This window comes from Sparus aurata, chromosome 10, assembly GCF_900880675.1.
Source record: "Sparus aurata chromosome 10, fSpaAur1.1, whole genome shotgun sequence".
In the NCBI taxonomy this organism is placed as follows: domain Eukaryota; kingdom Metazoa; phylum Chordata; class Actinopteri; order Spariformes; family Sparidae; genus Sparus; species Sparus aurata.
This window is the reverse complement of record NC_044196.1, coordinates 16,754,499-16,891,994: the sequence shown is the minus strand read 5'-3', so window position 1 is coordinate 16,891,994 and position 137,496 is coordinate 16,754,499. Positions and strand designations below refer to the sequence as shown.

Genomic DNA, 137,496 nt, shown 5'->3' with positions numbered 1-137,496 from the left:
TTGCATCAATACATTTCATCCAGTAATAAGTTGTCAGCAGCGTTCTTCATAGATTTAGAGAGAAAAGAGGAATATAAGTGTAGTTAACTAAGTTTGAAAAGTCTCTTCATATTTATGTCACTACTTACTCTACATAATGTGTGTTAGTCTCAGGCCCATTCAGGCATGTCAATTATCTCAGTATCTCAAGATGATGCTTCATACTGTGGAATTATACCACGACCATCAAATAAAAGTTCTGACCTCATTTTATATTAAATTCAGTTCAGAGAGTTTGAAGCACACACACACACAGGATGTAGAGGCCCACACAGTATAATCATACAACAACATAATACACAAATGAACACTATGAAATGTAAGTTAGCATATGATATGATTAGATGTGATTCTTTTATGTTTTTTCGTGGATGTGTTATAATAACTTGTTCTTGATGTCATTTTTTTAAATATATATATATATATATATATACATTTATTATTTATTAATACATTTATTATTATTATTTTTTGTATGGAAGCCCTGAGGGGCAGGGGGGACATTTTTTTCTAAGTTTTTTATGAAAAATGTATGTCTTGGAACATGGGTATCTTCCCCCAACGTTTTTTAAGGCGTTAACATCACAGAGGAGAATTTGGCTTTTTCAGCTGCCTTTTGGAACATTGCTGTCTGTCAATACGAGAAAGATCTCTTATTGAAATCATGAGAAACAGATGAGTGCACATGTGGGAAGTTAAGGCCGTCCAAAGCCGATAGGTACTTTGCAGACACACTGGTCTGAATACTTGTCTGTGTGAGTGAAACCACAGCTGTTCATGTTGTTTCCTCTCCAGCTCGCTCTCGTACATATCGATATGTGTCTGGATTAAAATCACTGGTGAAGAACAACGTTTCCTCCATCAACTCCTTTATTGTTGATCTCCTCTGACTCTTATATCATGGACACTTACTGAACAACATGAAGGCAGGAAGGGTTTTAATGGTCACATGTACAGTGTTGATCAAACTGAGGCCAACCTGAGGGTTGTGTGTAAGTTTTGTGACTCCTGGCTCAAACCCAGCCCTCTAAAAGTAAAGGTGTTGATCAAAGTCTGTGTCCCTCTCAGTTTGTGTTCAGACTGCTGGCCTGTTTGTCACGTCCGGGTCTGAATTTGATCTTTAACTGTATCCGTCTGTCTCTAGAGTTGCGCTTAAGGGACGTTAACATCAGCATTGTTTGGTCACGCAGCAGTAAAATGGTGGTTTTTGAAACCTGCAGTCTTCATCACTGTAATGATACCAGTCATTAATGCGGCCTGTCAAGCAGTTTGTTACTGACTTTATTTTTTATTTTTTCTCAAGGAGACTCAGAGAGACTTTGTGTCAAACTGGACACCCGAAGCGGTGTGTTGGAAAATCGACTACAGGCCTACAGACAATACATGTCATGTTTTATAAGACTCTTTAATAAACAACAACATATTGTCAGTTAATATTAAGGTAAAGAAACCAAGACCAACACACTCTTTATGTTTCACTGAGCCTCCTCTTCCTGCACAGACTGTGTGTAAATCAAACTGAAAGCTCACAGCTGATGATGTATTTGATCTTCTCAGCTGCAGCAGCACCTGATGCACATGTTGTCACAGGTTGGTAACCACTGGCGCCCCCTGCTGACATTAATACATGACTGCAGCTGAGAAGGTTTGATTTTACTGTCATGTTAGATGTCTTCAAGAAAAACAACAAAAAAAACCCAGAGATCCTTTATCTTCATTACAGCCTTTTATTTATTATATTATGAGCTGTTTTTACTGTTTGCTCCCAGTCAGTCAGTGAACGGCCCCATCAGCTACACAAACCTGCCTCCTGTGAAAGCTACACAGCTGCTTGATACTTAAAGCTGGGGTTGGGAATTCTGTTCAGAAGCATTTTTTATCATATTTCTATGAAACCTATTAAAATCCAGACAGCAATCAAAGTATAAAATGATTTTGAAAAAAACAAAAACAAAATTGTATGGACAGACTACCTGTCAATCAATCTGTTATGACCCGCCCACCATGCGTTGACTCCGCCCATCAATCACTGTGGGTGACCGACTGGAGTCTACACAGCGTACTGCTGCAGCTGTTTACCGACAAAAACTGCAGAAAAACTACAGATACAGTTTTCATTAGCAGCTGCAGCTACAACAGCTTGAACTGTCAAGCAGAGCAAGAACATAAAGACTGAACTGGAGAAGGCTACAAACTAGAAGACGTTTGTGGCTCAGAGTCAACATTGGAGTGGCTGTTCAAAGATGGTGCCAACTGATGGAGTTGAAGTCCTGAAGACAGACGCTATGTTAGCAGTTTCTCCCTTGGACAGATAATGAGCTGGTTTGTTTTGTTTGTTCTGCATTATGAAGTCAACGTAGCTAACATTAGCTCCTTATGTTTTTCCCATATGTGTTAGCCCATGGTTAGCATAGTCAGCTTGTAGCTAACGTTAGCTCCTTATTAGGGCCGTACGATGATTTTTTTTCACGGGGCATCAAGGCCAAAGTGTGGGGCAACAATAGTTTGTTGAAGAGTGCCGGAGTGTCTGTTCCAGCCCCTCCCCTCTCTGTGCATGAAAGAGGAGGATCACAGCGCAAATTTGAACTATATCGATATATGCGATAGGGTCTAATTCCATATCACATTTAAAAAATAGATATATGTTTTATATCGATATATCGCCCAGCCGTACTCCTTATGTTGCGGTCGTATGTATTAGCCCATGGTTAGCATCGTCAGCTTGTAGCTAACGTTAGCTAGCTAGCTATGATAGACTACTCCATTTACTTGTAACTCAGCGTTACCACGAAGGACAACTATAACATGTACTGTGGATATAATCCATATAGCAGTGTTCACACATGCACTGCTGCCCAGGGCTGTTTGGACAGATGAGCTATAGGTGAGAAGCGGACTAATTATTGTATGCTACACCTGTGAAAGGTCAAGTCCAGGGGTCAGAGGTCATGGGGAGATTACATACATCTGTGAATATAGTTTGCATTGTACTTGTTCACTTATGTCGTTAAATGGTATTTATGTGATGTTCATTCATATAGACTTTGGACTGCCTAACCAAAATTAGTCTTGCCAAAACCAACTAACGTTTCCCGTGTTCAGTTTCGGTGCCTGTGCAGCGGCAGTCTGTCATCCGTGCATCCGGCCTGTCTGCTCTACCTGGCCCAGAGACACACCTACTAGTGTTACCGACCTCAAGCCTAGCAGTACCTGGACCACTAACTATCCTGCTGCAGTTAACTTGAGCGGCAACATGGGCTTGAGTTGTCTGTCTCCTGCTGTGCCTCGTCTTACAGCACAACAGCAACAACATTTCCTCTAAATGAGAGAGGGACTGGTTCATATCTGTGAGGCACTACTTTATTAAGTAGCCGTTTACATGAAAAATACATGAAAAATAAGGTGAAGTCAGTTTTTACTTCTTCACCCTCTACACTGGTGGAGCTGAAAATGACGTTTTTTACTTCTGGGTGAATCCCAGCTGGCAGTCGGCTGTATCACCACCACCGCTGGCTATTTCTAATACAAACTAACCACCAAAAAAACACAGACACAACGAGAGAATATTTGATTTGAGTTTTCCATGCTGAAATCTCTGTCAGATAATCACACACACAATACATGTGCTCCTTTTGACCTCTGAGACGAGGGCAGTTGTGAAGTCCCAGGATGACAAGTCAAGGCCTCATTCTCAAAGAGTTGTAGTTCTCCCTAAGTAATAATAACTCAGTCAGCTTCTCTTATTTTAAACTTCTCATGTTCTTTGAGTCTTTCGCAGCTGAAAATGTCCCTCTGCTTTACTTGACTCAGTTTCTACCACAAGAGAAAAAAAAAAAAACGCTGTGAGGGTCTGAGTGAGTGTAGAAGTCAAACTCTTGCTATCACCGCATCACGTCTTCATGTGTTAAACAGAACTGGAAAGTTTATATTTAGCTCATGTTGATGAGAACTGACTTTGCATGTTCTTCTCACACTAAGACACACTTCAGTTTATTTTAGCATTTTTTCATTTGATTTGATTCTCCCAAAGGCATCTCACTTTACAGATAGGTTCCTCCATCTTATCAGGCTGCAGATCACAGGCCAGGTTACGTCTTAAAGATTAAAAGTTGTGAAACATTGATAGCTTATATAATACTTCGCCTTTTTAGAATAATATCTGAATACACTGGACAGACAATCTTCTCTGATTTGTTAAATGACATTTTTAACTGAATAAAACACATAAAATGCACAAATATACCTTCAATATAATTTAAGTAGGTATTCTGAAGTGTAGTAATTATTGTTAATGCCACATTTCCATTTGACATTTTTTTTCAGGGTTCAGGAAGAAACTTTTGCACAAGAGACAAGTTAACATATAAAATTAATTAATACTGTAAAATAAGTTTGGAATGTAATTTAATAAATATTGATGAATAGTGTTGGGGGGAGGTCACATGATTTGTCAGGCTGCAGCGAGAGAGTTTCCCTCCTGATATAGATCATGCTGTAGATTATTGCTTCCTCAGTTGGGAAGATTTTATCTGAGAATTCTTCAGTTTTAATCACAAGACAGTACTGTAGAGGAGAGTGTCTCCTCCCCCCAGCACAGAAACCTTTTATAGTGTAACTGTAAGGTGGTTTGCCACAACTTCAACCACAGGAAGTGACTGAGCTCGGAGACCAACAGTCCTCATGAAAAGAAGTGAGCATGAAGAAAGAAGAAGGCCCTCTCTCACAGCTCCACTCTGTTCCATGACCTGTACACTGGCTCAGACTTTACAGGTTTTATCATAGAAAAAAGAATAAAAAATAGCGACAGTGAGTGATTTAGCGGTCATTAAGAGGACCAATATCAGTTTTCAAATCTGATCCACCGTGAGAAAATATTGAGAAAGAACAGTCTTGGAAAACCCACTTAGATGTAAAAGACAGTGGCATAACATAGGTCTACTTTATGTAGAGACAAATATAAGATTTAAAAAGCTTCAAACTACAAAGAACATTTAACCGGTGATGAAACCATCTCAGTTTAATAATGATGGCTGTGTATGACCTACATAAGCAAACAAGACCATCAGTGAGAACACTGACTGTTTCTGAACAGTTATTAGTTATTCTGAATGCAGCACAACACAAACTGGATCAGAAATTAAATTTGTCTCTCATAGGGTTGTCACGATACTAAAATGTTCAATTCGATACCGATACTCAGGAAAATATTTGATGCTCGATACCATTTTTTATACCACAAGTATAAAAAAAGACCCCAAAATTTAAAAGAAATATTTTGATTAACAAGAAAAATGCAAAAATAACCTCTGTTACAACATGTAACAATTAACAAAACCACACGTTAAATATTTATAATAAAAAACAGTTATTCAAAAAGAAACTGCAACTATGATAACACGTTTCAGGTCTGAGGTAGTGCAAAAGTATTGGTATCGATACTTTTGAAAATGAGTATCGTATCTGGATACAACATTTTAGTATCGATACTTTTTTGAGTTTCGATACTTTTGACAACCCTAGTCTCTCACCATCACTACTGTACATTTTCTTTCTGAAATAAGGTCCCATGAGGTCCACCAGAAGGGTCCTGACGTCTTTCTGCTTTGAGTTCATGGGTACAGGTGTACGTCATGAGTTACTGAGCGTAGATTTGATGAGGGAAACAGAATTTAATTGATTTTAGCATAAGGCTGCTACATAAAGAAATATGATAAAGGTGGAGGTACCTAAATACTTCCTGACTGCACTGTGTGTACATAGAACACACACCCTCATTGAAATACAGCATAACATGTGAAGATTAACTAACAATAAAATGTTAGTGTGATGTAATACGATTAAATGCAATGATCTTAATTTTCTTGGATGTGAAATGAGGATGAGGAGCAAACCTTTGCAAGAGAGATGAGCTAATAATTTATTCACAGTGGACAGGAAGCGTAAACATGCCAAAGTATGCTGTGGTCAACGTCGCTGCAGTTGTTTGAGCTTTGTGTGAGTGGGAAGAAAGAACAGAGTGAGAGCTGCACTCAGACGAGGAAGTTGATGAAAAATTCTGCTCTCACATTGATAAGAAATTTAACTTCTATTTTCTTTTTTGCTGCACTTTAATACAAAGACAGAAGTTTGATCAGAAACAGAGTGACAGTGTGGGTGCTGGATGTGAAGATGGGGCACACTCTGCTCGGTGTGCTCGGGTTATTCTGTGAGTACATCTGTGACTTTCTATGTGATGTTCAGTATTTATATAAGTGTAGTAGTTGTGTACACATGACCTTTGTTGCTGATTTATGTTCAGTATATTACTCAACTAGTTATTTTTGCACTAGTTTTTGCACACATACCTAGGCAATGCATGTACAGTATCTGATCTGCCCTGTGTGGAAAATAATCCATCATAGTTCCTGTAGCTAAAAAACTGTGTCCAGCTGATAATAATGACTTTAAACCTGTGGCCCTGACTTCGATTATCATGAAAAGCTTTGAGGAATACATGTTGTCTGTGCTTAAGGCAGAGGTCAACTTTGCACTTGATCCATACCAGTTTGCTTACAGGCAGAGGAGAGCAGGCACGTGCACACATAAGGACCAAGGGGTGCTTGAGCCCCTGCCCTTTTTACCTCCTATTATAAAGTGCCCTTTTTGTGTTTTTTTTTTTTCATGAATAAATAAATTCCTGTTGTGCATAGGGATGTGAAAAAACAGTGGTATAAAAACGCAACGTTTATCTACTGTACGCATTTCGTACGTGTTGTGAATGTGTTGAGCCTCAAGCCGCTTCTCTGTCTGCTGCTCTGCTCTTTCTCTCACAGAGGAGAGAGAGAGAGACACAGAGAGAGAGAGAAAGAAGGGGGGGGCCCTCAGCTTATTTTTCTGAAATAGAAAACGTTGTGCAATGGTGTGATACTCACCACCTCATTTTGAATGTTAAAAAACTAAAGAGATGGTCTTAGACCCGAGATCAGTAGGGGACTATAGTCCTGTTGTCACACATGACTCACCCATTGAGCAGGTCAGCTCATACAAGTATCTGGGAGTTCACTTAGATGACACTTTTAGTTTGTATGTGCATGTTGAAAGTTTGTGCTCTCGTTTACAACAGAGAATGTATTTTCTGTGCAGACTGAAAGCATACGGGGTGGACAAAAGTATCATGTTTTTATTTTACCAGGCCGTACTAGAGAGCTTAGTCAGATATGGGATGCTAAACTCACTTGTCTGGTGCACACGGCCATGAAGGTGATAGGAAACAGACCTTGCAGTTTACTTATGAACATACTGTTCTTGGGCAAGCCTAGAGAGTAGTGACTGACCCATCCCATATTCTTCATTTAGAATATGACCTCCTAACCTCAGGCAGACGATATAGAGTCCCTCACTGTGAACTCAACCGTTTTAAGAATTCATTTGTTCCAACCTCCATCAAATTCCTGAATAATGCTGCTTTAGGCCGATATTTGTACAATAATTTTAGAGTGCTTTGATATATATTATGGTGATCTTTAGCATGTATTATTTATGTATAGTGTATGTATGTGTTATGTTATGGGATATGTGCAATACTGTTATGTGTTTGTCAGTGATGGTGTGGCTGATGATGTATTGTTTGTTGTCATTGTCGCTGTCAAGGCATTTATGGCGCAGCTGTTGAGTCCAAGACAAATTTCCCTGAATGGGACAATAAAGTATATCGTATCGTATCTAAGGTGTTATGTTTACTGTATAGCTGTGGAATTACATGTATTGCTTATTTTACTCAGCCTCTCTATGTTGAAGAGTTTTAAATGTGTTTCCCACCTCTGTAGCTGTGTAGCAGAATATCATCACAGAAATGTGTGATACTGTTGATTGATAAACAATAGTTGCCACTGATGAAACTCCACCTGGATTTTGTATTTGATTCTGGTCTAATGAAGTTTGAATCTTTATTTCAGTGCTGAATACGCTCCTGTACGGACATGCTGAAGGTGACTAGTTATCTTTTCTATATTGACTGATTATGTTTGTCCTATATGTCTCCTACTGTATCACTCTTGATCACTTGTTTTTGCTGTTGTGTTTTTCCATATATGTTTCATTTTACTCAGTGCACATTATGAAATGACTGGATTAGTGCTCAGTTGTTAAAGGAAGCTACTTGGAAAGCGTAGCTCTGCATGATACCACTGACTTCACACTGGAATAAGTTTAGTGACTGTGAAAGCTACTTTGGTTTGGTTCACTGAAACTATGTAAAAAAAGCTGTTTTGTTAGAAATGGAAATATTGAATCAAAAACAACATTCTAACAGAATATCACCCAGAAAAAATCCCAATAATGCCACTCAGCTGAGTTTACTGCAAACAGAGTTCCCTTGTTAACAGGTCACACATGAAGCAAAACAGACAAAAAACCTCACTTTTCATGGGGAAGTGCAGAATGTCAGTTTTGGTCTTCAGAATCAGAATGGATTTATCGTCGGTGTAAGATACAAGAAGAGGAAGAATCAGAAGAATACAACAAAATTAACAGTGCACCTTAAGAATCTAGTCTGCATGATAAACTAAACATTAGACACAACACTAACAAAGAAGGATAATGAAAATGTTCTTCCATATTGCTGTGGTCAAAACAGCTGTCTGAACTCAATGCATCCTGGGGAAGGTCACTGACTGATAAAACCACATATATGTTTCGTTTCATTTTCTTCCGCTTTATCCATGCAGGTTGCGGGTGATGTTACCGCTTTTATACCACCTTAAAGGTGGAGCGGGGGTTACTGGGGCCAAATCGAGTGACTCTATGGGCGAAGGCCAGGGTACTCCGCAGGGCCCTTACTGATGGCAGTGGCTGCCACGAAGGTGCCAACTGCACATCAGGAGCTCTTGCTCGAGGATGCTTCGGCATGTAGCTCAGTCCCGCCCCAGGGAGCCAGGGATTCGAACCAGCTCTACCCACTGAGCTACAGCCGCCCCACATATATGTTTGATATAGATTTAACTTTTAATTTTGAGAATTTCTTTTTCTATTGAAGATCCACGTTGTCATAAACATTCGAACCAACAATGTTATTCATGTGTTTGCACTTATTTTCGCATGTCGTGAAGTGTAATAATTATTCCATAAACGTCTTTCAGTTGTAAAAATATCAGCCGACACAAATCTTAAATCTTAATCCAAGATTCCCCTGGAGGAATATGGAAGCAAATTTGTACCATAATTCAAATTAAAATGCATTTACAGAAATGCTTTTTCATTTTCAGAATGTAGCTGCATTTTTTGACTCATAAATAAAATTTGTAATAAATCATCCAAATTGCATTTTCATTTTCTTCTTCAAGATTGCTCATTATGTACCTTAATTCAAATGATAAGGAAAAGGACATTTAAGATTAAATTTTCAAAAGATGGCCCAGCAAATAGGTACCAAAATTCAATTTGAAATGTCAAATTTGAAAATTAAAATGCATCAGCAGAAATGCTTTTTCATTTCAAAGTCAGAGCTGCATTTTTGACTCATAAGTAAAATTAGTAATAAATCATCCAGATTGCATTTTCATTTTCTTCTTCAAGACTGCTCATTTTGTTACACAAAGACAAAGAAATTCGTTTTGAAGCCCTCCCCCTGCAAAAAGGTCCAAAAATCAATTTGAATTCGCAATCCCAAGCAGCGCAGGAGAGTGACGTCAGCGGCCTCTCTTCTTCAGTGTTGCCAACATGGCGACTGTCTCGCTAGACTTAGCGACTTTTCAGACCCTCTAAGCGACGTTATTTCTAAAATGCGGCAAGCGACAAATTTAGCGACTTATTCTGATCATCGGGGGAAAGGCGAGAAATAGATTATATTGTAATTCACATGCTGCTCAGAGTCATCGCAGTCCACGGCTCCTCTGCAGCAGCGCCGGGGTCTCTCCTGTCCCCTCCCGCACGGCTGCGCAGGCGATAGGCCGGTGTGTGTGGGCCGGCTGGGGCAGGCAGGAGCGTGAATCTGATACCGGATAGCTGCCATTTACTCTGTTTTGATCTGTTAATGTTAGGTGTCTTTAGCACAGGTGAGACCCAGAAGCGGACAGGAGGCTGTAGCTGGATGCAAGGAGGGTTTATTGTAACACGGACAAAGTCAGAGTAGGAGGGGTGGTGCACGGGGAAGCCACGCTCCGGGGCGCCGGAGAGCTGGCAGGGGAGCGCCGGGCGGGTGGAGCGCGCAGAGGTGCTGGGAGCTGGAGCGGGGTCTCAGCTCGGTCGCTGCACGGGAGGTCGTTGGAGGCAGAGTAAAGCAGAGTTAGGGGGGAAACCCTGGTAGAAGTTAATGCACAAAAGTTTTAACGTTAGTCTTGGCAAAACTATGACTTAGCCAAATACCGTGTGTAGTACACGAAATCATCTGGCAACGGGGCGGCGCGAGGCTCCAGGCTATAAAGCGCCCTGTGATTTTGTGACCCGCTGCAGGTGCGTGGGTGTGGGAGAGAGCGAGACATTAGCTTATAGCACTTTGTAGAAGGAGCTTTATAAGGTTCACTCCATTGACATGTATTAGTTCACGGGGCTGAGCTGCCACATCCAATATGGGGGCGATGTCGACGTACGGTCCAGCGCTGATACCTTCAGTTTATTACCGGATATACTGACTGTAAAGTACCGTGTGTGTTTCATGTGTCTGAAGTTAGCCTCCGATTCGGCACTTAAGGTGAAAGTTAAGGGGAAATTAACGTAACGTGCAGTGCGACTGTTTGTACACTGATTGTCTTGCATTTTCACAAATAGAATAAAGGTTTCACAGATCAGAAACTGTGTCTGAATGAATCTTCGGGGCCTGTAGATTAATATAGTCCAGATTTGAAAAGTCTGGGTACAGTTGTTTTTGACCTGGACCAGGTCTAATGTGGTCTATATGCTGAGAAAACTGTGAAATCTGCCTTTATTGCATTTTCACAGATAGAATAAAGGTTTCACAAATACAATAGCGGGTGTCAGGCAAAGTCAATGTCTTACCTAAAATGTCTAAAATGTTTTTACATGAAGAAGTGTCACCAAAAAACAGACAATCAGTGTACAAACAGTCGCACTGCACGTTACGTTAATTTCCCCTTAACTTTCCCCTTAAGTGCCGAATCGGAAGCTGGCGAATCGGAGGCTAACTTCAGACACATGAAACACACACGGTACTTTATAGTCAGTATTCCCGGTAATAAACTGAAGGTATCAGCGCTGGACCGTACGTCGACGTCGCCCCCATCTTGGATGTGGCAGCTCAGCCCCGTGAACTAATACAAGTCAATGGAGTGAACCTTATAAAGCTCCTTCTACAAAGTGCTATAAGCTAATGTCTCGCTCTCTCCCACACCCACGCACCTACAGCGGGTCACAAAATCACAGGGCGCTTTATAGCCTGGAGCCTCGCGCCGCCCCGTTGCCAGATGATTTCGTGTACTACACGCGGTATTTGGCTAAGTCATAGTTTTGCCAAGACTAAAACTTTTGTGCATTAACTTCTACCCGGGTTTCCCCCCTAACTCTGCTTTACTCTGCCTCCAACGACCTCCCGTGCAGCGACCGAGCCGAGACCCCGCTCCAGCTCCCAGCACCTCTGCGCGCTCCACCCGCCCCGCGCTCCCCTGCCAGCTCTCCGGCGCCCCGGAGCGTGGCTTCCCCGTGCACACCCCCTCCTACTCTGACTTTGTCCGTGTTACAATAAACCCTCCTTGCATCCAGCTACAGCCTCCTGTCCGCTTCTGGGTCTCACCTTTGCTAAAGACACCTAACAATTACAGATCAAAACAGAGTAAACGGCAGCTATCCGGTATCAGATTCACGCTCCTGCCTGCCCCAGCCGGCCCACACACACCGGCCTGTTGCCTGCACAGCCGAGCGGGAGGGGACAGGAGAGACCCCGGCGCTGCTGCAGAGGAGCCGTGGACTGCGATAACTCGGAGCAGCATGTGAATTACAATATAATCTATTTCTCACCTTTCCCCGGATGATCTGAATAAGTCGCTAAATTTGTCGCTAGTCGCTTTTTAGAAATAATGTCGCTTAGAGGGTCTGAAAAGTCGCTAAGTCTAGCGAGACAGTCGCCATGTTGGCAACACTGAAGAAGAGAGGCCGCTGACGTCACTCTCCTGCGCCGTTTGGGATTGCAAATTCAAATTGATTTTTGGACCTTTTTTTGCGGGGGGAGGGCTTCAAAACGAAAAAGCAGTTTTCTTTGTCTTTGTGTAACAAAATGAGCAGTCTTGAAGAAGAAAATTAAAACGCAATCTGGATGATTTATTACTAATTTTACTTATGAGTCAAATATGCAGCTCTGACTTTGAAATGAAAAAGCATTTCTGCTGATGCATTTTAATTTTCAAATTTGACATTTCAAATTGAATTTTGGCACCTATTTGGGTCCGTGTATCTTTTGGTCATTTGATTTTCCTTTCAGAAATGGGTATTAAAAAACTAAAAACTAGTGGCTATTTGATTTTTCGTTTTAGAATATAAAAATTAAACTTGAAATACAGGGCGTTTTTCTTTTTTATGGTCAAAAAGGGATGAGCGAAATCATAAAAAATGATTACATTTTCATTTTCTATTTCATATAACAAAAAGTAAAATCACTAGAAAACAGAAACGGAAAAAAGGTCTGTTTATTCATATTCTGAGACCGGATGTTGTCATTTACTGGACGGTGTTGTGTAGAAGAAACAGTAGGCTAGTAGGCTACGGTGGAGCAATCTACCGTGACACATGGACATGGAACTGCGGTCAAGCCAGCCATCACCCCGATCTCCGTGGTCAAATCAGCCACACTTAAATTTCGAGTGTACAAGTATTCTCAGCATTATGGTAAATGCGGACTTTCGGTTTTCAAAATAAAGGTATTAAGAAAAGACAGCTATAATTCGAACCCACATTCAATAAAATATGTTACATTAAAGCGTTTCATGACCCCATGATGAATAAAAAACACTTAATATCAGGTAGCTATCTTTACAGCACCAGTGTGAAAATGCCAAAATAAAAGTCCCATGTTCATGCCTCCAGTTTGCATATTTGACCATATTTGAGGTGCTGTAAAAACACTTCGCTCAATATTTCCTTGCTATGGATGGTATATTTGACATCTACACATATAAGACTACAACTATACTTGATATCAAGCATTTTTTACTGCACCAATGTAGAGAAATTCAACAATAAAATTCCCCATTTGTACCTCCAAGTGGCATATTTTCATATATTTAAACTACTGTAAAAACACTTTGCTCAGTAATTCTTTGCTATGGATGGTATATTTGACTTCTACACATATAAGACTACAACTATACTTGATATCAAGGAGAAATTCAAAAATAAAAGTCCCATATTTATGCCTGGAGATTGCATATTTGACCATATTTGAGCTACTGTAAGAACACTTGTGTAAAAGTCAGATATATCACCCATAGCCAGGAACTATTGAGCAAAGTGTTTTTACAGTACGTCAAATATATGAAAATATGGAATCTGCAGGTATAAATATGGGACTTTTTTGTTGAATTTATCCACATTGGTCCAGTAAATTTGATATTAAGTGTGCTTGTAGTCTTATATGTGTAGAAGTTAAGTATACCATCCATAGCATGTAATTATTGAGCAAAGTGTTTTTACAGGAGCTCAAATATATGAAAATATGCCACTTGGAGGTACAAATGGGGAATTTTATCGTTGAATATCTCAACATCCGTGCAGTAAAAATGCTTGATATCAAGTATAGTGGTAGTCTTAGATGTGTAGATTTCAAATATACCATCAGTAGCCAGAAATATTGAGCAATGTGTTTTTACAGCACCTCAAATATGGCCAAATATGCGAACTGGAGGCATAAATATGGGACTTTTATTTTGGTATGTCTCTACTGGTGCAGTAAAGATACTTGATATTAAGTGTTTTTTTCTTCATCATGGGCTCATGAAACACTTTAATGTAACATATTTTATTTTAAATGTTGGTTCGAATTATAGCTTACTGTTCTTAATACCTTTATTTTGAAAACCTAAAGTTAATACGCTGTTTCTCCGCGTTTACCATGATGCTGAGAATACTGGCACACTCGAAATTTTAGTGCAGCTGATTTGACCACGGAGATCGGGGTGACGGCTGGCTTGACCGCAGTTCCATGTCCATGTGTCACGGTAGATTGCCCTGCCGTAGCCTACAAGCCTACTGTTTCTTCTACACAGCACCGTCCTGTAAATGACAACATCCGGTCTCAGAATATGAATAAACAGGCCTTTTTCCGTTTCTGTTTTCTAGTGATTTTATTTTTTGTTATATGACATAGAAAATGAAAATTGAATCATTTTTATAATTTCACTCATCCCTTTTTGACCATGAAATAGGAAAAACGACTTGTATTTCAAGTTTTAGTTTTATATTCTAAAACGAAAATCAAATAACCACTAGTTTTTAGTTTTTTAATACCCGTTTCTGAAAGGAAAATTGAATGACCAAAAGATACACTGACCTATTTGCTGGGCCATCTTTTGAAAATTAATTCTTAAATGTTTTTTTCCTTATCATTTGAATTAAGTTACATAATGAGCAGTCTTGAAGAAGAAAATGAAAATGCAATTTGGATGATTTATTACTAATTTTATTTATGAGTCAAAAAATGCAGCTACATTCTGAAAATGAAAAAGCATTTCTGTCAATGCATTTTAATTTGAATAATGGTACAAATTTGCTTCCATAGAGGGAACATGAATGATTTTCATTTTATTTAGGATATGATGGTGGTGCACTTAAGCCTCTTGTGGTCAAAATGAGTATTACAGAAAGAAACACTTAAAAAAAGGAGCCTTAATTTCCTCTTGACATTTTTTTTACTCTTAGTCACACACGAAAAAATAGAAATGTAAATGAACTTTGAAAATGGATCACCTGAAAATATTGTCTCACTTGCCTCTCAGGTCTTCTGACATTTCTGTTTCCTTACTGTGAATTCTTGAACATGAACAGTTCCAAACAAGGCTGTTGTGACTCTGCAGCCAAACTGGTCTGAAATATACAGAGGAGAGACGATCACTCTCAGATGTGAGATCAAAGATGGAGGAGACACTGAGTGGGAGTATGAATGGAGAACAAACAGCTCAGAAAAACCTTCAAATCAAAATGAACTCAGCATTAGATCTGTTTCTGCATCCCACAGTGGAGTCTACAGGTGTAAGGGAAGTGAAAACTCTTCAACATATTGGAGTGATCCCTTCAATCTGACAGTATCAGACAGTAAGTCACATCACATTTCTTTCAAAGTGAAGATTATACAGTTCATTAACAGGCTGTTCTGGTTCATGTATATATTTAAAGTAAATCTTCGGTATGTACTGATTGTGCAGAATGTATTTGATCCTCTATCAATACATGTTTTCATCCTGAAAAATCATGTTCCAACAGAACCCCAGTCTGTCCTCACTGTGTCTCCATCATGGCTGAGTGCTGGAGCCTCAGTAACTCTGAACTGCAGTTTTAAAGATCAATCTGCAGGATGGAGGTTCTACTGGTATAAGGCTGTTCCTGATCCACCAGTCAACTCCTACAGCTATGAGCTGCTACCTGGCAGCAGCAGTGGGACTGAACAGGATTCCTACATTGTTCATGGACAGACACACACAGCAGAATATGCGTGTATAGCAGGAAGAGGAGATCCAGTGTATTACACTTATAACAGTAAATCTCAGTTTGTCTGGTCTGCAGGTCAGTCTGTTTCTGTCTCTTAAGAAACAGATGTTATATCAGCTCTGTTCATCTTTTTTCTAAATGATGATAAACATACAGTATGTTGATAAAAGTATATTAATTTACTGTGGTCTTATGATCTTGACTGTGTCACGTCACACTGTCCACCTTACTGAGCAGAATTGACTTGTTTCCTTCTGTCCTCACTTAACCTGAAACACAAAAATAGAGATATGATATCTTCGCTAAAACATTCTCATTTGCAAAAAGTACTTTTAGTCTGGAAACTTAAGTTCTTCTGTTTACAGCAGCTGTAGTCACTTGATTGTCTACCATTTAAAATGTACTCAAAATTGTAGCAAAAGGTCAAAGTAGAAATCATAATTTTGCCAAAATAATGAACTTCATTGCAATAAAAAGAAACACAGCTAAAGACTATTTGAATTGAGGTATTTTATATCTAAAGATCTCTGTGCTCTGTTTGACCTCTTATCACATGTTGTTTTTCAGATTTTCACTCATCAGTGTCTCTCACAGTGAGTCCTGACAGAGCTCAACACTTCACCTCTGACTCTGTCTCACTGAGCTGTGAGGGAAACTCTACTGAGTGGAGAGTGAGGAGGTTATCACCTGAGGACAGAGACCTGTCAGACTGCACCACCTGGGGGACAATGTCTGGATCTACATGCAAACTAAATACTAACCAGCTCAGTGATACAGTGTACTGGTGTGAGTCTGGATCAGGAGAGTTCAGCAACGCAGTCAACATCACTATACAGGGTATGATTTTATCATATTTTGTTTTTCTTTTACTCATTATTTCAAACATCCCATTTTGTGTTGAGGAGTACAGTACACTGACATGTTAAGAGTTCTGCCCAACACTCTTCACACTTCAGACTCATTTTATTGTCATTTCTTCACCAAGGAACATGGAAAAAAAATGGGCCCAAGTTACAATATATAAATGAACATGTTACTAAAAAAGCCCATCATATAAGCATATAATTATGTATAAATATAAACAGATCAGTAGAAAAACTAAACATCCAGACTAAGACTAAAGATTCAAGTCATAGTCCATAACTTAAGTGCAACAGCATCAGGTGCAACCTCATAATGTGCGATAAGGGAATGGACATTAAGCCATGCAGCAATCAAGGGTGCAGCATTGTTGAGCTGTTTAGCAGCCTGACAACATCCGGGAAGAAGCTGTTTTTCATTCTGGTGAATCTCGACCAGATTCTGCGCAGCCTCCTGCCTGATGGGAGGGGGCAAAGCAGTCCATGTGCAGGGTGGGTGGGGTCTCGCATGATGCCGGTAGCTCTGTCAGTGCATCAGCTGATGTAGATGTTGGAGAGGGGTGGAAAGCTGCATCCGGATCTGCTTCATGATCTCTCTAGTAATTGATTGTGTTCACTTAATAAACATTGTTAAGTGTTTAATCACACTGTGATTTTAAACAGGTATAAATATAGAATATAGATTTGTGGCTGATCTGTTCTTCAGTTTTTAGGTCCATGATCACCATTTAAAGTCCAGTGTGAAGGGTTTAGTGACATTTAGCTGTGAGGTTGCAGATTCAGCAGCTGAAAGGGTTCTTGAACAGTAAGACACACAAGGTGTATGAGGATAAAACTTCAGATTTAATGATTTCTGTTAAATCAATGAGAAAAGTCAAAAAATAATAACCCAGTATGTATATTTTCTCATCTCTCTACATCCACTAATTCTCAAGTTCCTCGACCAGCTGATCTCTGACTGAAACCTCATATTCTTTGACTGTTTAACAGATAAAGATATGATCCTGCTGAGCCCTGCCCGTCCTGTGACTGAGGGAGATTCTGTTAGTCTGAGCTGCAAATTAAGAAGACAAACATTTGACTCCACTGTGTTTTTCTATCACAATGAGAAACTCATTCAAAATGACACTAGGTGGGAGTTAAATATCTCTGCAGTGTCAAAGTCAGATGAAGGATTCTACAAGTGTCAACACTCAGGACAAGAGTCAGCACAGAGCTGGATGTCAGTTCAGGGTGAGTAGGATTAAAATGATTGCTGCATTTTCTTTTTAATGTGAACTGTTTCTTTGTGTGAAATACATTCAGCTGAATACTGAATGAATTCAAGGATTCAAATGATTCTTCCATTTTCCTTATATAAACTGTGTTTCTGTCTGAGAAAGAAACTTTGTGTTTTGTGTGTGTTTTTGTCTTTACAATGGTTAATGTGACACAACTGTCATATTAATAGAAGCACTTTATAAATTCAGAGTTAGAAACATGTTATATAAGTTTATGAACAGTTATTATGTGTTATTTCTTACAGCAGTGTCCAGACCTGAACGCTCTTCATTTCCTGTACTGTTGATTGTTGGGCTGATTTGTGGAATCGTTCTTATTATTCTTCTGCTCCTGTTGTATTGCTACAGACCTTCCAAGGGTGAGATCTTCTTCTTCTGTTATTAGATGTTTTGTGTTTATGTTGAATTGAAATACACAGACATATTCTGATCTGTGAGATAGAACAGCAGTACAACAACTCAAGATACAAAACCATGTAACAACAAATCTCCATATTTATTACAGATACATGCTTCAAGAGGTTGGTACAAACCTTTTTTCTCACAGTTTGAACAGAACAGAAAAACATTCAGTATTCCTGAATATTAAATGTTTTGTATTTGTTTCATGTTTTAGGCCGATCCAGTCTGAGAGCTCCAACACAGATCAGAATGAGGCTCAGTGCAACACATGCACCTCTCCTCAACATGGTGAACATTGAACATAATCTTATAAACACAAGATACATACATATATATATATATATATATATATATATATATATATAAGTGTATATATATATATATATATATATATATATATATATATATATATACATATATATATACATATATATATATATATATGTGTATATATATATATATATATATATATATACATATATATATTTGCCAAAGAAAAGAAATTTGGACCATTAATTTACATTTTCATGCGTTTTACAATCAAAATCTAAAGTTTTTCACAAGCCATAACTTAGCTTCCCTGGTAACACCTTAGGTTTGACTAATACCTGGAACAGTCATTACTCTCCCGTAAGATTCTTATGCAACGGAGACGTTGTTCACTCCTCCAGTAAATAGGACAGATCATAGATACGACACTGCAGCGGGAGATATTCTAGTCCGCTCAGCGATGAGCCAGAAAGCTAACGCTATGCTAGCAAGATTCAAAGTCAATAACATTGCATACGGTTGAGAAACAGTGAATATGAATTGACAGTATGCTAGCTAACACGATTAGCTAACTAACCAGTCATGTCATTGTCTCCAAATCAGTAGCAAGGTTTTCACAAACAAATGACCAGCCGTGTGTAACGTTACTGTGGCCGCAGCCTGAAGCAGAGAGTTGAACAGCGAACGGGATGTGAGATTATTCGCTTATCAGTAAATTTAGAGGGGAAGTAAACTTTCTGCAGCTTGTGTGTTACAGTCCCCACCCTGTGGTGTTCAGAGGATACTGAAGGACTGACAGACTGCACTCAGTGCTGGAAATAAAATATTCAGATTTGATACGCCAGCGAGCGCATTGATTTACAGCGGTGAACAGTCAGTTTGACTGGAACTACTTAGTAGGTGTCCATATATCAGGGGTTAATGGACACCCTGCAGCCAATCAGTCTGAAGACACTTAACATGGTACAGTTTATACCTTTTATTAGCATGCATTGCAGAAACACCCTGTTCAATTGAAGTGAACAGATTTATGGTTGACAGCACTGAGATCACTTCCATTACTTCAAATGAGTCAGGATCATTGACTGTATATAAAGATGGACGACATGACAGCTCCCCAAAAGTGAAGCCAGAACATCTGGAACTGCTGGTTAGCATTTAGCTTAAATGATTGCTTTACCTCCAGCCTTAGAAATGTGTTAGCATCGCTTTCGATAATTTCCTTATCAACAGTGTGTGTTGTGAAAATATCACCTTTGATGACACATGACTAGTAATGATGTAGTTACTTTGAAAAAGTGTCTTTTTCATCAAGTATCTCCATCACTGTGTCTGCAGCACATGTGTCATCATTGTTATCTAGATGTGCCACATGTTCTACTCTAGATCAGATACTGTTTCTCAATCTATTGAGGTTCTGCAGTGAACGTTAGAAATGCAACCACTGCATGATTTAAGAGAACTGATTCCAAGTGATCAATATAAAATCCTGTAACTAAATATGTACATTTCAGTTGCAGGTGGATCCCAGGACGTCACATATTCTTTACTTGAACTTAAACACTTTGGGAAGAGGGGTGAGTACTCTATATACAGGAGGTAGATGAAACTATCTTTAGGGTAAAAAGTATTGATTTATTTTTTTTTCCGTATGAATTTATGTGATTTTCTTCAGATCCTGAGATCTGCCCTCTGTTTCAGACGACAATCTGCTGTATGCCCAAGTCTTCAGCCACAATAAAGGCAAGAAGAAGAAAGGTCAGTAAAGTCTGCATCCACCTGCAGCTGTTATCATTAAACATGCTGGTCTTAGTTCAGCTGTTTGTTGTTAATTATTGTTTGTATGTCTCATATTTCTTTTAAGTAATGTTGTCTTTATTATATACATTGTTTAATAACAATTTGTTTTATTTTATACATAACTCACTCTGTAAAGATGTAAACTACTCTAGTGGAGACGTTAACCCTGACCATGTCCATGTCTGATCTCCATTTATAAGAAGATCCGCTCCTGCAGCAGCAGATAAAACTGTTTATTATGAAGTCAAACCGGGATCATCTCTCGGTAATAATGCTGCCGTATAATGTCTGTAATGTAATGACATCTTCCACAGCTGATTAAATGGATACAAGCCAGAATAACATGCAAGCAACTTGAGTAACCTAATACTTTTGTTTTGTGTTGTTTTCTTCCAGGTCTGTAAGGAGAGAGGAGAGGAGGAAGACCTACAGTGAACTGATAAGTGTCCTGAGAACAAAACGTTTATTCTGGACCAACACAGTTCCCTTAAATGAGCCGAGGTCACTGCTGACCCCACGTCAGATTGTTACTGACACAAGTTCACGCTCAGGTCACATCATAACTCACACATATTCTCAGGTGTAATAATATGTAAGGTCAAAAGAGAATGTCAGTATGTAAGGTGAGCGATGGCTATGCAAGGTGAAAAGGTAACCATTATATGTGAGGTTAAAGGTAAAGAACAAAGTTTTTATTACGGCTGACAGCATTTCATTAGACTGCTGTAGAAATATGACACATGCTCAGTATTCTGTACAGTTCATTTGTTAGCATATACAATATCTTTGAACTTGTGTAGCAGGGTACCAGCTTTAAAGTCAGCGTCTTTGTTAAGTGTTAGATCCAGGATAGACGTCAACACTGACTTTTGATAGAAGTAATAATCTGCTATCAAACAACATCTCCTATTGCATGTACAGTATGTATGTTTTCTCTCCGTCATTTATAAGTTAACTGAGAGGTATTGTGTGTATTTTTTCACCTCAAAGTATCTTATATTCATCGTATTTGAAAGTCTTTTGAATATTTTATACATCAATAAACAGTTTGTTTTCCAGCAGTAAGCTGTCAGTTGTGTTTTTATTTCCTTGTTTGACTGCACAGCCAAACTGCCACAGAGCCCTGTAGCAATGATCATGTCCCTTAATGTCAGTGTGTCTTAAAGTGTTGATCTGTTTCATCCAAACATCCTGCTGGTTCAGATTTGGAAACTTCAAGACATCTATGTAACTTGTACACATGTACACTGTGAACCTTCAGTGAGAGGGTAGGATCACAGCGTTGCATACATGTTGACTTCAACATACAAGTTTTCAACTCACAACATTGTTATGACGTAATGAGTTTTGTTTGTAGTCAGCAGTTACATTACACATGACAGTTTGTTACACACCTGAGATTTATGACAGTGTTGTTCTCAGAAACTGTGGGGGGCGCCAATATGGATGCGAATCTGTACCATAATTCAATTTTTTTCATTTTCAGAATGTAGCTGCATTTTTTGACTCATAAATAAAATTAGTAATAAATCATCAAAATTGCATTTTCATTTTCTTCTTCAAGACTGCTCATTTTGTAACTTAATTAAAATGATAAAGAAAAGGACATTTAAGATTTATTTTGTAAAAGATGCCCCAGCAAATAGTTTCAATTTCAAATTCAGTTCAATTTGACATGTCAAATTTGAAAATTAAAATGCATTAGCAGAATGCTTTTTCATTTCAAGGTCATAGCTGCATTATTTGACTCATAAATAAAACGAGTAATAAATCATCCAGATTGCATTTTCATCTTCAAGACTGCTCATTTTGTTACACAAATAAAAAGAAAACTGCTTTTTCGTTTTCAAGCCCGCCCCTCGCAAAAACAAAAAGGCCAAAGTTCAATTTGAATTCGCAATCCCAAGCGGCGCAGGAGAGTGACGTCAGCGTGGCTGTGCAGGCAACAGGCCAGTGTGTGTGGGCTGACTGGGGCAGGCAGGATCAGACACTGTGGCCACTCGCTCTGTGGATTTGAGACCGGATGGTTGCCGTTTACTCTGTTTTGATCTGTTAATTCTCTGACTTCTTAGTCTTTCGCGGTTCCACTGGTACTTTACCGGTGATAACCTTAAACTGCTGAGTCTTGATCACGTTTGATCTTCTCTCTCACCCTTTCTCCAGATTAGGATGTTCCTCTATGTTGTAAAAATGTAGCTCACTGCTGCTGTAGTTTCTTATCTTGAATTACAGACTTTGTTGTCTTCATGATTGTTATTATTAGTACTAAGGTTATCAAAAATCACTGTATTTATAAAAACAATGTTGGTGCTGTTCATTCCCACATGTCACATTTACATGTCAAGTTGTGGTTATTATAGAAACAGATTAAATATTTAACTGTCATGTGTCATCACAGTAACAGCGTTACATACATTGCCAGCTGTAAACACTCATAATAACATTATAAAATACATCCTGTGGTTTGGTGCCGACCTGTATACTGAACGTATAAGGAGCAGTTAATGTTTAGAATCATCAGAGAATGTTACAGATGTTGTTTTTGGTTCCTCTCTGTTTCCTGAATATATCCTTACGTGTGTGAACGTGTAAATGAGACATTAACCTGTAGCACTTTGTAGAAGGAGCTTTATAAAGTTCACTCCAATGACTCGTATTAGTTCACAGGGCTGAGCTGCCTCCTCCAATATGGGGGCGATGACGACGTACGGTCCAACACTGATACCCTCAGTTTATTACCAGGAGGAATGACTGTCAAGTACCGTATGTTTCATGGATCTGACTGTGAGACTGCAGTCTGACCCACGGTCACTGAATTATGTAATTTAGCACGAAACACTTAACTCCATCACTTTCTAGGATTTAGATAGACAAGGGGAACACCTGGGGAAACACCAACGTCATCATCATGACGTGTACCGTCACGCCTCTTTAGGAGCCGCAGCGCCGGCTTTCTGTGTGAATTACACACGTGAAGGCGGAGATGCTTCGCTCTGTGTGAATCACCATCGGCGGAGAATTGGCAAACCACCGCTCCGGAGATAATGCGGAGACGCTGTGTAAAAAGGGCTAGTGCCAGCAGCTCTTCAGAGCGGCTTGATTATGATCACCGTAAATGTTAGAGCATTTGTGCACTGGAAAAAAACGTGCGACTGATTTGACCAAGCAAAAGCGAAACATGGCTGGCTTGACCGCAGTACAAAACTGGGCATGGTGGTGATTTCCCCGCTGTCTCTGAAAACATGTACCACAGTCTATGCTACCAACACAGCCTTCACACTCTCCTCTTGTCTCTTCTCTTGCTCCAGTGTTGAATATGCACACCGCCGCCCCCTAACGTAGATGCGTAGCATGGTCGGTCAGACTTGGGGCTGCAGGAGAACAGAGGTCGCTGATGTCACTCTCCTGCGTCGCTTGGGATTGCGAATTCAAATTGAATTTTGGACCTTTTTTTGTGGGGGGCGGACTTGAAAACGAAAAAGCAGTTTTCTTTTTATTTGTGTAACAAAATGAGCAGTCTTGAAGAAGAAAATGAAAATGCAATCTGGATGATTTATTACTCATTTTATTTATGAGTCAAATAATGCAGTCATGACCTTGAAATGAAAAAGCCTTTCTGCTAATGCATTTTAATTTTCAAATTTGACATTTCAAATTGAATTTTGGTACCTATTTGCTGGGCCAGCTTTTGAAAATTAAATCTTAAATGTCCTTTTCTTTATCATTTGAATTAAGCTACAAAATGAGCAGTCTTGAAGAAGAAAATGAAAATGCAATTTGGATGATTTATGACTCATTTTATTTGTGAGTCAAAAAATGCAGCTACATTATGCAAATGAAAAAAGCCTTTCTGTTAATGCATTTTAATTTGAATTATGGCACAGATTTGCTTCCATACACCAAATCCCACAAAATTCTAATTTAATTTTGAAGTTCTGCAAGAAGACTTGATCTGACCTGACTTCCTCCATAGACTGCAACGTTTATCTGGGTGTACTGCTGCCTCAAGATTGCCACTAGCTGTCTCACAAGCCCGACGCAGTTTCAGCCTGAAGTTACTGACATATTCTAGCAAATTGTGTTCTGTCCCTTCACACAGCCACTTCTCCCTCAACAGCTTCAAGGGACCATGTACAGTATGGGCAAACACCAACTCTGAAGGACCAAACCCAAGAGACTGCTGTACCACTTCCCTAATGGCAAACATCTGCAGGTGAACCCCCTCATCCCAGTCCTTTTAAACTCCAGACGATCAGTGTGTAGCATGGTCTTCAATGTCTGGTGTAGCACTGAGCTGTACAGGGAGTCTTCTTCCTCTTAAAGGATGGTAATACAGTGCACCAGTGTGAGTTTACCAGGTAGCAATGATAAGGAGATGTGATTTAAGTTAATACAGAGACAGGTCAATGAAACATCCTAAACTTTATTTTAAATGAACATCATCAGGTTGATGAGTAAGTCAGTCAGTATACTTGATAGACTCCAGTCACTGTGAGGGTGAAATAAAAGCGTTTTCCACAGATCACCACAGGGGGGCGTCAAACCACACTAACTGATACTGACACAATGCATGTGCTCCTTTTTACCTCTGAGACGAGGGCGGCTGTAGTGAAGTCCCAGGATGCCAAGTCAAGGTTACCTGTGAGCCTCATTCTCAAAGAGTTGGAGTTCTCTCTAAGTAATAATAACTTTGTCAACTCCACTTATTTTAACCGTTTCATGTTCTTTGACTCATTCGCAGTTGAAAATGTCCCCCTGCTTTACTCAACTCAGTTTCTAAGACAAATGATGACAACTGAAAGGTCTAATTCTTGGTATCTTAGCATCACCTCTTTATGTGTGGAAAGGAACTAAAAACGTATTTCAGTCACGCTGATGAGAGCTGGCTTTGTGTGTTCCTTCTCACTATAAGACACGTTACACTTTATTTTAGTATTTTGTTTTTGTTGTAGATATGACACTTCTGTGGTGTGAATGATGTCACTGTCTAATTCTTGGTATGTCAGCATCAGGTCTTTATGTGTGAAACTGCACTGGAAACACTAATGCAGATGAGAACTGACTTAGTGTTATCCTTCGCTAAGACACGCTATAGTTAGTTTTAATATTTTGTTACTTAAACTGCATTAAATGCAGAAATATGTGGTCTGACATGTGCAATAATTACTGTTAATGCCACTGTTTCATTTGACTTTTTTTGTGACCAGGAAGAAACCTTTGCGCAGGAGACAAGTTAAGATATAAAGTTAACTAATACTGTCTATAGCTGAATAAATAAGTTTGTAATATAATATGTTGATTAACAAATTGATGAATAGTGTTGGGGAGGTCACATGATTTGTGAGGCTGCAGAGAGAGAGACAGTTTCCTTCCTGATACAGATTGGATCATCCTGTATTTAACTGCTGCCTCAGCTGGAAACATTTCATCAATAATTCTTTAGTTTTATTTGCAAAATTTAAAGTACAGTACTGTTGAGGAGAGTATCTCCTCCCCCCAGCATGGTCTCACTTTAAGGTGGTTTTACCACAACTTCACCCACAGGAAGTGACTGAGCTCGGAGACCAACAGAAACAGTGTCATGAAGAGAAGTGAGCATGCAGAGAGCAGAGAGCCCTCTCTCACAGCTCCACTCTGTTCTATTACTAGTACTCTGGCTCAGACTTCACACGGTTTATCATTTAACAACACTTAAGTGATTTAGCTGTCACTGATGATGCCAGTTTACAAAAAAAATTAAAAGAACAGTCTTGGAAAACCCCCTTAAATTTAAAAGACAGTGGCATAACATAGGTCTACTTAGGGTTCAATCAAACATCATAAAATACAAGAAACATTTTTATTTGTGATGAAACAGTCTCAGTTTAATAGTGATGGCTCTCTATGACCTACATAGCAAACAAGACCATCAGTGAGAAGACTTTCTGAATAGTTATTAGTTATTGTGAATGCAGCACAACTAAAACTGGATCAGAATTTAAATGTGTCTCTTACCACCAACTGTTGGACGGCATAACATGTACAGAGTAGATAACAATAAAATGTTAGTGTGATGTAATATGATTAAATCCAGTGGTCTTATGTTTCAGTTCCACAATACCTGTTGTTAGTGCCCTGTTTTATTTACTACCATTTATTTATTATTACTCACTCTTTCATTTCACCTACTGTGTTTTATTAGCTGGATGTGTGTGGGTGTGTGTGTGTGTGTGTGTGTGTGTGTGTGGGGGGGGGGGGGGGGTTGTTTTAATTGTTGCTGTTTTAATTCTGTAAAGCACTTTGTGCTAGATTGCGATGTTTGAAAAGTGCTCTATTAATAAAGTCTGATTGATTGAATGATTGAAATAAGGATGAGGAACAAACCTTGGCAAGAGAGATGAGCTTATAATTTATTTACAGTTGACAGGAAATGTAAACATGTCAAAGTACACTGTGGTCAACGTCACTATAGTTGTTTTAGCTTTGTGTGAAAGAGAAGCAAGAACACAGTGATAAATGCACTCAGACGAGGAAGTTGATGAAAAACTCTGCTCTCACATTCACAGAAAGTTTAACTTCTCTTTTCTTTCTGCTGCATTTTTATTAAAACAAAGTAGGACGTTTGATCAGAAACAGAGTGACAGTGTGGTTGCTGGATGTGAAGATGGGGCACACTCTGCTCGGTGTGCTCGGGTTATTCTGTGAGTACATCTGTGACTTTCTATGTGATGTTCAGTATTTATATCAGTGTTGTAGTTGTGTACACATGACCTTTGTTGCTGATTTGTCTTGGTTCAGATTGGAGGATTATGTTAAGTATATTACTCAACTAGTTACTTTTGCAATAGTTTTTGCACACATACCTGGACAATGCATGTACAGTATATGATCTAAGGTATTATGTATATAGCTGTGGAATTACATGTATTGCTTATTTTACTCGGCCTCTATATATTGAAGAGTTTTAAATGTGTTTCCCACCTCTGTAGCTGTGTAGCAGAATATCATCACAGAAATGTGTGATACTGTTGATTGATAAACAATAGTTGCCACTGATGAAACTCCACCTGGATTTTGTATTTGATTCTGGTCTAATGAAGTTTGAATCTTTATTTTAGTGCTGAATACACTCCTGTACGGACATGCTGAAGGTGACTAGTTATCTTTTCTATATTGACTGATTATGTTTGTCCTATATGTCTTCTACTGTATCACTCTTGATCACTTGTTTTTGCAGTTGTGTTTTTCCATATATGTTTCATTTTACTCAGTGCACATTATGAAATGACTGGATTAGCGCTCAGTTGTTAATGGAAGCTACTTGGAAAGTGTAGCTCTGCATGATACCACTGACTTCACACTGGAATAAGTTTAGTGACTGTAAAGCTGCTTCAGTTTGTGTCACTGAAGCTGTGTAGAAAAAGCTGTTCAAACTGCTTTGTTAGAAAAGGAAATATTAAACCTAACACAGATTATTACACAAGAAAGTCGTCATAATGCCACTCAGTTGAGTCTATTGCAAAAAAGTCCACTTGTTCACACATCATACATAAAGAAAAAAAAAAGCAATAAACCTCACTATTCATGGTGAAGTGCAGAGTGTCTGTTATGGCGGTTTATTGTAAGGACTGTATAGAAGACTGGATTGAATCACTTGTGGCCGCTGGGGGGCATCGGTTAGAATACACAAGTCCAGATGTTCCTTTTAGATTCTTTATAGCTGATCAAGAATGGTTGAGGGTGTGAGTGTGACAGATGAGTGTGTGTGGGTGAAATGTGTGTGAAAGATGTATGGAAGGTGTGTATGTGAGCGTTTGTGGTTCTGTAACAGAGAATATAAGGGAACAGTTATCAGAACAGCATGTACATCATTAACTTTACAGTACCAGGAGTGGTAAAGAATGAGCATTCAGCTTACTAACAACAACCAGTAATATACAGTAATAATAAAAACATATACATTTGATATACATCTTACTATTAGCAACTATTAGCATTAAAAAGCTAATGCGTTAGCCGGATTATCAAAATCTCTCTATAAAAGCAAGGAATCTCTGTCTGTCTGTCTGTCTGTTTGTGTGTGTGTGTGTATGTGTCTGTGCCTCAAATATCTCTGCGGATCAGGATCAGACTGACCTGAGAGTTTCAACATGGCTGCTGCGTGGTTCAATGGTGTGCAACTAAGCATTTGCTTGGACTGCAACGATACCGTGAATAAATTATCTCATAATTGTTTTACAAATTCCGCCAGCATTGTCCACCAGAGCCACCACAGTCACGTGCGCACCAGAGCCAATCACTGCAGAGCTCAAGCCCACAACATACCTTAAGAAACAAGCGGATTTATACCTGCAGTGGCGCAAGCTGGACCGGGATTTTGCCGGTGGTTCGGTCCCGTTCTGTTCTGTTCTGTGCATCCAAACTGACTGTTGTGGATTAATGAGATTAAGGGCGTTTTCACACCTATAGTTCGTTTTCTCTGGTCCGAATCAGGGACCAATTTGTTACAATGTTGCATATTACCTCGAGTTTGGTTTGTGTTCACACAGCAGCATTTACAAGTGGACCAAAATGTGTGATGCGCGAGGAAACTGCTCTCTAATTGGTCTAAATTTTGAAAACGAGGCAGCAATTCAGTTGAATTTAGCACCAAGCAGACAGGAAGTCAAGCACTGAAACAACAACAACAATATGACATCCGGTTACTTTTCAAAATAAAACACTCCGTGTTTACACCAGCACACAAATCTCAAAAAAGAGACAAACACAAGCTCTTCTGCTGATCCTTTGGTCGGGAACACTTTGTGTTGTTGTTTTATGACACAGACCTATAACTGCGGACGCGAGTGATCATGTGATTATCGCGGAAACTCCTCGGCCTCAAGACGCCAGCTGTCTACTGGGTCTACAACCCACACGGCCCACCTACCGAGTCGACGGACCGGACGCACCGGCACGTCCAAAACCGGACTTTGTAAATTTCAAAAACTTATGCACCAGTTTAGCAAACAACAATTTATATTTGCATTATAACCAATGCACTTGGTTCATTAAACACATTTGTGGTTTTCACAGTAAAAAATCCAACTTTTTCCTACTGTGATTTTATGTTATTTTGTGATTTTAGGTCCATAGTGTTAATATAGTATGTTAAAATGAAAAAATAACTGTACAGTCACACATGTGAGGTTGTGCTGAAAATAATCACACTGAGCAAGGACTGACACCAAATAAGGCAAGCTAAATAGTTTCTAAGGTGAAATATAATGGTATAATCAAAAGTAGTCAAAAACAGCCAATTATATACCTGACGTCCCACCTTCAAACACAGCCTCATTTGGCCATCCATGAAAAAGCTACTTAACCTCCCACTTTTCTATAGGAATACATGCTTCCTACGGGCACTGCACTAGTATATATAAACATAAGGAATAAAATAAAGTAATAAACAACCATAAAAATCACACTCACTGGTCTCTGAACGCACACTGTCAAGCTCCCAACTCCTGGCAGAATCGGCAACATTGATAATCCAACAAAAGTCTCCCTTTCTCTCTCTGGCACATCGACCCACTCTGCGGAGGCTCCCTTTAGACAGCAGGGGGCGCAGTTCTGCCTCTTATTTACCTCATATATGTGTCCTTCAGCACAGTGTCAGTTTTGGTGTTGTATCTAATGTCCAACAGACACTTGTCTTCAAAAACTAGAGTCCAGATGAGTCATCTGTAAAAAAGCACTTAACAACTTCTCTGAACATTTGTCTCAACATTCCTTCACTGCAGTCAGGAGCAAAGAAAAAAGAGGACATAAGAGAGGCAGTGGTGGAAAAAAATTTATAATTTCATTCTTCTTCTTCTTCTTCTTATGGCCTAACACTGTTCATGGTTGTGTGATACAGTAACTTACAGTCTGTCACTCAGTCACTCACTCATTTTGGGCAGTGACATGGTGTGTTTACTGCCCTTGACTGACTCAGTCTGTGGTTCTTGTAGAGTTTCTCTCTCACACAGATTAGTACACATTGTAATCTGAGGTGATTTGCTTCAAATGTCAAAGTATTACAAACTTTTACTGCTTCCTCAAATCCTCCTTAATGTTGAATGTCCTTGATATAGTTTAGAAACATATTTCGTATTGATGTAATATCACTGCTAAATAACTTGTATGTTGTCAGATAAATCACATGTTCTATTGATTGAATGTATTAATAAAACATCTCTCTACCTCTGTTACATAGGTGCTGATGCAGTCCTGGAAGTTCCTGCATTCACTTTGTTTGAAGGAGACTTGGTGACTCTGCGCTGTAAACATCGTACTTCACAACGTACGATGACAGCTACCTTTTTCAAAGATGGATCACCTCTTCAAAACAGAAACCATCAGTCATCCACAACAGGAGAAATGACCATTGATCCAGTGTCAGTGCCAGATGAGGGCAGGTACAAGTGTAAGTTTGCTGATGGGACAGAATCTGAAGAAAGAGAGCTGAGAGTGAAAGGTAAGAAGCTGTCTCACTGTGATGACAAAACATTATTATTGTTTTAGATGCTGCACCAAGAATCCAAATAATTGGTTATTATTTCAGATATTGGGTACAGTCTTTTACTACTAGTGGTCTCTAGAAATGTGTTTAGTATTGTAACATATTTATCTTGATGTGAACAACTTTGTTTTCTGAACTTGCAGCTGTTTGTGGTGTCAAATTGTCAGATCAAATCAGTTCATTGAAACAATAAGTGTTTTCATTGTGTTATGTGGAAATGTAAAAGCATTTTTGATGGCATGTCCATGACAGTAATTTCCTTGTTTTATTGTTTTTCTAAACCAAACAGCAGGTAGACGTGGAGTCACACTGACAGCAGACAGGACAATCATACCACTGGCGGGCAGAGTGACACTGACATGTTCTGTGGAGGATCCTGCTGGATTCAAATATCAGTGGTACAGACAGACGTCAGACTCTGCTGGAGAAACTCCTCCTCATACTCAAAATGTTGATGAATCAAACAGAGTTATCTCACAAGGCAAATACACCTGCAGAGGATGGAGAAATGAACCATATGTCGTCATACCTGATAGTAATGAAGTCATCATTGAGGAAACTGGTGAGTTTAGTATTTTCTAATGGATTAAACAACCTACAGTCTTTATGTACTTAAATAATGACCAAAGTGTGAAGAGAAAGTGATTGTTAGTCATGTTAGTTCAGTACCTCTCACTTTTCTGAAAACAAAAGAAAGAAAACTGTTTAAAGGAGTCATCACCCGGTTTTTTACATATCCAGTCCCTCTTGGATCGCTTTGGATCAATTCTTAAAACTTATTAGAAAAAAAAAAAAAAAATCAAACATAGAGCTTGTTCTGACACTTTTTCATACCGCGACTTTCTCACGCGAGATTATGCGCGAGGTTTTGACCGGTCCGGATGTGCATTGTATTAATATGTAATGAGGCGCGCGTTGATTGGCCGCAGGAAGGACAGAGCCGGAATGGGGGGCGAGCCTGCATGCACACAGACTCCAAAACATAAACAGCCCCCTGTCATGGCGCACACACTAAATAACGAACCTTACGGAATTCAGGCATTTATGTACGAGCCTGAGTCGGAAACCGAACGGGAGAGTGAAGAGGCAGAGACGGTGGAGAGACAGGTTTACAGCAGGATGTCTCTGAATGGTAAATTCTTTTTTTTTCCTTCTTACTTTTCACACTCGTGTTTTACATGTAAGACCTGAGTTTTAATGCTGGCGGTGACGATGTATGGCGTGAAAATGACAGAGAAATAAGCAGATTCTGCGTGCTCACTCTGGCTGAGGACGGCTGTGAGCCGATGCATATGCAAGTAGCCTCCTGTGGTAACGTCACCACAGGAGCAGAGTCAAAATCTCGTGCTTTAGGAACGCGCACTATTGTGCGCTATTCCTGTTCAGAAAAAGAGCCAAAGCGAAAAAAATAAGCCACTTTCAAACTCCAGCTTTTCAGGCAAGTTTCAACAGAGGTCCAACACCAATATGCATGATTTAACGAGAGAAATTGCGATTTCCGGGTGATGACTCCTTTAAATCTCCTTCATCATGTCAACAATGAGCTACTGGTTTGACCTCCTTCACTTTGTTAACAGAAACAAAGATTTGAGGATGCTTCCTTTATGTTGTTCAGTTTTATTTATCAATATCTGGCATTGGGAGATTGTTCATGAGGAAAAGTTTACACTGTACTGCTGCTAATGGTGGAGGTGGCTGGGAAAACACACAATCAGCATGTTGTGCTGGGAGTTAAACATTAATGTTATTAATGCCAAAATCACTACATGTGTTTATTTAACCAGATTTTAACAGAATAGACTTTAAATCCTAATGTTGAAAAGGTGTTGATGTGTTCATGAAGACCTCTTAACAAACATTTATTAAAAAAAAAAAAACAGAATCCAGCCTACAGGCTGAACTAGACATTAAATACAAGACTCACAAAAACGGATAAAGAAATTGTTCTTCCATATTGCTGTGGTCAAAACAGTCTAGTGTCTGAACTAAATGATTGGATATTGAAATGTTTGCTGCAGAACAAAACAACATGCATTCACATAATTATTACAGTGATTATAACAGAAGATGATGGCATTTTATCTGTTCAGTGTTTAATCCTGTTTGAATCCTAACTGTGTATTTTTATGTCAACAGTTTACAACAGGCCCACTTTGACCCTTCAACCCAACTGGCCTCAGATATTCAGAGGAGAGACGATCACCTTCAGATGTGAGATCCAGAGAGGTCGAATTAATACATGGACGTATGAATGGACCAAAAACAACTTAAACACACCTCTAACATACAATGAATACAGGATTATCAGTGCTACTGAGGCTCACAGTGGAGACTACAGGTGCAAAGGAAGAAGAGACTCATATTCCTCAACACGGTGGAGCGACGCCATCAAATGGACAGTATCATGTAAGTTGGACTATCTGTCATTCGTACTGAAAAATGTTTTGTTTTAATTTATCTAAATTAAACAGCAGGAAACATTTATCTCCAACATTAATGAAGTGTCTTATGTTAACTCAGGTTAATCAGCAGTCAGGTTAGTTTAGATGAATCACTTGAGTAGTCTACACTTCCTGTAAGTGATAGTGTCAGTGGTTGTCTGTGTTATGTGTTCACTCTGTGATAGACTGACAGTCTGTCCAGGATGTAACCTCGCTCTCATCAAATGTGAGCTGGGATAATCACCCTGTGAGCCTGCAAAGGACCTTCAGCTCTTCTGCATTGTTCGGTCTCATGTCTCTCATCTTTCTCTTGGTAGTGCCCCATAGATTCTCTATGGAGTTCAGGTCAGGTGAGTTTGCTGGCCAGTCAAGCGCAGTAATCTCATGGTCATTGAACCAGGTTTTGGTACTTTTCTGCTGGAAAATGAAGTCAGCATCTCCATAAAGCTTGTCTACTGAAGGAAGCATGAAGTGCTCTAAAATGTCTTGGTAGACGGCTGCGTTGACTCTGGACTTAATAAAGCACAGTGATGACACCAGCAGATGACATGGCTCCCCACATCAACAGACTGTTGAAACTTCACACTGGACTTCAAGCATCTTGGATTGTGTGCCTCTCCATTCTTCCTCCAGACTCTGGGATCTTGGTTTCCAAATGAGATGCAACATTTGCTCTCATCAGAAAAGAGGACTTTGGACCACTGAGCAACAGACCAGTTCTTTTTTTTCTTTAGCTCAGGTAAGACACTTCTGATGTTGTTTGTTGTTCAGGAGCGGCTTGAAGCCCATGTCCAGGATCCGTCTGTGTGTGGTGGCTCTTGATGCAGTACCTCCAGCTTCAGTCCACTCCTTGTGAAGCTCCTCCACACTTTTGAATGGCCTTTTCCTGACAATCCTCTCCAGGCTGCAGTCATTCCTGCTGCTTGTGCACCTTTTTCTTCCACACTTTTCTCTTCCACTTATATTTCTATTAATGTGCTTTGATACAGCACTTTGAGAACATCCAACTTCTTTTACAATTACCTTTTGAGGCTTTCCCTCCTTGTGGAGGGTGTCAATGATGGTTTTCTGCACAACTGTCAGGTCAGCAGTCTTCCCCATGATTGTGAATTCTAGTGAACCAGACTGAGAGTCCATTTAAAGTCTCAGGAACCCTTTGCAGGTTGTAATGTATTGCTGAAAGAACCTCACATGAGCACAGAGCTGAACTGTGTTTACCTTCACACCGCACGCATTCCTACGGTAGCCCGCTAGGACATACAAGAGTCATGACGTCACACAGCCACAGCAGGTGCAGTTATCAACACTGGTGCTTATGAACACAATATGTTACACAGGTGTTTTGGATTAATTAGCTGATTAGAGTGTGACACTTTGAGCATACAATATTGAACCTTTTCACAATATTCTAATTTTCTGAGATTTTGAATTTGGGGTTTTCATAAGCTGTAAGCCATAATCATCAAATTACAACAAATAAAGGCTTGAAATATCTCACTTTGCATGTAATTAGTCTAAATAATATATTAGTTTCACCTTTTAAGTTGAATTACTGAAATAAATGAACTTTTGCATAATATTCTAATTTTTCAAGTTTCACCTGTATGTGTCCAGTATTAATGAATTAATTCATTGTTAATATTAATTGAAATGTGAGTCTCAATTCAAGTATTTCTTGTCTGTAGGGGCTGCACTATATAAACTGAAGTAAATCACAGAGACATTAATTTCCTTTTTTATGTCTTTGTTCTAAGTCAAACAGCAAACAGACCAAAGGCTGAACTGAGGGCTGATGACAGAGACATTCCTGTAGGGGGCAGTGTGACCCTGACCTGCTCTGTGAACCCATCATCATCTGGTTGGAAATACTTCTGGTACAGAGGAGAGAAAACATCTGAACCTCTGACCTCTCAACTCTCAGCTGGACCAATCAGAGTCTCAGAGGAAGGAGTCTACTGGTGCAGAGGAGGAAGAGGAGAGCCAGTTTACTACACAGAGTACAGTGATTCAGTCAGTATCTACAAAAATGGTGAGTTGGAATTTTGTTTTGGAAACAGAATTTTAAAACATATATTGTATTTATATTTATGGATTGATAAAAAAAAATACATGATGTAGATTTAACTTTTTCATTTTTGTTTCCTTATTGTGAATTCTTGAACATGAACAGTTCCAAACAAGGCTGTTGTGACTCTGCAGCCAAACTGGTCTGAAATATACAGAGGAGAGACGATCACTCTCAGATGTGAGATCAAAGATGGAGGAGACACTGAGTGGGAGTATGAATGGAGAACAACCAGCTCAGAAAAACCTTCAAATCAAAATGAACACAGCATTAGATCTGTTTCTGCATCCCACAGTGGAGTCTACAGGTGTAAGGGCAGAAAGAAAAGTGAAAAGTCTTCAACAGATTGGAGTGATCCCTTCAAACTGACAGTATCAGACAGTAAGTCACATCACATTTCTTTCAAAGTGAAGATAACACATCATATTATAGTGTACTGGTTGTGTGGAATGTATTTGATCCTCTATCAATACATGTTCTCATTTAAAAAAATCATTTTCCACCAGAACCCCAGTCTGTCCTCACTGTGTCTCCATCATGGCTGAGTGCTGGAGCCTCAGTAACTCTGAACTGCAGTGTTAAAGATCAATCTGCAGGATGGAGGTTCTACTGGTATAAGACTGTTCCTGATCCATCAGACAACTCCTACAGCTATGAGCTGCTACCTGGCAGCAGCAGTGGGACTGAACAGGATTCCTACATTGTTCATGGACAGACACACACAGCAGGATATGTGTGCAGAGCTGGAAGAGGAGATCCAGTGTATTACACTGATTACAGTCAACCTAAGTTTGTCTGGTTTACAGGTCAGTCTGTTTCTATCTCTTAAGAAACAGATGTTATATCAGCTCTGCTCATCTTTTGTAAAAATGATTATAAACATACAGTATCTTGGAAAAAAGGAATATTAATTTACTGTGGTCTTATGATCTTGTCTCTCTCGCTAGCGTCTAACTAAACGTCACACTTTCCACCTTACTGGGCGGAATTTACTTGTTTCCTACTACTACTTCCTACACGCTAAACTTCACAACGCCAAACTTCCTTCTGTCCTCACTCTTTAACCTGAAACACAAACAGAGAGATATGATATCTTGGCTAAACCTTTACTCTCTTTTGTAAAAAGTACTTTTAGTCTGGATACTGAATCTCTTTATCTCATTTAAAATGTACTTAAAATGAGAGCAAAAGGTCAAAATACTGAACTTTGTTGCAATAAAAACAAAAACAAAGCTAAAGACTATTTGAATTGAGGCATTTCATATCTAAAGATCTCTGTGCTCTGTTTGAACTCTTATCACATGTTGTTTTTCAGATTTTCACTCATCAGCGTCTCTCACAGTGAGTCCTGACAGAGCTCAACACTTCACCTCTGACGCTGTCTCACTGAGCTGTGAGGGAAACTCTACTGAGTGGAGAGTGATGAGGGTATCACCTGAGGACAGATACATGTCAGACTGCACCACCTGGAGGACAATGACTGGATCTACATGCAAACTGAACACTAACTGGCTCAGTGATGCAGTGTACTGGTGTGAGTCTGGATCAGGAGAGTTCAGCAATGCAGTCAACATCACTATACAGAGTATGATTTTATTATATTTTGTTTTTCTTTGACTTATTATTTCGAACATCCCTTTGTGTGTTGAGGAGTACAGTACACTGATATGTTAAGAGTTCCTCCCAACACTCTGCTTCATGATCTCTCTGGTAATTAATTGTTTTCACTTAATAAACATAGTTCAGTGTTTAATTAGACTGCGATTTTAACCGTGTTTAAATTTAGCACATTTGCGGCTGATCTGTTCTTCAGTTTTTAGGTCCATGATCACCATTTAAAGTCCAGTGTGAAGGATTTAGTGACATTTAGCTGTGAGGTTGCAGATTCAGCAGCTGAAAGGGTTCTTGAACAGTAAGACACACAAGGTGTATGAAGATAAAATATATATGTATCTTTTCTCATCTGTCTACATCCACTCATTCTCAAGTTCCTCGACCAGCTGATCTCTGACTGAAACCTCGTATTCTTTGACTGTTTAACAGATAAAAATATGATCCTGCTGAGCCCTGCCCGTCCTGTGACTGAGGGAGATTCTGTTAGTCTGAGCTGCAAATTAAGAAGACAAACATTAGTTTCAGACACCTTCATCTGTTGGATTCCGTTGACTCTGATATTAATTAAAGCACTTTGTAAAGTCAGTTTTACAAACATGTTATATAAGTTTATTAATAGTTTATATCTACTATCTTTACAGCAGTGTCCAGGCCTGAAAACTCTTCAGTTCCTGTTCTGTTGATTGTTGGGCTGATTTGTGGAATCCTTCTTGTTATTCCTCTGCTCGTTTTGTTTTGCTACAGAGCGTCCAATGGTGAGACCTTCTTCTTCTGTTATTAAATGTTTTTGAATTATTCAAATACACACACATACTCTGATCTCATGAGGTAGAACAGCAGTATAACAACCATCTAACAACAAATGTCTCTTTTCACAGATTCATGCTTGGTCAGGTAGGTGCAACACTCTCTCATCTCATTTTGAACATAACATCAACACATTTTTACGTTCCTATTCAAATGTCTTGTATCCGATACGTGTTGTAGACCAGTCCAGTCTGAGAGCGCCAACACAGAACATGTTGACTGCGAGAATGATAATTACTCTGCTCTCCTCCATGGTAAGCAGTTAAACTAATCTTTATTTTTTTACATATTATATTTAAAGTAATCTAAAAAGTCTTAGTTTGTTTAATGAGTATTGTAAACTAACCTTGTCTTGATATTTATTTCTCTGTAGGTGATGTTTGTCTCTATGAAACAATCAGAGGACGTAAAGAAGCTGAACATGGTACAGTTTATACCTTTTTATTTAACATGGAGCTGTTAGAAATACTAGAAAAAGACAATTTAATTTAACTGTAAGTGACTTCTTGACAATCCTTGAGCATATTTATTTGTCTGAAATGACATATTTTAGACTGAGTTACACATCTAACAACAAATGTCTTTTTCACAGATTCATGCTTTGTCAGGTAGGTGCAACACTCTCTCATGTCATTTTGAACATAACATCAACACATTTTTATGTTCCTATTTAAATGTACTGTATCTGATACGTTTTGTAGACCAGTCCAGTCTGAGAGCGCCAACACAGATCGTGAGGACACTGAAAATGATCATTACTCCACTCTCCTCCATGGTAAGCAGTTAAACTAATCTTATAAATCTAATCTTATATACTTATACAGTGGGGGTCCAAAAGTCTGAGACCATTGAAAATCTCTAATATTGTCACGTAAACCTGGAAATTATCAGAAAGTGCTAAGAAAGTGTGAGTCTGAGCATCAAATCATTTCCAGACTCTAGGTTTCTAAAGGAGCAGTGCATGTAACAATATAAACTGTAAAACACTTCACAGAAACTGGATCAGTTGTATCCAAAGCACGATCAGACAGACCCAACGTGACCACACTGTGGGAGAAGGTTGTGGTACATACCCTGTATAAAGGTTAGGCCTGATAAGGTATGGATGAGGGCGTAGTGACGTCTGATCTATGAGTTTATATCTCTCATGGTCTTTGCAAACTCAGCAGTTAGAAGCTGCTGTAGAAATGTTTACAAAACAGATCTCTGACAAACCAAGGCTGCTGTTTATGTAAACTCATAGGATGGATAATTCCACATCACACACTATCAGAAGATCAATAAATCAAGCTTCGTTCCCTGAAAGATAGAAAAGCAACTTCATTACATATACAGAATTTGATAAATACACACACAAGAATCCAGTCAGCTGAAGTCTGACAAAGGAAAACTGTCTTGTAGTCGTCTCGAGGACGATCAGCTGTTCCTAAACTACTTCTTAGTTTGTGAAGCAAGACAACAGACTGGAGGTGGATTAAGAAATACCAGATTCAAATGATAAAAACAATCTGAGGTCTCACATGATTGATGTGTTGTATACAGTTAAACTGATTAAACTAACTTTGTCTTGATATTTATTTCTCTGTAGGTGATGTTTGTCTCTATGAAACAATCAGAGGCCATCAAGAAGCTGAACACGGTACAGTTTATACCTTTTTATTTAAAGCCCCTGTACATACTTTTCATTTAGTGTTGATTTTGGCGGCCCCACTGGACGAAAGCGGTAGTGTTTTGCCGGAAAGAAGACTGCATTTCCCATGAGCTCTAGCGCCCACTGTTGTAAAGACGTTTGTCTGGCCGGCGCGTGTAGATTTGTTTTGGAAACGTCAGAAAGAAGACGGGACTTGCTTTGAAAACGTTTTTAAAAACTTTTTTAGCAGCTATCTGCAGCGTGCATATGGACGAGGTAATGTGTCTATTTGTATTTCTCCTTAATATAATATGCCGCCGGTGAAACAAAGTAATGCTGCTGTTGCACTGCAATTTGCCAGCTATATATATATTACCCACGGTGCTACAGAGCTAGCGTTACAGCAAAGTCACAGTGATTGTGATGGATGTTTTGTTCCAAGTAAGAAACTGAATCATTATAATGACAGAGGATATTACCGATGCATCGTTGCAGGTCGGCTGGGCTGATACACACAGCTGAAATGGATGCGTGATCTAAGACGTTTGTTGTCGTTTTCACGAGTGTAGTATCTAGAGCTGATCTAGTGGTAATGTTAGCCAGCTTTGTTGTAACAACATAAATTCAGGTATTGCTGTAAACTACGTCCCGCATTACATTTCATAAATGAAATAAAATTTACAAACCTGTCTAGGAGGAATCGGGCATTATGGATCCGACCCTCCCTTCAAGCCCCGCAACTCCCTCCATCTCTGGAAGGAATCGCCAATGTTTATCCGTGTTTTAGCCCTAGCTCGTTCGGATTCCCTCTAGGCCTTTCGTTGGTCTTCTGTTCGAATTCTTTTTCTTTTCTTTGTCTCATTATCAGCCATGACAAAAGTTTTAGGTCGGTTAGCACTGGCTAGCGTAGCAACAAAACAGCTATGCCGTATCCTGAATGTCGTCAGTTCCGGTCTGACTGCCGTAAATCGTTTCGTCAGTGGTCCGACCCGACCAAGGCCTTTCAGAGGTATAGAATTAGACTACTTAGAAAAAGCGTATCTTCACGCTGATGGGCTCATTTGCTGTTGTAGGTAACAGAGACACATCAGCACAAACCAGAGACTTTTCTATATCCAGTTAAAAACTCTGTACAGGGGCTTTAAAACAAATGCAAAGTAGAACTGTTGCGTGGTCTCAGTCTTTTTGACCCTATAAACACATTTCAAATGATAAAAACAATCTGAGGTCTCACATGATTAATGTGTTGTATACAGTTAAACTGATTAAACTAACCTTGGCTTGATATTTATTTCTCTGTAGGTGATGTTTGTCTCTATGAAACAATCAGAGGCCGTCAAGAAGCTGAACATGGTACAGTTTATACCTTTTTATTTACCATGGAGCTGTTAGAAATACTAGAATCAGACAATTAACTGTAAATGATTAACTGACAATCATTTAAGTTTAAAACATGTTTACATTTCAAATTAATCCAACATCTCACACATTCTTTTATTGATCTTAAAAACACTGCTAAGAGTCAATTCTTTATTGAGAGAGTGGCGGGGGGAGAAGGGGAGAGAGAGGAAGGAGAGATGGAGAGATGGAGAGAGAGGGGAGAGAAAGAGAGGGGGAGGAAGAGAGAGGGGGGAAGGGGGGAGAATTTTTTTTTGAATTTAACAGTATTTTATTAAATGTTCAATATATTATAGATTCATAGAATCCAAATCATCTCAGTACACGTCCAAAGAACAGCTCTTCATCAACAACACTGCAGAGCACATGTTTATAACACCACACACTGGAAAACTTTTCCAGATCTTTCATCATTCTATAATAATTAAAATCTATTTTTAAACGGGCTTTAAACATTTTTACAAACAGGAAAACAGCATCATCATCCACAGCTGTCTCTATTCTGTTTCTTCTGCTCAGATACACGGCCATCTTTGCACTCCCCACAATGAAATGAAGAAGCTGGCATTTGTCTTTTTTCTTCTGAGAATACCTGTAGCCCAGAATGAACATCTGTTTTGAAAAGAACTCCCCAAATAGTCAGAAAATATGTTCCAACATCGCAAACAGAGGCAGCAGTCGACAACACTCCATGAAACAATGAAAAACAGTCTCACGATGAGGACAAAATGGACAGACATGACCCACATCAGAGTTAACGACAGACACAAATGCATTCACAGCAATGATACCATGTAAAACCCTCCACTGCAGGTCAGCAGCTCTTCTGATCAATGGTGGTTTGTACAGCGCTCTCCATTCAGGTCCAACACCATCACTCAGGCCTAAGTGAGCTCTCCATGGAGTGTCAGTTCTACCTAAGAGCGATCCTGTACAGTCCCTGAAGTCTGGGGAAATGCTCACCGAAGGGAAAACGTCGTTCTCATCAGGTTTCATAAAGCCGTCACAATACTGCCGTAACAAAGCCCGCTCACTGTCTGTGAGAGCTTCTCTCCATCTGCTGAGCAACACAGACACACTTCCAGTTGATTTCACCTGTAAGCGGAAAGCAAGAGGAGTTGCATTGTCCATGTTTGCACCTGCAAGCTGAACTACATGTCCCAGAGTCACCACATTAGACAGACAGAACTGCCTGTGCATAGTCCATCCCACCTGACAGCCTGGACTGAAACGGGTCCCACAGACTACTGGTTCTTGGAGCAGCCAGTACACTGAGCTGTGGTGTCCCAGCCTCTTCTTCTTTAAAAACCTCCACACCTTAAACAGTCCACGATAAAAAAAAACAGGTTATTCCTTTATGTTCTGCTGCTTTAAATCCATTAGCAACAAAGATCTGTTGAGTCCAAGTCCACCTAACCTATATAAAATGGTGCAAGCCAGCGGCCTCCACACTAAATCAGCAGGGCCACACAGAAACATCTGTAAGAACTGGAACCTGAAAGTAGCCCCCCTGCTGCTCAGGTGGATCAGGCCCTGTCCTCCTTCATTCCTTGGCAGATACAGCACACTCTGAGGCACCCAGTGTAGTTTGTCCCAAAAGAAATCCACAAAGAGAGCCTGGATCTTTGACAGCAGATCAGGTGGGGGATCAACACATGACAGGCGATGCCATAAAGTGGACGATACTAAATTGTTGATAGTGAGAACTCGACCTCTGTATGACATTTTTGCTTTATTCCATTTCCACCTCGCAAGACGACCTTTCACTTTTTCGAGAACATTCTCCCAGTTATTAAGAACAAATGAAGGATCACCTAAAAACACTCCTAAATATTTCAGCCCCCCCGTCTTCCAGATCAACCCTCCAGGCAAACTGAGCTTTTTCTCCACTCCACCAACACTGAGAGCTTCACTTTTGTCCCAGTTGACTTTGGCTGAAGATATTGAGCCGAACTGAACGACATCTCTTACCAAAACATCAATATCCTGCTGGCTGTCTACCAGGAAGACCACGTCATCTGCATAGGCTGACAACTTTAAAGGTGCATTGCAACCTGGAATAGCCAGTCCCTGAAGGTCAGCTGTAAGTTTGTGCAACAAAGGCTCAGTTGCTGAGGAGTATAACATGCTGGAGAGGGCGCAGCCTTGTCTAACTCCCCTCTGAACCTGAAATGTAGCGCTCAAACCACCATTTATCTTCAAGATGCTCTGAATGTCACAATATAAAACCTTTATCTTATCAATAAAACCAGGACTAAAACCAAAGGAACTCAATGTAAGCCATAAATATTCATGTTCAACATGATCAAAAGCTTTTTCTTGATCAATCGATATGATGCCAGCTTTGAGGCCAAACAGTTTACTGATCTCTAAAACGTCACAAATTAAAATGATATTATCAGAAATCAGGCTGCCTGGGACACAGCAGGTCTGATCACACTGAATCACTTGTTCCATTACTCTGCTCAGCCTGGTCGCCAACACCTTGGAAAGGAGCTTATAGTCGGAGCAGAGCAGCGACACAGGCCTCCAGTTTTTAATGAGCTGCAGGTCACCTTTCTTAGGCAGTAAGGTCAGGACCGCTCTCCTACAACTCAGCGGCAGACACCCTCCACTGAGACTGTCACTCAGTACTGAAAGCAGATCCCGCCCCACGACCGACCTGAAAGACTTCTAAAAGTCAACAGGTAAACCGTCTATTCCTGGAGCTTTTCCACTCTGCATGCTCTGCAGAGCAGCATAGAGCTCATCAGAGGAGAGAGCTGCTTCCAGCTCTACATGACTCTGCTGCTCAACCTGAGGAAGTCCAGTGTAGAAACTGTGAGACGCTGCCTGCTCCTTTCTATGCTCACATTTAAACAGCTCACTGTAAAAGTTGACAGCATATTTTGGGATTTCAGTGTGATCAGTCAGCACCTGCCCAGTGTCAGACCTTAAGCTATGAATGAACCTCTTCTGTCCATTCTTACGTTCCAGACCAAAGAAGAAATGTGATGGAACATCCATCTGAGCTACATTTTGAAAGCGGGACCTAACCAGAGCCCCCCGAGCTGAGACACCCAGCAAGTTGGCTAAAAGAGACTTTTTTACTTTCAGTGTCTCAGTCTGGTTCTGATCTCCGGTGGCTTCAGCTAGGTCTCGGAGTTCCTCCACTTCAGACTCTAGAGCCCTTACTGAACTTATCAAGATCCTTGTGACATTCTGAGCGTACTGCTGACAAAATTGCCTAATTTGGACTTTACCAAAGTCCCACCACTGTTGTAAAGACACAACTCAGATTTCATATTTTGGTGGTTTTCCCAAAAAAAGACAAAAGTTTCTTTGAAGTTTTTATCCTCCAGTAAGGCACTGTTGAAATGCCAGTAGGCACTATTGGGTTTTACACATTTTATAAAAACAGAAGCTGTCACAAGTGAGTGATCAGAGAAACCAACAGGGCTGATAACACAACTTTTAAATACATTAAAATGATACTTAAAACAATAAAAACCATCGAGTCTGGCCATACACAGTGAGTTCTCCTTAGCATGTGTATTCCTCTTTATTACATTTCTCAGTCACTTCATTTAAAACACCTAGAAACACGACTCTCTCCACTCCCACAACTGGAGCATAAATATTAATGAACACCATTTTTATGTTTTCACACACTGCTCTCACTTTCAACAGACGGCCTTTAATAACTTCTTCAGTTTCTACAGACTGAGGAAGAAAATGTCTAGAAAAAAGAATTCCAACCCCACAACTGTTACTAGTTTTGTGGCTTAAGAAGGTTTCACCGGTCCACTCTGTTCTTCAGTCAGTCTGGTTTTCAGGAGTACTGTGTGTCTCCTGTACCAAAATAACATCCAGCTTTTTGAGAGAACACAGCTTGAAAAGAGACGCCGTTTTCCCATCATCCCTTGCTCCATTTATATTCAAGCTGCTTATTCTTATGTCTCCCATAGGATAGAAAAATAAAGGGTGAAACAAAAAAGAGTGAACAAAACAGGCAAAAAAAGGAATAACTATTTAACTCATTCATCATCATCCAACTGCTTTTTGACCTTTTGAAGCAGTTTCTTCAGGCGGTAAGTCTCCTGGTCAGTGAAAGCTTTCTCCCCCAGAACTCCAGGGTTTCTCTTAAAAGCCTTCACTGAATCAATGAACAGTTGTAGATCAGGAAACACTTCCTCAACTTTAACATTCCTGGCTCCTTTAGTGTTTTGCAAACACTTCTTAATACTCATTAAAGAGTAACCACTCCTGCTGTTAGCTCACGTCTGTGAGGAAGCTACAGACTCTTCATCACTCTCCTCATCAGCTTCACTTTCACCTGACTGCAGACAGTCACTGCGAAGAGACACTTTCTTCACTTTCCCAGAAGGCTGACAAGCATCACTGCTCACTTTTCTCTTCATATTGTCTTTAAGAGAATGTTCATCTATCGGCATTTCACCTTCCTCCTCCAGCCGACATTTTGCCTCCGTAGTTTAAGTGTGTGTGTCGACTGTGTTACTGTTTCTACTGTCAGTGTGTGACTGATCAGTATCCTCCACAACAGCACTTGAACCAACAGGAACCAGACCAGCTGTACCTGAATTGACAGATCCTAGATCAGCAGCATCTCGATGCCAACAGCACCTGAAGCACCAGCCTGTGAAGCACCAGAACCTGAGCCAGCATCCCCTTGATGCTCAGTCTGTTGTGTGTTCTGTGTGTCTTGTTGTTCTGGACCTGCTGCTGCAGTCTCATTATTTGCACCAGCATCTTTTTTTCTGTGGACAGGTCCGGATGAGGTGACCCTCCACTCCACAGCCAAAGCACTTCATCCTCTCTGAAGACGCATAAACAATACAATCAAAATCATCTACTCTGAATTTCAACATCAAGTGTAACTCTTCAGTGTTGTTTTTCAGAGTCATAAAGACCTGCCTTCTGAAGGAGACAGCATGTTTCAGGTGTGGAGATTTACAGCCCAGAGGAATCAGTTTGACTGGAGACATTAACTGTCCGTGTCTCGCTAGTTCTCTCCTCAACATTTCATTACTAATGAACGGAGGACCTTTGGACAGAATGATCTTTTTGGCTGGATTAACCAGCGGCACCACCTGAACAAAGGTGTCCTGGATCACTACACCTCGTTCAACAACCGTGCTTACTTTATCAATACTGTCCAAAAAAATAACGGCTCCACTGTTCATTCTTGATGCGGACTTTATACCGTCGTAACCGACTATTTCTCTGATTGCTAAACTGCAATCCTCCACAGAGCAATTAACAGTCGGACGAAGTTTGACTCTGTGTCTGCGTGTGAGCATCTCCAGCCCCACGCTTCCAACTCTGTGAGTCGGCATAACTTCCAGCCGAAGCCGGTCGTTACCGCTCCGCTAAAACTAGAACACAAAATACAACTGCAGTACAAAAACTAACAAACAAACAAGCAAACACACAAATAAACGTACAAAAGATAGAAGCACACTCAAGGCAGGAACACACCGGCCCAACCGTTGGACGTCTGAAGCGTTTGGAGAGACTCGGACGAGGTCGGGAACACATATGTTTGGTGTGTTCGGCTCTGTCGGAAGCTTTCGGAGCCGTGCGGACGTTGTCGGATCCGACTGAGCATGCGAAGTCTGAGGAGGAGGGCCGTCGGACGTCTGAGCCATTTGATCCTCTGATTGGTTGTGTGCCAGCTGAATGGCCGTTCTGATTGGCGGTGTGCTGGCGAATCAGCGCGGTGTGTGGGAGGGACGGAATACTGTGTGCGCTTTGTTTTTCTATGCACTCCGTTCCGTCATTCCCCGTTTTCATGTTTTGCAGTAGTGGCACCAGACTAGTTGTTATGTCCGTTCAGGACGAATTAATTTGTGTTAGTTTGGTAATGCCTCGCTGCATGTTTAGTATGCAGCTGTTTTTATCGGAAATAGTTAAGTTTCGTTTTGATCGAAAGTAAAGATAGTTGCGTGCATATGGTTCTCGTTTACAACTCACAACACAAGTGCCACCCGCTTATTGCATCTGCGCAAGCGCAGAACGTACACGCTACTGTGGAGTAGGCAGCACGTCGAAGCGGTGTGTTCAATGCAACTTTTCTGCCGAACGGGTCAGACAAGAGGCAACGGAGTGGTCGGAGAGTGGTCGGATAAGGCAGTTGGACGTCTGGGCGGTGTGTGGGGGCCTTCACTCGCTGAATCGCGCACCCACTCTCACCGCCTGACACTCCTCACACACTCAGGGAGAGAGAGAGAGAGAGAGAGAGGGACAGGGAGAAAGAGAGGAAAGAGAGAGGGGAGAGAAAGAGGAGAATAGGGGAGAAGAGAGGGGGATAAAAGAGAGGGGGAAGTAAAAGAAGGATGAGAGAGAGGGGAGAAGGAGAGAGAAAGAGAGAGGGAAGAGAACGAGAGGGGTTGGGGGAGGAAGAGAGAGGGGAGGGAGAGAGAAGGGGGGAGAAAGAGGGGGAGAAAGACAAGGGGGGGAGAGAGGGGGGAGGAGAGAGAAGTGGGAGTGAAAGGGGTGAGAAAAGGAGGGGAAGGGTAGGGAGAGAAAGAGCGTGGAGGATAGGGGAGAGAGGGGGCGAGAGAGGGGTGAAAGAAGGATAGGGGAGAGGGGGAGGGAGAGAGAAGGGGCAAGAAAGAGAGAAGGGAGAGGAAGAGAAAGAGAGGGAGAGAAGGGGGAGAAAGGCAGAGGGGGAGGGAGAAGCGGGATAGAAAGAGGAAGAGAATGAGGGGAGGGGTAGGAAGAAAAAGAAAGAGCAGAGGATAGGGATAGAGGGGGCAAGAAAGAGAAAGGGGGTGTGGGGGGGAGAGAAAAAGGTGGTAGGGAGAAAGAGAGAGAGGACAGTGAAATGCCATTTATCCTCCTTAATCCTGACATGAACCTGACCCTTTTTTTTTGTTTACTTTACTTTTTCTTTCAGGTCAATAAAGAAATCTGCACCAACTAAACCAATGGAACGGACGACAACATGAAAAACTACATCTGTGTACTTTGACAGCTTTCATGGAATCACTGTGTGGAGCTGTGCTGTCCAAAACAAAGAGCTACAGAGAAAGTCTCAGTTTATAGAATACTATGATAATAAGACACAAAGGGAGGTTCAGAGCAGAAGATGAGACGCTGTTGAAAACACCTCAGTACCTACGGTGAACTGATAAGTGTCCTGAGAACAGAACGTTTATTCTGGACCAACACAGTTCCCTTAAATGAGCCGAGGTCACTGCTGACCCCACGTCAGATTGTTACTGACACAAGTTCACGCTCAGGTCACATCATAACTCACACATATTCTCAGGTGTAATAATATGTAAGGTCAAAAGAGAATGTCAGTATGTAAGGTGAGCGATGGCTATGCAAGGTGAAAAGGTAACCATTATATGTGAGGTTAAAGGTAAAGAACAAAGTTTTTATTACAGCTGACAGCATTTCATTAGACTGCTGTAGAAATATGAGACATGCTCAGTATTCTGTACAGTTCATTTGTTAGCAGATGATGTAAAATAATGGCTTCATATGGATTTTATTATTGTCTCTTTTAGCACAAGACTACTGAAGCAGAATCCCTGTTTTATTTACTCACTTCATCAATACTTTCAATTTTTACAGTTATGTTGTCACCTTTTGTTTTTGTTCAGTTTTTGTAGGAAACATTGAATGCAACTTTGATACGATATGTTTGAGCTTGTGTAGCAGGGTACCAGCTTTAAAGTCAGCGTCTTTGTTAAGTGTTAGATCCAGGATAGACGTCAACACTGACTTTTGATAGAAGTAATAATCTGCTATCAAACAACATCTCCTATTGCATGTACAGTATGTATGTTTTCTCTCTGTCAGTTTTAAGTTAACTGAGAAGTATTGTGTGTATTTTTTCACCTCAAAGTATCTTATGTTCATCATATTTTAAAATCTTTTGAATATTTTATACATCAATAAACAGTTTGTTTTCCAGCAGTAAGCTGTCAGTTATGTTTTTAATTCCTTTTTTGACTGCACAGCCAAACTGCCACAGAGCCCTGTAGCAATGATCATGTCCCTTAATGTCAGTGTGTCTGAAAGTATCTGGATGTACTTGATATGGATGCTGTTTGACGGGTTGTGTATCACCGACACCAACATCACGTCACTTCAGCACCGGACAGCGACACCATCTGTTCATCCGGGCCTGTGCTGCCTCAAGATTTCCACTAGCTGTCTCACAAGCCCGACGCAGTTTCAACCTGAAGTTTCTGACATATTCCAGCAAACTGTGTTCCGTCCCTTCACACAGCCACTTCTCCCTCAACAGCTTCAAGGGACCACGTACAGTATGGACAAACACCAACTCTGAAGGACCAAACCCAAGAGACTCCTGTACCACTTCCCTAATGGCAAACATCTGCAGGTGAACCCCCTCATCCCAGTCCTTTTAATCTCCAGACAATCAGTGTGTAGCATGGTCTTCAATGTCTGGTGAAGCACTGAGCTGTACAGGGAGTCTTCTTCTTCTTAAAGGATGGTAATACAGTGTACCAGTGTGAGTTTACCAGGTAGCAATGATAAGGAGATGTGATTTAAGTTAATACAGAGACAGGTCTATGAAACATCTTAAAGTTTATTTTAAATGAACATCATCAGGTTGATGAGTAAGTCAGTCAGTGTACTTGATAGACTCCAGTCACTGTGCAGGTGAAATAAAAGCTTTTTCCACAGATCACCACAGGGGGGCGTCAAACCACACTATCTGATACTGACACAATGCATGTGCTCCTTTTTACCTCTGAGACGAGGGCGGCTGTAGTGAAGTCCCAGGATGCCAAGTCAAGGTTACCTGTGAGTCTCATTCTCAAAGAGTTGGAGTTCTCTCTAAGTGATAATAACTCTGTCAACTTCTTTTGTTTTAAACTTTTCATGTTCTTTGAATCTTTAGCAGCTGAAGATGTCCCCCTGCTTTACTCGACTCAGTTTCTACCACAAGAGACAAAAAAAAAAAAAAAAAGGAAAATATAGCACTGCTTAGGTGTGAATGATGTCACTGTCTAATTCTCGGCACCTTAGCATCATGTCATTATATTTGATATGGATCTAGAAAGATATTTCAGTCATGCTGATGAGATCTGGCTTTGCGTGTTCCTTCTCACGATAAAATACGCTACACTTTATGTTAGTATTTTGTTCATTTTATTAGATTATCCCTCATTTTTACCCTACTTGATGTATGTATGTGCAATAATTACTGTTTATGACACTTTTTAATTTGACTATTTGGAGGGACCAGGAAGAAAGACGAGCATGACCTTTGCATGTCTTCACTTTAAGGTGGTTTTGCCACAACTTCACCCACAGGAAGTGACTGAGCTCAGACAAATACAGAAATAGTCTAATGAATAGAAGTGAGCATGAAGAGAGCAGAAAGCTCCCCTCTGTTCCATTGTCTCTCATCATCATTACTGTACATTTTCTTTCTGAGATAAGGTCCCATGAGGTCCACCAGAAGGGGCTGATCTTGTGTTCACTGGATGTAAAATAAGGATGAGGAACAAACCTTGGCAAGGGAGATGAGCTAATAATTTATTCACAGTGGACAGGAAATGTAAAAGAGTCAAAGGATGCTGCGGTCAACGTCACTGCAGTTGTTTGAGCTTTGTGTGAAAGGGAATCAAGAACAGAGTGAGAACTGCACTCAGACGAGGAAGTTGATGAAAAACTCTGCTCTCACATTTACAAGATAGTGCCGACAGTGTGGGTGCTGGATGTGAAGATGGGGCACACTCTGCTCGGTGTGCTCGGGTTATTCTGTGAGTACATCTGTGACTTTCTATGTGATGTTCAGTATCTATATCAGTGTAGTAGTTGTGTACACATGACCTTTGTTGCTGATTTGTCTTGGTTCAGATTGGAGGATTATGTTAAGTATATTACTCAACTAGTTACTTTTGCACTAGTTTTTGCTCACATACCTGGACAATGCATGTACAGTATATGATCTAAGGTATAATGTATATAGCTGTGGAATCACATGTATTGCTTATTTTACTCGGCCTCTATATATTGAAGAGTTTTAAATGTGTTTCCCACCTCTGTAGCTGTGTAGCAGAATATCATCACAAAAATGTGTGATACTGTTGATTGATAAACAATAGTTGCCACTGATGAAACTCCACCTGGATTTTGTATTTGATTCTGGTCTAATGAAGTTTGAATCTTTATTTTAGTGCTGAATACACTCCTGTACGGACATGCTGAAGGTGACTAGTTATCTTTTCTATATTGACTGATTATGTTTGTCCTATATGTCTCCTACTGTATCACTCTTGATCACTTGTTCTTGCAGTTGTGTTTTTCCATATATGTTTCATTTTACTCAGTGCACATTATGAAATGACTGGATTAGTGCTCAGTTGTTAAAGGAAGCTACTTGGAAAGTGTAGCTCTGCATGATACCACTGACTTCACACTGGAATAAGTTTAGTGACTGTAAAGCTGCTTTAGTTCGGTTCACTGAAGCTGTGTAGAAAAAGCTGAAGAAACTGTTTTGATAGAAAGATCAAATGAACAAAACCTTATTTAAACCTAATACAAAATTATAACAGAATATAAATCACTAAAATTGTGATTTTACTGCTAAAGAGTTCACTTGTTCACAGGTCTTTCTTTTGCATATTTCGAGCTGATGCTGATCCTGATATGAAACTGTAAATTAACCAAATGGAAGATAAAATAAAATAAAAATAATTAAAAAAAAAGAGTCTGTTACCTATTTAATCATTTTAAGGGCAGAATAATGGAGACGAAGATCACTCTGATGAAGGGAAAGAACCAACAGTTGAAACAGTAACTTACAGTCTGTCACTCACTCATTTTAGGCAGTGACATGGTGTGTTTACTGCCCTTGACTGACTCAGTCTGTGGTTCTTGTAGAGTTTCTCTCTCACACAGCTCAGTACACATTATAATCTGAGGTGATTTCCTTCAAATGTCAAAGTATCACGAAAACAATCAGAGAAGAAAAGTGAGAAAAGAAGGGCAGAGTTCAGCTGTTCACATCAAGAGATTCATATAAGTAAATAAATGTTGGTCTTCGCAAAAAACCATGTGACATATTTTCTTTGTGAAAGCCAAATACAGGACTCGATCATAAGAATAACCCGTCCTGTGTGTTCACTGCAAAGCAAAATTCCTGTAATTGTTGCACTAAACTAAATAGATAACTAAACTTTTACGGCTTCCTCAAATCCCCCTTAATGTTGAATGTTCTTGATAGTTTAGAAACATATTTCGTATTGATGTAATCTCACTGCTAAATAACTTGTATGTTGTCAGATAAATCAAATGTTCTATTGATTGAATGTATTAATAAAACATCTCTCTACCTCTGTTACATAGGTGCTGATGCAGTCCTGGAAGTTTCTGAATACACTTTGTTTGAAGGAGACTTGGTGACTCTGAGCTGCAAGAATCGCACTTCACAACGTACGATGAGAGCTACCTTTTACAAAGATGGATCACCTCTTCAAAACAAAAACCATCAGTCATCCACTACAGGAGAAATTACCATTGATCCAGTGTCAGTGTCAGATGAGGGCAGGTACAAGTGTAAGTTTGCTGATGGGACAGAATCTGAAGAAAGAGAGCTGAGAGTGAAAGGTAAGAAGCTGTCTCACTGTGATGAAGAAACATTATCATTGTTTAAATGCTGCACCAAGAATCCAAATGATACATCACAAAAAATCAAATGTCCACATGTTAGCTTTTAGCAGTTTTCAGTTGAATTTCACTGTCATCCAGTGAAGTTTTTTTTTTTTACTTCTTCATACTTACAGACTGAAGTCTTCAGTTTCAAGTAGATTTTGTAACAAGGGTACAAATCAGTTCATTAAACATTGAGGTTTACATTGTGTAAAGTATTCAAAATGTTTCCTGTTTTTTGTAAACCAAACAGCACGTACGGCCACACTGACAGCAGACAGGAGAGACATAAAAGAGGGGAGCAGAGTGACACTGACATGTTCTGTGGAGGATCCTGCTGGCTTTGAATATCAGTGGTTCAGACAGACGTCAGACTCTTCTGTAAAAACTCTTCTTCAGACCAAAAATGTTGATCAATCATACAGAGTTATCTCACATGGAGGCAAATACACCTGCAGAGGATGGAGAAGAGAACCATATGTCATCACACCTGATAGTAATGAAGTCGTCATTAAGGAAACTGGTGAGTTTAGTATTTTCTATTTGTTATTTTCTCACAACCTACGTTCTTTACTTTCTTTAACAATGCCCAAAGTGTGAAGGGACAGTGTTTGATCGTCATGTTAGCCCAGTACCCCTCACTTTTATGAAAAAAGAAAAAAATTTTAAATGTCCTTCATCATGTCAAGAGTGGGTTGAGGATGCTTCCTTTCTGCTGTTCAGTTTTATTTATCAATATCTGGAATTGGGTGAAAGACGTAGAGCTGAATGTAGGATTTGTGGACTGTTTCCTTTGACATCAAACTCTGTTCTGCTGAATGTTCTCAGTGGTTGAGATTGTTTTGTCTTGTTTTATTCTAGATTTAAACTGGTGGAAAGGAGCCTGTGTTGTTTTGTAAAATGCATTTAACAATTTGGACAGGCAGTGATATCAGATGAACATCTTTCTTCATGAACTCCCTTTTTGTCTTGTGCAAATCCTCTTTTCTAAGGAGATTGCTCATGAGGAAAAGTTTACACAGTACTGCTGCTAATACTGTAGTTGTGAACAAGAGGAAGTGGAGGTGGCTGGAAAAACACACAATCAGCATGTTGTGCTGGGAGTTAAACATTAATGTTATTAATACCAAAATAGTATTATTTCATTTTATTTTAACCAGATTTTAAGTAAAACAAACTTTCAAACGTATGAGAGTAAAACGTAGTAAAGCGGTGAGAGCTGCAGTACGGCTCTCACCCTCTCCACAACGCTCTGGTTGAACAGAGGAGCTCCTTCAGCCAGAGACTGATTGCTCCTGAATGCACCACTGAGCGCCACAGGAAGTCATTCTTACCTGTGGCCATTAAACTGTACAACTCCTCCCTCTGATTTTCGGACTCATTTGGCTATTTATAAAACAAAACGAACAATATAACTATTCATTCTCATTTCATTTATAAAGCTACAACCATTTCATTGTATATTGTATATATTTCAGATTGTATACTTTACTATTTTATTATTTATTTGTATTTTATTGTCTACTTTGATATTTTATTTTATTGTCTACTTTAATATTTCATTTTTATTTACATCTTCATCTTTATCGCTTGTTTCCATTCATGCTGTATTTCTATTTGTACTTTGCACGGAGCATTTGAACAAAAAACTATTTCCCCCCGGGGATTAATAAAGTAATCTGAATCTGAATCTGAAACCTAATGTTGATAATGTGTTGATATGTTCATAAAGGCCTTTTACCAAACCTAACAAATCTAGAATCCAGCCTGCATGATGAACTAGACATTAGACACAAGACTAACAAAGAGGGATGATGAAAATGTTCCTCCATATTGTTGTGGTCAAAACAGTCTAGTGTCTGAACTAAATGATTTGATTTTTGAAATGTTTGCTGCAGAAAAGAACAACATGCATTCACACATTGAATACAGCGATTATAACAGAAGATGATGGCATTTTATCTGTTCACTGTAATCCTGTTTGAATCCTAACTGTGTATTTTTATGTCAACAGTTTCCAACAGGGCCAATTTGACCCTTCAAACCACCTGGCCTCAGATATTCAGAGGAGAGACGATCACCCTCAGATGTGACATCCAGAGAGGTGGAGTTAATAAATGGACGTATGAATGGTCACCAGCCAACTTAAACACACCTCCAACACACAATGAATACAATATTATCAGTGCTACTGAGTCTCACAGTGGAGAATACAGGTGTAAAGGAAGAAGAGGCTCATATTCTTCAACAGAGTGGAGTGATGTCATCACATTGACAGTATTATGTAAGTTGGACTATCTGTCATGATGAAAATTTCATGTTTTAATATTTTAATTGATCTAAATCCAACTGCAGGAAACATTTCTCTCCAACAACAATGAAGTCTCTTAAATGAACTGAATGATTATTTTTACCACAGGAACAAAATAAGTGAAAAGCAGCCAGAAATCAGAGTTCTGTAGTTTTTCCATCAGGAACGACAAAAGCATCTCAAATAACTTCCAGGCTGGAATGATGCTGCACTTTAACACTGTTCTCCACAGTAAGAAGGTTCTGGGTGTGAAAGACACATTCAGCCAACTGGTTGAGTTAACTCAGGTTAATCAGCAGTCAGGTTAGTTCAGATGAATCACTTGAGTAGTCTACACTTCCTGTAAGTGATAGTGTCAGTGGTTGTCTGTGTTATGTGTTCACTCTGTGATAGACTGACAGTCTGTCCAGGATGTAACCTCGCTCTCATCAAATGTGAGCTGGGATAATCACCCTGTGAGCCTGCAAAGGATAAGAGGCTACACATCATTGATCATTAAACAGTTGTCTATCAACAATGAAGAACCACAGTGAAAGTGTTCAACTTGGCTCTTCAACACTTAAACACAAGGTTTTACCTTCACAAATGTAACATTCAGTAGTGCAGCAGCTAATTCATTAAGAAACCCAGGAAAAGAGAGAGAGGCATGACATGTAAGAGAGCTCCTTGGCCAGGTTTAAACTAATATGTGTCCAGTATTTTTAACTTAATTCAGTGTTAATATTAAAGTAAATTTAAGTCTTACAGTTCAAGTATTTCTTGTCTGTAGGGGCTGCACTATATAAACTGAAGTAAATCACAGTGACATTAATTTCCTTTTTCATGTCTTTGTTCTAAATCAAACAGCAAACAGACCAAAGGCTGAACTGAGGGCTGATGACAGAGACATTCCTGTAGGGGGCAGTGTGACCCTGACCTGCTCTGTGAACCCATCATCATCTGGTTGGAAATACTTCTGGTACAGAGGAGAGAAAACATCTGAACCTCTGACCTCTCAACTCTCAGCTGGACCAATCAGAGTCTCAGAGGAAGGAGTCTACTGGTGCAGAGGAAGAAGAGGAGAGCCAGTTTACTACACAGAGTACAGTGATCCAATCACTATCTACAAAAATGGTGAGTTTGATATTTGATATATATATATTTAATTTGTATTTGTTGATTGATTAGAAAATAAGACATGAAGTAGATTTAACTTTTTTTTGTTTCCTTACTGTGAATTCTTGAACATGAACAGTTCCAAACAAGGCTGTTGTGACTCTGCAGCCAAACTGGTCTGAAATATACAGAGGAGAGACGATCACTCTCAGATGTGAGATCAAAGATGGAGGAGACACTGAGTGGGAGTATGAATGGAGAACAACCAGCTCAGAAAAACCTTCAAATCAAAATGAACACAGCATTAGATCTGTTTCTGCATCCCACAGTGGAGTCTACAGGTGTAAGGGCAGAAAGAAAAGTGAAAAGTCTTCAACAGATTGGAGTGATCCCTTCATACTGACAGTATCAGACAGTAAGTCACATCACATTTCTTTCAAAGTGAAGATTATACAGTTCATTAAAAGGCTGTTTTGGTTCATGTATATATTTAAAGTAAATTCTCAGTATGTACTGATTGTGGAGAATGTATTTGATCCTCTATCAATACATGTTTTCATTCTGAAAAATCATGTTCCAACAGAACCCCAGTCTGTCCTCACGGTGTCTCCTTCATGGCTGAGTGCTGGAGCCTCAGTAACTCTGAACTGCAGTGTTAAAGATCAATCTGCAGGATGGAGGTTCTACTGGTATAAGACTGTTCCTGATCCATCAGACAACTCCTACAGCTATGAGCTGCTACCTGGCAGCAGCTGTGGGACTGAACAGGATTCCTACATTGTTCATGGACAGACACACACAGCAGGATATGTGTGCAGAGCTGGAAGAGGAGATCCAGTGTATTACACTGATTACAGTCAACCTAAGTTTGTCTGGTCTGCAGGTCAGTCTGTTTCTATCTCTTAAGAAACAGATGTTATATCAACTCTGTTCATCTTTTTCTTAATGATGATAAACATACAGTATGTTGAACAAAAGAATATTAATTTACTGTGGTCTTATGATCTTGTCTCTCTCGCTAGCATCAAGCTAAATTCATACTTTCCACCCTATTGGGTGGAATTTACTTGTTTCCTTTTGACCTCACTCTTTAACATAAAACATAAAAAGGGAGATATGATATCTTGGCTAAAATCTTACTCTCATTAGCAAAAAGTAATTTTAGTCCCGCTAAAATGCTTACAGCAGCTGTAGTCACTTGGTTGCCAATCACATAACTTATTCCGAATGGTAGCAAGAGCTCAAGGCAGAAATCATAATTTTAAGAAAATACTGAGCATTGTTGCAATAAAAAAGCTAAAGACTATTTGAATTGAGGCATTTTATATCTAAAGATCTCTGTGCTCTGTTTGACCTCTTATCACATGTTGTTTTTCAGATTTTCACTCATCAGCGTCGGTTGCTCAAAGAGTTGTAGTTCTCTCTAAGTAATAAAAACGCTGTCAACTTCTCTTATATTAAACTTTTCATGTTCTTTGACTGTTTGGCTGCTGAAAATGTCCCCCTGCTTTACTCGACTGAATTTCTACCACAAGAAAGAAAAGAAAAAGGAAAGAAATGACACAGGCTGCAACAGATGTCACTGTCTAATTCTTGGTATCTCAGCATCACGTCTTTATGTGTGAAAAGGAACTGGAAACACTAATACAAATGAAAACCGACTTTGTCTGTTCCTTCTCATGCTAAGACACGCTATAGTTAGTTTTAATATTTTGTTACTTAAACTGCATTAAATGCACAAATATGTGGTCTGACATGTACAATAATTACTGTTAATGCCACTATTTCACTTGACATTTTGTTTTGTTTTGTTTTTTGTTTTGTGGTTTTATTTGACATTTTTTTGCGACCAGGAAGAAACCTTTGCACAAGAGACAAGTTAATGTACAAAGTTAACTAATACTGTCTATAGCTGAATAAATAAGTTAATAATATGTATAATAATGTGTAATATCATGTGTTGATCAACAAATTGATGAATAGTGTTGGGGAGGTCACATAATTTGTGAGGCTGCAGAGAAAGGGACAGTTTCCTTCCTGATACAGATTGGATCATCCTGTGTTTTACTGCTGCCTCAGCTGGAAACATTTCATCAAAAATTCTTCAGTTTTAATAGCACAATTTAAAGGCAGTTCTGTAGAGGAGAGTGTCTCCTCCCCCCAGCACAGAAACTTGACATGGTATCACTTTAAGGTGGTTTTACCACAACTTCACCCACAGGAAGTGACTGAGCTCAGAGACAGAAACAGAAAAAATGTCATGAAGAGAAGTGAGCATGCAGAGAGCAGAGAGCCCTCGCTCACAGCTCCACTCTGTTCTATTACTAGTACTCTGGCTCAGACTTCACACGGTTTGTCATTTAGCAACACTTAAGTGATTTAGCTGTCTCTGATAATGCCAGTTTACAAAAAAATTAGTAGGACCAATATCAGTTTTCAAATCTGATGCACCATGAGAAAATATTAGGAAAGAACAGTCTTGGAAAACCCATTTAAATTTAAAGGACAGTGGCATAACATAGATCTACTTCAGGTTCAGACAAACACAAGTTTTAAAAAACAAGGAACATTTAATTTGTGATGATACAGTCTCAGTTTAATAATGATGGCTCTCTATGACCTACATAGCAAACAAGACCATCAGTGAGAAGACTTTCTGAATAGTTATTAGTGATTCTGAATGCAGCACAACTCAAACTGGATCAGAAATTAAATGTGTCTCTCACCATTCACTACTGTACATTTTCTTTCTGAGATAAGGTCCCATGAGGTCCACCAGAAGGGGCCTCAGTTCACCTTTCTATAATAAAGGGTCTAAATAGAAGACACAAGAACTGTTGGATGGCATAACATGTACAGAGTAGATAACAATACATAAATGTTAGTGTGATGTAATATGATTAAATCCAGTGATCTTTTGTTTCTTGGATGTGAAATGAGGATGAGGAGCAAACCTTTGCAAGAGAGATGAGCTCAATTTATTCACAGTGGACAGGAAATGTAAACGTGTCAAAGCAACATCACTGCAATTGTTTGAGCTTTGTGTGAAATGGAAGCAAGAACAGAGAGTGAGAACTGCACTCAGAAGAGGAAGTTGATGAAAAATTCTGCTCTCACATTCAAAGAAAGTTTAACTTCTCTTTTCTTTCTGCTGCATTTTTATTAATACAAAGTAGGAAGTTTGATCAGAAACAGAGTGACAGTGTGGGTGCTGGATGTGAAGATGGGGCACACTCTGCTCGGTGTGCTCGGGTTATTCTGTGAGTACATCTGTGACTTTCTATGTGATGTTCAGTATTTATATCAGTGTAGTAGTTGTGTACACATGACCTTTGTTGCTGATTTGTCTTGGTTCAGATTGGAGGATTATGTTAAGTATATTACTCAACTAGTTACTTTTGCAATAGTTTTTGCTCACATACCTGGACAATGCATGTACAGTATATGATCTAAGGTATTATGTATATAGCTGTAGAATTACATGTACTGCTTATTTTACTCTGCCTCTATATATTGAAGAGTTTTAAATGTGTTTCCCACCTCTGTAGCTGTGTAGCAGAATATCATGACAGAAATGTGTGATACTGTTGATTGATAAACAATAGTTGCCACTGATGAAACTCCACCTGGATTTTGTATTTGATTCTGGTCTAATGAAGTTTGAATCTTTATTTTAGTGCTGAATACACTCCTGTACGGACATGCTGAAGGTGACTAATTATCTTTTCCATATTGATTGATTTTGTTTGTCCTATATGTCACCTACTGTATCACTCTTGATCACTTGTTTTTGCTAGGGGTGGGCAGATCGATCCAAATATCGATAGTATCGATACCAAGGTGAGTATTGGAATCGGATCGATACCAGCGTGATGAGATCGATATTTTTGTTGTAGTTTCTCTTCTATAAATTCAGCAAATCACTTGTATTTCTTCCCAGAGTTTGTGTGAGTGCAGCGCTCCTCTTCACCTCTCTCACTCCGCTCACTCAGGTTCACTGTAACTGTAACTCAAAAATATATACTTATATTAAGAAATATAACCTACCTCAAGAATATAATAACCCTTTTGTGTATCTGTTGAAGGAACATTAGTATTCCTATTTAGGCTACATGCAGGTTAGAGATTTGATATGTTAAATAAAGTACAAAATCATTAATTGATCAGGAATTTTCAAGTAAAAAGTATCGGTATCGGTATTGGTATCGGCAATACTGGCCCTGTATTTACTTGGTATCGGATCGATACCAAAATTTGCAGTATCGCCCACCCCTAGTTTTTGCAGTTTTTTCAATATATGTTTTTATTTTCTCAGTGCACATTATGAAATGACTGGATTAGTGCTCAGTTGTTAAAGGAAGCTACTTGGAAAGTGTAGCTCTGCATGATACCACTGAATTCACACTGGAATAAGTGTAGTGACTGTGAAACTACTTTAGTTTGGTTCACTGAAGCTGTGTAGAAAAAGCTGCTCAAACTGCTTTGTAGGAAAGATAGTGGTAATCCTGAGTGGGGGTACGCTTCAGTGTTTCGCAGTTGACTAGGTTCCTGGTCTTCGGTGATTCACTGAGTTCAGCATTTAAAGACGCCTCAAGCTCGGCAAGCCACTGAAGACTAGCTAGGTGAGTTAGCCACCTTTTGTAGGCAGGTAAAGTTGGAGGAAGAGGGGAGCCTCACACTGTTGTTGTGCCAGGGTTTTCTCTAGGCCCTGGTCGTAACAATTGGGGGCTCGTCTGGGATCTGAATGTCCATGAGGTGAGGTAGAGATGGTTTGGTTTAGTTTGCGTTTGTGTAAGTGGCCTTTAGTTAAGTGTAGTGGTCATCTTTTTTGTTAAGTTGTTGTTGCTGCATGTTGTGTTTCTGACTGAGCACCCTAACCAGAAAGCTGCCGGGCATTTTCAAGGATTTGCCATTTTTGTTATTTTGCCTTTCTTATTTTTGGTGGTAATCCTGAGTGGGGGTACGTTTCAGTGTTTTGCAGTTGACTAGGTTCCTGGTCTTTGGTGATTCACTAAGTTCAGCGTTTAAAGATGCCTCGAGCTCGGCAAGCCACTGAAGACTAGCTGGGTGAGTTAGCCACCTTTTGTAGGCAGGTAAAGTTGGGGTGTCTTTGCAGTTTGTATCCCTTTGTTTATACTTTGCACAGTAACATAGTTTTGTGTGAGATGGCTGCTTTTGTGTTGGTCACGTTGTGATGTGTGGCCCTAATTAATACTTGTGAGCAGTAACTTTTGTGACCTTTTTGGTTGTGGAACTGGACTCCACTTTTGTAGGGTCACTTGTGGTTGCAGCTTAAGTATAAGATGGCAACATTTTGTGTAGTGGTGACTACAGAGTGATGCCCTTTGTGTGTGGTTGTTGTAGTCCACTTTTGGTTTGGTCATATAGGTGTTGCTGCTTTAGTGTATTAATTAGTGTGATTGGGATGGCGTCACTCCCCAGATCAGTGGATCTTGAGTGGTGGGTATGTCTTCCTAGTTTGTCCGGTTATTTTGTCTCTGTCTGTCGCACTCCATGATATAGTAACGTGTGGTTTTAGATCACAAGGTGTCCATTCTAGGTGTGGTAGTGGCAGTTCACTTTTGTTGGGTCACTTGTGGTTGTAGCTTAGGTATAAGCTGGCAACATTTGTGTGTAGTGTTGACTACACAGTGATGCCTTTTGTGTGGTGGCTGTTGCACTCCACTGTTGTCTTGGGCACCTGTTGCTGTTTTTGGTGTGTGTGTCTGTTACTACAGTTGGTTTATTTGCTTTTTGTGTTCTCTCCTCATTGTGGTGGCCACTAATAAGGTTTTGGGTCCTGTTTTTATGTAGATTTGTTTTAAGGGGGAACAGACATGTGATCAACACCCAATTGCATTAACTTCAACATTTCTTTAGGGAAGAAATGTACAGTTTTAAGGGGGGAGGTGTTACGACCCGAGAGGTCATGTTTCTATTTGTCTGTTTTTAATATCCCTCTTTTACCTGTGAGTATGAGTGTGTGTGTGTGTGTGTGTGTGTGTGTGTGTGAGAGAGATTGGTTGCAGGTGTGTTTGAGTGGTTGTAGGTTGCCCCCAGGAGCTGATTGGTTCCAGCCTGGAAGACAAGGGTTTAAAGGCCGGCTCCTCCCAGTTCCTGGGGGGCTCTCCTCTGCTGTCCAAGACTGCCGGCAGTTGTACGACTGTGTACATGCTTTGTTTGAATAAAACTATGTTAAAACGCTCGCTGCTGGTGGTGTTTGAGGAACAGGAAGAGGGGAATCTCATTCTCTTGTTGCACCAGGGTTTCCCCTAGGCCCTGGTTGTAACAAAGGACTGTGGTGGAAAACATTTGTCTGGTTAATTTGAATCCTGTTTACATCCTAACTGCATATTTTATCTGAACAGTTTCCAACAGGGTCACTTTGACCCTTCAACCCAACTGGCCTCCTTACAACTGGATATTCAGTGGTGAGACGATCACCCTCAGATGTGTGATCCAGTGAGGTCGAGACAATAAATGGACATATGAATGGACTAAAGACAACTTAAACACACCTCCAACATACAATGAAAACAGGATTATTAGTGATACTAAGACTGACTGGAGAATACAGGTGTAAAGGAAGAAGAGACTCATATTCCTCAACACAGTGGAGTGATGTCATCAAATTGACAGTATCAAGTTGGATCTTTCATGCATAATGAAAATAAAGCAACAGAACACACTGCTTTCTTCAACAACAATGTACAGTAGCTCTTTTCAGGGCACGCAATGGCACATTCTTTCTGACATGTTAACTAAAAGAAAAGTCAATCAGTGCTGCATCTTTTGATTATTAAAAAATATCAAGTAACCTGTAGGGTGAAATGATGGTACGGTACAACACTGTTCAACTGGTTGAGTTAACTCAGGTTAATCAGCAGTCAGGTTAGTTCAGATGAATCACTTGAGTAGTCTACACTTCCTGTAAGTGATAGTGTCAGTGGTTGTCTGTGTTATGTGTTCACTCTAGTGATAGACTGACAGTCTGTCCAGGATGTAACCTCGCTCTCATCAAATGTGAGCTGGGATAATCACCCTGTGACCCTGCAAAGGATAAGAGGCTACAGATCACTGATCATTAAACAGTTGTCTTTCAACAATGAAAAACCACAGTGCAAGTGTTCAACTTGGCTCTTCAACACTTGAACACAAGGTTTTACCTTCACAAATGAAACATTCAGTGGTTTGCAATTCATTAAGAAACCCATTAAACCAGAGAGGGGTATGACATGCTGTATCCAGTATTTATAACTTAGTTCAGCGTCAGTGCAAATTTAAGTCTTACAGTTCAACTATTGCTTGTCTGTAGGGGCTGCACTATATAAACTGAAGTAAATCACAGTGACATTAATTTCCTTTGTTATGTCTTTGTTGTAAATCAAACAGCAAACAGACTAAAGGCTGAACTGAGGGCTGCTGACAGAGACATTCCTGTAGGGGGCAGTGTGACCCTGACCTGCTCTGTGAACCCATCATCATCTGGTTGGAAATACTTCTGGTACAGACGAGAGAAAACCTCAAGACGTCTGACCTCTCAACTCTCAGCTGGACCAATCAGAGTCTCAGAGGAAGGAGTCTACTGGTGCAGAGGAGGAAGAGGAGAGCCACTTTATTACACAGAGTACAGTGATTCAGTCACTATCTACAAATATGGTGAGTTTGACATTATATATGTATTGCGTTTAGATTTGTTGATTGATTAAAAAAAGACATGATGTAGATTTAACTTTTTGTCATTTTTGTTTCTTTCTGTGAATTCTTGAACATGAACAGTTCCAAACAAGGCTGTTGTGACTCTGCAGCCAAACTGGTCTGAAATATACAGAGGAGAGACGATCACTCTCAGATGTGAGATCCAGGGAGGTGGAGATATAAAATGGACATATGAATGGACTAAAGATGACGTAAACACACTTTCAACATACAATGAATGCAGGATTATCAGTGCTACTGAGGCTCACAGTGGAGAATACAGGTGTAAAGGAAGAAGAGACTCATATTCCTCAACACAGTGGAGTGATGTCATCAAACTGACAGTATCACACAGTAAGTCTGATAAATCAAATTTCTTTCAAATTGAAGATTAAACGGCTCATTAAAAGGCTGTTTTGGATCATATATATTTAAAGTAAATCTTCAGTATGATGTGCACTGATTGTGCAGAATGATTTGATCCTCTATCAATACATGTTTTCATCTGAAAAATAATTTTCCAACAGAACCCCAGTCTGTCCTCACTGTGTCTCCATCATGGCTGAGTGCTGGAGCCTCAGTAACTCTGAACTGCAGTGTTAAAGATCAGTCTGCAGGATGGAAGTTCTACTGGTATAAGACTGTTCCCAAACTATCAGACACCTACTACAGAGGTGAGCTGCTACCTGGCAACAGCAGTGGGACTGAACAGGATGCCTACATTGTTCATGGACAGACACACACAGCAGGACATGTGTGCAGAGCTGGAAGAGGAGATCCAGTGTATTACACTGATTACAGTCAACCTAAGTTTGTCTGGTCTGCAGGTCAGTCTGTTTCTATCTCTCAAGAAACAAATGTTATATCAGCTATGTTCATCTTTTGTCTAAATGATGATAAACATACAGTATCTTGAAAAAAAGAAAATTCATTTACTGTGGTCTAATGTTCTTGACTCTCTCACAAGCGTCAAGCATAACTTCACGCTTTCCTTACTGTGTGGTTTTACGTACTGGGATGGTCAGAATTGACTTGTTTCATTCTGTCCTCACTCTTTTACCTGTAACACAAAAAGAGAGAGATATGATGTCTTGGCTAAACTTTACTCATTTTACTCATTTTCAGATTTTCACTCATCAGCGTCTCTCACAGTGAGTCCTGACAGAGCTCAACACTTCACCTCTGACTCTGTCTCACTGAGCTGTGAGGGAAACTCTACTGAGTGGAGAGTGAAGAGGTTATCACCTGAGGACAGATACCTGTCAGACTGCACCATCTGGGGGACAATGACTGGATCTACATGCAAACTAAAGACTAACTGGCTCAGTGATGCAGTGTACTGGTGTGAGTCTGGATCAGGAGAGTTCAGCAATGCAGTCAACATCACTATACAGGGTATGATTTTATTATATTTTGTTTTTCTTTTACTTACTGTTTCAAACATCCTGTTGAGGAGTACAGTACACTGACATGTTAAGAGTTCTGCCCAACATTCTGCTTCATGATCTGTCTAGTAATTAATTGTTTTCACTTCATAAACATAGTTAAGTATTTAATTATGTAGAAGACTATCACTTGATAGAAAAGGGTTAATCAATCACTGGCAATTAATAACAGTCTTAAACGGGGCACCACCTTCGTTGTTTAGCTAATTTTTGAATAATCCGAAGGACATTATTCAAATTCAACTGTACAAGTTTGGCTTGACAGTTAAAATCAATTTAATCAGTCTCATATCCTGAAGCAGTGACTTCTTTCCACGTCTCCATCGATTTTCCACATCAAATTAAACTCGCACAGACCACGACATCCCGTTATATATGTTTATTAACTAAATAAATGCAGAGTAAATAATATGAGATAATAATTCAAACGGGTAAAACAAATAACAGAAAATGTGAAGATTGTGGGAGTGAGTTATTGAACAGCTAACTTCTAAACGATGGTGGGTTTGAGTGTAACAATCCGTTCATTCATAAAGTCACAGGAGTAACTCCTATTCTAACAGGGCGATATGCGAAAATTTCTTTGAGCTTATAAGGTCGAAGTCGAAGCTTTGTAGACACCAACTCTGATCTTTGTGACTTGTGAGAAAATTACATAGGCTTCCTTTTGTTATCAATGTACTGTAAGGACAAGAAGGGAAAGAGAGACTGTCACACTGCCTGAGGTGTCACAAGAGCCACAGGTGGGGGCACATCCCCACAAGGAAAGATACACAAGTTTAGATAAGATAACATTTACTGTCCCATCTGTTACATCAAAGGGTCACTGTCCTGGGAAGACAGGACACACCAAAATATCAAAGAGTCATTATTCTGTAAAGAAGATGTTTTATGACTGTTGTAAATGAAGGTAACCTCCTCTCTGTTCTGTACTTAAGGGATAACAATTTAGAGTTCGGGAGAGAATGCTTTGCCTTCCCTCCACGCTGCGTGTATTAAATGACATCTGATTCATACGCTGAAATCTGAAATTCTTCGGAGATTTAGCACTCTCTACCTCACAAAAGGAGAATTTCCACAACAATTTGGCGACGAGGTTATGGGATGGACGCTTCGCTGACTGCCGCCTGCGCCTGAACTGAAGGAAACTGCCGGCAGGAAAAGTTCCACTCCGACAAACGGAGGATTGGATCCCACCTGAAAATTCGGGCGCAGACGTGGCCAGCGGACGCTCCACAAATAAGTGAGTACGGCGTTTTGAATCATTTGCTCAATTCTAAAAGCCTAGGTTGACTTTTGTAATACCTGTGTGGTTGAAAGTCATATTCCCCATGTAAAACCTGTGTGGTCGTGGGTGATAAAAACGTCCGTGTGAAGAGACGTTCATTCCATATAAAGCTGTGTGATTGGAATGTTTTTTTTAAGGTTAAGGGCTCAATGAGGAGCACCTTTTTCCTTCCCTTGTAATACCTGTGTGGTTTTTGGTAAAAACAAGAAACCCTTGTAATACCCGTGTGGTTTTGGGTAAAAACGAGAAACCCTTGTAATTCCTGTGTGGTTTTGGGTGAAAACGAAAAAAAACAAAAAAAAAAACAGAAACGCAGCGCAAGGCTGTTAGCACTTAACGAGTACAACAGGCGAAATGAATTGATTATTATACCTACGGTGTGAAGAAAATTTCAAGGGATTGTAGATTTTCAGATGCTACTTACTGATGAGTAGATATTAAATAGTGGTCGACCGAAAACCTGATAACAGGTAAAATAAGAATATAATAGAATATAATATAATAATATGATCTTATGTGAGCTACTGTAATAATGATATGATACAGTATACCATTATATGAGGCCCCACTATGATAAAATGGGCGTATGAGTGATATAAATATACGAAATAAGTATAAAGAATAAACTTTGTTGTGCCATTCAGTGACTATAGTATACAGATTGTATGCTATAAAAGGGTGCGTTGCTTGGAACGAATGTATCATACAAACCACCTGGCTGAATAGGTTGCTCAAAGTTAGTGTGTGATGTGATGAGATCCAACCATACACTGTATGGAAAGATCAGTGTGATTGTGAAGATTTTGTGTGAATGATAAGCCCATTGGAAGTTTAAGCAAATCTGTCCCAGTGAGTCACTAAAAATATGAGGAACAAAATGGGGAAATTAATAAATGTATCTGACCTTTTTACAGGCTCTGCTGAATTAAGAGCAGACAAATGGGGAAAATGTGGTTGAGGATTTCAACTTTGGCATTTTGTCACCCTTGAGGTGTTTCCAATAAAAGGCAAATTAAGCACAGAATGTTTTGAGATGGTGTGGAGTATGTTGAAAGAGAAGGTAAAATGAAAGTAGGGAAGAAACAGATGGACTGATAAATTGTTTTTTTTCAAAATCAGTAGCATGATTGAAAGAAATGTGAGAAGAGGGTTTGAGTAAGAAAAGAAAGAGAGAAAAGAATGTAGGGCTAGAATTTATGAAATGGACCTCCTCCCTGCTGTCTCCACACCTACATCCCTTCAGCGACACCTTCTCCACATGTGGTCAAACACCCCAAGATGACTTCAAGAAAGAAGGGGGGAAACAAATACACCCTGACTTTTCAGCCGCCTTCCTATCTCCTGAACTGCAACAAATTAACCTGCTTCTCCAAGAAAGACTTTTCTCCAATAGCAGACTCTGCTGACTGCTGGGTGCGGAGTGAAGATCACAGAGGGGATGATGTTCCCCTAACTCCATGCCAAAGCAACCAGGAATGCAGACTATCATTGAGATCCAGAAGTGTTTGTATACAGGCCATGCCAACTGAATGAAATGAAGGAGGTTGCAGAGGAGGCACTTGACAAAGACTGGAGTTTTTGGTCTGCCACAGAATCCTGGACAAGAGATTACAGTCTAATAACAAAAAGCAAGAGGAGACGAAGACTGAATCCACATCCATCAAAGACTGATGATACAGAGGGAAGGAGATGGGAACCCTGAGTTTAATCGGAAAGAAAGGCAAGATCCAGAAGAATCCTGGCCACATGCACCACATGAAGGTGTCTGTTCATCCACCAGGACACAACCAGAGGAGACAGTGGAGGAAGGTCAGAGCATTTGAACAAGCACGTAGACATGAGAAAAATTAGACACAAGTACTGATGACACACACACACGCACACACACACACACACAGAAACACTGATTGACTGATAAAGACTAAAAAAATGGCTTCTAACACTATTAATAGCTTGAGGCTGTAAGCAAGTTAAATTTCTGGGGATAAAAGATGCAAAATTCCCTAAAGCTGTTGAAGTCAGTATTTTGTCATTCAGCCTACCATAAATTAAGGTGCCATTGTTGACTTCCTAAATCTTACCATGTACCTCCCCCATCTTGCCTGAAAGGAAAACAAATGGGGGGTGGAGATCATTAAAACACATTAGGGTCGTAAATGAAGCTGGTCAACATCCAGCAGATGTTTTAACACTAATGTTAAACATTCTATCAGACTGGGTTTTTTCAGCTATTGATTTTAACAAATGTATATTCTAGCATTCCTGTTCATCCTGACTCACAGTTCTGGGTTGCTTTCACTACCAATGGTTAAAATGTTATACTTGGATGCAGATGCCATAGGGTTTTTCTTCTCCAATTTTCACTTTGGATGGCTGTAGAGCTGAAAACTTAGCATTAGCGGCCATTGTGTGTTATTACACTTTTCAGTAGTTGACAATGTTTGTGCATATGTTTTTCTATGCAGGAGCATTGTCAAACTGAGACAGTGTATCCAATTTTAGTTTTCTGGCAGAAAATGATCCAAAATTTTTGTTGCAAATTCTCTGTTAAAATGAAATGCGTTATTTTACTCCGGAAGCTCGTGAATTGGGCACCGACTACATCCACAATCTTGGATGTTTCAAAATATCTGCGAATGAAATTAATAAAAACAAAAAACGATTGCCTTATTGAATTTAGCAGGCTATTGTTGTCCATGGATTTGATAAAAAATTGTGGAGATCTCCCAACCCCTATATAATCACATATGGGGGTAGAGAATTGGCCATGACTGACTTTTTGACTTGGACTCCTGACGCAGAGAAAGATTTTACTGACTTAAAACAAGTTTTATCGAGTTCCCTCTGCCGACAACTACCAGACACTCTCAAATTTTTTAAATCTTTTTGTTTTTCTGAATGTAATGAGTTTTTGTGAAAGAAAATTCTAACTCAGTCACATGGTGACAACCGACCTGTGGGATACTATTCAAAAAGAATGTCCACAACACAGTGAGATATGGTTGCATACCACAAGGCTGTAGCAGCTGCTACTGAAGCAGTGCTGGCCACAATTGATATTTTTGTTATGTGCCATCTTTAATGTACGTGCCCCACATGCTGTAACGTCCTTTATTTACAGGAAAACCCGCCTACCTTAACCCAGCTAAACTGCTACACTAGCAAAATGTGTTTCTGACAATGACTCACGCAACTTTATAAAAAAGTTCTGTCTTTTAACCCATAAATTTTGGTCCTGACAGCTCAAGATGGAGAATCACACCCCTGTCTGAAAGTGGTCGTCACGGTGTCAAAACCAACAGATGCACTCTGTGACACTTCCCTAATTAACCTTAACTCTGTTTTTTCTTTGTAGATGATTCTGCTGTGAGAAATCCAACAGATGGATCCCCTTGTGTGTCATATGAAATATGTACTAACTATGATATAGTTTGAACGTACTCATATTCTAAATAACCTGTCTGCTCTGGCAGCTGTTTTTTCTTTTCCATTTTTAGGACCGGGAATAATATCACGGTTTATACTGACTCTCAGTATGCATTTAATATGTCATGATTTCACACATTATAGGAAATCCAAATGTCTTACGTCTACAGGAAGATCTAATGCTCCTAGAAGTAAAATCATTACCCTTTTGTCTGCATTACTTCTACCTATGCTAATGTAAAGTTCATACAAGTGCTAATGACCCAGTGTCACTGGGAAATGCAGCTGCTAAGACAGCTCATCAGAATCAAAATCAAAATACTGTATTACACCCCAAGAAAAAATGTTTTTGTTTTCAGACACTCCGTGCAAAGTAAAATAGAAATACAGCATGAGTGGAAACAAGTGCTAAGATAAGGGGTAAATAAAACAGTAAAATACACTATAAAATGAAATTAGATAAAATATACAATAAAATAGTAAAGTAATAAAGTAGACAATCTGAGCATATATACAATATACAATGAAATGGTTAGCGTTTATAAATGAAAATGAGAATAAGTAATTAACATTTGTTTGTCTGTTTCTATAAATAACCATATGAGTCCAATCATCAAGACAAGGAGTGGTACAGTTTTAATGACCACAGGCAAGCATGACTTCCTGCTACTTTTTCACCTGTATACCCCACTCTACAAATGCTTTTATCTGTCTTTTAATAAAGTCTATCTGCTTCAAACAGGAGCTGATGATGTAGTAAAAATTCTATGGAAGTAGGAAAAAGTTTATTGAACTCCCATCTGAACTCTGGGTTGGTGTAAATGGCCTCCCAGAACTGCCAAAAGCCATACTTCCTTCTTTGCAAAGTTTGACACATGGTCTTGACCATGTATCAAAAGGGAGGATGTAGAATATTGTAAATAGATTATGGCATACGCCAGGATTTTTTCAACTTTTTGTTAAAAACTTTGTTAAAAATTGTGTGATTTGTTAAACTTAAAATGTCGGCAGAGGCATAGCCTCTGTCATCCCATCCTGAACATTAAGATCTTTTTTGAGCATTAAATAATGGATTTTATTCAACTCACTCCATGTAGTAGGTATAAATATTATTACATTATTGTGAAAACATTTGGAAAAAGGGATTGAATGATTTCCACGTAAATATGTAACAGCGATCTAAATCGCTAAATAATTGCTGAGGGAAATAATTGCCTGTAGATTTCTCCCCTAAATAAATAAATAAATAAGTGAATAAGAAATAAACAATTAATAATGAATCACACTTACAAATAATTATTAATAATAATAATAATGAGTAAAAATACAAAATAATAAATAAAAGTAAATAATTTTTTTTATTCAAAACATCTCAAAAAACCTGCACATAAACCTAAAAATCACATTGTGTTAGCTAGTGGAGGTGCAGTGGCACACGCTAACCAGACCTTAAAAACAAAATTGACTAAATTGATAGCAGAAACAGATATGTCACATAAGATGACTAGACTGTCTCCTTACGAGATAATCACTGGCTGTCCTTTGAAAATAATTAACACCCCGTTTCCTCAAAACAGATTAACCCTCACCAAATTGGATGCTGATAGTTTTAAGATAGTGTTGTGCATTTAACCATGTTTTTTTAAGATAATCTTCTATAGGTGAAAGCAGGCCTTCTGGAGCCTACGATGGTGCAAACTCCACAATAACCAGCCTGGAGACTGGACAGTGATAAAAGAACCTGAGGAGGAAGCACTGAGGAGTCAACCACGATGGACAGGACCACACCAGATGCTGTTAACAATGCCCACTGCTGTCTGGATAGCTGAGAGGGACACCTGGATACATGAATCCTAGTGCAAGCCTTTTCCGAAGCCATGCCACTGAAGGAAGGACAACGACCTAACCTGCAGAGTGCTGAGAGAGGACACCGTTGGACGAGTATGACTGTGGTTCTCATCCTTGTTTTTGGTCACCACAATGGCCATTATCCTATCCTGTTTTTCAACGGAGAAAAAATTTCAAACCACCAACTGATTCACCTGCAGTCATCAAACACACTAAAATCATCCATATTGATACTCAGACACCCCATCTCTTACAGAAGGATAAAAATGGACTGGTTGCAAGAGCAGAAGAAGACACAGAAGAACCGATGCAGGATCAAACAATCCTGAAAGGACATAAAACTAAAACTTGCCACAGAGCAAGTGATCAGGAGAAGAAGAGAACTGTTTCGAGAAAGAAAATGAGTGGAAGCCCTGGGTTTTTGATGCTGATGAACTCTTTGATGGAATGGGCTCCAGGAAACCCATATGATTTAAATGATGAGTTGATATAAGTCTGTTCTTTAATACTAATTGTTTTGAATGAATTTGTTTGTGTGTTTGTATTTTGTTTTTGTTTTGTTATTTACAGTAGAAACTGATAGCTGTAAACATTTTGAAGCTGTTAAAAATTTATTTTCCTATTTTTGAAACTTTCAATGTAATTTCTCAAAATGTTGTGTTGACACTTTTGTGTCAAAAGGGAGGAATGTGAGAAAATTACATAGGCTTCCTTTTGTTATCAATGTACTGTAAGGACAAGAAGGGAAAGAGAGACTGTCACACTGCCTGAGGTGTCACAAGAGCCACAGGTGGGGGCACATCCCCACAAGGAAAGATACACAAGTTTAGATAAGATAACATTTACTGTCCCATCTGTTACATCAAAGGGTCACTGTCCTGTCCTATCAAAGAGTCATTATTCTGTAAAGAAGATGTTTTTTGACTGTTGTAAATGAAGGTAACCTCCTCTCTGTTCTGTACTTAAGGGATAACAATTTAGAGTTCGGGAGAGAATGCTTTGCCTTCCCTCCACGCTGCGTGTATTAAATGACATCTGATTCATATGCTGAAATCTGAAATTCTTCGGAGATTTAGCACTCTCTACCTCACAAAAGGAGAATTTCCACGACAGACTCCAGCTGTGTGCAGAGATTTCAGCCTACTTGTTGTAGAAGGAGAGGTCCACGGAACGTCCCTCTGCTCCTGCCTTGGCATGGCTGCAAATGCAACAGCTGTTTCGCCGCAGGCCGGTGACGCCGGGGCTTCCCCGCTGACGTAGTTCGTCAGCCCAACGGGATTCCCGTTTGGGTGTGCTGTGGGTGGTCAGGCTCGGCTGGATGTCTACTTCTCTGATCAGCTGGAGATGCTGTCCCGGTTTCTTGAACAGTTCAATTTCTGTACCGGATTTTGATGTATGATCAGCATCTTAGTCAGAGTCTGTTTGGAGTGGTGAAGATTCAGCTTTGACTTATTAACAGATTTAACTTCTTGTCTAAAATAACTGGAAGATGAAACGTTGGCCGGCGTATCGTCCTTAGTCACTAAATACAAGAATAGACAAAAATGGCTTCTTCTGAATTGAACACGATACTTTAGTAATATATAAAAAGCAAAAGAAAGTAATTTCGCCCTTGCTTGCGTTTTTGAAATAAAAGTATTCTCAAAAGCAAAATTCATTACTTAGAAAAATGATTCAACCAGTGGTTCAGATTCTTCGGAGCAGGTCGCAAAACTAAGCAAGGCACAGAATCAACTGTTGAAAAATAAAAAGTTACGCGGCGTTAAAAGTACAGAAGCAAAACTAAGGAAAAACACGAGCGTAAAAAAAAGCAAGCGAGAGAGTGAGAGACACGATGTATCCGTCTTTTAAGGCTTTAGGAGAAGGCGGATCCGAGGAGCAGCTTGGTCACATGACTTCTTCCAGTGGTGTCACCGATCAATCGCGGACTTATCACTTATTGCCGATCAAACTATCCTTCTGAAGGTTTTAAGATTGCGATTGACTGTTCACCTAAATCCACCATGGTTTTTACATAAACTTTTTGGTTACATGAATACAAAGGAAATAAACGAAATTGCTTAATAGGCAAAAGGACTTATCAGTTATAATACATGCAACACACAGATACATAACCTCCATCAGCATTGATGGCTTGAACCTGTTTCATACAGTGCTGACTTATACTTCAAAGCATATGTCGGAGGAAAAAGAAAAGTATAGATAAACAAGATTGTGGATTACATTACTTAAGAAAGTCCTCTGGGAACTATACCGAAACTTACCAAAAGGCGGCACTGTGGCTCCACCACTCAGTCAGGCATTAAAATCAGAAACTTATAACTTGGGTTAGGATTACATCAGGAAGGGAATAAACATATCAAAATGTGGGTCTGGTCCTGCTGTTGAAAAATATATTATTAAGGAACAGGTGAGGTCCCAATTTGATATATATCCCGGGTCAGGAAAGAAATCAGGACTCTCTTCACTTCTTTTAGTATAGAGATGTTTATGGCTCTTTTTTACGATCCTTGATTTCACGGTGACATGGGAAAGTCAGATGCTGGTGGTTATCTTTGACACATGGCTCTTGTCTGCCTGACAAGAAATTGGGTGAAGGAATATTTAGTCCACAGACAGGCTTTTGTTTGTAAGTCACAGTTTATAATATAATAGGTAATCTTTGTCATGAGGTTGAGAGGGGAGAGAAGGGGGGAAGGGAAGCAGCCCCTAGTGATAAAAAGGCAAAGAAAAAGGGTTCCAGAGGAGGGGGGAGCTCATGCAGACCCACAGCCAGGCCTCCTGCTAGGAAAACAGCATGGGCCAGGTCCCTACAATTACACTGTGATTTTGTATAAATATAGAATATAGATTGGTGTCTGATCTGTTCTTCAGTTTTTAGGTCCATGATCACAATTTAAAGTCCAGTATGAAGGATTATGTGACATTTAGCTGTGAGGTTGCAGATTCAGCAGCTGAAAGGGTTCTTGAAACAGTAAGACACACACAGGGTATCCGCACATCCTTAAAAAGTCTTTAAAAGTCTTAAATTCACATATCTAAAATTAAGGCCTTAAAAAGTCTTAAATACGTCCATATTTTGAACATAGGTCTTAAATTACATTTAGTTAGGTCTTAAATATATACATTCATTTACCGCTTAGGACGTTGCCTTTTTTGTTTTTGTTTCAGGGAAATGTGTTGGTGAGATTCAGTCAGCTCCATGTGTTGTACTTCTGTCTTAAGTATCAGGAACGTAAGTGGCATTTTGCCAACAGCCCGGTCGGAATATATCGCCGCACACTTCACCAGTTCCAGAAAGACTTTGACTGTGGAATCTGCTACATCTATGGGAAAGTTTGAATTTAAATTTGTTGGCTTGAACATCCAGAATTCAGTTGCTTAAAAGCCGTAAAATAATGTATTTGAGGCACAGTGTACGCTCTGCCAGAGGACCCTCAACTTTGGCACACTGGGTGTGAAAGGTCTGGTGTCACACACAAAATTGGAAAAACACCAGTTAGATTCTAAAAGTCTCCAGCGAAGTCACACCATCACACATAGTGATGGGAACGGCAGTTCTTTTTACTGTGCTGAATCTCTAGAATCTTTTCATTAAAATGATTCGTTCAAAAGATTCGTTCACCGAATCGTTCAGTGCTCTCCAACTCCCTGAACTGACAAACAGCCAAACGATCCGTCATTCAGTTCATGATTCAGCCCTGAGGTTCACGTTCGCTTACTGAGGGACGGTGCGTTCACGGACTATAGTACACAATCATTCGCGGGAGACGCAGCGCTGCTTTGAGTGGTATACATGCACTAACATTACTACACGGTGAAACTGTCCTCTGTGCACAGTAAAATCACTTAACATGATGCTACACGGAAGTTAGCAACACAGCGCTAATTTTAGCAGTACGGTTACTGAACGTGAATCAACTCCTCTGCCCTGAGTGAGTGAGTGACACAGCTCCACTTTCAGCACAGTACGTGAACGAGAATCACGTCCTCAGTGACGCAAATCATGAGTGAGTGACAGCGCGAACGTGATTCGCGTCCTCAGCAGTTCGTTCATTGAACGACGTTCGCGAACTTGAGTGACTTTTACTGTGCAGTAAAATCACTTAACATGATGCTACACGGATGTTAGCAACACAGCGCTAATTTTATCTATATATATAGAGAGAGATATAGATATAGATATATAGATATAGATATAGATAGATATAGATATAGATAGTGTTATCATGATTAACTGAATGTATCAAACCTTCGTGTAAATGCATGATTACGACAAAAAAGGCACGTTTAAGATTTACCGTATTTTCGTTCTCAGCTCACGCTCATTTTTAGTGGGACTGCTGTGGCACTTTTACGACATGGCATCAATATCACTATTTTTAAAACACTAAGAAGGCTCGACACAAAATGAAACTTTGCTCGTAGTGTCACCAGGGTCTCTAGACATGAACATGAGCATTGAGAACATTGTTTGTGTACACAGAGTTTACTAAAAAGAGAGTTTTGGAACAACTCACCTCAGCAGTAGCTTGTTTCGCTCGCAGTCGTCATGGCAGCCATGACAATGGCTAGAGGAACAAGCTACTGCTAAGGTGAGCAAAGTTTCATGTTGTGTCGAGCCTTCTTAGTGTTTTAAAAATAGTGACTTGCTCTGTGAATGGTAGTTTTTTTTAAGTAATTCTGGGACTTTATTTTTCCTTACTTTTTCGTACTTAGTGTAGGTTTTAAATTTTGTTTAAAGTGGTCTTAAAAAATCTTAAAAAGTCTGAAATTGGACTTGTTCAAACCTGCAAATACCCTGCACGCAAGGTGTATGGTCACTGTTGAATCAATGAGAAAAGTAAAAAAAAAAAAAAACTGTATGTATCTTTTCTCATCTCTCTACATCCACTCATTCTCAAGTTCCTCGACCAGCTGATCTCTGACTGAAACCTCGTGTTCTTTGACTGTTTAACAAATAAAAATATGATCCTGCTGAGCCCTGCCCGTCCTGTGACTGAGGGAGATTCTGTTAGTCTGAGCTGTAAATTAAGAAGACAAACATTCCCGGCCAGTGTGTTAATCTATCACAATGAGAGACTCATTCAAAGTGACACCAGATGGGAGTTAAATATCTCTGCAGTGTCAAAGTCAGATGAAGGATTCTACAAGTGTCAACATTCAGGACAAGAGTCAGCACAGAGCTGGATGTCAGTTCAGGGTGAGTAGGATTAAAATGATTGCTGCATTTTCTTTATGTAAACTGTGTTTCTGTCTGAGAAAGAAACTTTGAATACTTAACTGAGATCGAAGCAGCATTCATTTCAGATAACTTCCACTGAGCTGAAGAAAGTCTCCATTATGATTTATTGTGAAAGGCTGATTTCACACTGTATTCTGACATGTTGGTATATATTGTACTGTCAGTGTTTACTTGTGTATCACAACATGTGTGACATTGAAACAGGGATCTTCATTGTGTCTGTTCATGTGTATTCATACCTCTGAACAACAACTGTGATATTTATTAAAGCACTTTGCAAATTCAGTGTTAGAAACATGCTATATAAGTTTATGAACAGTTATGATGTGTTATTTATTACAGCAGTGTCCAGGCCTGAACGCTCTTCATTTCCTGTTCTGTTGATTGTTGGGCTGATTTGTGGAATCATTCTTATTATTCTTCTGCTCCTGTTGTATCGCTACAGACATTCCAAGGGTGAGACCTTCTTCTTCTGTTATTAGACGTTTTAGTTTATGTGGAATTGAAATACACAGACATATTCTGATCTGATGAGATAGAACAGCAGTACAACAACTCACAATACAAAACCATGTAACAACAAATCTTCATCTTTTTTACAGATACATGCTTCAAGAGGTTGGTGCAAAACAGTTTTCTCACATTTTGAACATAACAAGACATTCAATGTTCCTGTTTATTAAATGTGTTGTATTTGCTTCATGTTTTAGGCAGATCCAGTCTGAGAGCTCCAACACAGATCAGAATGAGGCTCAGTGTGATAAATACTCCACTCCTCCACATGGTGAACATTCGAAATAATCTCATATACTTAAGATGTATATGCCTTTTTTTTTTAGTATCATACAAGTAAAGAGATGACTCTGACTGTGGCTTGTTTTCTCTGCTCTGTAGGTGATATCTGTCTGTATGAATCAATCAAACACTCTGAAGACACTGAACATGGTGCAGTTTATACCTTTTATTAACATGCATTAGAGACACACCCTGTTAAATTTTAGTGAAAAAAATTATGGTTGACAGCACTGAGATCACTTCCATTACTTCAAATGAGTCAGGATCATTGACTGTATATAAAGATGGATGACACGGCAGCTCCCCAAAAGTGAAGCCAGAACATCTGGAACTGCTGGTTAGCATTTTTTGCTCAAAGCCTTGCTTAACCTCCAGCCTTAGAGGTGTGTTAGCATCTCTTTAGATAATTCCCTTATTATCAGTGTGCGTTGTGAAAATATCACCTTTGATGACACGTGACTATTAATGATGTTGTTACTTTGATCAAGTATCTACATCACTGTGTCTGCAGCACATGTGTCATCATTGTTATCAAGATGTTCCACATGTTCTACTCTGGATCAGATACTGTTTCTGAATCTATTGAAGTTCTGCAGTAAACGTTAGAAATGCAACAACTGCATGATTTAAGAGAACTGATTCGAAGTGATCGATATGAAATTCTGTAACTAAATATGTACATTTCAGTTGCAGGTGGCTCCCAGGACGTCACATATTCTTCAATTGACCTTAAACACTTTGGGAAGAAAGGTGAGTACTCTAAATACAGGAAGGAAGTAAATAGAAATATCTTTAGTGTAAAAAGTATTGATTTATTTTTGTTCTGTATGGATTCATGTGATTGTCCTCACAGGGAAGCAACATACATCAGAGGAGAGATCAGTTTACTCTGATGTGAGGACAGGAGCTGCAGGTACAGTCAGTTACAACAGTCATGTTCAAAGTTTGGTTTGAAATGTTGCGTATCATTTTACTAGAGGTGATTATTTGTTGTTATTTGTTGTTAATCTTGGTCACCTTGGGTAAGTATTAAAAACTACCACTAGGTGTCACCAGAGTTGTAAATTTCACACATTTCTGTGACCTTTCACACTTTGGAGTAGAGCCCTGCGCAGGACGGTTTTCTTCATCTCGCTCCTGCCCGCTCCCGCTGACTTTCTGACCATTACGGCCTGCTCCCGCAATGTGTATGTCCACTCCCGCCCGCACCCGCAAAACTCTGAGAATGTATGCCCGCACAATAATAGAGATGCATTGATTTTGTGTCTTCTCCTGTCCCGCAGGATAAAACACGTCATTTTATAGGCTATTAATAAAGAGACTCATGGGATTGTTTGTTTCGTTTCCCTGGGCTGCGTGTCTTTTGACTGGTCAGGAATAGCGCTCCTATTTCGTTTTTTTTCATTTAGTTTTTAATGAAATAAAGGCTGTTTCATATTCTATTCTCCTCCTCTGTATTTTATTTATTTTTCTACCTTTATATAATCACGCAGTGATTGAGGTTAAGGTCTCTTTTCTAAGACAGACCTGAATAAGAAACAATAATGAGAACACAATCAGCAGATAGACAACGGTACACAATAAATTTGTTTATCACTTTGTTTTATCAAAACTTTGCACCGTCACACAATTGAGAAGCTTTTCCAAATGTCAGACTTGCCTTGCTTATTTTTTCTGTTGTAGAGACCTTGTTTTAGCTTTTTTTCTACTTCATTTGTTGACTCTGTCATCCTGTTGCTCCCGCAGTGTTTGTTTTAGCCGCCCGTTCCCGCCCGCAGCAAAGTTCAAACCGCCCGCTCCCGCGAGATTTGGGTTCCCAATTTTGGGTTCCCAATGCAGCCCTCTACTTTGGAGTTTGACTTTTTCATAGACAGAATTTGATTGTTAATTTACGTTTTCTATAATACTTTTAAAATATATAAACAACAACAAAATGAACAAAAGACGCAGCAGCTGAGGTGTTGGTGTTGTGATGAGAACTAACTTGGAAATATTTAGATTTTCATTTAAACATCAGACGCTGCTGTATTGTCATGAAATAAACACAGAAGGATCCAAAATGTATTTTATTTTTATTCTACCTGTTAGTCCATCTGTTCATCCATCCAGCCGCACAGGGCCGTAGTGTATACGTCTGTGGAGCAAACAAATCCTAAGATCTGTCCTCTGTTTCAGACAACAATCTGCTGTATGCCCAAGTCTTCAGCCACAATAAAGGCAAGAAGAAGAAAGGTCAGTAAAGTCTGCATCCACCTGCAGCTGTTATCATCCAACATTAGTTTAGCTGTTTGTTGTTACTTACTGTTTGTTGTTACTTATTGTTTTTATGCCTCATATTTTTTTTAAGTAATGTTTTCTTTTTTATATGCATTGTATGAAATGTTGACACATTGTTTAATAACAATGTGTCAACATTTCTGAGATCTGAGCTGACATACCTAGATACCTGCTCAAATTATACACACGGGATCTTTTAGATTAGATCTGTGATTCATCATATGCTATTGTCCTTCTAATGAGAACTGTAATGAGATGCTAAGGTAGAATTCAATTTATGTTATACATGACTCACTCTGTAAAGATATAAACTGCTCCAGAGGAGACGTTAACCCTGACAATGTCCATGTCTGATCTCCACTTATAGGAAGACCAGCTCCTGTAGCAGCAGATGAAACTGTTTATTCTGAAGTCAAACCGGGATCATCTCTCGGTAATAATGCTGCCATATAACGTCCGTACCGAAATGACATCCTCCACTGATGATTACATGGATACAAGCCAGAATAACATGTCAGACAGCATCTTGAGTAACCCAATACTTTTGGCTTTTGTGGTTTTCTTTCATGTCTGTAAGGAGAGAGGAGAGGAGGAAGACCTACGGTGAACTGATAAGTGTCCTGAGAACAGAGCGTTTATTCTGGACCAACACAGTTCCCTTAAATGAGCCGAGGTCACTGCTGACCCCACGTCAGATTGTTACTGACACAAGTTCACGTTCAGGTCACATCATAACTCACACATATTCTCAGGTGTAATAATATGTAAGGTCAAAAGAGAATGTCAGTATGTGAAGTGAGCGATGGCAATGCAAGGTGAAAAGGTAACCATTATATGTGAGGTTAAAGGTAAAGAACAAAGTTTTTATTACAGCTGACAGCATTTCATTAGACTGCTGTAGAAATATGAGACATGCTCAGTATTCTGTACAGTTCATTTGTTAGCAGATGATGTAAAATAATGGCTTCATATGGATTTTATTATTGTCTCTTTTAGCACAAGACTACTGAAGCAGAATCCCTGTTTTATTTACACACTTCATCATTACTTTTCATTTTTACAGTTATGTTGTCACCTTTTGTTTTTGTTCAGTTTTTGTAGGAAACATTGAATGCAACTTTGATACAATATGTTTGAGCTTGTGTAGCAGGATACCAGCTTTAAAGTCAGCGTCTTTGTTAAGTGTTAGATCCAGGATAGACGTCAACACTGACTTTTGATAGAAGTAATAATCTGCTATCAAACAACATCTCCTATTGCATGTACAGTATGTAAGTTTTCTCTTTGTCATTTTTAAGTTAACTGAGAGGTATTGTGTATATTTTTTCACCTCAAAGTATTTTATATTCATTGTATTTTAAAACCTTAGAAATATTTTCTACATCAATAAACAGTTTGTTTTCCAGCAGTAAGCTGTCAGTTGTGTTTTAATTCCTTTTTTGACTGCACAGCCAAACTGCCACAGAGCCCTGTAGCAATGTTCATGTCCCTTAATGTCAGTGTGTCTTAAAGTATCTGGATGTACTCGATATGGATGCTGTGTGATGGGTTGTGAATCACCGATATCAAAGTAACGTCACTTCAGCACTGGACAGCTCCTCTGAGACTTTCCCAACAGCAGACTAACAGACGGTGAGGCAGCTTCAGCACCGGACAGCAACACCATCTGTTCATCCGGGCCTGTGCTGCCTCAACATTGCCACTAGCTGTCTCACAAGCCCGACGCAATTTCAGCGTGAAGTTATGACATATTCCAGAAAATTGTGTTCCGTCCCTTCACACAGTCACTTCTCCCTCAACAGCTTCAAGGGACCACGTACAGTATGGGCAAACACCAACTCTGAAGGACCAAACCCAAGAGACTGCTGTACCACTTCCTTAATGGCAAACATCTGCAGGTGAACCCCCTCATCCCAGTCCTTTTAAACTCCAGACAATCAGTGTGTAGCATGGTCTTCAATGTCTGGTGAAGCACTGAGCTGTACAGGGAGTCTTCTTCTTCTTAAAGGATGGTAATACAGTGTACCAGTGTGAGTTTACCAGGCAGCAATGATAAGGAGATGTGATTTAAGTTAATAGAGAGACAGGTCAATGAAACGTTTTAAACTTTATTTTAAATGAACATCATCAGGTTGATGAGTAAGTCAGTCAGTGTACTTGATAGACTCCAGTCACTGTGCAGGTGAAATAAAAGCTTTTTCCACAGATCACCACAGGGGGGCGTCAAACCACACTAACTGATACTGACACAATGCATGTGCTCCTTTTTACCTCTGAGACGAGGGCGGCTGTAGTGAAGTCCCAGGATTCCAAGCCAAGATTACCTGTGAGCCTCATTCTCAAAGAGTTGTAGTTCTCTCTAAGTAATAATAACTCTGTCAACTTCTCTTATCTTAAACTTTTCAAGTTCTTTGACTCATTCGCAGCTGAAAATGTCCCCCTGCTTTACTCAACTTAGTTTCTACCACAAGAGGAAAAAAACAGTTGGAAGGTGTGATTGACGACATTGTCTAATGCTTGGTATCTCAGCATCACGTCTTTATGTGTGAAAAGGAACCGGAAAGATATTTCAGTCATGCTGATGAGAACTGGCTTTGCACGTTCTTCTCATGCTACCGTTTATTTTAGTATTTTGTTCATTTGATTTGATTTTCAATCATCATTATCCTATTTAATATCTGGAGACATTGTAGTAACATGAGACAAAAACAAAGGCATCTCACTTTACAGATATCTTCACTCCACCTTATCAGGCTGCAGCTCACAGGCCAGGTTACGTCTTAATAATAATAATAATAATACATTTTATTTGTACAGCGCTTTTACAGCTCTCAAAGACGCTTTACATAAAACCAAAAACAGAGGAAAAATACATAGAGAAATAAATAAAAAGTACAAGGACAAACAAACAATATGCAAGTAACTGTGTGTGTTTGTGATTACACAAAAAAAAAAAAAAAACTGATGGGGGGCACAAGAAGATAGCTATTATTGCAGGTTAAAAGCAGATTTAAAAAGGTGGGTCTTGAGTAATGATTTGAGGGTGGATGGGTTAGAACAGTCGCGGATGCCTTTGGGGAGGGCGTTCCAGAGGGAGGGGGCGGCTATGGAAAAGGCTCTGTCGCGCCAGGTGCGGTAAATGGTCCTGAGCGGGTGTGAGAGGAGGTTAGCGTCGGATGATCGGAGGTTGCGGGTTGGAGTGTGGTGGTGGAGCAAGTCTGTGAGGTCGGAAGAGGCCTGGTTATGTAGGTCTTTGTGGGTGAGGAGGAGGAGCTTGAAGTTGATTCGATATGGGATAGGGAGCCAGTGTAAGTGTTGTAGAACAGGGGTGATGTGTTCATGGGAGCGGGTGTGGGTAAGGAGGCGGGCAGCTGAGTTTTGAATGTACTGAAGTTTGTTGAGAACCTTGGATGATGAGCCATAGAGGATGCTATTGCAGTAGTCGAGTCGTGAGGTGATGAATGCATGGATGAGAATTTCGGCGGCAGAGAAGGAGAGTAATGGACGAAGGCGAGCGATGTTCTTGAGGTGAAAGAAGGCAGTTTGGGTGAGGCGGCTGATATGATGTTCAAATGAGAGGTTATTATCGAAGAAGATACCAAGGTTGCGGATGAACGGGGAGGGTGACAGGGTGGTGTTATCAATGCTGAGGGAGAAGTTCTGGGTTGATGTGGCGAGGGATTTTGGGCCGATGAGTATGATTTCAGATTTGTCACAATTCAGTTGAAGGAAGTTAGTTTGCAGCCATGATTTTAGTTCTGTCAGACAGTTGGTGAGGGTGGAGAGGGTGGCAGGGGTGATGGATTTTGTAGAAATGTAGATTTGGATATCATCAGCGTAGCAGTGGAAATGGAGACCATGACGGCGGATGATGGAACCAATGGGGAGTAGGTAGAGGATGAAGAGGAGAGGACCAAGCACCGAGCCCTGGGGGACGCCTTGAGGGAGGGGGACAGTGGAGGAGGAGCAGTTGTTGATGTGGATGAACTGATGTCTGTCGGTGAGGTAAGATTTAAGCCAGGAAAGCGCAGAACCAGTGATGTTGAGTGATGTTTGTAGGCGGGACAGGAGAATGGAGTGGTTGATGGTGTCGAAGGCTGCAGTGAGGTCAAGGAGGATCAGTATATTGAGATGCCCAGAGTCTGCAGAGAGGAGGAGATCGTTAGTGATTTTCAGGAGAGCGGTTTTGGTGCTGTGTTGTGGGCGGAAACCAGATTGGAATGGTTCGTATAGTTCATGGGAGTGGAGGTGGGTTTTGATTTGTGCGGCGACCACGCATTCCAGAATTTTTGACAGAAAGGGGAGGTTTGAAATGGGACGAAAATTGAGATGGTGTCAGGATCCAGGGCGGGTTTTTTGAGGATTGGGGTGACAGCAGCCAGTTTCAGGGTTTGGGGGACAAAGCCAGAGGTGAGGGAGGAGTTAATGATGGTAACGATGAGTGGGGAGATTGCTGGGAGACAGAGTTTGATGATGGAGGATGGTATGGGGTCCAGGACGGATGTTGAACTTTTCATGTTTGTGACGATGGGGAGGAGTTCCAGGGGGGAGACGAGAGTGAACTGTGAAAGGGGTGGAGTGGTCGGGGCGGCGGGAGGTTGAGAGTCAGAGGTGGTGGGGGGATTGCTGAGTTGATTGTAGATGGAGTCGATTTTGGACTGGAAGAATGACAGGAAGGAGTTGCATTTGTCAACTGTGATGGAGGAGAGGGTGCTGTCGCAGGGTTTGAGGAGTTTGTTGACGGTAGAAAATAGAGTCTTGGGGTTGTTGGAGCCAGAATGGATGAGCTGTGAGTAGTAGGAGGAACGGGCAGAATTGAGGGCATTTTTGTAATCTGAAAGGTGGTCTGTGTAGGCATGGAGATGAACTGTGAGACTGGTTTTCTTGTATAGTCGCTCAAGCTGACGTTTACGGGTTTTCAGTTGACGGAGTTCGGGAGTGTACCAGGGAGCTGTGTGAGTGAATGAGACAGTTCTAGTTTTGAGAGGAGCCAGTTTATCAAGACAGAGGGACAATGTGTTGTTGTAGTATGAGACCAGGTCAGAGGGGCATGCAGTTGGAGGGGGTGTGGATGCGGACAGAGTATTGGCCAGAAAGTCAGAGAGAGCTGAGGGGTTGATGGACTTGATGTTACGGAAGGTTATGTTGCGTTTGAGCTTTGGGGGAGGTACGGGGGTGATAAAGTCCATGGTGATGGCCAGATGGTCCGAGATGTGGAGGTCAAGACTAGAGAGTTGGTGGAGAGTGAGACCGGCAGAGCAGACTAGGTCCAGTATGTGGCCGCGACAGTGGGTGGGGTAGTTGACATGCTGGGTGAGGTGAAGGCAGTGAAGCAGTTCCAGGAGGTCTATTGCACTTTTGCAGTTTGGGTCATCAATGTGGAAGTTGAAGTCGCCGAGCAGAAGAATTGAGGGGGATATGGTGGATAGCTTGGTGACGAAGGCGGCGAGGTCAGAAAGAAAGGAGTGGTTTGGTTTGGGAGGACGGTAGATGATGGAGATGGCCAGGGGAGTGGGACCAGGCAGTTTGAGGGCAACATGTTCGAAGGACTGGGCAGGAGGGATGGAGATTGTGGAGATGTTTAAGTTTTTCCTGAAAATGGCAGCAACTCCCCCACCCCGCCCATCGGGGCGGGGTTTGTCGATGTAGGTGCAGCCAGAGGGAGTGGTTTGGTTCAGGGAGAAATAGTCCAGAGGTCTGTGCCAGGTTTCAGTGAGGCAGAGAAAGTCCAGTTTATTGTCAGTGATGAGTTCATGTAGGATGGCACTTTTGTTAGTTAGTGAGCGGGTGTTGAATAGGGCAAGTTTCAGGTGTTTTGGGGTTGGAGTAGGGTGGGGAGTGGCAGGAGTGCAGGAAATGGGGCACAGGTTTTTGATATTAACAGCCTTGGATGTACAGCGTGGGCGAGGTGGTCTGTGTGAAGTGATGGACTGTATGCGGAAAGACTCAGGTGGGAGGGTTAATGACTGATTTGGTCGGAGGGGGGCGCTGGTGAGTGGACGTGTGCTCTGTGCTCCTGTGGGCACGGGGTGAAGAAGAGTGGCTGCGGAGGGGGTGTGTGGTGTAAATAGTCAGTCACGTGGAGCAGAATGTACAGTGTGCTGAATATTGGCTGCAAGCATGCGACTTGAAGATAAAAAGTTGTCAAACATCGATAGCTAATATAATACTTGGCCTTTTTTGATCATATATTCTAAGTCGTCCAAATTTGATTCTTTAACTGAATAAAACACCACTTTGAAAACTTAAGAAATTCTTTATTCTGAAGTCAAAGAAGAAACAGCTGTTTTATTCTGGTGAGTGTTTGCTGATGTAGCATTTGAAACAAAATTGTATTTGTGTCATAGTGTACACATAACACAGGCAGTGTGGACGCACAAACTGTCAGCATGTACTGCATAAAATGCACAAATATACCTGCAATAAAATATTTGGTCACACAATTTAAAGACAGTACTGTAGAGGTGTGTGTCTCCTCCCACCAGCACAGAATCTTTATATGGTCTCACTTTCAGGTGGTTTTGCCACAACTTCACCCACAGGAAGTGGCTGAGCTCGGAGACCAACAGTTCTCATGAACAGAAGTGAGCATGGAGAGAGCAGAAAGCTCCCCTCTGTTCCATTGTGTCTCACCGGTCACTACTACTTTGACATCATGACTTACTGAGCGTGGATTGATGAGGGAAAATTTAATTTAATTGATTTTAGCAAAATTCTGCAAAATAAGATGTGATAAAGGTGGAGGTGCCTAAATACTTTCTGACTGCACTGTGTGTACACGCAACACACACCCTCACTGAAATACAGCACAACATGTGAAGATTAAATATCAATAAAATGTTAGTGTGATGTAATATGATTAAATGCAATGATCTTGTGTGAAATTAGGATGAGGAACAACCATCTGCAAGAGAGATGAGCTAATAATTTATTCACAGTGGCCTGAAAGTGCAAAACGTGTCAAACTATGCTGTGGTCAAAGCCACTGCAGTTCTTTGTGTGAAAGGTAAGAACAGAGTGAGAACTGCACTCAGACGAGGAAGTTGATGAAAAACTCTGCTCTCACATTTATAAGACAGTGCCGACTGTGTGGGTGCTGGATGTGAAGATGGGGCACACTCTGCTCGGTGTGCTCGGGTTATTCTGTGAGTACATCTGTGACTTTCTATGTGATGTTCAGTATTTATATCAGTGTAGTAGTTGTGTACACATGACCTTTGTTGCTGATTTGTCTTGGTTCAGATTGGAGGATTATGTTAAGTATATTACTCAACTAGTTACTTTTGCACTAGTTTTTGCTCACATACCTGGACAATGCATGTACAGTATATGATCTAAGGTATTATGTATATAGCTGTGGAATTACATGTATTGTTTATTTTACTCGGCCTCTATATATTGAAGAGTTTTAAATGTGTTTCCCACCTCTGTAGCTGTGTAGCAGAATATCATCACAGAAATGTGTGATACTGTTGATTGATAAACAATAGTTGCCACTGATGAAACTCCACCTGGATTTTGTATTTGATTCTGGTCTAATTTGAATCTTTATTTTAGTGCTGAATACACTCCTGTACGGACATGCTGAAGGTGACTAGTTATCTTTTCTATATTGACTGATTATGTTTGTCCTTTATGTCTCCTACTGTATCATTCTTGATCACTTGTTTCTGCAGTTGTGTTTTTCCACATATGTTTCATTTTACTCAGTGCACATTATGAAATGACTGGATTAGTGCTCAGTTGTTAAAGGAAGCTACTTGGAAAGTGTAGCTCTGCATGATACCACTGACTTCACACTGGAATACGTTTAGTGACTGTAAAGCTGCTTTAGTTTGGTTCCCTGAAGTTGTGTAGAATTGGTGAGTTTTACTGAACTTGTTCACAGGTCTTTCTTTTACATTTTTCTGTGGGGAGAGCCGATGCTGATCCTGATATGAAACTGTAAATTTACCAAAGAGTCTGTTACATATTTGATCATTTTAACAGAGCAGAATTATGGAGAAGATCACTCTGATGAGGGGAAAGAACCAACAGGTGATACAGTCACTTACAACAGTCTGTCACTCACTGACTCATGTTGGGCAGTGACATGGTGTGTGTGCTGCCTCATGCTGTGTTTCTTGGTATTACCTCTGAGAGCTGCAACAGTCACAAGTTGGCAAATGCTGCACAAACAGATGGCTGACAAATTATAAACCAAACTAAAGTGTCTTGAATAATCTAATTGTAAGCCTTTGAAAAGTACAAACCTCCAGAAGAGTTTCAATGCTCTTTGGCAAAATTTCTCTATGTCTTTAAACTTTATCAATCTTAAGTCTCTATATATGTGTCAAATCATCCAAAACATATTTTGTATTTATGTAATATCACTGCTAAAAACTTGTATGTTGTCAGATAAATCATATGTTATTTTGATTGAACATATTTATAAAACATCTCTCTGCCTCTGTTACATAGGTGCTAATGCAGTCTTGGAAGTTTCTGCATTCACTTTGTTTGAAGGAGACTTGGTGACTCTGCGCTGTAAACATCGTACTACAAGTCATTTGATGGCAGCTACCTTTTACAAAAATGGATCGTCTCTTCAGAACAGAACCCATAGGTCATCAACAACAGGAGAAATGATAATTCAAGTGTCAGTGTCAGATGAGGGCTGGTACAAGTGTAAGTTTGCTGATGGGACAGAATCTGAAGAAAGAGAGCTCAGAGTGAAAGGTAAGAAGCTGTCTCACTGAGATGAAAAACATATGTTATCGTTTTAAATGCTGCATAGACAATCCAAATGATACGTTGCAAAAATCAAAATGTCCACCTATTAGCTTTTCTGAGCCGTCAGTTGAATTTCACTGTCTTCATCCAGTGAAATCTATTTTTGGTTGCAATAAATCCTGTCAAGCATATTCTATCACAAGGGTACTAATCAGTTAATTAAAGATTAAGATATCCTTTGTGTAATGTATTCAAAATGTTTCCTGTTTGTTTCTAAACCAAACAACAGGTAGACGTAGAGTCACACTGACAGCAGACAGGACAATCATACCACTGGGGGGCAGAGTGACACTGACATGTTCTGTGGAGGATCCTGCTGGATTCAAATATGAGTGGTTCAGACAGACGTCAGACTCTTCTGGAAAAACTTCTCTTCAGACTGACAATGTTGATGAATCAAACAGAGTTATCTCACAAGGAGGCAAATACACCTGCAGAGGGTGGACAAGTGAACAATTTGTCATCACATCTGAAAGTGAAGAAGTCGTCATTGAGGAAACTGGTGAGTTTAGTATGTTCTAATGGAATAAACAACCTACAGTCTTTATGTTCTTAAACAATGACCAAAATGTGAAGGGAAAGTGATTGTTAGTCATGTTAGTGCAGTACCTCTCACTTTTCAGAAAAATATTCCATATTGCTGTGGTCAAAACAGTCTAGTGTCTGTACTGAATGCATCCTGTGGAAGGTTACTCACTGATAAAGTGAAACATATTATGTTTCATGTAGATTCAACTTTTTGTCTTTTTTACGGAAGCCCTGAGGGGCCAGTGAGAATTAGTTTTTTCTGGTGTCTGCTTTTTCTAAGTTCTAATATATGTTTTTTTAAGTTATAGAGTTATCCATCCAGCCGTGTTGCTCACATACTTGCACTTCTGTATTTGCGCATGTGGTGAATTGTAACATTTATTCCATAAACATCTTTCAGTTGTGAAAACATCAGCCAACACGAATCTTAAACCAGTATTTCCTCAGTCAGCGCTGTGTCATCATCACATTCCCTCCTCTGACTCACTGTTCACTGTAGAGAATCATTGATGAGACGGATGATAATACACAGTATTCCACCTGTGACACTTACAGCTGATAATAATAATAATAATAATAATAATAATAATAATAATAATAATAATAATAATACATTTATTTTATATAGCGCCTTTCAGGGTACCCAAAACACTTAACAAATTGTAACAAACAAATAAAGAATAAATTGGTAAACAAAAATACATATAAGATAAAGAAATAGAAGAGTTGATTGATTGGATGGGGCTGGATCTAGAGCTGATAGGCCTTATTAAAAAGATGGGTTTTTAGGTCGCTTTTGAAAATCTCTAGAGAAGTCAGTTTGCAGATTTCAGCTGGTAGAGTGTTCCAGAGAGCGGGGGCTGTCACACAGAAGGCTCTGTCACTGAGGGTTTGTAGTTTGGTGTGAGGGATGGAGAGCTGGTGTGTGCCTGATGAGCGCAGCGTCCGAGACTGGGTGTAAGGGGGGAGGAGGTCAGACTGATATTGGGGGGCGAGTGAATGGAGAGATTTATCAGTCAGGAGGATAATTTTGTAATATATAAGTCATGCGTGATTTAACTGGGAGCCAGTAAATACAGATGAGACTGGTGGTGATGTGTTGCTAGGGCTTGGTGCGGGTGAGGACCCTGGCAGCATAGTTCTGCACATACTGGAGCCTGTCAAGGGTTTTGGAAAGGGGCCCGGACAGGATTCCATTACAGTAGTCCAGGCGGGAGGTAATGAAGGCATGGATGAGGGTCTCAGCCACACGTTCGGAGAGGGAGGGCCAGAGTCCGGAGATGTTTTTGAGATGATAAAAAGATGATTTTGTAATGGATTTTATGTGTGATTAAAAAGATAGCGTGGAATCAAGGATCACACCCAGGTTGCAGACTTCCATGGATGGGGAGATAGAGCATTTATATCATGCAGGCAGTTGACAAGTGACTGTGGGGGTAGCTGGGTGGGTGGTTTGGTGCAGAGATATAATTGAATGTCATCAGCATAGGAATGGAAGTTGAGACCGTGTTTGCGAATTATCTGACCAAGGGGGAGCATGTGGTTGGTGAAGAGGAGGGGTCCAAGCACAGAGCCTTGAGGCACGCCCTGGTTGACTGGAGCTGGGTTGGAACTGGACTCTCCAATGGTGATGAACTGTTTCCTGTTTGTTAAATAGGACTGGAACCAGGAGAGTGCTGTATCTGTGGGGCCAAAGTAGTCAGATAGGCGTGTAAGAAGGATGGTGTGGGAGATTGTTTCAAAGGCTGCAGAGAGGTCCAGGAGGATTAAAATACTGATGTGGCCGGAATCGGCAGCGATGAGGAGGTCATTGGTGATCTTGATTAGGGCAGTTTCTGTGCTATGGCGTGCCCTGAAGCCAGACTGAAGGGGTTCACAGAGCTCATGGTTGAACGTGCTGCTGGAGTTGGGTGGCAACTGCTCGTTTGTGGATATTTGCTTAGATAAGGAAAGTTTGAGATCGGCCGGTAGTTGCGTAAGTCATCTGGGTCCAGACCTGGCTTCTTGAGGATGGGGGTGACTGAAGCTGTTTTAAGATGGACGGTACCATGCCAGATTGTAGGGATGAGTTGAAAATGGCCACTATGAGGGGGCAAAGGGCAAGCAGGGAAGACTTCACCAGAGTTGTTGGCATGGGGTCCAGAGAGCAGGTGGAGGCTTTTACCTGGGAGACCAACTTAGCAACAGAAATAGAGTGCACAGGAGAGAAGGTGGAGAGAGAGCACTGGGGCAGGCAAACAGTGGGAGGATCAGTTGACTGTGTCAGAGGTGCATATGTGGCAGATGCCAGGAGTTGCTGGTGAATGGTAGCCACCTTTTTCTGTAAGAAGTCCAGGAACTTGAAGCAGAGGTCAGAGGCACCAGAAAACTGGCGGAGATCAAGAGGGCTAAGGAGCCGGTTAATGGTGGAGAATAACATTCTGGGGTTATTTTGCTGGTCTCCAATGAGGATGGAGTAGTAGTTTGTTTTGACCTTGGAGAGAGCTTCTTTATAAGACCTAACATGGTCTTTGTAGGTTTCATGGTGGACAGTGAGGCCAGATCTTTTATAGAGCCTCTCCAGGCGGCGACTGGTAGTCTTAAGGGTACAGAGTTCAGTGGTGAACCAGGGGGCAGAATGGGTAAAGGATGCAGTACGGGTTCTAAGAGGGGCAAGGGAGTCAAGACCGGTGAGGTGTTGAGGGGATCAGAGGCCAATTAGGTTTCCAGGATATTGGTCGGGGCCAGAGTGTTCACTGTCTTGATGTTCCTGTATGTGATGTTATGACATATGCGCTGCTTGGGCACAGGGACAGGAACAGTGAAAAGGACGGCATAGTGGTCAGAAACAGCGAGGTCCAGGCACTGTAGAAGGAGCTGTGCCTGTGGAGCACACCAGATCCAGTGTGTGGCCTTTGACATGGGTGGGACCTTTAACATGTTGTGTGATGTTGAAGCAGTCCAGGAGTGACAGGAATTCAGAGCCAAAGGGGGCAGCTGGTGGAGTCCACATGGGTGTTTAAATCACCAAGAAGGAGTGTAGATGTAGATATAGAGCAGATGGAGGTGAGTAGCTCAGACAGGAAGGTGGAGGAGGCTTTTGGAGGGCAGTAGATGAGGACAACCTGCAGCTGTGTATGCCCAGCCAGAGAGAAGGCTGCACAAATGTGGTGACATTCAGCACTGGAAGTTGTTTAACCAGGATGTCGGCTCAATGTATGACTGCCAGCCCACCTCCATGGCCCTTAGAGAGGAGCTACTGTATGTAAACATAGCCTGGGGGAGTGGCTTGATTCAGAGTTAAGAAGTCCTGCTGATGCTGCCATGTCTCAGTTAGGCAAAGAAATGGATGAGTAGTGTTTTGTTGTTTAGTGAAGGAGGATTCAGCAGCATGAAAGCTGCTGTGTCGTTCACAGATGCTGATGCAGGGGATGTGGAGGAACACCATTCACACAAGCCAAGGGTCTCAGATAGCTCACTGTGCGCACCTGTGGTTGGTTTTGATGACTTTATGCCGGTGCGATGGGGTGCCTGTCAGTCAGCACGGAGTAAATAGCAGCACCACAATCAGTGCTGCAGGGAATAGCATTGTCTGTATTAATAGAGGCCCTGTTCATATAGAGGGGGAAACGAAGGAGACCAAGAGATTTATTTTCAGTGATGGAGTTTGGGATGAAGTTACAGCAAAGGTCCAGGAGCTCCTGTGCTGAGTATTTGAAGACGATGCCAGCAGCAGCGGAGCAGCGACCATCCAACATCGCTGTGAGTTGAGGGAGACCCCAGTAGCAGAGGAGGGTGATACAGGAGCCAGGCGGTGAATAATCCTGAGGTTGTGGTTGGAGGGAGGACCAATGGAGTTATGCTGGATACCCCACAGAGAATTGAGTTCACTAGTTTGGAAGTTAGCGTTGCTAGGCTAACAGATGCTCGGTGGGGACCAACAGCTCATCAGCGGAGAAAGATGAGTCCACCAAACCAATTGTTCAGGTGTGCAGCCTTCAAAGTTTGTACCACAGCCCCAGAGCTTGTAAAGACAACTTGGCTTTTATAAAGTAGTTTTGCTACGGAATTGAGAAGTGGCGATGTTCAAGCCAGCATCCTCTCACATCCAGGTTGCCATGGAAAAACCGACCCAGATAGATTAGCACCAAGTATGACATATTACTCGTCAAAAGAAACATGACAGTCACGTTACATAACCTGCTAACATGTACTGTAAAGATGCATCTTGGGTTCAGAGTGCAGAGAGAAATTAAAACTCCACTGGTGGAACATGGATGATCTTAATCAGGACATGATGATGGAGGTTCACTTCAGCCTCTTATGGACAAAATGAGTAATACAGAAAGAAACACTTACAAAAATCTGCCTTAATTTCCTTTTGAATTTTTTTCACTCTTAATCACACATTAGAAAATTAAAAAGATGAATTAACTTAGAAAATGGATCACCTGAAAATAATGCCCCTCAGGTCTTCTGACATTTCTGTTTTCTTCACTATATAAGTAAATCTTCTTTGTACTGATTGTGCTGAATATATTTGATTCCCTATCAATACATGTTTTAATGTTGAAAAATCATTTCCCAACAGAAGCCCAGTCTGTCCTCACTGTGTCTCCATCATGGCTGAGTGCTGGAGCCTCAGTAACTCTGAACTGCAGTGTTAAAGATCAATCTGCAGGATGGAGGTTCTACTGGTATAAGACTGTTCCTGATCCATCAGACAACTCCTACAGCTATGAGCTGCTACCTGCCAGCAGCAGTGGGACTGAACAGGATTCCTACATTGTTCATGGACAGACACACACAGCAGGATATGTGTGCAGAGCTGGAAGAGGAGATCCAGTGTATTACACTGATCACAGTCAACCTAAGTTTGTCTGGTCTGCAGGTCAGTCTGTTTCTATCTCTTAAAAAACAGATGTTATATCAGCTCTGTTTATCATTTGTCTACATGATGATAAACATACAATATCTTGAACAACTCTCTGGGTGCTTTTACGTACCGGGCTGGTCAGAATGACTTGTTTCCTTCTGTCCTCACTCTTTTACCAACAACACAAACAGAGCGATATGATATCTTAGCTAAAACGTTTCTTTCATTCGCAATAAGTACCTTTAGTCTGGATACTGAAGCAAGAGCTCAAGGTAGACATCATAATTTTGTAAAAACTTTGAACTTTGTTACAAAAAAAGTAACAATGCTAAAGACTATTTGAATTGAAACATTTCATATCTAAATATCTCTGTGCTCTATTTGACCTCTTATCACATGTTGTTTTTCAGATTTTCACTCATCAGCGTCTCTCACAGTGAGTCCTGCCAGAGCTCAACACTTCACCTCTGACAAGGTCTCACTGAGCTGTGAGGGAAACTCTACTGAGTGGAGGGTAATGAGGTTGTCAACCGAGGACAGCGCCTCATCAGACTGCTCCATCTGGAGGAAAATGACTGGATCTACATGCAAACTAAAGATTAACTGGCTCAGTGATGCAGTGTACTGGTGTGAGTCTGGATCAGGAGAGTTCAGCAATGCAGTTAACATCACTATACAGAGTATGACTTCACTACATTTGTTTATTGCATATCAATTAATTAATTAACTAACTAAGAATTAATTTTAGATAAATCATTTTAAATAATGTGTTCAGGAGTAGAGTACACACATACATTTTAGGAGTTTAGCTCATTGCCCTGCTTAATCATATCTTAAATATTTAATTGTTTTCAATTAATAGAAATAGTGAAGTATTTAGTTAAACGGTGATTTTAAACCTGTACTACATGCTGCAGTGCCAGCTTCACCTCACTGTGATGAGGTTTGGATGCAGTATTCAGCAGGTTTGTGTAGATTTATGGGTCATCTGTACTTCAGTTTTTATGTCAGTGATCATGTTTAAAGGTCCAGTGTGTAGGATTTAGTGGCCTCCAGCAGTGAGGTTTCACATTCAACAAAGTGAATACCCCTCTCCCCACTCTGTTTCTAAGCAAATAGGAGAACACTTAAACATAAAAACCACGGAGCTCCACTCTAGAGCCAGAATTTGTTTTGTTCGTCCTGTAGAAATAAAGAGGTGTATCATGGCAGACTTAATGGAGGAGGACCTCAGTTCAGGTGATTGTGCACTGATTTGAACATTATGAATTTTATGTCACTGGGGCGGCTGTAGCTCAGTGGGTAGAGCTGGTTGACTGGTGATCAGAAGATCACTGGTTCGAATCCTGGCTCCCCAGGGCGGGACTGAGCTACATGTCGAAGTATCCTTGAGCAAGATACTGAACCCCAAAGTTGCTCCTGATGTGCAGTTGGCACCTTGTGTGAAGGCAGCCACTGCCATCAGTAAGGGTCCTGCGATGAGCTGGTGACTCATTCAGGGTGAACCCTGGCCTACGCCCATAGAATGAAACTGGATTTGGCCCCAGTAAGCCCCACAACCCCTTAGGGGGGAAAAGCGGCAACATCCCGCGACCCTCACGGATAAGCGGAAAAGAAAACGGAACGGAATTTTATGTATTCCATTTCTGCCAGGAGAACCCCCTAAATCTGTCACACTGGACCTTTAAAGCTTGGTGTGGTTTGTAGGACCTGTTGACACCTGGTGTTTATTTGGTAAAAGGTGACGTGTACAGTAAGAGACTCAGTGTGTTTGATAAATCATCAGATGTTATAATCACTGTTAAATCAGTGAGCATTAAGCAGACTCAAACCATTGTGTATCAACTGTCATCTCTCTACATCCACTCATTCTCAAGTTCCTCGACCAGCTGATCTCTGACTAAAACCTCGTATTCTTTGACTGTTTAACAGATAAAAATATGATCCTGCTGAGCCCTGCCCGTCCTGTCACTGAGGGAGATTATGTTAGTCTGAGCTGCAAATTCAGAAGACAAACTTTTGACTCTATTGTGTTTTTTCACAATGAGAAACTCATTCAAAGTGACACTAGATGGGAGTTAAATATCTCTGCAGTGTCAAAGTCAGATGAAGGATTCTACAAGTGTCAACACTCAGGACAAGAGTCAGCACAGAGCTGGATTTCAGTTCAGGGTGAGTAGGATTAAAATGATTGCTGCATTTTCTTTTTAATGTGAACTGTTTCTGTGTGTGAAATACATTCAGCTGAATACTGAACTGATTTCAAAGTAGACACCTGACAATCTGTTGGATTCCGTTGACTCTGATATTAATTTAAGCACTTTGTAATGTCAGTTTTACAAACATGTTATATAAGCTTATTAATAGTTCATATTTACTATTCTTACAGCAGTGTCCAGGCCTGAAAACTCTTCAGTTCCTGTTCTGTTGATTGTTGGGCTGGTTTGTGGAATCGTTCTTGTTATTCCTCTGCTCGTTTTTTTTTGCTACAGAGCGTCCAATGGTGAGAACTTCTTCTTCTATTATTGGATGATTTTTAATTATTCAAATACACACACATACTCTGATCTCATGAGATAGAACAGCAGTATAACAACATCTAACAACACATGTCTTTTTCACAGATTCATGCTATGACAGGTAGGTGCAACACTCTCTCATCTCATTTTGAACATAACATCAACACATTTTTATGTTCCTATTTAAATGTATTGTATCTGATACGTGTTTTAGACCAGTCCAGTCTGAGAGCGGCAAAACAGATTGTGTGGACTACGAGGTTGATCATTATTCTGCTCTTCTCCATGGTAATCTTTATTCTTTTACATATTATGTTTTAAGTTATCTAAAAATGTCTTAGTTTGTTTAATTAGTATTGTAAACTAACCATATCTTGATATTTATTCCTCTGTAGGTGATGTTTGTCTCTATGAAACAATCAGAGGCCGTCAAGAAGCTGAACATGGTACAGTTTATACCTTTTTATTTAACATGGAGCTGTTAGAAATACTAGAATAAGACATTTTAATTTAACTGTAAGTGACTTCTTGACAATCCTTGAGCATATTTATTTGTCTGAAATGACATATTTTAGACTGAGTTACACATCTAATAACAAATGTGTTTTTCACAGATTCATGCTTTGTCAGGTAGGTGCAACACTCTCTCATCTCATTTTGAACATAACATCAACACATTTTTATGTTCCTATTTAAATGTATTGTATCTGATACGTGTTGTAGACCAGTCCAGTCTGAGAGCGCCAACACAGATCGTGTGGACTCCGAGAATGATCATTACTCCACTCTCCTCCATGGTGAGCAGTTAAACTAATATTATAAATCTTATCTCATATACTTATACACAGTGCTGGCCCTGAGAAATGTGGTGCCCTAGGAAAGATCTTAGCCGGTGCCCTCATGCATCGCAGTCAATTTCTCAATCAGTGTTCATACACTCACGCAGAAACTGTATGTATGTATTCAAGATTTTATTTCTTTTAAGTCAAAAATGTCACACCAAATAAAAACTGAAGAAAGAAACAAGTGATAAAAATACAATATAAATAAGGCATTGCACAAAGATGTTACCTCTCAGCCTCAGAGTGCCTTCTCTCGCCTATCTATTGTCAGCCGCTTTGCAAAACGACCTCCAACTCCTCCCATGTTGTTATGTGGGTATTGTGCTCCTGGCTATCCTCATGAACCTTCAGCAAGTGGCTTACATTTTTCCAGTCCTTTAGTCCTTCCTTATTAAGTCCGTATTCGTTTGGAGAAAACACTTAGTAGCAGAAGCAGTGCAAGCTATAATTTATGTTTGAGTACATCAGCCAGCTTCTTTTGATTTGTTCAGCATTGACTAAGATTCTGTTACTAAAGTCATGTTGACACTCTGGGCTCTATCTTAACGATCTGAAATGCAAGTATCAAACGCAAAACGCAAGTAGATTTGTGGGCGGATCTCAGGCGCTTGAGGTATCTGGATGGCAACACATTCTGATTTTTGAGTTTACTTAGTGTGGATTGAATGATGACTAATTGTTCCTCCTCATGTGAGGTAAAGAGTGCAGACAGAGTGAGGCTCACAGCTCCAGGGGTCCTAGAGTAGTGTTGTGTCTGTGGTTTGCTTACACAGCCTTGGCTCCAAGACAATAGTGAACAGATGGAAGGCAGGATAGGATAGGACCAGATGCTCCCCGGTAGACAAGGGTGGGAATACGACAGGATAAGCGTCCCCAGGCCCAGGAGCCCTGATCAGCCCTGAGGTGGGCATCAGAGATAAGCTACAGGAAAGAGCCCACACCAGAGGTTTGGAGCTGACTCAACTATACATTGTCACCTAAGTTTAAGAGAGACCATCCTTTCTACTTTAGCTGACATCAGCAAAGTTAAATAACCCCCACAAGAGTTATTTCATAGGGGATGTGAGGCAGACCGATCCTTCTTTTCTTTCCCATTGGATAGATGTACCTTTAATCTATCAAAGTGACCAATTAGGAGAAGTGGGCGGTTACGGACAATAGGCTCTAATAAGGCCCTACACACCAGAGAGAAGGGGTGGCACTTGGAAAAACCTTGTAAGAGCAAGGGCTGAGGTTTTGATTGAGCAGAGGGCAAGCATTTTGGCATTGTGTTGTCCACAGATTTGATAATATCAGAACTTGGCCGCTTTTCTGATCCGGGCTCAAGGCATTAGATTTTGTTTTAATACAGATTGCTCTATTTTCCACCCAGCCTTGCCTCCGCAGTATCCTTTATTATCAAACTACACACAGACACCTTTGAAGAGAGAAGCCCAGAAACCACACACTGTCGCTATTATGCCGGCGGGATAAATGACTCTTGCGCCCAATGCAAATCTAAAATGGGTTGGTTTGAAGTAGCTACATTACTCATAGGTGTGGTTTGGGTGTAACGTGCAATAAACCAATCAGAGCGTCATCTCACATTCCCTTTAAAAGCAGGCGCGCTTGTTCCATGCTTGCTATTATAGTGGCGAATTTGCCAGGCGCACGCTAGAAACGGTTCACAGCCGAGGAGACCGACGTTTACATCAGGGCTGTAAAAGACCGAAAGTGGCATTGTATGGGGATGGGAGAAATCCATCCAAATTAGTTAAACGGGCGTGAGAGGAAATTGCCACAATTGTTTCTATGGCTGGCATCCCCAGGATATTGCACCGGGCCTCGGGAGCAGTGTGCACGGGCCGAGCAGTTTGCAACGCCCAGCTGATGATCGAGCAGCGCAAACACCAAGGTGCAGAGGATCCAGACCCACTACACGCCGTGGCAGCATTGTCAGACCGGACTACACTGTCCGGGGTGCGGCAAGGTATTAATGCCCGTCTTGACCGGGTGGCGATGTTGCTGCGGCCTCTCAGGCGCATCGCCTCAAGTCTCCAAACGCACCACCTGCTCCTGTTGTGCCCCTTCCTCCTCCTCCTCCTCCCATAACTCCATCTCCGCCCACCCGCTCCACTAGGAGCACATCCGCATTGCCACTCCCGGACCCTCACAGCTATGGCGGGCACGTCCCATATCAGAGGGAAAAAGAATTAGTACTTCTGTGTAAATCTTCTCAACTTTTTTTTGTATGGTTTGCAAAAATGGGAACTGCTTCCTTGTAGATGAGAGAAGCAAAGTGTATGCACATTGAGCACACGCTACATTATGGCCAAGCATGGGCCCTTAAAATAGCATCTGAATAAGCGCTACTGACTTCAGACTAGGTTTGTCCTGGTCTGTTGCGGAATTGTTATCTGAAACAGCCAAATAGCACCAGTGAACGTTTGGTGCTCTTTTCGCTGAACCGCCCCCGGGAGCGCAAATTAATTCCCTAATTTAAGGACGTGCGTCTGTGGAGGGAAAATTCCAATGTGCGTCGAATGCAAAATAGGAATTATACAAGCGCCAGTGTACAAAGTCAATTGCGCTGAGTGCAAGATAGAGCCCTCCATCTTTTTTTATTTAAAACGGTCCTCTGTGAACTAACTCTCATCTCACTTAGAAGAGATGGCCAGTCATCCTTTAGTCCTGATGCTGTGTCACTCTGCTGTGCTGAGGGACAGGAGCACCTGATGCTGTGTCACTGGGGTGGTGAAATATTTTAAAAGTGCATCTGAAGAGAGAAGAGAAGTATATGTGACCACTGCATCTTACATTTTAATAGAAAAAAAAAACAGATGCTTGATGTCCTTTAACCTGGAAATAATCAGAAAGTGCTAAGAAAGTGAGAGTCTGAGCATCAAATCATTTGCAGACTCGAGTTTTTTTAAGGAGCAGTGCATGTAACAATATAAACTCTAAAACACTTCACAGAAACTGGATCAGTTGTATCCAAAGCACATTCAGACAGACCCAACATGACCACACCATCAGAAGATCAATAAATCAAGCTTAATTCCCTGAAAGATAGGAAAGCAATTTCATCACAGGTACAGAATTTGATAAATACACACACAAGAATCCAATCAAGTGAAGTCTGACAAAGGAAAGCTGACTTGTAGTCGTCTCGAGGACGATCAGCTGTTCCTAAACAACTTCTTAGTTGGTGAACAAGACAAAAGACTGGAGGTGGGTGAAGAAATACCAGAATTCTTTAAAGAATAAATTTTTTACTCAAATTTTTAACTAAAATTAAAAAAACAAAAAAACCTACAAACACATTTCAAATGATAAAACAATCTGAGGTCTCACATAATTAATGCGTTGTATACAGTTAAACTGATTAAACTAACTGTGTCTTGATATTTATTTCTCTGTAGGTGATGATTGTCTCTATGAAACAATCAGAGGCCGTCAAGAAGCTGAACATGGTACAGTTTATACCTTTTTATTTAACATGGAGCTGTTAGAAATACTGGAATAAGACAATTCACTGTAAATGATTAACTGACAATCATTTAAGTTTAAAACATATTTACATTCCAAATTAATCCAATAATCTCACATGTTATTTTATTGATCATAAAAACACTGCTAAGAGTCAGTTCTTTATTGGGAGAGTTGCGGGGGGAGAAAGACAGAGGGGGAGGGAAAAGTGAGAGAATGGAGGAGAGAGGTGGTCGGGAGAGAGAGAGAGGGGGAAAAAGGAAAGAAAGAGAGGAAGGAGAGAGGGGACAGAAAGAGAAAGGGAGGGAAGGGGTAGGGAGAGCAAGAGAGAGGGGAGGGAGAGAGAGAGGACAGTGAAATGTCATAAATCATCCTTAATCCTGACATCCACGTTAATCTCTTTTTTGTTTACTTTGCTTTTTCTTTCAGCTCAATAAAGAAATCTGCACCAACTAAACCAATGGAACGGACGACAACATGAAAAACTACATCTGTGTACTTTGACAGCTTTTATGGAATCACTGTGTGCAGCTGTGCTGTCCAAAACAGTATTTTGTAAAGTAAGATAGAAAAATAGAGAATAACAGAGTCAATCTGTTTCAGCTGAAAGGTCAGCGCTCTTCACATCAGGGCGTTCTGGGTGAGTCTGACAAAGAGCTACAGAGAAAGTCTCAGTTAATAGAATACTATGATAATAAGACACAAAGGGAGGTTCAGAGCAGAAGATGAGATGGTGTTAAAAACACCTTATTACCTACGATGAACTGATAAGTGTCCTGAGAACAGAACGTTTATTCTAGACCAACACAGTTCCCTTAAATGAGCCGAGGTCACTGCTGACCCCATGTCAGATTGTTACTGACACAAGTTCATGCTCAGGTCACATCATAACTCACACATATTCTCAGGTGTAATAATATGTAAGGTCAAAAGAGAATGTCAGTATGTAAGGTGAGCGATGGCTATGCAAGGTGAAAAGGTAACCATTATATGTGAGGTTAAAGGTAAAGAACAAAGTTTTTATTACAGCTGACAGCATTTCATTAGACTGTTGTAGAAATATGAGACATGCTCAGTATTCTGTACAGTTCATTAGTTAGCAGATGATGTAAAATAATGGCTTCATATGGATTTTATTATTGACTCTTTTAGCACAAGACTACTGAAGCAAAATCCCTGTTTTATTTACTCACTTCATCATTACTTTTCATTTTTACAGTTACACTATATTGCCAAAAGTATTCACTCACCCATCCAAATAATTTAAATCAGGTTTTCCAATCACTTCCATGGCCAAAGGTGTATAAAAGCAAGCACCGAGGCATGCAGACTGTTTCTACAAACAGAAAGAATGGGTCGCTCTCAGGAGCTCAGTGAATTCCAGCGTGGTACAGTGATAGGATGCCACCTGTGCAACAAGTCCAGCCAGGAAATGTCCTCTCTCCTAAATAGTCTACAGTCAACTGTCAGTGGTATTATAACAAATTGGAAGCAAGTGGGAACAAAAGCAACTCAGCTATGCAGCGATGCTGAGGCACATAGTGTGCAGAGGTCATCAACTTTCTGCAGAGTATATCCCTACAGACCTCCAAACTTCATGTGGCCTTCAGATTAGCTCAAGAACAGTGCCAGAGAGCTTCATGGAATGGGTTTCCATGATCGAGCAGCTGCATCCAAGCTATACATCAACAAGTGCAATGCAAAGCGTTGGATGCAGTGATGTAAAGCAAGCTGCCGCTGGACTCTAGAGCAGTGAAGACGTGTTCTCCGGCGTGATGAATCGCGCTTCTCCATCTAGCAATCTGATGGACGAGTCTGGGTTTGGCGGTTACCAGGAGAAGGGTACTCGTCTGACATTGTGCCAAGTGTTAAGTTTGGTTGGGGGGGATTATGGTGTGGGGTTGTTTTTCAGGAGCTGGGCTTGGCTCCTTAGTTCCAGTGAAAGGAACTCTGAATGCTTCAGCATGCCAAGAGATGTTGGACAATTCCATGCTCCCAACTTTGTAGGAACAGTTTGGGGATGGCCTCTTCCTGTTCCAACATGACTGTGCACCAGTGCACAAAGCAAGGTCCATAAAGACGTGGATGAGAGAGTTTGGTGTGGATGAACTTGACTGGCCTGCACAGAGTCCTGACCTCAACCCGATAGAACACCTTTGGGATGAATTAGTGTGGAGACTGAGAGCCAGGCCTTCCTGTTCAACATCAGTGTGTGACTTCACAAATGTGCTTCTGGAAGAATGGTCAAAAATTCTTATAAACGCACTCCTAAACCAGGTGGAAAGCCCTCCCACAAGAGTTGAAGCTGTTATAGCTGCAAAGGGTGGACAGACGTCATATTTCCTATCGATTAAGAATGGGATATCACTTAAGTTCATATGCAGGTCAAGGTATGTGAGCGAATACTTTTGGCAATATAGTGTATGTTGTCACCTTTTATTTTTGTTCAGTTTTTGTAGAAAACATTCAATGCAACTTTGATACAATATGTTTGAGCTTGTGTAGCAGGGTACCAGCTTTAAAGTCAGCTTCTTTGTTAAGTGTTAGATCCAGGATAGATGTCAACACTGACTTTTGATAGAAGTAATAATCTGCTATCAAACAACATCTCCTATTGCATGTACAGTATGTTTTCTCTCCGTCATTTTTAAGTTAAAGGATAATTTTGGTCGGTTTCAACACACAGCTTTATTGCTCAAGCTACCCTTGACTTGCCAGTACCGAAGATGCACATATTGTTGGTCCAACCCTTACAGGGCTTAGCATTGACAGAGTTAGCATTGACAGCTAACCCATGGGGTCAGAACTTTACACAGTGTTTTAAGCGTCTTAACATATGCTCCAAATCTCACCCCAAAAGGTATGCAACATCAGCAGACACCTTACAATATAGCACTGCAGTGTGTACGACTCAAAATTATTAAAAAAGTGGTTAAAACAGTGTGTTTGCTCAAGCAGCCACATACCGGTTTGTTTACAGCCCTATCTTCCAGTAGTCCAAACAAGTCAAATCATCTCTCTGCGCCTCTCTCTCCGCTCTCTCATTCTCTAGTGCAAGTAACTCCTCATCTGTATACACCAGTTCAAACAAATATGGTCTACTGTCAAATTCAAAAGGTCCGCTGTCGATATCTTCCACTTCGACATCCCCTCTCTCGAGTCCCCTCTCTGTACGAGCCACGATCATGCGCAGAAAAGCTAGCTCTCAGTGCAGACTGAATAGACTCATAACTGGCTATTGTAAGGCTCATGGCTTATGACAGGCTGTAACATGGTCATGTATGAACAGAAAAATTAAAATGCTGTAATACGGTTTCTGTCTGCAAAATTTGTTTTCGTCTCTGCCATAGAATAAGCGCACGCTCAACGGATAGACTAGTTTGGACTACCAGAAGACAGGGATGTCAACAAACCGGTATGTAGCTGCTTGCACAAACAGTTTTAACCACTTTTTTATTCATTTCGAGTCATACACGCTACAGTGCTGTGTTGTAAGCTGTTTGCTGATGTTGCATAACTTTTTGGGTGAGATATGGAGCATGTTTAGACGCTTAAACACTGTGTAAAGTTCTGCCCTAATCAGTTAGCTGTCAATGCTAACTCTCCGTTCACTGAGCCCTGTATGGGTTGGACCAAAAGTTTTCCTCATCTTCGGTACTGGCAAGTCAAGGGTAGCTTGAGCAATAAAGCTGCATGTTGAAATCGACCGAAATTATCCCTTAACTGAGAGGTATTGTTCGTATTTTTTTTACCTCAAAGTATCTTATATTCATTGTATTTTAAAATCTATTGAATATTTCATACATCAATAAACAGTTTGTTTTCCAGCAGTAAGCTGTCAGTTGTGTTGTTAATTCCTTTTTTGACTGAACAGCCAAACTGCCACAGAGCCCTGTAGCAATGATCATGTCCCTTAATGTCAGTGTGTCTTGTGTCTTGTTTTTCCTCCAAACATCCTGCTGGTTCAGCTTTGGAAACTTCAAGACATCTATGTAACTTGTACACATGTACACTGTGTACCTTCAGTGAGAGGGTAGGATCACAGCGTTACATACATGTTGACTTCAACATACACGTTTTCAACACACAACATTGTTGTGACGTGATGGGTTTTGTTTGTAGTCAGCAGCTACATTACATCTGACAGTTTGTCACACACCTGAGATTTACAACAATGTTGTTGCACTCAAAAACCGTGGGGGACACCAAATCACACAAAATTCTGATTTCTACATAATGTTGCTTTAATATGTATTTTCTCATGCTTGTGTTTTGTTGTTTCCTGTTTTATTTTAAAGTTTTTGCCTGATATGTCCTGTTCAACTTTACATTTCCTTACTTTGTGTGGTTTCCGGCCCTTTTTCTGTGTTCACCTGTGTCCTATTACTTAATCAGTCCTTGTGTATACAGTCTGTGTAAAGTCTTAGTATACCAGGTAGCAATGATAAGGATATGTGATTTTAGTTAATACAGAGACAGGTCAATGAAACGTCTTAAACTTTATTTTAATTTAACGTCATCATGTTGATGAGTAAGTCCGTAGACATACAGTATATACATGAACGCCTCAATGAGTGGGTTGGCCCATTGCTCTGATGTGTCGATGCCATATTGGATGTGCCAGCTCTGCCCCGTGAACTAATACAAGTCAATGGATCACCACAGGAGGGCGTCAAACTACACTAACTGATAATGACACAATGCATGTGCTCCTTTTTACCTCTGAGACTAGGGCGGCTGTAGTGAAGTCCCAGGATGCCAAGTCAAGGTTACCTGTGAGCCTCATTCTCAAGTTTGTTCATTTCATCTTTCTAACAAAGCAGTTTGAGCAGCTTTTTCTACATAGCTTCAGCTCATTGTGGACTTCAGGAGGAAGAAAACGGACATCCAGCCACTGCTCATAGGTGGGACCCGTGTGGAGAGGGTCTTCAACTTCTGTTGAAGACCCTCAAGAGTTGTAGTTCTCTCTAATTAATAATAACTCTGTCAACTTCTCTTATTCTAAACTTTTCATGTTCTTTGAATCTTTTGCAGCTCAACATTTCCTCCTGCTTTACTTGACACTGAAGATGAATGATGACACTGTGTAATTCTTTGTATCTCAGCATCACACCTTTATGTGTGAACTGGAAACATATTTTAGTCATGCTGATGAGAACTGACTTTCTACAGTGTTCTCACATTAAGACACTCTACCATTTAAGTATTTTGTTAATTTGATTTGATTTTCTCTCATTATTATTGTATTAAATATCTGGATTCATCGTAGTAACAAAAGGCATCTCTCTTCACAGATATCTTTACAGGCTGCAGCTCACAGGCCAGGTTACGTCTTCAAGATTAAAAGTTGTGAAACATTGACAGCTAATATAATACTTGGCCTTTTTAGATTAATATCTGAAGACACGCAACTGATAATCTCTCCTAACCTGTCAACATTTAATTATTTAACTGAATAAAACACCGATTTCAAAACTTAAGAATTTCTTTATTCTGAGTTCAAACAAGGTTTTCTGTTGTACTCTGGTATTTGCTGATGTAGTATCTGAAACAAAATTGTATTTGTGTCATAGTGCACACATAACATAGACCCACACCAAAACACAGGCAATGTGGTCGCACAAAGTGTCGGCATTTACTGCAAAAAATGCACAAATATACCTGCAATACAATGTTAGTACGTGATACTACACAATTTAAAGGCAGTACTGTAGACAATAGTGTCTCTTCCCCCCAGCACAGAAACTTTACATGGTCTCACTTTCGGATGGTTTTGACACAACTTCACCCACAGGAAGTGGCTGAGCTCGGAGACCAACAGTTCTCATGAACAGAAGTGAGCATGGAGAGAGCAGAAAGCTCCCCTCTGTTCCATTGCGTCTCACCAGTCACTACTACTTTGACATCATGAGTTACTGAGCGTAGATTGATGAGAGAAAATGGAATTTAATTGATTTTGGCAAAATTCTGCAACATAACAAAATGTGATAAAGGTGGAGGTACCTAAATACTTTCTGACTGCTCTGTGTGTACACACAACACACACCCTCACTGAAATACAGCATAACATGTACAGATTAGATAACGATAAAATGTTAGTGTAATGTAATGTGATTAAATCCAATGATCTTGTGTTTCTTGGATGTGAAATAAGAATGAAGAACAAACCTTTGCAAGGAGTGGACAGGAAATGTAAAACGTGTCAAAGTATGCTGTGGTCAAAGCCACTGCAGTTCTTTGTGTGAAAGGTAAGAACAGAGTGAGAACTGCACTCAGACGAGGAAGTTGATGAAAAACTTTGCTCTCACATATATAAGATTGTGCCAACAGTGTGGGTGCTGGATGTGAAGATGGGGCACACTCTGCTCGGTGTGCTCAGGTTTTTTTGTGAGTACATCTGTGACTTTCTATGTGATGTTCAGTATTTATATCAGTGTAGTAGTTGTGTACACATGACCTTTGTGGCTGATTTGTCTTGGTTCAGATTGGAGGATCATGTTAAGTATATTACTCAACCAGTTACTTTTGCACTAGTTTTTGCTCACATACCTGGACAATGCATGTACAGTATATGATCTAAGGTATTATGTATATAGCTGTGGAATTACATGTATTGCTTATTTTACTCTGCCTCTATATATTGAAGAGTTTTAAATGTGTTTCCCACCTCTGTAGCTGTGTAGCAGAATATCATCACAGAAATGTGTGATACTGTTGATTGATAAACAATAGTTGCCACTGATGAAACACTACCTGGATTTTGTATTTGATTCTGGTCTAATGAAGTTTGAATCTTTATTTTAGTGCTGAATACACTCCTGTACGGACATGCTGAAGGTGACTAGTTATCTTTTCTATATTGGCTGATTATGTTTGTCCTATATGTCTCTTACTGTATCACTCTTGATCACTTGTTTTTGCAGTTGTGTTTTTCCATATATGTTTCATTTTACTCAGTGCACATTATGAAATGACTGGATTAGTGCTCAGTTGTTAAAGGAAGCTACTTGGAAAGCATAGCTCTGCATGATACCACTGACTTCACCCTGGAATAAGTTTAGTGACTGTGAAACTACTTTAGTGTGGTTCAATAAAATATCTTTATTGTCATTTTAACAGGTACAACGAAATTGAGTGCAGTCCTTGTTCAGTGCAAAGCATCTGCTGAGGTAGAAGATGCGCAAATAAATAAAACTACTGTATACATAATGACACTAAAAACACATGGGAGACGCACCCATACATTCATACATTCACAGTCAAACAAATTGCACATAGCCCTTTGACAGAGGTAAGTGGTGAGAGTTATGTTCAGGATGCACTATTCACTGCACTTATGGCTGTTGGATAAAAGCTGTTTTGTAGTCTGTTTGTTCTGGTTTTCATGGACCTGTATCTCCTGCCTGATGGCAGTAGTTTGAACAGTGTGTGACCGGGGTGGGATGAGTCCTGTACGATGGTTTTGGCCTTTTTGAGACAGCGGGAACTGTGAAGTTCTTCCAGGGAGGGGAGAGGGCAGCCAATGATTTTCTGTGCTGCCTTTGTGACCCACTGAAGCTTCTTCCTCTGTGCCACAGTGCAGCTTGAAAACCACACACAGACAAAGTATGACAGGATTCTCTCAACTGAGCAGCCATAGAAGGACACCAGCAGTTTTTGGGGGATGTTGTTCCTCCTGAGAACTCTCAGAAAGTAAAGTCCTTGCTGGGCCTTCTTCACTAGCTCAGTGGTGTGTACGCTCCAGGTCAGGTCCTCCATGATGTTGACTCCCAGGAAACAGAAGTTGAAGACCCTCTCCACACGGGTCCCACCTATGAGCAGTGGCTGGATGTCCGTTTTCTTCCTCCTGAAGTCCACAATGAGCTGAAGCTATGTAGAAAAAGCTGCTCAAACTGCTTTGTTAGAAAGATGAAATGAACAAAACCTTATCTAGACCCAATACAAATGATGAGTCTGTTACCTAAGTGATCATTTTAAAAGGGCAGAATTATGGAGAAGAAGATCACTCTGATGAGGGGAAAGAAGCAACAGGTGATACAGTCTCTTACAACAGTCTGTCTGTCACTGACTCATGTTGGCAGTGACATGATGTGTTTGCTGCCTCATGCTGTGTTTCTTGGTATTCCCTCTGAGAGCTGCAACAGTCACAAGTTGCCAAATGCTTCACAAACAGATGGCTGACAAATTATAAACCAAACTAAAGTGTCTTAAATAATCTAAGAATTTGTAAGTCTTTGAAAAATACAATCCTCCATAATAGTTTCAGTGCTCTTTGGCATAATTTCTTTCTTTAAACGTTATTACTCTATAGTCTCTATGTATGAGTAATACAATCAGTGTTAACTGTATCCAGCAGCTCTGTGAAGTTATTGTTACTATCACCAAGTTTAGCAGCAACAGTATTACTTATTTATAAGCCATGTTGATATGATCATGTTTTGCACTGTGCATGTATGATGTATGAACATAAACTCAATCTTATTTTCAGGTCCTGAACCTTTAAACCTTGACTGACTCAGTCTGTGATTCTTTGAAAGTGTCTCTCTCACACAGCTCAGTACACATTGTAATCTGAGGAGATTTGCTTTAAATGACAAACTATCACGAAAACAATCAGAGAAGAAAAGTGAGAAAATATGGGCTTAGTTCAGCTGTTCACATCAAGAGATTCATATAAATAAAAAAAAAAAGTTGGTTTTCACAAAGAACCATCAGACATATTTTCTCTGTCAAAGCCAAATACAGGACTCGACCATAAAAACAACCCGTCCTGTGTTTTCACTGCAAAGCAAAAATCCTGTAATTGTTTCACTGAGCGAAATAGGTAAATACACTTTTACTCAGTGCGTTTACATGACACTCAAGAAAACCGAATTACTGCGTTAGTCTGACTATGAACGGATCTTTAAGATGCATGTATACACCTTAGTCTGACTAAAATCGGACCGGATCGGATCTCTCATAGTCGAATTACACCACGTTGATTATTCGATTGATAGTCGCATTACTCCTGCATGTATACGTTTCCAGCGGATCAGATCGGATTTTGCGTTCTGCGTTTCTCCGGGGCCGTGAGCCGGAAGTAGACGGACAGCGATAGCGGTGGCGGCGGCGGCTTTCCTCCGAAATCACCGCAAGAAGGAGCGCCACAGTGCACCTAGTTTGTGTAATTATCATGTACAACATAGACGAAGTGTACAAAGATGTAGTTTCGTCTCTCTCCTCGTACGCCATCTTTCTTGAATGCCGAGGCAGCTGGTGACGTAAAGAGGTCAGCCGGAGGTGCCCCGTTACCACTAGTTGAAATGGGTACAGCGCCACCTAGCGTACCGGGGAATGACATGCTTTCGGCCAGTAATTCGATTTTCTCACTGGCATGTATACTCGGATAATTGCAGTTGTCCGATTGAGTAGCAAAGTCGAACTATGGCTGTAATCTGACTAAGCTGTGCATGTAAACGCACTGACTGCTTCCTCAAATCCTCCTTAATGTTGAATGTTCGTGATACAGTTTAAAAATATATTTCATATTGATGTGATATCGCTGCTAAATAACTCATATGTTGTCAGATAACTCATATATTCTTTTGATTGACTGTATTAATAAAACATCTCTCTACCTCTGTTACATAGGTGCTAATGCAGTCCTGGAAGTTCCTGAATACACTTGGTTTGAAGGAGACTGGGTGACTCTGCGCTGTAAACATCGAATGACAACTTATATGATGACAGCTACCTTTTTCAAAAATGGATCACCTATTGAAATTGACACAACCCATTGGTCATCCACAACAGGAGAAATTACCATTTATCCAGTGTCAGTGTCAGATGTGGGCAGGTACAAGTGTAAGATGGCTGATGGGACAGAATCTGAAGAAAGAGAGCTGAGAGTGAAAGGTAAGAAGCTGTCTCACTGTGATGACAAAAAACATTATTACTGTTTTAAATGCTGCACCAAGAATCCAAATAATACGTCACAAAAAATCTAATGTCCACATGTTAGCTTTTATGAGTTTTCAGTTAAATTTCACTTTCATCCAGTGAAGAATATTTTTTTCAGTAAATTAAACTATTACCTCATCATACTTACACACTGAAGTCTTCAGTTTCAAGCATATTTTGTCACAAGGGTACAAATCAGTTCATTAAACAGTAAGATTTCCTTTGTGTAATGTATTCACAATGTTTCCTGTTTTTCTAAACCAAACAGCAGGTAGACGTAGAGTCACACTGACAGCAGACAGGACAATCATACCACTGGGGGGCAGAGTGACACTGACATGTTCTGTGGAGGATCCTGCTGGATTCAAATATCAGTGGTACAGGCAGACGTCAGACTCTTCTGGAAAAACTTTTCTTCAGACTGAAAATGTTTATGAATCAAACAGAGTTATCTCACAAGTAGGCAAATACACCTGCAGAGGATCGAGAAGAGTCGTCACACCTGAAAGTAATGCAGTCATCATTGAGGAAACTGGTGAGTTTAGTATTTTCTAATGGAAAAAACAACCTACAGTCTTTATGTTGTTAAACAATGACCAAAGTGTGAAGGGAAAGTGATTGTTAGTCATGTTAGTCCAGTAACTCTCACTTTTCTGAAAACAAAAGAAAGAAACATCTTTAAATCTCCTTCATCATGTCAACAATGGGCTACTGGTTTGACCTCCTTCACTTTGTTAACAGAAACAAAATTGTATTAATACCTGGAATTGGTTCAGACACATAGAGCTGAATGTAGGATTTGTGAACTATTTCCTTTGACATCAAACACTGTTCTATTACTGTGTTGTTTTGTCAAATACATTTAAACAATTCTAAATAAATCTTTCCTTATTAAGAGCTGGTTGGCCAATGTTTGGAGGGTCGGCGGTAGGGCTGGGCGATATGGCCTCAAATCAATATCACGATATATTGAGCAACTCACCTCGATAACGATAAATGAACGATAAGTAACCCCCCCGTGTATTTACAGAAATGCCACTTTAATTGAAGCTTATATGGCGAAATTTCAGAAGCAGGACCACACCTCAACAGCGCCAACTTCTGATATTCCTATAAATAACCACCTGACCCTCTCCTCGTCTTCGTTCTTGTATTCTGCGCCCCTCCCCCCCACCCAATTTCTCTCTCCCTGTTTCTTCTTTTCTTTTCTCTCCTTCGTAGGACCACAAGGGGGTCCTTCGCTGCCCGAGTGCAGCGGCAGATTCTCTACAGAACTTCCCCACAACGCACTCGAAGAGCTCGAAGAACTAAGATCTTCAACGTTTTGTTTTCTCTTTCTTTCATAATAAATCGTTTAAACGTATCTTGTTGAAGGTGTGGTCCTTGCTAGTGAAAGGACTGTAAAACTACACTGTAGTTAAGATTTATATTATTTATTTAGTAGTTACACGTGACTGCCCTGCCTCGGAGAGCAGAGCTGCAGCAGTCTTCATTAGGAGGAGGACAGTTTTGTTCCAAATCTCGCCCCATCATACGTGACTACACACGCTGCATACGTAGTACAGCCGAGCGTCTTAAAGGGACATGAACATACCGGTTGCCTACCTACACACACAGCCAAACAAGACAAAGACGAGTTTTTTTTTTTTTCGTTTATCGCTCAGGCCTAGTTGGCGGTTTGATCGCCGTCCTTACATTTGTGTCATGGTCGTTGTGTCGTTGGGCAAGACACTTCACCCACCTTGCCTCGTGTGAATGTGTATGACGTATGATGTTTGAGGTGGTGGTCGGAGGGGCCGAAGGTGCTGATTGGCAGCCACGCTTTGGTCAGTCTGCCCCAGGGCACCTGTGGCTACTATCGTAGTTTACCACCACCAGTATGACTGTGTGTGAATGAATGGAACCTGGAACCCTGTCAGAGCGCTTTGAGTGTCTGGAACAGTGCCAGACAAATCCAATCATTATTATTAGTGGAGGCGGCTGGGAAAACACACAATCAGCATGTTGTGTTGGGAGTTAAACATTAATGTTATTAATGCCAAAATCACTACATGTTTTTAATTGAACCAGATTTTAAGCAAAACAAACTTTAAATCCTGATGATGAAAAGGTGTTGATGTGTTCATAAATGCATTTCCCAAACCATATATAAAAAAAGTAGAATCCCGCCTGCATGATAAACCAGACATTAGACACAAGATTAACGAAGAGGGAAAATGAACTAAACTCAGTGCATCCTGTGGAAGGCTGCTAGTATTTTGGGCGACTGTTGTTAAACTCTTAAAGCTCTCATCCCTTCAGCAGCTGCTACTGTTAAGACTTCTTGGCAATTAACTGACCTTTGAGTAGTTTCTACTGATTTCAACAATATTACTGGTGTGTTAGTGATGAGTTGGTTTTGAAATGTTTGCTACAGAACAGAACAACATGCATTCACATAATGAAAACAGTGATTATAACAGAAGATGATGGCATTTTATTTGTTCAGTGTTTAATCCTGTTTGAATCCTAACTGTGTATTTTTATGTCAACAGTTTCCAACAGGGCCACTTTGACCCTTCAACCCAACTGGCCTCAGATATTCAGAGGAGAGACGATCACCCTCAGATGTGACATCAAAGATGGAGGAGACACTGAGTGGACGTATGAATGGTTACCAGACAACTTAAACACACCTCCAACACACAATGAATACAGGAGTATCAGTGTTACTGAGGCTCACAGTGGAGAATACAGGTGTAAAGGAAGAAGAGACTCATATTCCTCAACAGAGTGGAGTGATGTCATCACATTGACAGTATCATGTAAGTTGGACGATCTGTCATTCATACTGAACATGTTTTAATGTTTTCATGAATCTAAATTAAACAGCAGGAAACTTTTCTCTCCAACAATAATGAAGTCGCTTAAATTAACTGAATGATTTAAAAAAATCACATTTCATTGCAACAAAATATCTGAAAAGCAGCCAGTAATCAGAGTTCTGTAGTTTTTCCATCAGGAACGACAAAAGCATCTCAAATAACTTCCAGGCTGGAATGATGCTGCACTTTAACACTGTTCTCCACAGTAAGAAGGTTCTGGGTGTGAAAGACTCATTCAGCCAACTGGTTGAGTTAACTCAGGTTAATCAGCAGTCAGGTTAGTTCAGATGAATCACTTGAGTAGTCTACACTTCCTGTAAGTGATAGTGTCAGTGGTTGTCTGTGTTATGTGTTCACTCTGTGATAGACTGACAGTCTGTCCAGGATGTAACCTCGCTCTCATCAAATGTGAGCTGGGATAATCACCCTGTGAGCCTGCAAAGGACCTTCAGCTCTTCTGCATTGTTTGGTCTCATGTCTCTCATCTTTCCGCGTGCCTGGTTTGTGGGGACACTCCGGCAGTAATGAAAAAGTCAAACCTTGATCGTCATTACAGCGCGAAACATGCAAAACTGGATGTGTTGAAAGGACGCGTGAATAAAGTTGCCGCTATTCGAGTTTGATTGGCCAGTAAGCAGTTTTATCCAATCCGCGAGCGGACCAGGACAACGTGACGCAGGCTAGCTTCGTCGTGAGTGAGCTAATTGCTAAGAAGCTGAAACCTCATGCCGAGGGGGAATTTGTGGAGTGCCTCGATGACGCTGTGGAGCTGCGCGTGCCAGAAAAAAATCAAGCCGTCCCAAAGTGTCAGTTTGTCTCGAAGAACCGCCTCAGATCTGATTACTGACATGGCACAATACACTGAGAAATCATTGAACGATACTGTAAGAGACTTCCAGTTTTTCTTTTCAGATTATGAACTACTGTCCCCCTGGGCACAGATGCCACTTAGTTCGCTCATGCCTCGGGCCGGCTCTGGTCATCTGACATCATTATGTCTCACAAAGGAGAAGCAGTTCCAGCCATTGCATTAGGTCACACTGATATGATAATGATACTGATAAGTAAGTTTCATATTTCCACCTCAGATTGACAGTAGACAACCTTATAATGTACCTCAGATCATTTCAGAGCATTCTAAAGTGGAAAAAAAAAAATACAGCCCTCTCAAATCTCATATCAGCTTCAAATCACTCGAAAAATGACATCCACTCAACAATTTCACCTCGGATTCATAGTAGACAACCTTATATGAGACAACTCATATCTGTCATTTTCGAGTGATTTAAAGCTGATATATGAGATTTTAAAGGGCTGATTTTTTTTATTTATTTTTTGACATTAGAATGCTGTGAAATGATTGAGGTACATTATAGGTTATCTACTGCTTAAACTACTAAACATCAGTGAATATAAAAACCAACAGGAACAGACAATTAATTGGATTAAAACACTAAGATACACTGAGATGGATGAAACTTACATTGGCTAAAACATTAATTAATGGTCATGATATTTATGTTATTGGAATTAAGTTAAAAAGGCCATACAAAATTATGTTGTAAGCTGCTTACCTTCAAAAAAAAAAAAAAAAAAAAGCCCCTGAGGGACGGTATGAAAATTTAAATGGCCCTCGATAGGAAAAAGGTTTCCCACTATGCTCTATGGGGTTCAGGTCAGGCGAGTTTGCTGGCAAATCAAGCGCAGTTATGTCATGGTCATTGAACTCAGGTTTTGGTACTTTTGGCAGTGTGGGCAGGTGCCAAGTCCTGCTGGAAAATGAAGTCAGCATCTCCATAAATCTTGTCTGCAGAAGGAAGCATGAAGTGCTCTAAAATGTCCTGGTAGACGGCTGCGTTGACTCTGGACTTAATAAAGCACAGTGATGACTCCAGCAGATGACATGGCTCCCCACATCAACACAGACTGTGGAATCTTCACACTGAACTTCAGTCATCGTGGATTGTGTGCCTCTCGACACTTCCTCCAGACTCTGAGATCTTGGTTTCCAAATGAGATGCAACATTTGCTCTCATCGGAAAAGAGGACTTTGGACCACTGAGCAACAGACCAGTTTTTTTTTTCTTGAGCCCAGGTAAGACGCTTCTGACATTGTTTGTTGTTCACGAGCGGCTTGGCAAGAGATATACAACATTTGGAGCCCATGTCCAGGATCCGTCTGTGTCTGGTGGCTCTTGATGCAGTAACTCCAACTTCAGTCCACTCCTTGTGAAGCTCCTCCACACTTTTGAATGGCCTGACAATCCTCTCCAGGCTGCAGTCATCCCTGCTGCTTGTGCACCTTTTTCTTCCACACTTTTCTCTTCCACTTAACTTTCTATTAATGTGCTTTGATACAGCACTTTGAGAACATCCAACTTCTTTTACAATTACCTTTTGAGGCTTTCCCTCCTTGTGGAGGTGTCAATGACGGTTTTCTGCACAACTGTCAGGTCAGCAGTCTTCCCCATGATTGTGAATTCTAGTGAACCAGACTGAGAGACCATTTAAAGTCTCAGGAACCCTTTGCAGGTTGTAATGTATTGCTGAAAGAACCTCACATGAGCACAGAGCTGAACTGTGTTTACCTTCCACACCGCACGCATTCGTACGGTAGCCCGCTAGGACATACAAGAGTCATGACGTCACACAGCCACAGCAGGCGCAGTTATCAACACTGGTGCTTATGAACACAATATGTTACACAGGTGTTTTGGATTAATTAGCTGATTAGAGTGTGACACTTTGAGCCTACAATATTGAACCTTTTCACAATATTCAAATTTTCTGAGATTTTGAGTTTGGGGTTTTCATAACCTGTAAGCCATAATCATCAAAATTATGACAAATAAAGGCTTGAAATATCTCACTTTGCATGTAATTAGTCTAAATGATGTATTAGTTTCACCTTTTAAGTTGAATTACTGAAATAAATGAACTTTTGCACAATAGTCAAATGTTTCGAGTTTCACCTGTATGTGTCCAGTATTAATGAATTGATTCATTGTTAATATTAATTCAAATGTGAGTGTCAATTCAAGTTAACTTGTCTGTAGGGGCTGCACTATATCCACTGAAGTAAATCACAATGACATTAATTTCCTTTTTTATATCTTTGTTCTAAATCAAACAGCAAACAGACCAAAGGCTGAACTGAGGGCTGATGACATAGACATTCCTGTAGGGGGCAGTGTGACCCTGACCTGCTCTGTGAACCCATCATCATCTGGTTGGAAATACTTCTGGTACAGAGGAGAGAAAACATCTGAACCTCTGACCTCTCAACTCTCAGCTGGACCAATCAGAGTCTCAGAGGAAGGAGTCTACTGGTGCAGAGGAGGAAGAGGAGAGCCAGTTTACTACACAGAGTACAGTGATTCAGTCACTATCTACAAAAATGGTGAATTTGACATTATATGTTTAGAAGTTATATTTGTTGATTGATTAGAAAAAAGACATATTGTAGATCTCACTTTGTGTCGCTTTTTTGTTTCCTTACTGTGAATTCTTGAACATGAACAGTTCCAAACAAGGCTGTTGTGACTCTGCAGCCAAACTGGTCTGAAATATACAGAGGAGAGACGATCACTCTCAGATGTGAGATCAAAGATGGAGGAGACACTGAGTGGGAGTATGAATGGAGAACAACCAGCTCAGAAAAACCTTCAAATCAACATGAACACAGCATTAGATCTGTTTCTGCATCCCACAGTGGAGTCTACAGGTGTAAGGGCAGAAAGAAAAGTGAAAAGTCTTCAACAGATTGGAGTGATCCCTTCAAACTGACAGTATCAGACAGTAAGTCACATCACATTTCTTTCAAAGTGAAGATTATACAGTTCATTAACAGGTTGTTTTGGTTCATGTATATATTTAAAGTAAATCATAAGTATGTACTGATTGTGCAGAATGTATTCGATCCTCTATCAATACATGTCTTCATTCTGAAAAATCATTTTCCAACAGAAGACCAGTTTGTCCTCACTGTGTCTCCATCATGGCTGAGTGCTGGAGCCTCACTAACTCTGAACTGCAGTGTTAAAGATCAATCTGCAGGATGGAGGTTCTACTGGTATAAGACTGTTCCTGATCCATCAGACAACTCCTACAGCTATGATCTGCTACCTGGCAGCAGCAGTGGGACTGAACAGGATTCCTACATTGTTCATGGACAGACACACACAGCAGGATATGTGTGCAGAGCTGGAAGAGGAGATCCAGTGTATTACACTGATTACAGTAAACCTAAGTTTGTCTGGTCTGCAGGTCAGTCTGTTTCTATCTCTTAAGAAACCGATGTTATATCAACTCTGTTCATCTTTTTTCTAAATGATGATAAACATACAGTATCTTGGAAAACAGGATATTAATTTACTGTGGTCTTATGATCTTGTCTCTCTCATTAGCATCAAGCTAAACTTCACACCTTACTGGGTGGAATTTACCTGTTTGTTTCTGTCCTCACTCTTTAAAATAAAACAGAGAGAGATATATCTTGGCTAAAACTTTACTCTAATTAGCAAAAAGTACTTTTAGTCTGGATAATTACATTCGTTTTACTGCTTACAGCTGCTGTAGTCACTTGGTTGCCAATCACATAACTTACTCAGAATGGTAGCAAGAGCTCAAGGCAGAAATCCTAATTTTAAGAAAATACTGAACTTACTGAAGCATTTTATATCTAAAGATCTCTGTGCTCTGTTTGACCTCTTATCACATGTTGTTTTTCAGATTTTCACTCATCAGCGTCTCTCACAGTGAGTCCTGACAGAGCTCAACACTTCACCTCTGACTCTGTCTCACTGAGCTGTGAGGGAAACTCTACTGAGTGGAGAGTGAAGAGGTTATCACCTGAGGACAGATACCTGTCAGACTGCACCATCTGGGGGACAATGACTGGATCTACATGCAAACTAAAGAGAAACAGATGCAGTGGTGCAGTGTACTGGTGTGAGTCTGGATCAGGAGAGTTCAGCAACGCAGTCAACATCACTATACAGGGTATGATTTTATTATATTTTGTTTTTCTTTGACTTATTATTTCAAACATCCCATTGTGTGTTGAGGAGTACAGTACACTGACATGTTAAGAGTTCTGCCCAACACTCTGCTTCATGATCTCTCTGGTAATTAATTGTTTTCACTTCATGAACATAGTTAAGTGTTTAATCACACTGTGATTTTAAAGTCCAGTGTGAAGGATTTAGTGACATTTAGCTGTGAGGTTGCAGATTCAGCAGCTGAAAGGGTTCTTGAACAGTAAGACACACAAGGTGTATGAAGATAAAACGTCAGATTTTATGATCTCTGTTAAATCAATGAGAAAAGTCAAAGAAAAAAACCCAGTATGTATAATTTCTCATCTCTCTACATCCACTCATTCTCATGTTCCTCGACCAGCTGATCTCTGACTGAAACCTCGTATTCTTTGACTGTTTAACAGATAAAAATATGATCCTGCTGAGCCCTGCCCGTCCTGTGACTGAGGGAGATTCTGTTAGTCTGAGCTGCAAATTAAGAAGACAAACATTTGACTCCATTGTGTTTTTCTATCACAATGAGAAACTCGTTCAAAGTGACACCAGATGGGACTTAAATATCTCTGCAGTGTCAAAGTCAGATGAAGGATTCTACAAGTGTCAACACTCAGGACAAGAGTCAGCACAGAGCTGGATGTCAGTTCAGGGTGAGTAGGATTAAAATGATTGCTGCGTTTTCTTTACGTAAACTCTCTGTTTTGTGTGTGTGTTTGTTTACAATGGTTAATGTGACACAACTGTCATATTAATAGAAGCACTTTATAAATACAGAGTTTGAAACATCCTATATAAGTTTATGAACAGTTATTATGTGTTATTTATTACAGCAGCGTCCAGGCCTGAATGCTCTTCATTTCCTGTACTGTTGATTGTTGGGATGATTTTTGGATTCGTTCTTATTATTCTTCTGCTCCTGTTGTATCGCTACAGACCTTCAAAGGGTGAGACCTTCTTCTTCTATTATTAGATGTTTTGTGTTTGTGTTGAATTGAAATACAGACACATTCTGATCTGATGAGATAGAACAGCAGTACAACAACTCACAATACAAAACCATGTAACAACAAATCTTCACCTTTTTTACAGATACATGCTTCAACAGGTTGGTGCAAAACTGTTTTCTCACATTTTGAACATAACAGCAAAACATTCAATGTTCCTGTTTATCAACTGTTTTGTATTTGCTTCATGTTTTAGGCCGATCCAGTCTGAGAGCTCCAACACAGATCAGAATGAGGCTCAGTGCAGTACATACAACTCTCCTCCACAAGGTAAACATTGAAATTAATCTCATATACTTAAGATATATATGCCTTTTTTTTTGTATCATTTAATTAAAAAGATGACTCTCACTGTGTCTTGTTTCCTGCTCTGTACGTGATGTCTGTCTGTATGAATCAATCAAACACTCTGAAGACACTGAACATGGTACAGTTTATACCTTTTATTAACATGAACAATACATCAAAAATGCAACCACTGAATGTTTCAATAGAACTGATTCCAAGTGATCGATATAAAATCCTGTAACTAAATATGTACATTTCAGTTGCAGGTGGATCCCAGGACGCCACATATTCTTTAATTGAATTTAAAACCTTTGGGAAGAAGGGTGAGTACTCTAAATACAGGAAGTAAATAGAAATATCTTTAGTGTAAGAAGTATTGATTTATATTTTTTCTGTATGGATTCATGTGATGCAGAAGATGGAACCGTTTTTTCTGAAGTCAAACCGGGATCATCTCTTGGTGATAATGCTGCCGCATATCGCCCATATTCTAATGACATCTTCCACAGCTAATTAAATGGATACAAGCCAGAATAACATGTCAGAAAGCATCTTGGGTAACCCAATACTTTTGTTTTTTGTGGTTTTCTTCCAGGTCTGTAAGAAGAGAGGTGGAGAGGAAAATTGTTGATGTGGAGGAAATTCTTATTTCCCCTCTTAGAAAAGTGAACAAACAAAAGAATAATCAACAAATGATTGTCTTTTGTGTTAGAATAGTGAAAAAGAAAAAATAGAGAATAATAGAGTCAATCTGTTTCAGCTGAAAGGTCAGCGCTCTTCACATCAGGGCGTTCTGGGTGAGTCTGACAAAGAGCTACAGAGAAAGTCTCAGTTTATAGAATACTATGATAATAAGACACAAAGGGAGGTTCAGAGCAGAAGATGAGACGCTGTTGAAAACACCTCAGTACCTACGGTGAACTGATAAGTGTCCTGAGAACAGAACGTTTATTCTGGACCAACACAGTTCCCTTAAATGAGCCGAGGTCACTGCTGACCCCATGTCAGATTGTTACTGACACAAGTTCATGCTCAGGTCACATCATAACTCACACATATTCTCAGGTGTAATAATATGTAAGGTCAAAAGAGAATGTCAGTATGTAAGGTGAGCGATGGCTATGGAAGGTGAAAAGGTAACCATTATATGTGAGGTTAAAGGTAAAGAACAAAGTTTTTATTACAGCTGACAGCATTTCATTAGACTGCTGTAGAAATATGAGACATGCTCAGTATTCTGTACAGTTCATTTGTTAGCAGATGATGTAAAATAATGGCTTCATATGGATTTTATTATTGTCTCTTTTAGCACAAGACTACTGAAGCAGAATCCCTGTTTTATTTACTCACTTCATCATTACTTTTCATTTTTACAGTTATGTTATCGCCTTTTGTTTTTGTTCAGTTTTTGTAGGAAACATTGAATGCAACTTTGATACAATATGTTTGAGCTTGTGTAGCAGGGTACCAGCTTTAAAGTCAGCGTCTTTGTTAAGTGTTAGATCCAGGATAGACGTCAACACTGACTTTTGATAGAAGTAATAATCTGCTATCAAACATCTCCTATTGCATGTACAGTATGTATGTTTTCTCTCTGTCATTTTTAAGTGAACTGAGAGGTATCGTGTGAATTTTCTAACCTCAAAGTATCTTATCTTCATCATATTTTAAAATCTTTTGAATATTTTATACATCAATAAACAGTTTGTTTTCCAGCAGTAAGCTGTCAGTTGTGTTTTTAATTCCTTTTTTGACCGCACAGCCAAACTGCCACAGAGCCCTGTAGCAATGATCATGTCCCTTAATGTCAGTGTGTCTTAAAGTATCTGGATGTACCTGATCTGGATGTTGTTTGATGGGCTGTGAATCACCGACATCAACGTCACGTCACTTCAGCACTGGACAGCTCCTCTGAGACTTTCCCAACAGCAGACTAACAGACGGTGAGGCAGCTTCAGCACCGGACAGCGACACCATCTGTTCATCCGGGCCTGTGCTGCCTCAAGATTGCCACTAGCTGTCTCACAAGCTCGACGCAGTTTCAACCTGAAGGTACTGACATATTCCAGCGGATTGTGTTCCGTCCCTTCACACAGCCACTTCTCCCTCAACAGCTTCAAGGGACCATGTACAGTATTGGCAAACACCAACTCTGAAGGACCAAACCCAAGAGACTGCTGTACCACTTCCCTAATGGCAAACATCTGCAGGTGAACCCCCTCATCCCAGTCCTTTTAAACTCCAGACAATCAGTGTGTAGCATGGTCTTCAATGTCTGGTGAAGCACTGAGCTGTACAGGGAGTCTTCTTCTTCTTAAAGGATGGTAATACAGTGTACCAGTGTGAGTTTACCAGGTAGCAATGATAAGGAGATGTGATTTAAGTTAATACAGAGACAGGTCTATGAAACATCTTCAAGTTTATTTTAAATGAACATCATCAGGTTGATGAGTAAGTCAGTCAGTGTACTTGATAGACTCCAGTCACTGTGCAGGTGAAATAAAAGCTTTTTCCACAGATCACCACAGGGGGGCGTCAAACCACACTAACTGATACTGACACAATGCATGTGCTCCTTTTTACCTCTGAGAGAGGGCGGCTGTAGTGAAGTCCCAGGATGCCAAGTCAAGGTTACCTGTGAGCCTCATTCTCAAAGAGTTGTAGTTCTCTCTAAGTAACAATAACTCTGTCAACTTCTCTTATCTTAAACGTTTCATGTTCTTTGACTCTTTTGCAGCTCAAAATGTCCCCATGCTTTACTCGACTCAGTTGCTACCACAAGAAAAAAAGAAAGAATAAAGGGAAAAATAACACTTCTTAAGGCAGGAACACACCAGCCCAACCGTTGGACGTCTGAAGCGTTTGGAGAGACTTGGACGAGGTCGGGAACAAATCTGTTCGGTGTGTTCAGCTGCGTCGGAAGCTTTCGGAGCCGTTCGGACGTTGTCTGATCCGATTCAACATGTGAAGTCTGAGCAGGTTGGCTGTCGGCCGTCTGAGCCATTGGATACTCTGATTGGCGGTGTGCTAGCGAATCAGCGCGGTGTGTGGGAGGGGTGCAATACTGTCTGCGCATTGGTTTTTCCGTTTGGTCATTTCTTGTTTTCATGTTTTGGAGTACTGGCATGAGACTAGCTGTTATTATGCCAGTCAGCACGAATTAATCTGTTTGTTTGGTAATGCCTCACTGCATGTTTAGTATGCAGCTGTTTTTGTCTGAAATAGTTAAGTTTCGTTTTGATCGAAAGTAAAGAGAGTTGCGTCCATAAACCTCTAGTCCAGCGTCTTTAACACGAGAGCCACCGGCTTATTGCATCTCGCACAAGCGCAGAATGTACACGCTACTGTGGAGCTGGCAGCACGTTGAAGCGATGTGTTCAATGTGACTTTTCTGCCAAACTGGTCAGTCGAGAGGCAACAGAGTGGTTGGATAAAGGCAGTTGGTTGTTTGTTTTGTGTCTGGGCGGTGTGTGGGGGTCTTTAGGTGTGAATGATGTCACTGTTTAATTCTTGGCATCACCACATCACTACTTTATGTCTAAAAAAGGAACTGGAAACATTTTCAGTCATGCTGATGAGAACTGGCTTTGCGTGTTCTTCTCACGCTAAGATACGCTTTATTTTAGTATTTTGTTAGTATGATTTGATTTTTCCTCATTATTATTCTATTTGCATAACATAAACATCAAGATGTGGGTGGGAGGGACTCGTGCTATGCAGGGTTGATGTATGTATGTCCAATAATTACTGTTGAATTACTTTTTAATTTGACAATTTTGAGGGACCAGGAAGAACCCTTTGCATGGTCTCACTTTGTGGGTTTTGTCACAACTTCACCCACAGGAAGTGGGTAACAACAGTTCTCATGAACAGAGGTGAGCATGAAGAGAGCAGAAAGCTCCCATCTGTTCTGTTGTCTCTCACCATCACTACTGTACATTTTCTCTCTGAAATAAGGTCCCATGAAGTCCACCAGAAGGGTCCTGACTTCTTCTTGCTTTGACATCATGAGTTACTGAGCACTGAGCGTAGACTGATGAGGGAGAACGGAATATAATTGATTTTGGCATAATTCTACAACATAACAAAATGTGATAAAGGTGGAGGTACCTTTCTGACTACACTGTGTGTACACACAACACACGCCCTCATTGAAATACAGCATAGAATGTACAGATTAGATAACAATGAAATGTTAGTGTGATGTAATGTGATTAAATGCACTGATCTTTTTTTATGTTAAATTAGGATGAGAAACAAACCTTCGCAAAGAAATTAACTTATAATTTATTTACAGTGGCCTGGAAGCATAAACATGTGAAAGTATGCTGTGGTCAAAGCCACTGCAGTTCTTTGCGTGAAAGGTAAGAACAGAGTGAGAACTGCACTCAGATGAGGAAGTTGATGAAAAACTCTGCTCTCACATTTATAAGATAGAGCCGACAGTGTGGGTGCTGGATGTGAAGATGGGGCACACTCTGCTCGGTGTGCTCGGGTTATTCTGTGAGTACATCTGTGACTTTCTATGTGATGTTCAGTATTTATATCAGTGTAGTAGTTGTGTACACATGACCTTTGTTGCCGCTTTGTCTTGGTTCAGATTGGACAATGCATGTACAGTATATGATCTAAGGTATTGTGTATATAGCTGTGGAATTACATGTATTGCTTATTTTACTCTGCCTCTATATATTGAAGAGTTTTAAATGTGTTTCCCACCTCTGTAGCTGTGTAGCAGAATATCATCACAGAAATGTGTGATACTGTTGATCAGTGGCGGCTGGTGACTGAAAAAATTGAGGAGGACAGGAGGAAAACCAGTCCACGGTGTCATGTTATTTTATCCAAGTCAACTAATTAACCCTACTTTCTTATATTCAATGAAAATTAAGCAATAAAACAATGACTTACAAGACTTCTTTAAATAACATTTCATTAAAAAGCTAATATACAAGACAAAAAAAACCAAAAAAAACTTCTATCTTTTGCAGGATTCGAACCCCAGTCACCTGATTAGCAGGTAACTGCACTACCCCTATGCTATCTTAGCACTCAATGCATGACCCTCACGACAGTGACTTTGTTGCTGCTCTGTACGAAAGAAACGAAACTTCTCTCTGATTTCTCCTAACAGTTTTTTTTCTTTCAGAAATATGCTTATATTTCCTTGAAACCGGTTCCAATATCGCTGAAAACTCCATATTTCTTGTCCGAGCATGGCTGGCAGTGAAAGCTGTAAAATACATAGTAGTATTTTTTGTTTACGGTTGTATAAATGTGAGAATGAAATTTGGGAACTGTTATTGGACCAACCTGCTGTCAATCTTGTATTCTGGTTGCTGATTGGTAAGGGAGGACGTCCTCCCTTAGCGCGTCAAATTACGTATCTTAGCCAATCATAGATCAGCATGAAAAAATCTTAAATGCATTGAGTCAATGGAAAGAGATCCCTCCTACGGAGGACAGAAGCCCTCCGTCCTCCTCTAGCCCCCACCTTCCTGCTCCCTGCTCCTCTCACAGACTGCTCTGTCTCCTCCGTCTGCAGCTGTCGCTGTTGAACCGTTTTAAGTGGATTTTCTTCCAAAGAAGAAACTTTTTTTAATGATATAATATATATATAATATTTTATAAATGATACTGAGATTTGGTAATGATTTATTTCAACCAGTTACTCTTTCTTAAAAAAAAAATTTGATCTTCCTCTTGCCTCTCAAAAATAGAGGAGGACCAACCTCCTCTGCCTCTATGGACGAGCCTCCTCTGCTATACAGGGTATGATTTTATTATATTTTCTTTTTCTTTTACTCATTATCATCAAACATCCCATTGTGTGTTGAAGAGTACAGTACACTGACATGTTAAGAGTTCTGCCCAACACTCTTCAGACTTCAGACTCATTTTATTGTCATTTCTTCACCAAGGAACATGGAAAAAAATGGTGCCAAGTTACAATATATACATGAACATGTTACTAAAAAAGCACATCATATAAGCATATAATTATGTATAAATATAAACAAATCAGTAGAAAAACTAAACATCCAGACTAAGACTAAAGATTCAAGTCATAGCCCGTAACTTAAGTGCAACAGCATCAGGTGCAACCTCATAATGTGCCATAAGGGAATGGACATTAAGCCGTGCAGCAATCAAGGGTGCAGCATTGTTGAGCTGTTTAGCAGCCTGACAGCATCCGGGAAGAAGCTGTTTTTCATTCTGGTGAATCTCGACCAGATTTTGCGCTGCCTCCTGCCTGATGGGAGGGGGCAAAGCAGTCCATGTGCAGGGTGGGTGGGGTCTCACATGATGCTGGTAGCTCTGTCAGTGCATCAGCTGATGTAGATGTTGGAGAGGGGTGGAAAGCTGCATCCGGATCTGCTTCATGATCTCTCTAGTAATCAATTGTTTTTACTTAATAAACATTGTTAAGTGTTTAATCACACTGTGATTTTAACCATGTATAAATATAGAATATAGATTTGTGGCTGATCAGTTCTTCAGTTTTTAGGTCCATGATCACCATTTAAAGTCCAGTGTGAAGGATTTAGTGACATTTAGCTGTGAGGTTGCAGATTCACCAGCTGAAAGGGTTCTTGATCAGTAAGACACACAAGGTGTATGAAGATAAAACGTCAGATTTAATGATTTCTGTTAAATCAATGAGAAAAGTCAAAAAATAATAACCCAGTATGTATCTTTTCTCATCTCTCTACATCCACTAATTCTCAAGTTCCTCAACCAGCTGATCTCTGACTGAAACCTCGTATTCTTTGACTGTTTAACAGATAAAGATATGATCCTGCTGAGCCCTGCCCGTCCTGTGACTGAGGGAGATTCTGTTAGTCTGAGCTGCAAATTAAGAAAACAAACATTTGACTCCACTGTGTTTTTCTATCACAATGAGAAACTCATTCAAAATGACACCAGGTGGGAGTTAAATATCTCTGCAGTGTCAAAGTCAGATGAAGGATTCTACAAGTGTCAACACTCAGGACAAGAGTCAGCACAGAGCTGGATGTCAGTTCAGGGTGAGTAGGATTAAAATGATTGCTGTATTTTCTTTTTAATGTGAACTGTTTCTTTGTGTGAAATACATTCAGCTGAATACTGAATGAATTCAAGGATTCAAATGATTCTTCCATTTTCCTTATATAAACTGTGTTTCTGTCTGAGAAAGAAACTTTGTGTTTTGTGTGTGTTTTTGTCTTTACAACGGTTAATGTGACACAACTGTCATATTAATAGAAGCACTTTATAAATTCAGTGTTAGAAACATGCTATATAAGTTCATGAACAGTTATTATGTGTTATTTACTACAGCAGTGTCCAGGCCTGAACGCTCTTCATTTCCTGTACTGTTGATTGTTGGGCTGATTTGTGGAATCGTTCTTATTATTCTTCTGTTCCTGTTGTATCGCTACAGACCTTCCAAGGGTGAGACCTTCTTCTTCTGTTATTAGATGTTTTGTGTTTATGTTGAATTGAAATACACAGACATATTCTGATCTGTGAGATAGAACAGCAGTACAACAACTCAAGATACAAAACCATGTAACAACAAATATCCATATTTATTACAGATACATGCCTCAAGAGGTTGGTGCAAACCTTTTTTCTCACAGTTTGAACAGAACAGAAAAACATTCAATGTTCCTGAATATTAAATGTTTTGTATTTGTTTCATGTTTTAGGCCGATCCAGTCTGAGAGCTCCAACACAGATCAGAATGAGGCTCAGTGCAACACATGCACCTCTCCTCAACATGGTGAACATTGAACATAATCTTATAAACACAAGATACATACATATATATACATATATATATTTGCCAAAGAAAAGAAATTCGGACCATTATTTAAATTTTCATGCGTTTTACAATCAAAATCTAAAGTTTTGCACAAGCCATAACTTAGCTTCCCTGGTAACACCTGAGGGTTTGACTAATACCTGGAACAGTCATTACTCTCCCGTAAGATTCTTATGCAACGGAGACATTGTTCACTCCTCCAGTAAATAGGACAGATCATAGATACGACTCGGCCGCAGGAGATATTCTGGTCTGCTCAGCGATGAGCCAGAAAGCTAACGCTAAGCTAGCAAGATTCAAAGTCAATAACATTGCATACGGTTGAGAAACAGTAAATATGAATTGACAGTATGCTAGCTAACACGATTAGCTAACTAACTAGTCATGTCATTGTCCCCAAATCAGTAGCAAGGTTTTCACAAACAAATGACCAGCCGTGTGTAACGTTACTGTGGCCGCAGCCTGAAGCGGAGAGTTGAACAGCGAACAGGATGTGAGATTATTCGCTTATCAGTAAATTTAGAGGGGAAGTAAACTTTCTGCAGCTTGTGTGTTACAGTCCCCACCCTGTGGAATTCAGAGGATACTGAAGGACTGACAGACTGCACTCAGTGCTGGAAATAAAATATTCAGATTTGATACGCCAGCGAGCGCATTGATTTACAGCGGTGAAAAGTCAATTTGACTGGAACTACTTAGTAGGTGTCCATATATCAGGGGTTAATGGACACCCTGCAGCCAATCAGTCTGAAGACACTGAACATGGTACAGTTTATACCTTTTATTAGCATGCATTGCAGAAACACCCTGTTCAATTGAAGTGAACAGATTTATGGTTGACAGCACTGAGATCACTTCCATTACTTCAAATGAGTCAGGATCATTGACTGTATATAAAGATGGACGACATGACAGCTCCCCAAAAGTGAAGCCAAAACATCTGGAACTGCTGGTTAGCATTTATCTTAAATGATTGCTTTACCTCCAGCCTTAGAGGTGTGTTAGCATCACTTTAGATAATTTCCTTATCAACAGTGTGTGTTGTGAAAATATCACCTTTGATGACACGTGACTATTAATGATGTAGTTACTTTCAAAAAGTGTCTTTTTCATCAAGTATCTACATCACTGTGTCTGCAGCACATGTGTCATCATTGTTATCTAGATGTGCCACATGTTCTACTCTGGATCAGATACTGTTTCTGATTTGTTTGAGGTTCTGCAGTGAACGTTAGAAATGCAACCACTGCATGATTTAAGAGAACTGATTCCAAGTGATCGATATAAAATCCTGTAACTAAATATGTACATTTCAGTTGCAGGTGGATCCCAGGACGTCACATATTCTCTACTTGAACTTAAACACTTTGGGAAGAGGGGTGAGTACTCTAAATACAGGAAGTAGATGAAACTATCTTTAGGGTAAAAAGTGTTGATTTATTTTTTTTCCCGTATGAATTCATGTGATTTTCTTCAGATCCTCAGATCTGCCCTCTGTTTCAGATGACATTCGGCTGTATGCCCAAGACTTTAGCCACAATAAAGGCAAGAAGAAGAAAGGTCAGTAAAGTCTGCATCCACCTGCAGCTGTTATCATCCAACATGTTGGTCTTGGTTTAGCTGTTTGTTCTTACTTATTGTTTTTATGCCTCATATTTCTTTTAAGTAATGTTGTCTTTGTTATATACATTGTTTAATAAAAATGTGTTTCATTTTATACATAACTCACTCTGTAAAGATGTAAACTACTCCAGTGGAGACGTTAACCCTGACAACTTCCATGTCTGATCTCCATTTATAGGAAGATCAGCTCCTGCAGCAGCAGATGAAACTGTTTATTCTGAAGTCAAACCGGGATCATCTCTCGTTAATAATGCTGCCGTATAACGTCCATACTGTAACATCTTCCACAGCTGATTAAATGGATACAAGCCAGAATAACATGTTAGAAAGCATCTTGAGTCACCCAATACTTTTGTTTTTTGTGGTTTTCTTCCAGGTCTGTAAGGAGAGAGGAGAGGAGGAAGACCTACAGTGAACTGATAAGTGTCCTGAGAACAGAACGTTTATTCTGGACCAACACAGTTCCCTTAAATGAGCCAAGGTCACTGCTGACCCCACGTCAGATTGTTACTGACACAAGTTCACTCTCAGGTCACATCATAACTCACACATATTCTCAGGTGTAATAATATGTAAGGTCAAAAGAGAATGTCAGTATGTAAGGTGAGCGATGGCTATGCAAGGTGAAAAGGTAACCATTATATGTGAGGTTAAAGGTAAAGAACACAGTTTTTATTACAGCTGACAGCATTTCATAAGACTGCTGTAGAAATATGAGACATGCTCAGTATTCTGTACAGTTCATTTGTTAGCAGATGATGTAAAATAATGGCTTCATATGGATTTTATTATTGTCTCTTTTAGCACAAGACTACTGAAGCAGAATCCCTGTTTTATTTACTCACTTCATCATTACTTTTCATTTTTACAGGTATGTTGTCACCTTTTGTTTTTGTTCAGTTTTTGTAGGAAACATTGAATGCAACTTTGATACAATATGTTTGAGCTTGTGTAGCAGGGTTCCAGCTTTAAAGTCAGCGTCTTTGTTAAGTGTTAGATCCAGGATAGACGTCAACACTGACTTTTGATAGAAGTGATAATCTGCTATCAAACAACATCTCCTATTGCATGTACAGTATGTATGTTTTCTCTCTGTCATTTTTAAGTTAACTGAGAGGTATTCTGTGTATTTTTTCACTTCAAAGTATCTTATATTCATCATATTTTAAAATCTGTTGAATATTTTATACATCAATAAACAGTTTGTTTTCCAGCAGTAAGCTGTCAGTTATGTTTTTAATTCCTTTTTTGACTGCACAGCCAAACTGCCACAGAGCCCTGTAGCAATGATCATGTCCCTTAATGTCAGTGTGTCTTAAAGTATCTGGATGTACTTGATATGGATGCTGTTTGATGGGTTGTGTATCACCGACATCAACGTCACGTCACTTCAGCACTGGACAGCTCCTCTGAGACTTTCCCAACAGCAGACTAACAGACGGTGAGGCAGCTTCAGCACCGGACAGCGACACCATCTGTTCATCCAGGCCTGTGCTGCCTCAAGATTGTCGCTAGCTGTCTCACAAGCTCGACGCAGATTCAGCCTGAAGTTACTGACATATTCCAGCAAACTGTGTTCCGTCCCTTCACACAGCCACTTCTCCCTCCACAGCTTCAAGGGACCACGTACAGTATGGGCAAACACCAACTCTGAAGGACCAAACCCAAGAGACTGCTGTACCACTTCCCTAATGGCAAACATCTGCAGGTGAACCCCCTCATCCCAGTCCTTTTAAACTCCAGACAATCAGTGTGTAGCATGGTCTTCAATGTCTGGTGAAGCACTGAGCTGTACAGGGAGTCTTCTTCTTCTTAAAGGATGGTAATACAGTGTACCAGTGTGAGTTTACCAGGTAGCAATGATAAGGAGATGTGATTTAAGTTAATACAGAGACAGGTCAATGAAACGTGTTAAACTTTATTTTAAATGAACATCATCAGGTTGATGAGTAAGTCAGTCAGTGTACTTGATAGACTCCAGTCACTGTGCAGGTGAAATAAAAGCTTTTTCCACAGATCACCACAGGGGGGCGTCAAACCACACTGATACTGACTGCATCTCGCGCAAGCGCAGAACGTACACGCTACTGTGGCGTAGGCAGCACGTCGAAGCGGTGTGTTCAATGCAACTTTTCTGCCGAACGGGTCAGACAAGAGGCAACAGAGGGGTCGGAGAGTGGTTGGATAAGGCAGTTGGACGTCTGGGCGGTGTGTGGGGGCCTTAACTCATGCACCAACCCCCAGAACCAATTCTGCTAAACTACAAGCACAATTCCTGCTTTACACTCAAATTGCAGTTCTAAAACAACAAGTTTCCACTGGACTGCTCTGGTTCGTAACTGGCTCACTGCCCACCCATGCTTTATAGTTGTTTATCTCCTTCCATATTCTCCATTCCTCAATCCTATTGAGAATTTTTTGTAAAGTGTATGACCGAAATCCACAAATCCACAAATGTCTATACCCCTTCTCCAAGCTATGGAAGATGCATGTGGATATATAGCAGTTGGTGCTTTTCATGGCTGGATTCACCATGCTAGGTGATGTTTCTCTTGCTGCTTGGCCAGGGAAAACATTGCTTGTGATGTGGATGAGGTGCTGTGGCCAGACCGAAACAGAGGAGATCATGCTGCACAGTTTTTCATTTATTTATTTATTTATTTTTTCAACTGTAACTGTGTACAGTAAATTCTTCTGTTGTTTTGTATGTAGACCATATATTGTTGTATATGCACTTTGTGTTGGTTGAGATATACACTGTGTACATTGTTTTTGTGGGAAAAATAAAATATATCTGTTACCGTGTATTTGTGTCTTCTGAGTATAAAAACAATATTCTCAAATATTTTACATCACACTTATGTATATGTACTGACTGGGGTAAGTGTAACTGAACAAAAAAGGCCTAAGTCATTATGATGAATGAAGAAGAAGTGTTTTCCATTCATCATAGTGTTTTACATTGAGCACATCAGTGTTCAACTGGTTCTTATAAATGTCTATTCATTTGATGGTTTGTGTGTGTCATTTGAAAACAAAATACCATTTTGAGAAGAAATAACATTGTTTTGAATGTAAAGTTTAATTTTGCAGGAGAATTGAGGGGTTTTGCCCATTGTGTGTGTGATTTTTGATTTGTGTGTAGAGTTCTGAGAGCATGAGGCATGCTTTCAGAAAATGTGTGTAAACAATCGAGAAAAACTGTAACAGATATATTTTATTTTTACCACAAACACAATGTACACAGTGTACATCCCAACCAACACAAAGTGCATATACAACAATATACGGTCTACATACAAAACAACAGAAAAATTTAATGTACACAATTACAGTAAAAAACGAACAAACAAACAAAAAAAATGTGCAGCATGCTCTCCTCTGTTTCGGTCTGGCCACAGCACCTCATCCACATCACAAGCCATGTTTTCCCTGGCCAAGCAGCAAGAGAAACATCGCCTAGCATGGTGAATCCAGCCATGAAAAGCACCAACTGCTATATATCCACATGCGTCTTCCATAGCTTGGAGAAGGGGTATACGCATTTGTGGATTTCGGTCATAAACTTTCCATCTCCAGGCAGAAAAACAATTCTCAATAGGATTGAGGAATGGAGAATATGGAGGGACATAAACAACTATAAAGTGTGGGTGGGCAGTGAACCAGTTACGAACCAGAGCAGTCCAGTGGAAACTTACGTTGTCCCAAATGACAACGTACCTGAGCTGATCTGGTGGAATGAGTGTGTTGTGTAGGGTGTCTAGGTGTTTGCCCATTTGATGAGTCAGTGTGCATAGTAGGGCAATTCACTTTAGAATTTTGAATGACAGAGTGTTCTTTGTGAAAGCAAGAGTTTTTCTTCATGAAAATTGTGCCAAATGCAGAGAATTGTGTGTAGTGCTTTGAAAAAAGTGTGTTTTAGAACTGCAATTTGAGTGTAAAGCAGGAATTGTGCTTGTAGTTTAGCAGAATTGGTTCAGGGGGTTGGTGCATGAGTTACATGTCGTGGTCATTGTGTCTCAAGTACCAATTTTTGTGTGTAAACAATTGAGAAAAACTGTAACATGTATTTGTGTGTTCTGACTATAAAAACAATATTCTCAAATATTTTACAACACACTTATGTATGTACTGACTGTAGTAAGTGTAACTGAACAAAAAAGGCCTAAGTCATTATGATGAATGAAGAAGAAGTGTTGTCCATTCATCATAGTGTTTTACATTGAGAACATCAGTGTTCAACTGGTTCGTATAAATGTCTATTCATTTGATGGTTTGAGTGTGTCATTTGAAAACAAAATACCATTTTGAGAAGAAATAACATTGTTTTGAATGTAAAGTTTAATTTTGCAGGAGAATTGAGGGGTTTTGCCCATTGTGTGTGTGATTTTTGATTTGTGTGTAGAGTTCTGAGAGCATGAGGCATGCTTTCAGAAAATGTGTGCGAACAATCGAGAAAAACTGTAAAAATAGGGGTACAAGGAGGAGAAAAAACTAAAAAAATTGCAAAGAGCAAAGCAGAGTATAATTTCTGATTAGAGCTACTATGATAGAACATGTTTTCATTTATCAAAAGACAATGACGGAAAAAGATTAAATTTGTTTTGAGAATAAAAATGTACTTCTTCCTGAGAACTATATGTTTTGGACAACGTGTTTTCTATTTTTTGGTGTATTGTTTACTGACTGCTTGATAGTGTATATCATTCTGATCGCTTTGTTTATGATTTGAGAGCAGTGTTTGGTTTTGAGCACAGGTAAATATGTTTTGAGGCGAAAGTTTCATTTTGCACGAGGAGTCAGAGGTTTTGTAAATAGTGCTTGAAGCTGAGGTTTTGTGTTTGATGTTTTCAGAAAATGGAGCAAGGTTTCAGAAATTGTGTTTTAGCAATTGAGAAAAACTGTAAGTTTAAAACATATTTAAAGTTTAAATGATTCCAATAATGTCACATATTATTCTATTTATCGTAAAAACACTGCTAAGAGTCAGTTCTTTATTGGGAGAGTGATGGTTGGAGAAAGACAGAGGGGGCAGGGGGAAGGGAGAAATGGGTGAGAGAAAGATAGGGAGAGAGGGGGAGGGAGAGAGAAGGGGTAAGAAAGAGAGAGAAGTGGTAAGAAAGAGAGGAGGGGAGAACGAGAGAGAAAGAGGGAGAGAAAGAGAGAGGGGGAGTGAGGGAGGAGAAAGGGAGAGAGAGAGAGGGTGAGAAAAGGAGAGAAAGAGAGTGGAAGGGAGAGAAGGAGGGCAGGGGGAGGGAGAGGGAGAGAAAGAGAGGGGAGAAAAAACGAGGGAGAGAAGGGGCAAGAAAGAAACAGAGAGGACATGTCATAAATCACCCTCAGTCTCTTTTATTGTTTACTTGTTCTTTCAGGTCAATAAATAAATCTGTACCAACTAAACCAATGGAACAGCCGACAACATGGAAAACTACATCTGTGTACACTGACTGCTTTCATGTTATCAATTTGTGCAGCTGTGCTGTCCGAATAACAAACAGTATTTTGTAAAGTTAATCTAATAGCAGCTCATTTAAAATAAATGAATCATATGGTTTTAATCTTCTGTTGTGTTTCGTATAAAGAGTTTAGATGATCTCATATAATAATTGAAATGTTGTGTAAATGTATTATGTGAAAATGTTAAAGTCATCTTCTGTAGTTTATGATTATAAAGAGTTAAACATTTATAACAGTTAAACATTTCATTTCATTATTTGAAAAAAATAATCCTGTTACACTTGGAAGCTTTCTTCTGTCATTATAAAAATGGCTTGATATTCTCTATATTTTATGTTTATTTATATATCTGTATATTTTTAAAAGTTGGTTTTTGCATCAATAAATGTCATCCAGTAATAAGCTGTCAGCAGCGTTCTTCATAGATTTAGAGAGAAAAAAGGAATACAAATGTAGTTAACTAAGTTTGAAAAGTCTCTTCATATTTCTATCACTACTTTTCTAATCACTAAAACTCACTAATTCTATCACCATGCTATGTGTGTTAGAGTCAGGCCCATTCAGGCATGTCAGTTATCTCAGTGTCTCAACATGATGCTTCATACTGTGGAATTGTTTCATAACTCATTTACATTTCTTTATGTTATTTACTAAACTGGCACCAGAGGTAGTTTCAAAATCAAAGTCAGCCGACTAAATGAAACGATTTCTTGGGGTTTGAACAGTGGCTGAAACGTTTAAGATCATATTTCCACAAAACTCATAAAACTCTATTGAAAAGGTTTGGTTCATTTTAGACATTTTGATGTAGAAATGTTACTTATTATTTCCTTGACATGTATTACACATAAATAATCTTCACTGTATCATTACCATTTCCGAGAATGCCCTCTTGTGTTCTAAACTACTACACCACCCCAATTGTTATGGCTCTTTAGAATGATAAGAAGGCAGCAACACGTTTGTACTTCAGATATTCTTTGTGGAACAGATGAAAGAAAATCGACCACCAAATAAAAGTTCTGACATCATTTTATATTAAATTCAGGATGTAGAGGCCTACACAGTATAATCACACAACAACATAACGCAAAAATGAACACTATGAAATGTTAGTTAGTATATGATATGATTAGATGTGATGCATTTATGTTTCTTGGATGTACTATAATGACTTATTCTTGATGTCATTTTTTTTAAATACATACATTTATTTTTTATTACTACATTTAGTATCATTATTTTTTAGTATGGAAGCCCTGAGGGGAAGTTTTAAAGAAAAATGTATGTCTTGGTACATGGGTGCCTTCCCCCAATGTTTTATAAGGCGTTAACATCACAGAGGAGGATTTGGCTTTTTCAGCTCCTTTTGGAACATTGCTGTCTGTAAATATGAGAAAGATCTTTTATTGAAATCATGAGAAACAGATGAGTGCACATGTGGGAAGTTAATACGGTGGCCCTGAAAGGTCACAGCACTGCGACTTAAGAAAACACTTGCAAAAAGACAAAACACAAGCAAATTGAGAAAACATTTTCATCAATTTGACAACACATGCGCAGCATTTAGAAAACGCGCTGCAAAGACCACAACACATTAGAAAAACGCGCTGCTAAGACCACATCTTCTGCCTTCGGCTAAATTGAGTGCTTTAGCGTATGCAGCGAGCTAAACATAAATGGCTTCAGTAACCACTCGTGAGTCACTTGTAGCATTCTTCTGAGTTTTACTGATGCACCATTTCTTACTTGTAAAAAGATTATGACCTTCTCAAGCGCAACAGGTGAGGAAAACAGCAGACTCCACACAGGATCGACATGTTAGGAGGACTCGGCTATACTCCGTTCCCTGATACAACCTCACTTACTACTTCCGCTTTACGCCACTAGATGGCGGTGATTGTCAACAAACGCACAATCCACAGACTTCTCTTAAAGGCACATTTACCAGATTAAAACAAGAGTGAAATAGCTGGAATGAGACACAAAATAAACCTCAAGTGCAGAATATACTAACAAAACAAGAGAGCCAGAACACTCCCCGTCTGACATCAGTAGGATGTCACACCTAATAACCCACACCCACTGTTTTCAAAGGATATGTCTTTCAGGTGTGGTTCTTCGATATCAGCAGGATGACTTCACTGATTGGTCTCAAGTACAGTCTCCGTTCGCCGTTGCGGACTATCTTGACTTGGATCTTCCTCACTCTTCCATCCTGGCTATGAAAGGTCTTTGCAACAACACCAAGAGGCCAGTCATTCCTATTCTCTTGCCCATCTTTAAGCAGGACGACATCTCCTATTTGTAGGTTGGGTTTGGGTGTTCTCCGCTTGCGACGAGGTTGTAGTCCACTGAGGTATTCCCTCTTCCATCATCCCCAGAAGACATTGGCCAGGTACTGTACACGTCTCCATTGTGCTCTAAACAGGTCACGGTCGTCAAAATGGCCTGGGGGGACTAGAGGCATAGCAACTTTCTGCGTGAGCAGCATGGCAGGAGTGAGAATCTCAGGATGTTCTGGATCAGTGGAAACTGCTGTGAGTGGCCTTGCATTAACTATAGCAGAGACTTCCGACATGAATGTCACTAACACATTGTGAGTGAGCTTGGCCTTTCCGTGTTGTAGCAGTATTGCGTCTAGAATCCGCCGACTGACGCCGATCAT

At 40.1% G+C, this 137,496-nt stretch overlaps 1 protein-coding gene and 2 long non-coding RNA genes across 3 annotated transcripts; all 3 read left to right on the top strand.

The window, feature by feature from the left end:
• The first annotated feature begins 35,256 nt into the window (after nt 1-35,256).
• On the top strand, nt 35,257-36,096 carry LOC115590511 (uncharacterized). The gene is made up of 3 exons (XR_003985755.1): nt 35,257-35,267; nt 35,409-35,684; nt 35,810-36,096. It is a non-coding gene; the product is annotated as an uncharacterized LOC115590511 (long non-coding RNA).
• Nucleotides 36,097-52,184: 16,088 nt separating this feature from the next.
• Nucleotides 52,185-120,558, top strand: LOC115589408 (obscurin-like). Its single transcript, XM_030430250.1, has 12 exons — nt 52,185-52,353; nt 63,194-63,460; nt 63,581-63,853; nt 64,027-64,326; nt 64,625-64,894; nt 76,467-76,709; nt 77,094-77,207; nt 77,354-77,369; nt 119,850-119,923; nt 120,069-120,080; nt 120,202-120,264; nt 120,537-120,558. The coding sequence occupies exons 1-12, from the start codon at nt 52,185-52,187 to the stop codon at nt 120,542-120,544; spliced, it is 1,809 nt and encodes a 602-aa protein (XP_030286110.1). The 3' UTR covers nt 120,545-120,558.
• On the top strand, nt 97,219-101,531 carry LOC115590513 (uncharacterized). The gene is made up of 3 exons (XR_003985757.1): nt 97,219-97,294; nt 100,741-100,791; nt 101,237-101,531. It is a non-coding gene; the product is annotated as an uncharacterized LOC115590513 (long non-coding RNA).
• Nucleotides 120,559-137,496: the final 16,938 nt, after the last annotated feature.

Coding starts and splice junctions, on each gene's coding strand:
- LOC115589408 (XM_030430250.1), top strand. CDS start 52,185: ATGAGAGCTACCTTTTACAAAGATGGATCACCTCTTCAAAACAAAAAC. Junction 64,327..64,624: donor TAAGTTTGTCTGGTCTGCAG/GTCAGTCTGTTT, acceptor ACTCATTTTCAG/ATTTTCACTCATCAGCGTCT. Junction 64,895..76,466: donor AGTCAACATCACTATACAGG/GTATGATTTTAT, acceptor ACTGTTTAACAA/ATAAAAATATGATCCTGCTG.